Source organism: Ictalurus furcatus, chromosome 14 (assembly GCF_023375685.1).
Source record: "Ictalurus furcatus strain D&B chromosome 14, Billie_1.0, whole genome shotgun sequence".
Taxonomy (NCBI): domain Eukaryota; kingdom Metazoa; phylum Chordata; class Actinopteri; order Siluriformes; family Ictaluridae; genus Ictalurus; species Ictalurus furcatus.
The window spans coordinates 22738398-22882576 of NC_071268.1; the positions used below are offsets into that span (position 1 = coordinate 22738398).

The 144179-nt window shown below is 38.3% G+C and overlaps 1 protein-coding gene and 1 long non-coding RNA gene across 3 annotated transcripts; one reads left to right on the plus strand and one right to left on the minus strand.

The window, feature by feature from the left end:
- Positions 1–53147: 53147 nt before the first annotated feature.
- On the minus strand, positions 53148–84528 carry wnt7bb (wingless-type MMTV integration site family, member 7Bb). 2 transcript variants are annotated; one of them, XM_053641615.1, is made up of 4 exons: positions 83867–84528; positions 73454–73680; positions 57613–57884; positions 53148–54403 (listed from the first exon to the last, which is right to left on the minus strand). In XM_053641615.1, the coding sequence occupies exons 1-4, from the start codon at positions 83935–83937 to the stop codon at positions 53924–53926; spliced, it is 1050 nt and encodes a 349-aa protein (XP_053497590.1). In that variant the 5' UTR covers positions 83938–84528; the 3' UTR covers positions 53148–53923. The 2 variants fall into 2 exon arrangements, with proteins under 2 accessions (XP_053497590.1, XP_053497589.1); XM_053641614.1 differs by having other exon boundaries at positions 81256–84528.
- A 53416-nt stretch (positions 84529–137944) lies between these two features.
- On the plus strand, positions 137945–143307 carry LOC128618128 (uncharacterized). Its single transcript, XR_008387684.1, has 2 exons — positions 137945–138290; positions 140687–143307. It is a non-coding gene; the product is annotated as an uncharacterized LOC128618128 (long non-coding RNA).
- The last annotated feature ends 872 nt before the right edge of the window (positions 143308–144179 follow it).

Consider the following 144179-nt stretch of genomic DNA (forward strand, 5'->3'; position numbering starts at 1 on the left):
TATATAATTAAATAGTTTCATATTCGTGCTCACCATTTTAAAACATGTAATCATTTATCACAATGGTTTTAATTTTTATTAAACAAAAGGATATTTTTATAATTATTTTAGATTATTTTAGACCCAGCCCTACTCTATACATTCCAACTTATATACTGTTTCAGACAGAGAACAGAACATTAATTTTGATCCAAGTTATTATTATTATTATTATTATTAATATTATTATTATTATTTTTGCTTGAAGGATGTGTAGATTGAGTAACACACACCAGTGAACACACTTTCATTGTTTACATTGTAATATAGACCCATTTTACAACTGTAAAATGTGATGTCATGAAGATACAGTGAAAGACCAGAATCTTATGCCTTACTTTTGAACTTAAGCCATGATTATGAAAATAGGGACCCAAATCATAATTTTTTTTTTTTTCTGAAGTAATATTTTGCTTTCATTGGCTGCCTTTATTAGAGAACATTTGGGCATATAGGTGGAAACAATAAATGTGTATGTGAAATAAAACTAAGGCTCAAATTGCCCCATGAGTTGTACAAGACATGCCTGTTAAGGTGTACTGGTCTGAATGCAAGAATAAACATGTTCAGATGATACGTTTAGAAAAATAAATGACTTTTGGCTTATTGGAAAATATAGATAAAGATATAGTGCAAAGAAAATCCTAAAGTTTCACCTCATAATTCTCATTCAATTTATTCAAGATTTTATGCTCCTGTATCCCTGTAAATCCCTGTATTTATGTAAACCTGATCCCTGTATTTATGTAAACCTGTTAAGTTATTTTCAACATTAAGTTTTTCTGTTTTAAACCATTTCACTGTAGATTTACAGATTTGCAACAGTGCAACAGAAGATACACACCATACATTTGAAACTGTTTGTATTTAGGCTCCTTCAAAAGTGAATAAATAGATGCACACACATTGGGCCTCATTCATGATTTTTTTTTTATAAAGTTGTGTAAATGTTGTTTGCTTAAGCCAAACCAAACAACAACAAAAAAAGTTTTACAAAAGTTTCAGAAATTTTTCTTTGTACACAGGCCCGTATGTTGATGAATCACAATTAAATAATTACTTGTAAATTACCAGGCACGTGCACAGCACAGCTGATTTGCATTTGGTGAGGCCCACAAAACTCCATAAAAGGCAAAGCACATTAACCTGAAATGACAAGTAAACAGGCAAATATATATATATATATATATATATATATATATATATATATATATATATATCTCAAAATGTCAAAAAAGGTCATAAAAACAGTGTCTTTGCAACTCTCAGCAAGAATGCACCAGTATGCCCTTCCCAACACCGTAATGGGAAAGCATGTGGGCATGTACTGTAAGTGTTATAGGAAGCACAATAAGGGCACACTTGGGAGTACACTGCACATTATATCTTGAGATGTACTAGATCAGTTCAGTTATTAGGTCAGTTATCGCTCACTTAGTGCTGGATCTAATGAAGTGTTGCACAACTTTAAAAGAATATGCAGTGGAAAACTTACTCATACTACGTTTATACAGTGGTTTTCTTAATTGAGTGAGCGGTCTTATTTGCCTTAATTTATGGATTTATGTTGGCTCGCTTTATATATTTTTTCATATTTCACATTTCTTTAGTTAATACCTTTAATGTGAAATTACTGGGTTTCACAAAATATTAATTTGTGTGTAGTTGAAATGCGTAAGCTGTTTAAAATTGAAAGGATAATCTGTACATAAAAATGTCATGATTTATATGACTTTGAGCTAATCAATTGAGTTTTACATTAGCTAGTCTTCTTATGCATAAATTTATACATACTCCGAAGCACGAGTAAGATACAAATGTTTTTCCAAACTTACAGGATTTTCATGAATTCCTTTTTTTTATTACAACAAAATATGTGAGTACAACAACATAAATACAGGACAAACAAAAAAGGTATTGCATGTGAGAAAGTGTAGGTGTGAGGGTGTGTTGTGCGTGTACATCTCTATTCAGTATATATGTAAATATACGTGTAAGACAAGCTATAGAATAAATAGTAGAGAGTGGAGCAAAAAAGAATCATTCATGTATATTTAATATAATAAACTACAGGGGGAAAAAGGCAAAAAATGAACAAAAAAAACCCTCCAAAAATGAATAAATAAATAAAGGGAGGAGGCATACTGAAAGGATACAGGGACGGGCCACCATTCGGGGGTATGACAGAGTATGACAGTAGTGCAGGACAGTAGGGCACCCCCAGCCAGGATCCAGCACTCTGATGCAGCCTTACGACCGAGACTAGCATGCCTGTGGCCTGCATGTCGCCTTCAAACCCCACCAGGGAGGGCCAGCCCACTGGACAATCTCCTTCAAAAACCTCTCCCAAACCCCACAGGGGGAGCCAGCCCACTAGGGAGTCAACGCAGTCAATATCCTGCTGTCCAAATCAGGAGACCTTACCCACCACGCAGTCCCCTCCAAGACCCCTCCCAAACCCCATGGGGGGATCTAGGCCACCAGGGAGTTAGTGTAGACACTGTCTCTCCATGTGCATCAGGGACCTCTGGCTCAGTCTGCCCAAACTGACCACTCGTGAAAATCCCATGGTGCTGTCCTGTCCTTATTTAAATAACGTACACTGGGGGAAAATTAAAAAAATGAGAGAGAGAGAGAGGGGGGGGGGGATAAACAGATAGATAAATAGCTAAATAAATAAATATTTCTTTAAATGGGGACTATAAGTATGTAGTTTTATAGTTATGTGTTTCCAGAGTCTAATATTAATAATCACATGTAATAAGTTTAGTAATATGAAATAAACATAATCTATTATTATATATTAATAGGTTATAAGATTTCATGAATACAAAATTGCTCCTAAATGCTCCGATTTATGTATAAATCCGTTTGTATCCAGCCTGATAAACGAGGCCCATTGTGAGCAATATCAGACATCATGTCTCATTTAATTTGAATAAAACCATGTGTTGAAACTTTACGATTTACTTCTTTTCTTTTTGCAACATGACATAAAATCTAGGAATTTATTCTTTCAATCTCGAGAGACAGAGGCCAATTACCAGAGTGTCCCTCTAAAAACCCTAAATATGCCAAATAATGGATAGTTTATTTTCCACAATATTTTACCTGGTTCTCTGAACTTTCCAAGTGGAAAACATTTATTTCCCACAATCTCCTTTGTACTCATGCCTTGTATTGAAAAGAATTATTGCACATGTCTAGTAATTTTCCTTGTCTGATCCTTGCTGATGCTCTACAAGGTCTACAAGGTTTACTGTAGAGGTTGGAAAGGTCCATAATTGTTTAACATGAAGGAGCTTTGATCTCCATGAAAGAATCCAACCTTTTGTATTTACTCTCCAAGACCTGTGCAACCTGTTTCGCCTTTCTCTCAGCCCACCTGATCAGACTTTATTTTGTGAAGCTGCACTGCTGAGACTAATCAACAAACCAAATGATTGCCACCATGTCATTCCACTTCCACAGCCCCCAAGCTCTCAATGACTGGATGATTTTAATGAAGCAATTAAAATTCCAGCTTTAGACTGGCATTCCATGGGCTATTAGGAAATGAATACCACAGCCTGGCACTGAATAGGCAGCTCTGGCATGAGTGTGTTTGATGAGGCTATTATTTTAATGGGAAAGAGTGGGCTATTCATTACTCCCACACAGCCATCAGGGGTACAAAGCACACATAATAAAGTGCTCTACAAGTTGGAAAGCCGCCATGCTGGCTAACAGCTCCAAACCAAAACTATAATCCCTTAACTGGTGCAAGACAATGGCACAGCTTATAGTTCATATCCAAATAGCTTACTATAGCAACAGTGGTGCTTGACAGTTTGTGAACCCTTTAGAATTTTCTATATATCTGTATAAATATGAACTAAAACGTCATCAGATTTTCACACTAGTCTTAAAAGTAGATAAACACAATCCAATTAAAGAAATGAGACAAAATATTATACCTAGTCATTTATTTATTGAGGAAAATGATCCAATATTAAATATCTGTGAGTGGCAAAAGTATGTGAACCTCTAGGATTAGCAGTTTAATGTAAAGGTGAAATTAGAGTCAGGTGATTCCAATGAATGGGATAACAATCAGGTGTGAGTGAGCACCCTGTTTTATTTAAATAACATCTTCACGACACATGTTTGTGGACGTATATCATGGCAGGAACAAAGGAGATTTCTGAGGACCTCAAAAAAAGAGTTGTTGATGCCCATGAGGTGGGAAAAGGTTACAGACCATTTCTAAAGAGTTTGGACTCCACCAATCCACAGTCAGACATTGTGTACAATTGGAGGAAATTCAAGACCAATGTTAGCCTCCCCAGAAGTGGTCAACCAACAAAGATCACTCCAAGAGCAAGACGTGTAATAGGGTAACTTCTAAGGGTAACTTCTAAGCAACTAAAAGCTTCTCTCACATTGGCTCATGTTAATGTTCGTGAGTCCACCATCAGAAGAACCCTGAACAACAATGGTGTGCATGGTAGGGTTGCAAGGAGAACACTGCTCTCCAAAAAGAACATTGTGCCCATTTATAGTTCATAGATCACGTGGACAAGCCAGAAGGCTATTGGAAAAATGTTTTGTGGATGGATGAGAGCAAAATAGAACTTTTGGTTTAAATGAGAAGTGTTATGTTTGGAGAAAGGAAAACAATGCATTCCAGCATAAGAACCTTATCCCATCTGTGAAACATGGTAGTGGTAGTATTATGGTTTGGGACGGTTTTAATGCATCTGGACCAGGACGGCTTGCCATCATTGATGGAACAATGAATTCTGAATTATACCAGCAAATTCTAAAGGAAAATGTCAGGACATCTGTTCATGAACTAAATCTCAAGAGAATCATGCTGAGGTCATGAGTGTCTTGCTGCAATCAAGAGGTCATACTGCAAGACAACGACCCTAAACACACAAGTCGTTCTACCAAAGAATGGTTAAAGAAAAATAAAGATAATGTTTTGGAATGGCCAAGTCAAAGTCCTGACCTTAATCCAATAGAAGTATTGTGGAAGGACCTGAAGCAAGCAGTTCATGTGAGGAAACCCACCAACATCCCAGAGTTGAAGCTGTTCTGTACTGAGGAACGGGCTAAAATTCCTCCTAGCCGATGTTCAGGACTGATCAACAGTTACCACAAACATTTAGTTGCAGTTATTGCTGCGTGAGGGGATCACACCAGATACTGAAAGCAAAGCTTCACATACTTTCACAGATATGCAATATTGGGTCATTTTCCTCAATAAATAAATGACCAAGTATAATATTTTTTTGTCTCATTTGTTTAATTCGGTTCTCTTCATCTACTTTTAGGACTTGTGTGAAAATCTGATGATGTTTTAGGTCATATTTATGCAGAAATGTTAAATTTCTGTATGTTTCTTTTCTTTACAATTTATTCCGATTGCCATAATCCTCTTTATAGTCATCTTCCATTCCTAATCTTCTTAAATGATCTTTTATTGGCTGCAGTAGCTGTAATGGTTATTTGTGATTTTTGTTTTTCTCCTTTATATTAACATTTTATGTATCACAGAAATTGATGAAATATCACTATAATTCTTAAGAATTCCACTAGAGGTCTTCAAGTAGTCTGTTAGTTGTATGCATACTTGTGCTTTGTTTTATGTGTGTGTGTGTGTGTGTGTGTGTGTGTGTGCGTGCTTGTTTACAAGGGTGAGTCAGACCCTAACCCTAACCTTTTTTTAATTGTGTGCTGTTTATTGCAAATAGGGGTCACAAAAGTGTATAGATTTTTTCTACATAATCTACATTCTGTTCAGTGCAAGTGTTCTAGTGCTTATCTACAGTGCTGTAAAAGAGCCTGATTACTTCTGTTTTTGTGAATATCTCTTTCTAAATTGCTTCAGAAATGCAAACTAAATCTTGGATAAAACAAAGGCACCCTGAGTAAACACAAAATACAGTTTTTAAATTATAATATTATTTATGGAAGCAAAATGTTATCCAATACCATCTGGGCCTGTATGAAAATGCATCTACCCCAGTATTTACTGATTCCCCAAATCTATGAAACTGCATTCATAAAGTGTTTTTTTTGTTGTTGTTGTTGTCGTGGTTGTTGTTGTTTGCCCTAGATGTATTTGTAATTTCAGCATTTAAAATAACAACATGGAAGGCTCCCTAAATGTACTGTACATTGGATATTTGACTGCTAAATTAATTAGTATTATAACTATACAGTAGATAATGCTGTCCTGTAGCATATTTTGAGTGGCGTAATAGTAATAGTGCTAAGGTTTGCTAGTAGTGAAACTGTGCTTAATACTTGATTAACTAAGTTAGTGAACACAAAGCTACAGTATTTATAGATGAGACTGACCTGCACTTAAAGCCCTGAACATGTCAGTAGTTTTGCTACATTACCTGGCCGCTTCCTCTCCATCCTCGCTCTGTGCAATGATGACTCTCTTCGAAACCGTTCGCCAGAAGTGAGGAGAATGGTAGCGTTGCAAGTCAAGACTAACAGATTCATGGTTTATTATCGATTTATTATCAAATGCAGAATTCAGAAAGGATCACTTGAGCACATCGGACATGCAATAATATAAAATTATAATGATTAAATATGCCCTATAATTAAAAAAGCCCTTATATCTGTCTCTACTCTTACTTCTGTCTCTGTTACTTTTTACACATCATACAGTACACTCACTTTTTATCTCGCTTACCATTGCTACTAACACTTTATATTATAATGCACTTATTCCAATGTAAAAGCCAGCTTAACTGCAATGCGGCTAATAATATTTTGTATTTACAAGTATATGCATCCCCAATGCCAGAACTGATTCAGTAGGAATAAGAGACATACAATAGCAAGAATTCGCTTAGGTGTTAGTTATTTCTATGCATTAAGTGTATTTGTTCATATAATTTTTAAGTTCATATATATGCCATGAACTTTGTATTTAACCCTTGTCTTGTGTTTTCAGCTATGACACACTGTTAATGGTACTTACCAATATGCATGCACATGTTTATGTAATAGCAATAATATTACTTAACAGTTTAAATAGGGATGGTGCACTTAAGCTATAAAAAGAAGCTTTAAAATATTTAAGCCTCATTTTATGCCTCTCAGTACTTTCATAATAAACAGTTTAACTAGTCAGTAGGATGGCATGGTTACGCAGTTGATAGCTTTGCCACCTCACAGTTCCATGGTCCCCAGTTTGATCCTAAACTTGGGTTACTGTCTGTGTGGAATGTTGCATGTTCCTCCTCTATTCAGCTTCTCTGGTTTCCTTCCATTGTCCCAAAATATTCAAGTTGGCAGATTGGCTACTCTAAATTGCCCCCAGGTGTGATTGAATGTCTGAATGTGTCAGTGAAAGGTGCCTTACAATGGACTGGCATCCTATCCAGGGTGTATTTTCTTGCTTTGTGCCAACTGTTACTAGGATTGGCTACAGATCCATAGCAACCCAGATCAAGATAAAGCAGTTACTTAAGGTGAATGAATGAATGAACTAGTCAGTGGGCTGACCAAATACTAACCATGTATTTTGACTAGTAACCCATTTGACTAAGACATGAAACACATTGCATGTTTATGTACTTGCATTGAAGTACAATAAAATAGGTTAGTTCAAATGGAGTGACGAAGAAGAATCAAAGTCCAGCATTGTGGTGTTGTACACAGGCATACAATGCCAGTGAGTTTCCTCTATCACTCACCTTGTCTATTTGTCTTTTCCTACTCATCATGATTGTCAAATTCTACCTGAATAGACTTGTTTTCAACACTTAGTGCACCCACTGCCCAATGAGACAGAGGGTTCGGTTCATGCTATCTTAGCTTAGTGACAGAGGGCAGGATATGGCAAAAAACATGGTGATTCGGGGGCATCAGGAGAGTACAGTGGAGCTTGTAGCCTTGCTTGGGCAAGCAGAGAGGTCATTTTCAAGGAGAGCACGGCTGTTTTCAGTGGAAAATCAGATAAAGTACTGCAGCCACTACCAGCAGCCACCTGTGTTGAGGCCACCTGTGCCAAAGTCTCTTTAGCCCAGCCCGAGGCCTGTAGTGAGGTTTCTTCTTGTCCAGCTTGAGGTCTATGCTAAATACCATGTTGCTGATAATGCGTATTTGAAATTCTTTACTACTTATATGTACTTATGTGTAACCTTTAGGATGTGCATATATCAGGGTATATGTTTTGTAATTTAATATAAAAAAAACAACAAAGTATTTTCCTAAAATTATTACATGTTAATGCTTCACAATTTGAGACAGGCATTATGAGAGTCACCCTTTTTCTGTAACTGAGTCTCAGATGAAACAAGCTGTTAGTCTATAAAGTGTGTAAAGATTATCTACCAAACATCAACAACCATTTTTAACCATATTGTTTGGTTTATATTGTTGACAGTCTATAGATGCTCTACATTATATATATAAATAAGGTGTGACCCAATTTTACCTCTCACTGAAGGAATATGTATTTGACAGCCAGCCAAAACCTTGTTGATATTAAAATATAGCTAAAACATGTAAGAGCCATTGTGCAACAATGAGTAGAGGACTTGACAGATATCTCACATACAGTGTGTCCACTGGTGTATATTTACAATATATCTATGTCTGGTATGCTGTGATAATAATGTGAGGTGTTAAGCTTCACAGGGTGGATAGGGTGCTTAGACATCCAGTTACATTTGTTCAGTGGAGCCCAGACATTTTAGTCTCCCATGGTAAAACATGATTAAAAGATGTTATTGTACGTGCGATCATAAATCTGATGAGTTTATGAGTATGAGTTTAAAATTACATTGGTTCTGCTGTAACGTATGTATGTATGTATGTGTGTGTGTGTGTGTGTGTGTGTGTGTGTGTGTGTGTGTGTGTTAGATGTGTAACACAGTGCCATTATTTGTATTTATATCTGTATCTATTTAGTGCTCAAAATATTTGGATCTGTTTTTGTGTTTGGATTTAAATTGGAGTGGGCATGGTTTATACAAGGAGGGTTAGGTCAACCCTCCCACTATTCCAGGGCTGCTAAAGCAAACAAACAAGCAAACAAACAAACAAACAAAAAAAGTACAGGGCTGCTGGAAAAATAAGTAATTTTTTTTTTTATCCAGAAACTACAGACAGAAAATAGCAATTTGCAGAATATTACTTTATTCAACTTTTAGACATTTTTATTTTATCAAATCATGGAGCTTTTATTTAGGCTACAAGCATCTAATAATTTTTTAAAAAAATTTTTTAAAAATTTTTTTTATCAGACTTACTTTATTTATTTTAAGTTTACTTTTTGTGTTTGTTACATTCCAGGACGATCAGCAAAGTTTGCTGGACATGCTATCAGAATCTATTATAAAACTGGACACAATATTGTGGATCTTTTAAGCAGCATTTCATATAATTTTGTGAAAAAATATTTTCTTATAATTATGTTGGAGAATGGTCATTTAGGAATGAAAAGAACATGCGCAATGAACATACAATGTTAATATTTTTTTATATTAATTAAATGAGCCAGGAGAGATATACTGCCCTGTGCACAGCACAAGGTATGTGTGAGCTATATGGAGCAACGGCTCAATTTATGAAATCCTATCCCCTTATATTATATGGTGGAAATACGGTTTTATTTTGAAGCTCAGTAAAGCTGTGTTTTAATCAGACTAAAACCAGATAGTGTATATCTAATTAGCTAGGGCGTAGGTTTGGTCTCAATATTGTTAGGGACACCCACCCACCCACCCCGGAAAAAAAGTACTGTTTAATGTTGACAACCAACTGGTTTATTAAAATATAACATCTATATTACATTAAGATCTGTATTTACTTTTAAATACAAATTATACAAAGCAACACATCAAAGACTAAAAGAAAGTAAACTATGAAATTACTTGTTAACGGAAAAGAGAAAAAAAAAAACAACAAAAAAAAAAGTTTTGCATCCAACGTCAACATTCTTCATGATAGTCCCTGGTGTCTATTTAAACAATCCAAACAGATGCCTACGTCGACCATTGACAGATACAAACTGTTGGCAAATATCTTTTAGATCTAATTGGTCAAGGAACTAATGATGTACATGGCATACAGCTACATTATTAATGTGCAATAAATAAAACATGATTTTTAAATATTCATAAGAATGGAGATATCTGTTTTTGCAAATGAACTCTTCATATAGGCCTATGTTTAATCGCAGTATCATTTTAAGAACTCACCCGAATCCTTGAAGGTCCAGCTGCTTCTCCCTCAACCTGCCCTACGGCATCTTTAGGCCTACTTGATTTCTGAGTTTCCTATGTGTAATAAAATTATGCATTGATGAAGATACATAAACATACAGTTAAACTTTGGATCCCATTTATTTTTTGAGGGAAATATTAATATTGAGTGAATTGGATCTTATGTTGTTTTGATGTAAGATTTTTTTCAAAACAACCTCATGACCAATATGTTGACTTTCAAAGGTTATACTGTATATTTGCTGAACATCCTAAAGACTGACTTTAATGCTGATGACTCTCTACAATTCCCAAATATAATTCATAATTAGGACCTCACCTGAAACCCTGAAGACGCAGCTGTTTCATCCTACTCTACTTCAGCCTGCTGCTGTGTTTCCTGCATACAAACTCATTCATTAAATGATGACATTTTCATGGGATTTCTAGACTAAAATTCACCTCAACATAATTTCGTATGTGCACCTATTTTATGTTCCAGCTAGCAACCTGACTGCCAGCCTGCAGATGACAGAAGCCAGGGTTAGCTTGCTAGTTAACGCTAGCTAACACGGTTAACTAACATCAGTTGACATTACTTTCCGCAGTGCAAGGCTGGTGACGTTTGGTCGCTAACAGGTTTTCATTTTAAATCAATATGGATACTGGACAGTTAGTTTACTACCTATTACTTACACTTTGGGTATTGAGGAAAACGCTCCTGATGTCTCGTCGTTTTTCTGGTGGCATATCTACAAAGTACAAAGCATGTTGGCATGGGAAAAAATACTTTATGTATGCTGTGCCATGCAGGCAATAGAGGAAAGGGAGTAAAGTCATCTGAAAGACTAAATTTTTCGGCCATGCTTGAGGGATGGACTGACAGCCTTGATAACTTAGTTACCATTGTCAGCCGATCAGCTCTCGCCTCCGTGTCTGTACTCTACACTGGCAGTTCGATATTTGCACATAAGGTGAGCCTTCATATAGCCCCTCCCTTTCAGCCAATCAAATGCTAGCATGCCTAAATCCTGTAGCTTCTGGGAGAGTATGCTGTGGAATTTACATGACTTCACTCCAAAGATAATGCGAACGAGTTCATGCAAATATTGGTAGGGACAAATCTGCCCTCCCAAAATATTGGTAGGGACATGTCCCTACCGGTTCCCTGGGATAGGCTCCAGGTTTCCCCGTGACCCTGAAGGAAGGATCAGCGGTATAGAAGATGGATGGATGGATGGATGTCCCTACCATCCATATGAAAACCTACACCCTTGCTTATTAGTATCACATTCATGAACCTGCCTTTAATGAACCTGCTCTATTTTTATGTTCTACAAGCAGGGTTCCCTTGTATATATGCATATATTGTCTGCATATATCAGATCCTGCAAATCAGAAATGCACACCACTGTTCATTTGTTTCCCCCAAAAACACTGAGAAAAAGAACAATTTGTCTACCTTTTCTTGTGCCTGAATATTTTGGGCTAGTTTCAAGTCTTTGTGTGGTTTTTGAGTTGTAGTTGGGGTGGGAATTTTGCTGGAACTTGGCCACTGTCCCCACAAACGTTCTTTAAAGCTCAACATAAAAGTAAATATCTCACACTCGCACGACTTTTTGTTTCATCCAGCGGGAACCCAATAATCCCTGAATCTGGCAAGCTTTCTTCAAACCAAAGCACAAAACAAATACTCCACCTATTGTTCAGATCTGTATTTGTATTTGTTTAGGATATATTATCTGTTCGATGTGAATAATGTATTCCAATTTGGTTACACCCCTAGTGAGTGTTTGTTTGTGTGTGTGTGTGTGTGTAGTTCCCAAAGAATTGTCTCACACACACACACACACATGTATGTATGTATGCATGCTTGAAGATGTGAGTTGGTGCAGGTGCAGCTAGTGAATGACTGAAGTAACCAGCCTACTAATGGGTTTGACTTCTTGTTACTTACAAGCGAAGCAGTTACAATTCCATTTGTCAGTACAGATTTTCTCTCCAGCACAGACAACCGAATATAAGAATTGAAAGATACCTTAGCTGTTCAGATGACTGTATATTGGGAGTAATCCCAATGAAGGGTGGCATTCCTTGACTTTTTGTATGGAATTCCTGTAGTAGAATTGTGTGTGGCAACCTACACAGGGAAAGGTTGCCCTGGTGGTAAGACAGTTGCCATGGTGGCAAGAATCATGCAGACAACTAGAGCTGTCTTTATGTAAACAGAAAGAGTGACTCATGGCTAGACAAACTCTCTCTCTCTCTCTCTCTCTCTCTCTCTCGCTCTCTTTCTCTCTTTTCCTTTTTTGTGCTCTGACACATTCTCTACTGATAAGTCTACTTGTGGCTAAGTGGGCAGTGCAATATAGCGACACTACATGGACAGGATTCCTACTTTCCTTGATGCATGTTTCTACTACTGCACCACAAGCGACTCATAAGTCTGCTCACCACACTGAACCACAGCGCACCAACAACCACCCTCCCGGAAAATAAGAAGATGTAAGCTTTTTCACATCTGTACAGACAGAATGTTAGATGAGTGGAATAATTTGACCAGTACTGTCTTAATTACACTTTCATATAAGCATCAGGTCAACCAGTTGTCTGTGGCAACTGCTTCCATGTCTGGGGTCAAAATGTAGATAGACAGTCCTGTCAATTAACTCCTTAAACTCACAGACATCTCTACATTTCTCACTCTCATAACTGTGTACCCTTTCTATTAGTTTTACTGAATAAGTATTATTCATGATTATTAAGATTTACTGAAAAATAAGATAATAATATTATTATAATAAAAAGATCATTTCCCTTACAGTTAATCTTACTCATTAACTACAATTTTTTTTTAATTTAATTCAAATTTCTTGTCTTTCTGTAATACAATTATGCATACCAGACAAATACAGTGATCACACACACAACAATTTTCATCATACTATAGGCATAAAAATCCTCAAACTCCCATATCTTTAGGTAAACATGACAATGTTATTATTATGGGGCACAGAGAAAGGTAGAGCTGCATATGGTGCATCTTACTGGACATTATATGCAAACAGCCATATCACAGTTTACTTAAGTACTTAAGTTAAAACACAGTTTACTTAAGTACTTAAGTTAAAACTGAAAATTGCACACAATGGTAAACAAACCACAGAACTATCTATGCATGGAATTATCTCAAATGAATATGCAATGATGGGCATTAATGTTATCATCACAGCTAGGAATATTCATGAATATCAATCTCAGTATAAAACTCAATATACAGTAGTTGTGAACTGTAATATGGTAAATCTTTGTCTTCTACTTATCTAAATATTAGTCAAAACGTTTTAGTTTGAACTAGTTTGAGCTGTCTCTTAATTTTATGCCACTTCATATTGCAAGTGACAACCAAAAATGCAGCTTTATACATTTGCATTTTAAAACTAAGTACTGCCAAATACAGCCAAAAGACAAAAAGCAATATACCACAGCACTGTTGAATTCTTCAATCTATGTAACGAAGGAAACTCTGAAGAATAACAAGGATACATGTGCAGAAGTATTTGTCTGTGACAGAAACCTCCTGACAGGTGGTTCCCAAGGTTGAAGAGGCGTGCTCAGCTGTAAAGCACTCCCACTACAGTACTTGAGAACTTGGATACGCTGAGGTGGAAGCGTCAATGGAAGTATCAGGACTCATGTGAAGCCCTTGTCGTGTGAAGACCTGCGAGTCTACCTGCACAAGTCCACCAAGCAAGGACACCAAGACACCACTCACACTGCTAAGTAGCATTTACTTCCTCTCTCCACCCCTTTCTCCCCCACTATTTATCTGTTTACACACTAACATGTGTCATCAGTCTATCCCTGTTATTTACAACAGGCACAGACCACGGCACACTCCTAGAAAAATCTAAAATTTAGACAACCTACGCTCTCTGCAGGTGGCCTTAGCAGACTCCTTCTCGTTCTCAGTCGGGCTATGGAGCTTCCAACCTGCTTTCAAGAAGGCCTTCAACCAGCCCAAGAGAACCCATGTCACACCCCTCTTCATCTCCCTCCACTGGCTTCCTGTAGCCGCCTGCATCAAATTCAAGGCCTTGATGCTCACCTACAAGACCTTGTCTGGAACAGCACCCTCCTACCTCAACTCTCTCCTGAAGGCTTATGTTCCCTCATGCAATCTGCGATCGATTAGCGACAGACGCTTAGTAGTACTTACTCAGCGTGGCTCAAGGTCCCTTTCAAGAACATTCAAACTAACTGTTCCTCAGTGGTGGAATGAACCTCAATCTGGACCACAGAATCTCTCACCATCTTCAAAAAACAGCTAAAGACCCACCTCTACTCTGTGCACTTTGCTTCTTCTGGAACACAATTAATGGATCTTGTATGGTAGCACTACTTGTATTGTTCTCTTCTTGATATATCACTTTGCTTGTATTTTCTCATTTGTAAGTCGCTTTGGATAAAAGCGTCTGCTAAATGAATAAATGTAAATGTAATGTAAATGTAAGGCCAATTTTATTCCTGCCTTTGACACCTACTCGAATCTCAATGTGTTGGCTCTGACTGAGACCTGGATCCACACAGAGAACACTGCAATACCCGCTGCTCTAGCCTCCAACTTCAACTTCTCCCATACCGCGTGCCCCAACGGAAAAGGGGGTGGTACAGGTTTGCTTCTCTCCATAACATGGAAATTTACATGTCTTTCTCCTCCTTGCTCCAACACCTCCTTTGAATTTCATGCTGTTACAGTTACTGAACCTGCCAAACTGCACTTTCTTGTTATTTATCGTCCTCCAGGTCAACTGGTTAAGTTCAACGAAGAGGTTGACATGCTGCAGTCCACCATCCCAGATGATGGAACTCCTCTTGTGGTCCTTGGAGACTTCAACTAAACAAGCCGCATGCAGCTAATTTTTTTGCCCTCCTGCCTACATTTGACCTCAGGCAGTTCACCACCCCAGCAACTCACGAGGCCAGCAAACAGCTCGGCCTCATCCACACACGTAACTGCACAATGCAAGATCTTCTTATTACTCCTCTCCACACCTCTGACAATTTCTTTATTCAGTTTTCTATTTCTCTCCCCTCACCCACGTCATTGTCTACACCTTCTCCTTTCATTGCAATCTTTGCTCCCTTACCCCCTCACACTTCTCCTCCATTGTCACAACCTCACTTCCCTCTGATAGCCACCTCTCCTCACTGGATTTAAACACCGCAACAGACATGCTATGTTCCCCCCATAGCATCTGCCCCCAAACCTCCAGGCCAGCTTGCACGTCACCTCTAGTCCTTGGCTATCAGGGGCTACTCTTCATAACAACCGGACCATGGTAAGGGCAGCGGAAAGGAAATGGCATAAATCAAATGACCCGACTGACCTAAGTAATTATCAAACACTTCTCTCCTCTTCTTCCCATAGCATCTCTACCGGGAAAGCCATACACTACCAGGAGAAGCTTGGCAGCTCTCCCAACACCCGTACTCTTCACAACCTTTCTTCTCTTCTCTGTCCCCCTCCTCCCCTTCCCCTACCTCTCTCACTGAAGACGACTTTGCCACTTTCTTTTCCAACAAGGTTACACCAATCAGGAACCAGCTCTCCACCCCAGACACCCAGAGACAGGCTCCACCTCCATGTAACCCTCAACTGCCCTCCTTCTCTCCTCTCTCAGAAACTGACGTCTCAAAATTCCTTCTCTTTAGCTGCCCAACAACCTGTTCACTAGACCCTATCCCTTCTCACCTTCTTCAGTCCACTCCCATGCTACTACTTGCACTCACACACATCTTTAACACATTCCTCTTCACTGGCAAACAGCAGTCTGGCTTCAAAAGCAGTCACTCCACGGAGACTGCTCTGATTTCCATCACTGAAACCTTACAACTAGCAAGATCAACCTCCAGATCATCTGTCCTCATTCTACTCGACCGCTCTGCTGCCTCTGACGTGATGAATCATCAGATCCTCCTGTCAACTCTCTCCAGCTCTTTCCTATCTCACAGGCAGATCCTTCAAGGTACTGTGGATTGGAGGGACTTCTTAAACTCAGCAACTCAGAAATGGGCTTCCCCAGGGGTTAGGTCTAGGTCTACTGCTCTTTTATATTTATACTACATCTTTGGGGCCTGTGATGGAGTCTCATGGCTTCTCAGATCACTGCTATGCTGATGACACCCAACTCTATTTGTCCTTCCATCCTGATGCTCCATCCATCTCAGCATACATCTCTGCCTGCCTGTCTGACATCTCAAACTGGCTGTAATGATGAGCTTCTCATCATCCCTGCATGCCCCTCAATTAACCACAACCTCACCGTCCAGCTTGGCTCAACCACACTCAAGCCAACCAGGACAGCCAGAAATCTTGGGGTGACTTTTGATGACAACTTGACCTTTACAGACCACATTTCAACAACTGCACAGTCCTGTAGGTTTATTCTGTACATCACTAAGAAAATCAGACCCTATATCACTGCACAGGCTGCACAGCTAATAGTCCAGGCTCTTGTTATCTCAAAACTGGACTATTGCAATGCACTACTCTCGGGCCCCCCAGCCAGCTCCATCAAACCCTTTCAGATGATTCAGAATGCAGCAGCATGCCTTGTCTTCAACCAGCCCAAAAGAACCCATGTTACACCCCTCTTCATCTCCCTCCACTGGCTTCCCGTAGCCGCCTGCATAAAATTCAAGACCTTGATGCTCACATACAAGACCTTGTCTGCAACAGTACCTCCCTACCTCAACACTCTCCTTGAGGTTTTGTTCCCTCACGCAACCTGCAATCAGTTAACAACTGATGCCTGGTAATGACTACTCAGCAAGGCACAAGATCCCTTTCCAGAGCCTTCAAATTCACTGTCCCTCAATAGTGGAATGAAATTCCAACCTCAATCCAGTTTAAATGTAACCGCCCTGCAATGGGATCTGCCCGTAGGTCTGGGTGTTTTCTGTGGAAGGCACTGATGAGAGTGGGGTCAAGATTGCCATTGACTGTTACCCCAGACCTCTCTACTGGGCTGTATCCTTCCCAGCAAACAGCATTGCATTGCCCTATCACTTAGAGTCGAGTAGCATGCAGATGCTCCCTTGACCTCCACCTATGGTGGTGGCTCAGCTCTGGTTACCTGGTTAAAGTGAGATGGAAAATAGGGTTTGAGTAAAGAGACATGGAAAGTAGGAGCAATTTTGGATGTTGGTGGTAACTAATTTATAAAAAACTGAATTTATTTGCGTGAGGATACAACAGGGACCAATAAAACAGGGCTTTTCAAGACAGAATGTGAGTTTGTATTGTGGATAGCCAGACTATCTGCCCAGGTCACTGAGGTGTGTGTGGATGACACTGTTGGACTGTTTGCCATTTCTGATGCATTCAAACATTCAAACAACTTCTCTGATGGGCACTCTGGAGTGGGTTTATGGTTTTGAGCCCCCTTAATATTTTTCATTTGTAAGTCGCTTTGGATAGAAGCGTCTGCTAAATGAATAAATATAAATGTAATATCTATAATCTATGATGTCCCATGTAACAGGAGCAACAATACAGGGTCTAGGATACAGAATGTAGAATTCTGTTGTTGTTGTTTTTTTATTTGGGCATGATCATGTCTATGGGATAGAGCATCTGATTTTGGATTATTATACGCAGGTCTATAAGTCCTGGTTAAAGTGAGATATGTATTAAAAAGGGCCCACCTGGTTTGTCATGGATTGAACTGACTTGACATACTCAAGGTTTCAGTGATTGGCCAAGATAATAAAGGGATGCTTAGCTTTCTCGAGCCAGTACCATCATTCTTGCAGATCAGCCTTTCATGACTAATAGCTCTTGGTTGCCTATGTCATAATTTCTCTCTGCAGGGATTATTTTAAAGCCACAAGGTACAATTTGGCTGGATTACCTTGAGATTATATGAGGAATGCTCTGGTTTCTGATGCAGCAACTTTGACTATGAATGGAAGTAAGGGATCTAGATGATGAAGAATGGGGGAACAAGAGGTTTTACTGGACCATTTCAAACCCAGAAGGATTTCCCTTAAGGAAAGGATGCCAAATGTCAGAGATAGAAATCTCTGAATTCTAGAAACATGTTGGGTGTTGGGGCCAGGCAGTTAGAGCTTACCTAGGACTAGTCCATTTTCACCCCATGCTGATCTAGGATTTAACACTTGAAAGATCGCTGGTAAAATTCACACTTTTCCAATTTAACAAACAACCAAAAAAATTTCAAGAGTTTTTTGGGAATTTGCCAAACATGCTGAATATCCATGTCCATTTATGATGAAGTAAATATGAATATATCATTGGGAAATCAATGGCAAATTTTTCACAAACTCTCTCAGAGTTTCAGCAATTAAGGCTTGAAAACTGAAGCAGCATTTATGAGCCTATATGGCATTACATGATATTCATAATATGTAGAGGCGGTCGCAAAGGATGTTGGACCATTTGAAATCTTTGAAATCTAATTTGAAATCTAAATCTTTGCTCCTCTTACATGTTTGAGGGCAGAAGGCATAATAGGCAGTGGGTACCTGCATAGTTGGAGTTTCTATCAAATGTTCACACCCATAACTAACAAAATCATCCCAGCTCCCAAAAAAGCCAAGCTCACTAACTTCAATTACTACAGACCTGTTGCCTTAACATATGTTCTGAGGAGGTTATTGCATCATCCTGGTATACTTGAAAAAAGCCACAGACAGACTACTCAACCCCTTGCAGTTTGCCTACAGAGCTAACAGGTCTGTAAATGATTCCATCAACATGGGTCTCCACTACATCCACCAACAACTGGACGAATCCAGATTATGTTTGTGTACTTCACCACTGCTGTCAACAGCTTTATTCCAGAGCTGCTAGAAAGTAAGCTGGTCTTACTCAACCTGCCACCCTCCATTTCATTTGAATTACTGACTTTCTCACAGAGAGCATACAAAGTCATTAAAATTTATGGGCTTCTTTTGCGGGACCTGAAATGGGAAGACAACATCACTTCCATAATAAAGAAGGCCTAGTAGAAACTTGTCTTCCTGCAACAGCTAAAGAAGCAAAAACACCCCCCAGAAATAGTGTTGCACTCTTACACAGCCATCACTGATTCAATCCTAATGTCATCCATAACAGTCCAGACTATACAAATGTCTGAGAAGACCACTGGTTGCAGCCTACCATCCTTAGAGGACTTATACCTAACCAGAGTATGGAAGCATGCACAAAAGATCTTTACCGACCCTGCACACCCTGGCTACCACCTTTTCCAAAACTGTCTCTCTGGCAAATAACAACAAGAACCACAAGACACCGCAACAGCTTCTTTCTAAGGGTTGTAGCAACTATCAACCAACTATCAACTCACACATTAAGGTTGTTTAATATTTTACAGTGGCAGCACCTTAAACACCACCTTTGCTCATTCTTTTTGCAGCTTTGCACGTTCCTTTTTCACCTTTACATATTTTTATTTCCATTTTTTATTTCTATTTATTGTCCACTGTCATGCTCTTATGTGTGTATCTGTGTGTGTATTGTGCGCTTGTGAATATATACTGTAGTTCACTGCTCTATGTTGCCCCTAACTGTCTGCACCTTGTACCAAGTCTAATCCCTTGTACATGCGCATGTGCTTTTTGAAATAAAGTAATTCTGATTTTGATTAGTGACTAAAAAAACACCACTCAATTTTTCATTTTGCAGTACATTTGTTATGCTGCACTTAACATGTAAAGCAGGTGCACAAAATTGCGCTTAACCTACCCTTAATACTCTTGCTTTTGTTTCCTTTTGTTTTCTATTTTCCTGCTTACTTTTCCCTCATGTTCGATATGTCTTTTCACTGCAGATTTACACATGGTAGTATAGTGGACAAGGATATGTACATCATTTAATCTCACTAATTATGTGACACTAATTCAATTTCTTAAATTAACTGCCTAAAGGTCCGCTGACTTATATAATTTTTTTTTGGATAATGCGTCACAGAGGAAATTACATGATTATGCTCTGGTTTGCGGAGTAGTAATTATGTGAAAAGTGGTCTGTAATCTGTGGGATTTCCATAATGTGTGTGTGTGTGTGTGTGTGTGTGTGAGCAAGCATGTTGAGATAGGAGAGCAAGAAATACCGTGGTAGGCCTTTGCCCTTTCTTTGAGCATGACAGTGCTTGTGGTCTTATGTGCTGTGTTTTCACAGTTTCTGTAAGGTGGCTTCATATTTTGAATTGTGCAGAATAGTTAATGTGGTATTGTACACTGCCTCCTACAAACTGGACTGGTAAAACCATATACTGTAGATATTGTATATTCAGACTTCATCCACTAGAGAAAACAAAAACAACAACCTATTGCAAAAAATATATATAATGTCCAATTATTCTCACTACCCACCATTGACACAAATAATCAAAGATTAATTGTCAGGAGTTACAAAGCCATTTTACACTATTCAGCTACAAATTATTAAAGGACATTTGCTTAGAGCTGGATAACTGGACATATTTTCAGCAATTAAGAGACCTTCTAAAAACATTGGAAGGCTTGTGAAATATTTTCATTTATATGACACATCTCAACTAATCTCCCGAAAAATTGTTCAAGGCTGCCTGCCCACAAAAAGCTATATGATTGGTAACTATAGTAGGGTTTTAATGCTGACAGTTGAATCTCAGCCTAAAAAAACAAACCACCATTGTTATGTCCTGGTTTTGAAGTAGTGAGATCAATAGAGGGTGTCTACTTAGTGTACACACTAGAGCACACATACATTACCCTTTAATCCACCCCTCTCCTCACTTACCTTTGAAATGTTCAGTTAACCTGAGCTAATATCTAACTCATCTAGCGCAGGGAATGTATTGTGCTAGGGTGAAAGCAATGAAAGCCTTGAGCACACCTGTGCTAACAGCTATCATTTCCTAAGCAGTCACTGAGTATCAGCTTCCACTTTCTGCATGTTGTACTCACCTAGATGGAAGACAAAGCTATTTTATTAAGTGGAATTATCTGTCCAAAATGTTCAAAACAGGGTTAGTAATGTGGTACATTACACTATGTGTATTTCATTGGTTCCTCTACTTTACACAGTCTCTACCAACGGAAAACAGCCTGCTTGCAAAATCGGCTTGTTAATGAGACATACTGCAGTCAAACACAGCTGACTGAGCCTGAGGGTAGGAAAGAAGAATCTGTATGGGTTTTTATCCCTTCTGTCTCTAACAGCTTCTGTTGATGTATGGACCATGAGATGGTAGAGCACAGTTCTGCCAGTGACTGGGGACCTCAAGCAAATCTAGGAAGCTAAAGTTAAACTTGTGTTGGCTTGACAGAGCTGCTAAACCCACTAAAAGAGTTAAACAATACTTCAGTGTGTCACTGTTATTGACTTTAAAATGTTAATACATTAAAAAGTTAATCATTTCAAAGGTTAAAGGCTAAAAGGTTATAATGTTAAAAGATTAAACATTAAAAATGTTCAGACATTATGTTTGATGATTAAAAATGTAAAATGTTAAAACATAGTTAGTTAAGGAGGTTAATATGCCAGGTGGTTGCTAGGCTGTGCTAAGTAGTTGCTATGGGGTTGCTAGGTGGTTATTATGGTATCCCAGGCATTGCCAGGGTGTTGTTTATTGGTTGCTAGTCAGTTACAGCTTCAGCTGTATGTTTGCTAGGGTGTTGCTAGGTGATGTTATGGTCTGCCAGGTGATTGCTATGTTGCTATTTGGATTTCTATGTTATACCAGTTGGTTGCTAGGTGGTCCCAGGTTATTGCTAGCATGTTACTATGTGGTTGCTATGTTATCTCAGGTGGTTGCTGGGGTGTTTCTAGCTGGTAGCTATGGTATCCCAGGGGGTTGCTAAGATGTTGCTAGGTCAATGATAGGGTGTTGCTTTGTGGTTGCTATGGTATTGCAGGTGGTTGCTGGGGTGCAGCTAAGTAGTTGCTATGAAATCTCACTTGGTTGCTAGCTTGTTAATTGATTGCTATCATATTCCAGGAAGTTGCTAGAGTGTTAGTAGGCAGAATGATACAGTTTTAATGGCCTTTAATTGAATGAACACGATCTGAGGGCAGGAGCAACAAAACATTCCTGTACTTTGGAGCATTACTAAATGGGAATTACAATTCCAAACCAAAGTAGGTGGCAAATCCTGCAGTTCATAGAAATTATTATTCTATATTATATGTATTATATTTATTATAAACATGAACCCACTAGTCTTGGTCATTATTCACCCCATCTCCATGCGGCTTCTGTTAATTAAAGCAGCGTGAAATAGAAAGTAATGTAGAGCCACTGAAGAATGGACAAGAAGCAGCCACATGGAGCAGAGAGGGAAAGGGAACAAAAATGTAAAGCCCTCCAAGAGGATGCTGCAAAACAACAGATATTTTTAAAGTACCTCCTGGCTTACATTTTTGTTGTTTTATCGGCAGTTATGTCCACTCTGATTTTATTAATGCAGAAAGCCATTTAAAAAAGGAGTTCAATTTTGAACAGATTAAATTGCTTGATATAAACAAATCACCAGGCCCTGACTGTGTGGAATCTGTGTTTTTGATATTAGCAGCTGATATTATTTCGTCTCCTTTAACTTATTTTTTTTAATCTTTCATTAGACACTGGTGTCATCCCGGAAATTTGGAAATCAGCCTGTCACGATTTCCCCTTGCGCTAGCGCTGGGGCATGCGGCGCTCTTCCAGGTTTGTCAGTGACACTGACTTTGTTTACTTTCTACACGTGCATTTGTTATGGTTTATGTCCTGTCTCCGCCCCTGTATTGTCATTGGTTGTTTCCCGTGTGTGTCACCATTAGTTTCAGCTGTTTTGTGTTCACCCTTGATTACGTTTGTCATTTAAATCCCTCGTGTCTCTTTGTACTTCGTGAAGTATCGCGGAGAGTTTTCCGTGTACTAAGCCTTTGTTCATTGTGTATTGTGGCCTAGCTTTGATCTTGTTCTCGCCCTCATTCTTTGATTCTGTTTTTGCCTTGTTTATACCTGTTTGCCAATTGCCTGACCGTTGCCTGTTTTTGAGCACGCTATTGTCTCACGATTTGGATTTGTCTGCCTGCCTCTCTTTAATAAAAGCTCTTATCTGCACTTGCATCCATCCTAACGTTCCACTACCTGACACAGCTTTTGTTATTCCTTTGTTTAAAGGGGGAGATCCCACTATATTAGATAATTACAGAGAAATTTCAAAGCTGTGTCCTATCAAACATTTTAGAAAGCCTTATTAGTGAACAGTTGACATGTTATCTGAATGCAAACAAAGTCTTATCTAATAATCAATCAGGGTTTCTTAAAAAAAAAAAAAAAAAAAAAACACATACCACAACAGCCATTTTGAAAGTCTTAAACGACATTGTGGAATCTCTAAATAAAGGTGATTATTGTGCTTTCCTATTTATTGATTTATCAAAGGCTTTTGACACAGTGAATCATGAAATATTGCTGCATAGATCAAAGAGTGTATTGTTTTCTGGTTTAAAAATTATTTAACTGGAAGAACTCAATGTGTACAGGCTGAAGGTAAACTATCTGAACTATTGCAGATTACCAAAGGTGTCCCCCAAGAGTCTGTGTTGGGGCCATTTTTATTTACCATTTACATAAATAGTCTTGATTATGACATTCAAGATGCTAATTTTCACTTTTATGCTGATGACACTGTCATGAATTGTAGTGCTTCCTTAAAACAGCAAGCCCTGCATAAGCTTCAATTGGCTTTTGATGTGAGTCAGTCACGGCTTTGTAACTTAAAACTTGTTTTGAATGCTGATAAAACCAAGCGTATGTTATTTTCAAGTTCAAAGAAAATGGTAAATAATCTCACTTCTCTCCAGACCTTACAAGGTAATGTGATTGAGTCAGTAAAAGGGTATAAATACCTTGGCATCATTGTTGATGACACATATCTTTTAGCTCTCGCATTACTCAACTAAAGAAAAAATAAAAACAAAGCTTGGGTTTGATTTTAGAAACAAGCTTTGTTTTTCATTTAATGTAAGAAAGAAATTAGTTTCTGCTACATTTCTACCTGATTATGGTGATGTAGTGTATCAATTTGCTCCATCTTATCTTCTTTCTTCTCTGGATGCTGTGTATGCTCTAAGATTCACATCAGATTGTAAACCTTCAACACATCATAGCAGTAGCTTGGCCTTCTTTGTCCACTAGAAGAAAATTGCACTGGTATTTAGTCATTTACAAAACCATTTTGGCCCCAAAATTTTGGGGGTTGTTGCCTTCATATCTCTGTTGTCTCATTGAACGGAAAAGTGTTGGGAAATATTCCCTTCGTTCTCAAAATTGTCATGCTCTCTCTGTTCCTTTTGTCCAAACTGAACTGGGGAAAAAAGGCTTTTATGTGTGCAGCTCCGCCTGACTGGAATTCTCTCCAATTGAAATTGAAATTACAAAACTTGGTGTCTATGTAACAATTTACTTTTATTATTTTCAACTGGAAGATGAGTCAGTGATGTGTAATTGTTTTGAAGTGTTACAATTTGTTGATTCTTGTTTGTAACTTGTGATTGTAATTTATTTGTGTACTGCTGTCCATCTTGGCTAGGACACCCCTGTGAAAGAGATTTTTAATCTCAGAGAGGCTATCCTGGTTAAATAAAGGTTAAATTAAAAAAGTAATAATAATAAATGTCCAACTATAGATCATCAAGTCAAAAATATGCATCAAAATGTAAAACAATATGCTACCATAACGCCACATCAGGCCAGTGCAAGTTCACTGACTTGGCTGAGTAGCAAAAAGGATTTCTTGCCAAATTTCATGTTCTTATGTCATATTTTGTTTTGTCTGCCCAGTTCATTTTAGTGGAGAAAAGGAGGAAGAAGAAGAAAGAAAAAAACATTTGATAGGGTTCAGTAACACTGGGGTAAGAGATTAATTCAGGAGTTAAATTTAAACTTACTGCTATTCATGGATAGGAATATTCATTCCCCATGTAAAAACCACCATGGTTTTATATTTTTACTCATGCTTAATACTTAAGGCACCGTCTATCTCCATATTTGTTTAAATCATAAATACATCATAAATACTTTGTAAGATACTTTGTAAGTTAGCATACATCTTGTCTAAACCACATTTTGTTCAGTTCCCTCAATGTGAAAGTGTGTGTGGAGTAGTCACCTAAAGCTTTCTCTAGATTGAAAGCACATTACTAGGTGACACTTTGTTTCGCTCTACGGATATGAAGAGGATTAATTCCCTCACAGCTAAAAAAAAAAGGCACATGGCCGGTTTAACAGCGACCATATTAATAGTATTCTGAGAGAGTGGTTTTGTGGATTATTGTAGTCTAGATTCACTTATTTGTGTCAGAAACTTGAAGAATGGAAATCCTAAATGCCTTGAGAACTGGAAGAGGACGAGAGTGCACCCAAGCAAACCTTGGTGATCAATCGTCCCATTCTGAAACCTATTTCTTCAGCAAGATGAGCTCACAAATTCATCCTCTCTACCTGATCGGATAAATCCCCAGAGCCTGGCCATTCTGAACCCCAATGGTGACAAATGGTAATATTTAAAAGGTTTTGGACAGACTGTGTACACTTATATGGCATGGTTTATGTGTGTATGTGGATGTATGTAGTGCCTATTGCTCAGACAAATGGCTTTCTTTAACTCTACTGGGAGAAAAAAAAAAGATCAAATGAACTTAAATGCACCTGCACCCGATGGCATTTAACATTGTCTTTATCAGTGCACCACCCTTCTGCATCTGATGGGCCCATTTGATCTACATTGTCTAAGAGCTATTTTGCTAGTTATTTATGTAGTATTTACTTCATGGTGTAACAAGTGAGCAATTCTGTGCTCTTTGACTTTGAATTTGTAAGCTCTATATAATTCATTTTTGTTTTTAAGTATTGTTTTCATATTCATCCAACTCAATATGAGCTAAAGGTTTGCTACAGTTTTTATGTTTGGTCTGACAGAAATAATATTAGATATAGCTTTGGACCTGCTGGTGTTTGTATTGGCATAGTTTGTGGATGTTTTTCTGTGCTCTGTTCACTGTGCAAAACAATGCAAAGCCAAGAACACATTATTAAATTAATCTATAAATAATCAGTTTTATTTATTTACTTATTTATTTATTGTTTGTTTATGACTTTTCTGGGCTTTTGACATGCGCATTGTATTATGATAGGTTTCTCTGCTGGTGGTGAAAAAATTGTAGTTTTATGTTTTATTTTTCTGGTTTTTTTGTTTTATTTTTCTCTGTCTACTATGTGTAATTATTTACATTGAAGTTGTTTTGGAGCTGAGTTGAGAAATTGATCTGCAACATAGAAGAACAAGAATCGTTTTTGTTAGTTTTAATTATACAGTGGTGCTTGAAAGTTTGTGAACCCGTTAGAAATTTCTATATATTGGAACGGCCAAGTCAAAGTCCTGATCTTAAAGTAGAAGTGTTGTGGAAGGACCTGAAGCAAACGGCTCATATGAGGAAACCCACCAACAACGCAGAGTTGAAGCTGTTCTGTACTGAGGAACGGGCTAAAATTCCTCCAAGCCGATGTGCAGTACTGATCAACAGTTACCGGATACGTTTAGTTGCAGTTATTGCTGCACAAGGGGGTCACAGCAGATACCGAAAGCAAAGCTTCACATACTTTTGCCACTCACAAATATGTAATATTGGATCATTTCCCTCAATAAATAAATGACCAAGTATAATATTTGTGTCTCATTTGTTTAATTGGGCTCTATTTATATACTTTTAGGACTTGTTTGAAAATCTGATGATGTTTTAGGTCATATTTATGCAGATATATAGAAAATTCTCACAAACTTTCAAGCACCACTGTATATACAGAAGTTGTTTGCGCTCTAGAAATTCTCTTTTAAATATTTGTATTGTACTGCATTTTAATTCATTTTAAACCCCACTTCCCTTAATGTATCCGCTCTCAGCGAACAGAACTTTGTACGTCCTGTGTTCATGAACTTTGACCTCTGTGTGGCATCAGTGAGACGAGATGACAGGCAAGCCTGGAAACAGCACTGCTTTACTGTGATTTGTGTGACTTCATTCATTCATTCCCCCCTGCTTATGCTTTTTGTGAGATTATTGGATTCTGTCATGCACGAAGGAATGGGAAGCCTTTGTCGTGGCTTTGCCGGTATGCGAGACCATGGCTGTGCACGTCTGTTTTGTTTTTATTTTGGTTTTGCTGGGTGGAGGACATGGAGTTCAGCAGGGACTTCACCTTTTGCCAAAATTTAATTAGAAAAACAGGCCTTCTTTGAGAGAGCTACAGTATTTATTGATTCGTAGTAGAGGACAAAAAATATTATTGAAACATATCACTTTTATTTATTTTGTCTTAACTTTAACCCATCTGCTTAACATAGAGTCAAAAATATCCTTATAAGCAAGCTTCTACTGATTGCAACATTAATTTGCACTCATTTGTCACTCCTTTTTACACACTACATACATGAATCCTTTTTGTATTTTACAGCTGGTTTATCTACTTTTGAAGTACACTGCTTGCGCAGATAATAACAGACATTTTTTGACACTTTGTACCACATTGTATTTTATTGCTTTTCCACTACCTTTATATATATTATAACATACATAACATTACTTTAATCTATACTTAAACTGCTTTACTAAATTGAGAATAAATTCAGGGAGACATGAAGCACACTACAAGATCTCAGCCGTGCACATAGGCATGATTTAGGTGGAAGGTTGAGGCAAGGATTATTGCAAAATGCATTGGGAGGCAGCCTGGAATGCAGAGGAGGTGACGGTTGATAAAAGATTAATTGATATTCATAAAAGCATCTCTAGTAATACCCAGAGGTGTGAACACAGTTAAGAAAAGAGGTGCATATCTTTCATATACAGTATGATCACTTGTGCTGCCAATAGCATTTACTAGTCATTACCTCATGCATTGCGGCAGATGATTTAAAGTTCATGTTGCTCAGCCTCAGAAATTAGTATATAAAGAAAGACAAATCGCAAGAAACCTATACCGTAAGCCAATCAGTAAAGAGAAGGAGCATGAGCGTGTAAACACAAGAGAGAGTGTAAATCCAATATTATTCTGGACTAATGGCGCTTCACGTTTTTCCCCCTAGCTAACAGGTAAGGCATTTCTTTGTACTCTAATTTAATGAATTGATCACTGTCAGAAGACCTATCCTAGTTGTGGAGTTGAGAAGCTGTTGTGCTAGAGGGCTCGTAATAGTTGGCTATTGAATAATGGGAGGTGTTGGTGAATGTATTTAAGTACAGTATTTCAAACTTGGTCATATTGTGTTAAAGTTCGTTGAGCATTTTTGACAGGCTGGAGAACAAAATACACAGATTTGATTGCAAAATACATGGAGAAACCAAATATTTAAAAAAATACTGCATACTGGAAATAAGTAGGCATTATAGTTTTGCTTTTAACACTATAGTTTAGCTAGCTAGCCAGAGTTAGCAGCCTATTTGTACCTAGCGTCCCTGGAGATGTACAAGGTCCTCAGGGAAAACCCTTACATTCACCCTAGTCTGGTGCAACCGCTTAGCTTCAACCAGAGCTTATATTTTAGCTGCATAACTCACGTTATCTGGCTGATTCATGCTGTTTATCATCTTGCAGAATGAAGACAGTTACACTGCAGTAGGTCAGTAATAGCCGTAATCTGTTGCTTGGTCAAGCAGTCACAGTTAGAGCTACGTGGCCGATGTTAGCTAAACGGCAAGCTCTTGATGAGAGATTATGCTTTTTATCTGGTAATCTGTCTGTGAAAGTCACTTTGATGTAATATATCCACGGGGTGAAGAACAGAACTGCACAACCACATTTTCAAATATTCTTCCACAAGCACCTCGCAATAACATTTTAATAAGCAAGTAGGTTTAAGGAATTATCCTGCATCTAGCAAATACCTACATTTGACTTGTCTGTGGTTTAATGGTTTGTTTAACGCTTGAGTGTAAAAAGTTGAGATCAATGTGAGAACAGCTGTAGGGATCACTCTGCTTAGTCGATGTTTAGTCTAAAAAGAGATTTAAAACAATGGAAAAATAAAAACAGAAATCAAGTTGGGTCTGACCAGATTACAAAGGAGAGTTTGCCGTCTTTGATCCGTGATTATTCACAGATGTATTAAATGAAACATGGTGCTCAAGATGAGACATTCAGTACAAATGTACATTTACTGGACCTGTCTGCTACCCTAACATTCATAAATGTTAGCGCTTTATTATTAGTCTGCCGCATGTATTTTATTGTTATTAAATGATAATCAATAAAATTTGTTTTGAAATGTAAGTCTGAGTCTGTGTATGTAGCGAAATCATCAAAGGCTTGACTGCGGCCTCATAGCATTTGTTAGGTCAACATCAAATTTTATATCTTAAAAGAGGTTTCAAAGGAGGTTCACATTTGTTAAGAAATGCAGTAATTATCAAATTCATAACCTGAAATTCTTTTTCAGGTCATTCAAATTAATCTAGTAACTTTTTGCCAGTTGATGTGTGTGGTCTTGACATACAGTATGGTGGCATGGTTGAATATGGCTAGTCATTTTTGCTATGTTTTAATTTGTACATTCAATCATTCATTTAGTTAGTCAGTAGTTTGTTTGATTGTGCATGCTGTTTTGTTTTCTTCCATTCTGATACAATACATCCAATCATTTACATATTTGATCAAATATATTTTAACAAACAATATTCCTCATTAAGGCACAACCCCCTGAGATATAAAATAATACAGGTATATCGTTTCTCCAGTGAGGGACTATTAATACTTGCAGAAAGTTTTCAGTTAAACTGTGATATCTCATGAAAAATCAGAATGCAGAAGTCTAACAGTGGGTGTCCTCGTTCATTCACCTTTTCTTTTATCCATCTCTTTCTACTCTTCAAGAAGTGGGGAATATAAAACACACAGGATTAATCCATTTCTTCTAAAGAGGTCTTGAAAGGGTTTTGTGTTCATGTAGAAAGGGAGTAATACTCTAGGTTTTCTAAAATGGGAAACTAGAGGCTCTTTCAGAGGGAAACATGCTGATTACTGTATTGTTAAATGGCTTGTAATTCCCACATGAGGGTCTAATCCCTCAGCACAACAGCTCCCCTGTCTCCCCCACATGACTGAAGCTCCTGAAGAGACTTCCATTAGAAATACCACAAGGGGATTAAGCCTCCACCTCATCAGGTGCTAAAAACATCTCAGATCCAGTGTAAATCAGGAGAAATGCTGGTCTAACCCTCAAATGGTTTTACCATTCTGCTTTTTTTTTTTTTGCCTTAATATGGGGTCTCAATTTTGTTGTTTCATAAGTATGTACACGGTTTAGATGAAATGAACTTAAATGAAGATAACTGTACTTGCTGACATTTTTTTCTTGCCTTCCTCTTCATCTTCTTCTTCTTTTTCTTCCATCTCCCATTTTACTCCAAGGAAATGCAATTAGACTGCCGAATCGGGCAAAGTAAGAAGGGGTGTAGGAGAGTTGTATCAGTAAGCTATTATCCCACAGTTAGATTTGAATGGAGAGCCCCACTCAGAACACACAAAAGAAGTGCCCAGGTCTGGGATGAGAAGAGCTCCAGTCAACAGAGTGCCAGACACTTGTATTACTGGTAGCATACACACTCAGGGGAAAGCCCTCTCAGTTTCTATGCAAACACTTGTCTCATTGTATCACACAGTGATGCCTGATTTTGCGAGTTAAAATGCTTGTTTGAAATATTTAGCTGGGTGAGAAAAACAGACATTTCTAGTAATCTACAGAAACCAAATGGGGAGAAAGAAAGCTGTAAGTATTGGTGAAAGTAACAGCTTTATCTATTTGTAAAATGTAAAGAAATTACACTTTGTAAAAGAACTTTAAGTTGAAAGCTCCTTTGTTCTGATATTTTGCGAAATATTGTGTTATGATATCATTCTGCAGTAATATTCATTTTATCACCCTCACACAAAATCATTTAGTCCTCACTCTTTGTGATATTAAAAAAATAAATAAATAAAATGGAAGCCCTGTGCAGTAGAATCTAAAAATACAGTCCTTTCCAGCTTCTTTTTTTTTTTTTTTTTTTGCGTTCTTCATGCCGCCTTTGCTGGTGACACACCGAAGGAACAGAATAAAGGCCATGTCTTACGCACGTTCTCTGCTTGTGTGTCAGGAAAAATCATTACTGTTTAGCAATGGTGTAAAAAGAGTGTATAGAGTGAGGTTTTACTCTATATTGGGCATATGTGGTGGGCTTTATGACACAGTGAAAGGGATGGAGAAAGAGAAAACATTGGAAGGAAATCTGTTCTCATCAGACCATTTAATACAGGACAGAGATGGCTGTTAGTGTAATGAGTGGAAGCATAATTGAAGGATGCATGTACAAATTAGTAACAATAGTAAAGAAAAAAGAAAAATAGCTCCCAATATCACTGTTACTGTAATGTTTACTATAGACCACTATGCTGGCGTGCCCTTTATAATAGTTTCCAGACTAGTGGATACCCACATCCTGTTCCTGTGGCTCTGACCCCAAGGCCCTGACCCTGTCTGGGACACCAGAGCCTCTACTTCACTGGAGTCATCACTCTTTTAGTATTTTTCAAATAAAAAAAGCCATTTCTAAAATAAAAAATGTATTTTGTTTTGTGAGAAACTACAAATTGCCATGCATTGCTATCATTATGGGGACATTTTGTTCTTATACACACATACACATTGGTGTTTGAATAACTAGTTTGATATATGATTATTAAAATGTACACTGTAATTAAAAAAATATATAGGCTGCTAACTAACACAATTAATACGTTAAACTCAAGTTACACAAAATAGACCATACCGTCACAGCTCATACCTGAATTCAGAATGGTACATTGGTACACAGTACATAACTATATCCCATCTGCAGCGTATCAAAGGGAATATTTTTTATTCCAGTGTCTTGGAGGAGAAGGCCTGCAAAGCTCCAGGTGCTGATGTATGCTGTGTGCTATTTAGGGGCCTGGTTAAAAACATTTATATCTGGATGAATGGATGTGCACCACCCAAACCACAACTCTAGGAGGTTAAACATGGGCATTGCCATGCTTGCTAGAAGTGAAGGGCAGCTATACAGTAGATAAACCATGCCAGGGTTAATATATTCTGATAGTGTCCAACCCTTTAGTCCCATATAGTACTTTTCTGACCCTGTTGCAAAAATATGGAGCTTTAACTGTGACTTCCCCTGACGTGTTTTTTAGGGTCTTCTGGCTAAGCCATTCCTCTAAAATGAGACGATATGAATGAGTCAACATCTCCAGAAGAAACTGAACATGCTTGGCTGAGAAAACCGCAGGGGTCTATAATGACTTTAGTGAGGGAGGCATTAAGACGGGCTGTTTCAGTATACAATTAGAAATGCATGTCACAGCAAATTTTCATCTTTATAAAAGATAAAGTTGAAAGGAGATGACTATATGCTAATAATAACCAGGTGAAAATACGTGTCCTTATGTTTCTTTTGGAAAATCTTACTAGTTTAATAATACAGTAGGAGAAAGTAATTCATGTTTTGGTCAAAGTAGAAAAATATATCAATTCCTTTTTAATCACATGATGTCACATTACTTACAGATAAGGAATCAGAGAATAAAACATACCCCTAAGGAAAGACCCATTTTTCAATCTAATTTCCAGTGATTACATGTGTGGTATGTGAGTAATTACACAAGAATTTCGAAACATTTCCCTATACAACGGAAAGAACATAAACCCTGTTTACTTGCAACTCAATAAAAGTGGAAGTCCAAGGGCAGTTCGTGGGCAGGTTTTTATGTAGAATGACTTAATGAATTCTTCTGCTAAATATATTTGCAAATTTAAGATCTAAATCTGTATAATCAATCCTTTCAGTGAGGAGATTCAGGCATGGGTATAATCTGTGGTTATATATTACATGTATATTTATAAATGAATAATAATGCTAATAAATTAAATGGATTTTTATTTAAAATACTAATACTACTACGACTACTACTACTATGACTACTACTCCTACTACTACTATTGCTACTACTACTACTACTACTACTACTACTAATAATAATAATAATAATAATAATAATAATAATAATAATAATCTGAGAGTTTGAAGCCATTAAAAAAGTTTTCTGACTTACATCACCTCAAACAAACTCAAACCAATGGAATTTATTTCCTAAAAGTGTTAAATCTGTTTAGTAATGGAAACAGACAGTGTGTGAGTGACTCTCTGACAATCTTAGGGAGAATGACAGTCAGCTGACAACCATATATGGCCAATATATTGTTTGTTAATGGTTTGTCCATGCGTGCACATGTTTGTGTCTGTGTGGATGCAATTGTGCAGGTAATACTGAACAGGAGATTGTTTTTGGATGTGTTTTTTTTTCACATCTGTCTTCCTCAAAGCCAGTGGATTAGTACATCCACAACCTTCAAAGCCACAGCCTTGGGCTTTAGCTGTACATTGCGTGAGATTCAGATGTCTTTTGGTCATTTCTTTGAAAGAGGTCGTCATCATACCATTAATTAGGAGAAAAAACTGCATAAACAATAAACACAAGCCCACAAATCCCACAACGACCTACTATACATGTCTAGGACCCAGCCAAAGTAAATAAATACAGTAATACATTCAAGATTTGTTTCCCTCTACTAGAGAGTGTGCCTCTATGTATGGGTTTTATTGAAATGTATTATTCAACAGATAGATACGTATGTTGTTCACTGAAAGTACAGTCAGAGAGATCATGTTCCACCCAGCAAATGATCAACAGTTCTCTGCAGATGTACAAAAATTTCTCAAATGACTACTCTCTACATGTGATCTTGTGCTTTGAGCAAATATGACAATATTTTGAACAGACTCATTTGATTTGGTCACATATGACTCATTTGAGTTGGTTACATAATTTTAACATAACATGCAATTAAAAAAAAAAAAAGGAAAAAAATATGACAGATGTGCAAAAGTCTTCTGTAACATGAGCCAAGCCATTACACCTCCCTGCCAGCAGAGGTCTTTCTCCCTGGAGTCCTAACTTACCACTTTTAGGTTACTTCCTGGTTTATTGAGTATAATTGCACATCTGAAATACAGTCTCAGCTGTAATGAACGTGAATGATGTACATCGTTTACTCTATCACCTTCTTCCCCAAAAAATGAACTGTGGATAGTCTAAGCACACATTGTCCAATGAAAGTACAAATTATACAAAAGGACAGTTGAAAGAAACCTAAGTTTAGTGTTTGTTAGTTTGAATAAAGCTTTACTGTTGGCCATGTTTGGTATTCGAAGGAAGTGGAGCATGAACCCAGTAAGGTACTATGGACTTGAAACACTTAAAACATATTACTTTTAGGCAGTGGTGGCTCAGTGGTTAAAGGCTCTGGGTTACTGATCAGAAGGTCAGGAGGTCAAGCCCCAGCACTGCCAAGCTACCACTGTTGGGCCCTTGAGCAAGGCCCTTAACCTGCAACTGCTCAGTTGTATAAATGAGATAAATGTAAGTCGCTCTGGATAAGGGCATCTGCCAAGTGCAATGTAAATATTAGAAATCATGAATGCAGCTGCCTCTATGTGTGTGAAATGCATTGCTTGAAGATGCGTAAGGGACTAATATATTTAGCAAGTTAGATTTACATAGTGCCTTTAATCTTATATGCATCAGAGAAGGGAACAAATGGAAGATTTTATTACTACTTCCCATGGTCTATGTCCTATGGTCTGGTCAGTGCTCTTTCTGTCTTTTTCAAAGCTTTTGTTAACAAAGTGCTTTGTGAGATTCTTAACTGTTTTTATCATAGAATATATTAATGATATTCTACTCTTCTCAGCCTCAGAACAAAAACATATATCCATGTATGTGAAGTCCTAACCAAGCTACTGGAAAATGACATGTACATTAAATACGATAAATGAGAGTTCCACTAGATTTTAGTTTGGTTTGAAAAACCCATTGGGTACATTCTAGATGAACAGAAAATAGAGATGCACAAACTGAATTGTGTTTGGCTGCCCCATGATGTATGATGCATTACGAAAAAGTGGCTGGATTCATGAGTCTCAGAGGAAGCATGTGGTAGTTCTCACTCTCCTGACTGGTAGCGGTCATGTGATGGCAACAGCAAGCTACTGGCTGGCAGTTGAACCTCATCAATGTGAAACTCTCTTCAGGCTACCAACTGCAATCGAATCAATAGCATTATGCCAAAAGTCTCTCACACATTTCTTCACAGATCTTACCCCATTCCAATGAATCCCCAGTTACTAGCCTCCAGTATTCAAATGGTCGGGTAACCAGCCACTGATGACCCTGCCACTGGCAAACGAATATCGTGAAGTGAGATAGCAAAAGACAAAAACAGACAGATATCGCATGGGTCACTGCTAAGGATATTCTAGAACCTTACATCATTGTAGATTTTAATCAGGGGCACACGGACCACCCTACATAGTGGTTTGGCTTCAGGAGCTGTTCACTGGGGGCTCACTGTGATAACAGCCCCAGACTTTACATCTCCCTGGCAGCATTGGGCTCCCTCCCCTAAGTTCTACCTTACCACTTCCAGATTACTTCCTGCTTTGTGGCATATATTAGGTAAATTCTTGCATTGTCTAATCACAAAGCCTTGCTTCTCCCAGTGTTTGCATAAGTTCTGCGCCATGTTTGCTCTGATTGCTATTATTGTGCTTTAACCCTTGCCTTGTGTATTATGCCTTACCCAAATACTCAAGGGACAGGAATGCAAAAAAAAGAGAACCAGAAGCCATTATTGACCATAGTATAAATTTCTCAAAGGTCATCTCAATTTTCAAAGTGCCTCTACAATTCGATATGGAGTATGCAGACAGTGGAGCTAAATAGCAGTTGAGGTGCAATGATAGGGAGTTCTTTTCCCTATTCCCTTCACAAAAGGGCCTTCACTTGAGCTACTATAGTAGATTAATTGATGCAAAACCTTTGCATCCTTCTTGAAGGGGGTTAACAATAGGTGAATGCCACAGTATGAGAGGCACATTTGAAAGCAGCTGAACGGATGTCTGGTATGAGATGGGTAACTCTAGGCATCAGTCAGAGAAGCTCCTTATGGGCATTGGAATGTCAAAGCAATTTATGTCTAACCACATCTGATTGATGGGGAAATAGATGGACCTCGTGATTTAAATTAGAATCTTTTTAAATCATAGTAAGGGGCCATGACCGCAAAGAGCTGGATTAACATTTGGAATGTTTCGTTCACACAACCAGGCCTATGAGAAAGCGCAAACCATTGACCTGTGCACCATTGTTAAACAGGTCAGTTCCCCAAAACCACAACTTTAAGGATGATTATCACTGGAATGCTCAGGCTAGCATTCCTCCACAGGCCCTATTGACCTGACTTGGTGTTGGACTAAAAGAACATTCCTGGGCATTAATTACTGGTTTGTAGCAGCAGAGAGAACATGTGTTAGGGGAATTCATTCAGTAACGTATAGAATCAGGAAGTATGTAAACAGATAACCATAAAACAGCTACAAAATTCCAACAACAACAACAAAAAAAAAACACCCAAAAACGTTTAAGTTAAAGAACAAGAAGTTATTTTATATAATTTACTATAATGTACAAATAAACACTGCAAATTTGGAGTAACTCAAAATATGCAAAAAAATAATAATAAAATTTATGTAGACTCATTGTTTTCTCAATATACAGTACCATTAGTGCTGAACTCTCCCTGCTTAAGACTTGGTGAGATAGACACAGAAACAGATTAAGCTTACACGAGTCTCTCACAAACATTCCATATGACTATGTTGGTTCTGTGTTGTATCTAATGAGTATTCTGTTTAATAAGATGCAAAATACTTTTAAATTACTATGGCTGCTGGAATGAAGACACTGGCTAGGAAGAGCCAATTATCTCATCCTTATTCCCTATTATCTCTGACCACAATAATCTAGAATACACTAGAAATGCCAAAAGACTAAATCCCATGGACCTTGTTCTTCATATGCTTTCATTTTATCCTTCCACACAGAAATGGCACAGTCATTACTATTTGTAGAGTTTAAGGAAAAATATCCCTGTAAACCCATTGGATGTTTGTATTGTAAGCCCAGTGAAACGGTAGAAAATATGTTCACCATTTTCCCAGATTCATGCCAATGCAAGTTATGTATTTTATCAAATTCAAAACTCACAAGCCTCTTTGGACAACTGCAAATTCTACACATTCACATCTTGCTATTGAATTTATATCTGATGATTTACCAAATACCAAAGCAAGACCACTATCATTGTTATTATTTATGATTTTCCAAACATGCAGACTAATCCAATTACCTAGGTTACATATAGCCTTTAAAATGGTTAATGAATGTGTCACTCCTTAGGACAGCATGTCAGATTAGTTTAATCTCTTAAAATCTCTTAACCTTATTGGTCTGTTCGCTGTGGCATTATCTGGCTTGAGGGCATAGCATGAAGACACATATGCAATTTTGGCAATATAATTATTTATGTGAGGTGTGATGTATATTTAGTCCTGTGCACACAGTAAAGAGAAGGAAAGGAAATTGAACAGGTAAGAGGGTGTTTTGGCATAGTGTGGGGTATGGATTTTCTTAATGTAAATGTGATGTCAATGGTGGATGCACAGCTGCTCCTGTCAGGCAGCTGGAGGAATCTGCTAAGAATCAGAAAAAGAGAACCAAACAATAATTTTTGCAAGGTCTCATTTCACATTTCTGACTTTTTCATTTCTGTCGGGTCCTTGTATTTCCCCCAGGGCAAGATGATCGCCCTGAATGTTCTCCAAACATTGATGCTTTGTGGCTACTTCCTATCTGATGCACATGCATTTGCTATTGTTATGCTCACTGTATGTGGTGGTAGCTGAGTCAGCTTCCCAGTTATAGTGACACCAAGTAACCAGGGATACCCAAGGAGTCTGTAGAAGATGAGACACACTTAAATCTAACCTCTGATACTATTTAGGACTGATAGTAGGTGAATAGGGATGCAGCACTTTACAGTGAAACAATGAAAAGTAGTGCTGTGTCTCAATTCTATGTCTCAAATCTGTGTTGCCTACTATCCATCCTAAATAGTAACCAAGATTAGAATTAATGTGTCTGAAATTGTAGTATGTTGAAATGAGTATCCCAAAGGGACCTGGATGATCTACTATTTCTGGTAGATTTTCGAAGTGTGGATCCATGGACACTTTTTCAGATAATATTGCCCACAACTTGCACGAGAGGAGGAGAAGTTTTGTAACGGTTTGTTTTGCCAAATTCAGGGATGCATTTTACAGAGGTGTAAATGAAATGTGTAAAATTAACGGAATGGTAGATTAAATTATATTGTATAAATTACATAAGGAATTATAAATGAAGAAAAGCTGAAATGGAGTTTGTTTACCGTAACAGCGTGCAAAATAGTCAACAGCGTTCTCTTCCATTACATAACGTGTTAGTATGTCCCAGTACATGCATAGTATTTTCTTGCATTATCTTATACTAATCATACTTGCACACTTGAAATCACAAAAAAATAACCCATCACTTTAATGCATAGTACAACCCCTGGCAAAAATGATGGAATTACCACACTTAGAGGATGTTCACCCTGTTTTTAACTTTGTGGCAAATAAACAAATCACAGATATGACACAAAACAATTTTTGTTTAATAGCTGAACTTTCTGGCTTCATGAAACATACCTCGAAAAAAAATTCAATTCAAGTAGATCAAGTAGAGGAAAAATTATAAAATTATAAGTAGGTTAATTGAGACGCAGCATTGTATTTAAATAGTTGTGCTAACAAGGCATGATGAGACACAGATGAGAGAAATACTGATTAGTGAGGCATGTGACTTGGTCAGGTGATGTGCTGGGGCTGATCAGTAATGTAATTCTACCATGACACGTATATGTGGTTTTAAAGACATGACATCATGAAGACATCATGAAGGTGTGCTCCAGATTTCCCCCACCCACCCAAAAGACACTTATTTATTTATTTATTTATTTATTTACTGTCTGCACTCGTCAACAGAATGTGAAACTATACATATACAATCTAGTGAATATGAGCTTAACCAATGCCGTGTGCTGCGGGTCCTAAATACAAAGTGTCTATCTTTCAACTGACAAGGACTTGACACATACAAGTGCAATTAGAGATAAAGAACACACAGGCAAAAACTCTCTTCCTGTCTGCAGCTCCAAAATGAAACACTGTGAGATACTAAGCTGTAGAGGAGGCTGTAAGGAGGAGGGAGGCTTGAGGTATAATGTTTGAGTCCTAACCGGTTAACTAATTTAGCAAAAGTCTCCCATTCACGTAGATCTGGAACTGGAAAATATAAACATGAAATGCAGTGAGATGAAACTTTTGGATTTGTAACACAAATGTACCGGATGTCAGATTTGTTTTAAATGTAGGTTGGACCATATATATCCATGTCTATATTTGATCCAACTCTTGTGCCACATAATCTGTTATAAAGCCTGGAACTTGAATTCCCTACAGGATGTTCATCCTCATATGTCAAACATATTTTAGAATGTCTTTTTTTTTTTTTACTGGCAACATCATGCATGCTTTGAGACCTAACCAAGATGTTGAAAATGCAAATATTTTCCAAATGTCCTGGGATTTTTGCTTTGGGGTATCAAGTTTTGTGGTCTCAGCTGTGCTGCACATTGAAGCTTTATCAGTGGTATTCAGAACATGGCATTCAGACAGGCAGTATGCAAAAGCCCAGCCTTTAATGAAAATTGTGCAAACGTGTTTTATATATATATATATATATATATATATATATATATATATATATATATATATATATATGTATATGTGTGTGTGTGTGTGTGTGTGTGTGTTAGTGTGTGCGTGTGTGTGTATATATATATATATATATATATATATATATATATATATATATATATATATATATATATATATGTGTGTGTGTGTGTGTGTGTGTGTGTGTGTGTGTGTGTGTATACAGTGGGGGGAAATAAGTGTTGATTGCATCAACATATTTTTCAGTAAATATATTTCCAGTAATGTTATTCGCATGAAATTTTCACCAGACATCAGTATTAACTCAAGAAATCTGCAAATATAAAGAATTCACAACATTAAAGTCCATAAATAAATTTATATGAAATAAAGTGGTATGACACAGGAAAAAAGCCTTGAACACGCTAAGAATAAGATGGCGGCGCATATACATCGTCTTACCAGATTTCAGAAAATTTAGTTGTGAGAACTTCACCTAAAGCAAACAATCACTTTTGGAAATCAACAATCAGTACTCTAACATAGTTTTGGTCTATCCTTTCAACTTCTGCGAACTCCCTCCGGAGCTCCAGAGAACACCTTGGACATGCGGACCACTCACACTGACCGGAAGTATCCAGCGTCAGTGTCGAGACCATAAACAAAGACGGGGGAAGCGTGGAGGGCTGCGTGCTAAGCTCTACCTAGCATCTTTCTCGCCAATGTACAGTCTCTGATGAACAAGCTCGAAAAACTAAAGATCTGGATCCTCACACAGAGAAGGTCATGGACTGTAATCTCATGTTCTTCACAGAATTATGGCTCTGTAACGATGTTTCAAACAGCGTGGTAGATCTGGATGGATGCACTGTCATCAAGGCTGACAGAGTAGCAGCAGCCTTAGATAAAAGCAGGGGTGGTGGTGTATGCATTTATGTAAACAAAACATGGTGCAAGGACTCTGTCATTGTTGATACCTATTGCTCTGCTGATCTGATCTGGATCTCTGACCTGATTATTAAGTGCAGGCTGTTCTACCTACCACGCGAGTTTACTTGCATTGTGATAGCCGCTGTTTATGTACCGCCGTATGCTAATGCAAAAGTGGCTATGAAAGAACTTTGGGCCACTATTAGCAAGCTACAAACTTTGCACTCAGATGGGGCCTTTACTGTTGCTGGGAACTTTAATCATTGGACTTTAAGATCTGTTCTCCCAAGGTTTCATCAAAATATTTCCTGCTCCACAAGGGGACATAAAACATTGGACCATGTCTACACCAGTGTGACTGATGCTTACAAAGTCACACCCCTCCCCAGCTGGGACAGGCTGACCATCTGTCTTTGTTCCTGCTCCCCAAGTATATCCTGTTCTTCAAACGTGTGAAACCCACAACGAGGACTGTCAAGATCTGCTGGTGGGTGCTGACTCCATCTTCAGCATCATTTCCGGCAGACAGACTGGACCGTGTTTGCTGCACAGGCCACCACAAACTCTCAAATTAACACTGACACTTACACCAACTCTGTCCTGGAGCACATCAACAGGTGTGTGGGCAGAGTGACCACACACAAAAAAATAAAAACCTTCCCCAATCAGAAGCCCTGGATGAACAGAGAGGTTCACCTTCTGCTCAAAGCAAGAGATGCAGCCTTCAGGTCTGGAGACCTGAAGAGCCAACCTGAGGAGGGGAATCTGTCAGGCTAAACCCACACACACAAACAGAGGATTGAAGAGCACTTCAATTCCTCTGACCCCCGGCGTATGTGGCAAGGCATACAGTCCATCACAGATTACAAACCACCCAACACTGCACCTCTCTCCAGCGCTGCCTCCCTCTCTGACAATCTCAACCATTTCTATGCTCGCTTTGACCGGGGTAACAAGGAGGTCTCCCTCAAAGAGGATCTACCACCTAGTGAACTGCCTCTGTCTTTCACAGACATTTTCAATATGTCCCTGGCCCAGGCAGCTGTCCCCACTAGCTTCAAGACCGCCACCATTGTACCGAAGCACTCCACCCCATCGGCCCTCAATGACTTCCGTCCTGTCGCACTCACCCCCATCATTGCCAAGTGCTTTGCGAGACTGGTTCGATCACACCTTAAATCCTGTCTCCCTGCTACATTGGACCCACACCAGTTTGCCTATCGCCGTACCAGGTCAACAGAGGATGCCATCTCTACGGCACTCCACTCTACTCTAACCCACTTGGACAGTCAAAATTCATAGGTCCGAATACTTTTCATTGACTTCAGCTCAGAATTTAATACTGTGATTCCCTCCAAACTGATCTCCAAGCTCTGCCAGCTTGGCAGGGAACATTATTAAGGATGTCTCCCACCCTAACCATGGACTTTTCATCCTCCTCACATCCGGAAGGCATTACAGAAGCCTACATTCCCACACCAGTAGGATCACGAAGAGCTTCTTCCCCATGGCTGTGACCCTGCTGAACTCTGTACTTCCATTCTAATGGTACTTTACACTCATATTGCACAATTCTGTACAATTCTCCTCTATACATTTTTAATATATTAACATTCTGTATTATATTCTTTATTATTCTCCACTGTACATATTGTAAGTTATAGCTTCATTTATGCTGTAGTACTTACTTTGTACTTGTATGTATTTAATACTATATTATTTTACTTACAGTTAGATGCTAACTGCATTTCATTAGCTCTGTATTTGTACTCTGCATAATGACAATAAAGTTTAATCTAATCTAATCTTATCAAATCTAAAACCAGTTCTCCAAGGCAAGGTAAGGCAAGGAACCAGCTGAAATCCACAAGTACTTAGTCTATAAAAAGGATTTTCGTTACCAAGGTGTCACACAAGAAACATCTCATGATGGGTAAAATAGCTCTCCCAAGACCTTCGCAATCTTATTGTTGTGAGACATATTGATGGAATCGGACACAGACATATTTCAAAATTTCTGAATCCTTAAATAAGCACCATTGGGGCCATTATCCACAAGTGGAAGCAACATCACTCCGTCATCAATGCACAGGAGCTCCTCGCAAGATTTGTGACCAGGGAGTAAGAAGAATAGTCAGAAGAGTAGCCCAAGAGGCAAGGACCACTCGGAAAGAGCTCCAGAAACACTTGGAGGCAGCAGGTGCCACCATCACAGAGAAAACAATAGGCAATGCACTCCACTGCTCACACTAACCCAGCAAGACTCCATTACTAAAGAAAAGGCATGGTGAAGTTTGCTACAACTCATTTGGACAAGCCTATGAAATACTGGGAGAGTATAGTCTGGTAAGACGAGAGCAAAATTGAATTTTTTGGCTGTCATACTACACACCATGTTTGGAGAAGAAATGGCACTGCACATCACCCTAAAAACATTATACCAACAGTGAAGTTTGGAGGTGGAAGCATCATGGTGTGGGGCTGTTTTTCATCGTATGGTACTGGCAGACTTCATATAATTGAAGGAACAATGAATGGAACCCTTTACCAGGAGATTCTTGAGAAGGATCTGCTGCCATCCACCAGGATGATGAAGACGAGATGTGGGTGGACCTTCCAGCAGGACAATGATCCAAAGCATGCAGGAAAGGAAACTCTGAATTGGTTTCAGAGAAAATAAATCAAGGTGTTAGAATGGCCCAGTTAATCACCTGACTTGAATCCAAATGAGTATTTGTGGAAAGAGCTAAAGATCAAGGTTCACAAGAGGATCCCCCGGAATCTTCAATATTTAAAGACAATATGTTTTTAAATCTTACTAATACATAATTCTTAGGGGATAACGGGAGCTATTTCATTGTATGTTAACTTTTATTATTACTACCTAACGTTCTATGTTGTGCATTGTGGCAGGTTTTGAAAGAAAATGGTCATGTGCACATGGCTTTCAGCCAAGGCTGGTTGATTTCCTTAGTTTGAAATATTCATTGTAGCATTTATCATAAAGTATTGTCTGTTCCCAGCAAAAAACTAAGAACAGATTTGCTAGAAAAAATTGAGATGTATAATCAGTCTGCAACAATTTTGCCAGTACATCACTAAGGGGACATAAATAGATCACATAAATATACATGACAAAAGGGCTTACATGTGGCATGTTAGTTATTACTGGGGTGGAAAGTAATGAGCTATATGCATTCAAGTTACAGTCCTTGGGTACATGGTTCGCTGTAACGACACTTTTTGTAAGACATAGTACTTTCGCCTAGAGTAAAAAAAATGCATTTTAAGGCTGAAAGAAAATTGAAAGACATTATGTGTAATTTAAAAAAAACATTTGGTTTCAAGACCCAATCAAAATCAAGCTTTTTCCTGCCGAAAGTCTAAACTTCAGGTGCCAAATACAACAGACACTAGAGACAGCTGGCATACTGGGCCAAATTTATCAGGTATCTTCAGCTTTAAATGCTTCAGAGGTAACAGCATAGTAATGATCTATAAATGATGCGTCAAAACCTGTGGAGATATCTCCATATCACAGCTCAATAGCCAACCTGTGTAAATATGTACAGTTAAGCCATTAGCTAGCCGAGTGAGCTAAATTAGCTAGCCAGATTTTTCTACAGTATGAAAGCTCTGTATTAAACTTAAGATGTCACTTTTCTGGATGGTAGCGATTGACTATTGTGTTAAATATATCTGAGTGTTAATTACACGCAAGTGTTAAATATACAGCCTACAGCACATGTGACTCAACGAATCAATTTTAATCGACCCCAATGGTTTTTAAAAAAATTTTTTTATAACAACCCATACTGCACTACGCCTCAACATTTTCACTACATCTAGAATTCACAGCAGATCCATAGTACAGCGCTGGGATTCTGCGCATGCCACTGTACACTGCACATGAGCTTACACCTCACAGGGCTGGTTAAAACCAATATCTATAAGCTACATTTGATGCAAGTCAGACCCTCGTCTAAAAACGATTCAGAAATGTGTCAGGTGTTAGCCTTTAGTGTGATTCAGTATTTTACTCCACATCCTGAAATGTAGCACCCAGTGTAGAGACCTAAAAATATGGTGAAAAATTAAAAGTTGATGGAGCGCAAAGACAAGAGTGAGGGGAGATTAAAGACATGTTCTTTGCAGATAGGTAACGTGAGCTAGCTACTTAGCTGCTTAAGCTAGATGCCTAGCTATCAAACCTAGCTACTAAAGCTAATGAAACCCCAACAGCATTTGGCAAAGTTACTCTAACTCTAAACACCCCAAACACCAACCTCACCAGTGTGAACCCATGTTAAATTACACCCTGACTTGCAACACAGTCATTCAAAATTCTAAGCAATTCTTCAAGGTTTTCAGGTAATTAGTTATAAATTATGCTACAATTAAAAATTAGCTTGTGTTATCGTACCATTAAAATTGTTTATGGCAGCTTCCATATAAACCCATTAACAAATGTAACATGCATTATGAAATACTGCTAAGTCATGGCATCCTTTAACACCTTTCATGCCATTTGATGATGCAGGGTTCAAGTAAAGTGGTACCGTAATTCTTTTTTGTTTATTTAAAATCAAAAAAATAATGTGTTCACAGATTAAATTCATTTCATTAAATCTAAAGAAATTTAAATACAACATGGATTTCTTAGAAGTGCAATGTTAAAAAAAAAAAAATTATAATTTTAATTTCATTTCCATCATTTGCTTGGACACATCGGTAGGACTAGTTAATATCTATTGAGACTTTAGCCCTAGCTCTGAATCATAGAAAAGAACATAGTGAAATTTTCTCACTACATTTTAGTATGAGTGCAGAAGGGGAGGGTGAAAATATTCTTGAGTAGCTGTGGGATCCATCCGTGTGTGGGCCATCCTCGAACATTTTCTCTTGCAGAAATACATGGGTACAAACCCACATATACACACACACACACACAGACACACACACACACACACACACACGAGTGACACACACGTGTTCTTATACACGGGTTTCTTAGAAACCAACAAAGAACAATTTTACAGCAGGCAAGCACACACATCTTGCATAAGACACCAAAGATATATGCACACCCAACCACACAAACTCAGACACACACACTAGCCTCTTCCTCTGGCCATTTTACAATCCCACCCTCTCAGACTGCTGATGCTAGTCGTGGTGTGAGGTTGGAAGGCGGCAACACACACGCATACACACACACACATTAACCCCACTTGAGTTTTGCAAGTACTGCTAGCCCAACCCAGCCAACATAAATAGATACATTGGCCAAGTTGAGAGCAATTCTTTACTGTTCTATTGTCTCATCTGTTCTTTGCCTTCTACATACATTCCCTGCAATATCTGCTTATTCAACATTATTTATGGTTTACCATTAAGCACAAGAACAGATAGTTATTAAAGCATAGTTATTAAACATTCTCACTGGGGAGAATTGGTAATAAATCTATTATTTCCCAGTAGTGGAAATCAGTTCCAACAAGCCATAATGAATAGTTGCAGTTATCTTCTTGAGTTTGTTTGTCCAAATACACCAGCAGGAAAAAAAAAGAGAGACATTGTAAAAGAAATTTCAAAGAATTATTATCCAACTTTTAAATGGCCTGTAATAAAGTAGATTTGTTTTAAATACTGAAAATTTATTAGTCATTACTCCTTTATCTGTTTTGTATGTGAATGTACTGTATATATGTCTGTGTATGTACATGTGCATGTGTGTGTGGACATTTCAGCCCTTCTCCTACCCATCTACCATGCGTGCCTCACTCCCTACCATCATACCACGTATGATGTCACCAGTCTTGTGCCTTTGAATGGCTATGTGTTCCTTACCACTAATATTAAACAGATGATATGGAACCTCAGAATGATAGACTTTAAATGATACAAGCAGTCAAAACAATGATGATGATGAGAGGTACAATTTCCAGACAAAGCTTTGTATTTGTCTCTAGGCTACAGGCTGCATATGCTGTGGCTCTAGGCTGGGTTGAATTCTTGGAAGTATCAATGTCAACAGAATTTGTGAAATACTAAACGTGAGGTGTCAGTTTTATTCATATTTTTAAAGAGCTGTGAACTTAAAACAACTCGAAACAACATGCTGAAAATTACTATAGCTTTAATAAAACTAAAGATGAACCATTTTTATTGAATGACCATCAAAGGAGGTAATAGAGATTGAAAACACTCAACACTCAACACTCACATTGAAATTTTTTTTTTTTTAATAATAATATCCAGTTAATCTTTGTATGTCTTATTGTGTAACATTTACATGACATGTAATGCAAGACAAATGTAGTTGGTGATTTCCCAACCTTGCCCGTAATGACTCACAAAACCGTTACATTTGTGGCAGTTAATCTTTATGACAAAGATGCCACTGATGATGCATTGCTGCACTATATAGAAATACAGGTATGTGCCACTTCCTCAGTAGGTCAATTCATTACATCATTCTAAATGGGCTCTAGCACATCTGTCATTTGCAGTACAGCTTACAATGTCATGCTAGAAAACTGACAGAATAACAATTCAATGAATTCTTTTCATTGAAACATAATAGTCCAAATTAATTCTGCCTTATCACTCATTGTAATGCCAATACATTCAGAATAACAATCATAGAAGCCATAAGTAAAGGCATAAGTAAGTGATGCATTGCTCCGGTTCCTGTTCACACGGTGGAGTGTGAAGAGGCTTTAGCTGCTCCAAAATAGATTTCACAATGCGTGGAGGACAGCGGCCCTTTCTTCACCACTCGTCTCTGGTAAATTTCAGTTGTCAGTTGAAAGGACCCCTCGACTTCTTTGACTTTACCCATCACGCCCTCCTCATTTTTTCTGCTGTAATTTATTTTTCACCACCCTTGTGAGTCTCCCCCTCACAGCTGTGTATTATCTCTCCAGAGAGCAAAACCCAGCTCGTGTGAAGGCTGCGGGTCTTGAACAGATTACTGGGAGATTTGCTGTTCCGCTTTTTAGTGCTGCAGAATTTGTTGCTTTGTCGTGTACACGTGCTATATGTGTGCGACCTTGGAAATGGGTTTGGAAAGCAGTCCTGGAGGACCGGGAGGGAGAGATGCAGTGCAGCCTGTGATAGTGGCATCCCAGTTATACATGCACACGTCTAAAACCTCTGGGGCCTTAAATTTGTGAGTAATGAAAACACTCACTTTCTGATAATTCTATGATGATATTATTTTATTACAATCAGGGACACCAATTGGGCCCCCAACCATCTTATCTATTCAGTTTATGCCCAAGAGAAATGTCCCCACAACATATGAGTCTGTCTTGACTTAAATAAGCGCTCAGAAACATCAACAAAGCATGTGAACTCACTCAACCTCTTCTCAGTGCCTAGCAATAGGACTACACAAACTGCCCTCTGCCCATACACTCACGGCATCTATACCCCGCTGTCTGCCTGATGCCTGGCAACTGGCTTCAACGACACTGCCAGAGCTTCACTGAAGCAGACTGATGAGGCCCATTTCCTGAAGGCCTGAAAGAGGACTTTGTGTGAGGATGAGAGAGAGCACAGATGGGTCAAACCATGGGCAACTCTTTTGATGCCAATGAGCCAAATCACCCCAGGAAACAAGGAAGGATTTTATCAATAGCATCTGATCTGAGACTCAAGAGAGGATTCTGGTTTGTATTTTCTTCCCTAGTTCTCGTCCTCTAAGAGCTGGTTATGGGAGCTAAGTGATAGTTGGCAACCATTTGGCTATTCATTATGCACTTTAACATAAGCTATTTTTATTGGAGACAGAAGTGCTTCACAAAAAAGACCTCCCTGATAACACACATTTTACCTGTTTACTCAACCATGCTAAATATATACTGAAATAATCATTTTAATGTGGCTTCCTATCAGAACTGTTTCATTTGTACACCACTGGCAGGAGTGAACAGATTGTCTTGCCCATGATGTTTAGTCCAACCACCCATGAAGCTGCTGAAAAGGAATGAGGATCTGAGCCCAGTTTTTCAAACTAACCAGAGTGTTAAGGCAAGGAATCAGAATGGGTATTCAAAAAGGGAATCTTTGAGCTATAGTCGATTAATTGATAACTATTCAGTATTATTTGGTAAGAGAGCTTTTAACCATATTCATCTAAGGTTTTCCAGCAGTATCACAGCACAAAAACTAAAGACCCTAACTCAAGATTCAAATGAACATGCACTCTCTTCTAACTTTATGATTCATTTGGAAAACTGTGAAGGCTACATTATCACTAGGCCATGGGGGTAAAAAAAAAACCTTACAATAAACTAGATCTACAAAAGAAAGCGGCTAAAATAATTAGAGGGTACAATAGAGGGTAGAGGGTTCCTGTAAGCTTTCTGACTGGCCGGTGCAATCCTGCTCTGAAACCACACTGCAGATAAAAGACCACTGGCATTAGCTAGCAGAATAAAACCCCTGATTCACTAATGATCCTGACAACTTGACAATAGCTGCTTTAGAAGTGAACACATGAAGCAGGATCTGTTTTTCTCTCTCAAATTTTAATGACAAAATGTTTGTCAGAAACAAATGGATTCATTTTGGTCAAATCCAGGTTTAGTACAGGAGCTTAAGTGGTTCCGGGCACTAGGGTTCAGACTACTAACAAAACACTTACTTCTGCTTTGCTGCTTGTCTGTAATGCTTTTCAGCCCAGCCCAGAGGCACTGGCAGGCCATATATATATATATATATATATATATATATATATATATATATATATATATATATATATATACACACATATACATGTGTGTGTGCATGTACAGTGCCTTGCAAAAGTATTCACCCCCTTTGGCATTTTTCCTATTTTGTTGCATTACAACCTGTGGTTAAAATTGATTTTTATTTGGATTTCATGTAATGGACATACACAAAATAGTCCAAATTGGTGACATGAAATGAAAAAAATTACTTGTTTTAAAATTCAAAAATATGAAAAATGGATGCATGCATATGTATTCACCTCCTTTGCTATAAAGCCCCTAAATAAGATCTGGTGCAACCAATTACCTTCAGAAATCACATAATTAGTTCAATAAAAAAGTCCACCTGTGTGCAATCTAAGTGTCACATGATCTCAGTATATATACAGCTGTTCTGATAGGCCCCAGAGTCTGCAAAACCACTGAGCAAGGGGCACCGCCAAGAAAGCAGCACCATGCAGCCCAAGGAGCTATCCAAACAGGTCAGCTGTAGAGAAGTACAGATCAAGGTTGGGTTATAAAAAATATCCAAAACTGTTAACATCCCACGGTGCACCATTAAATCCATTATTAAAAAATGGTAAGAATATGGCACCACAACAAACCTGCCAAGAGAGGGCCACCCACCAAAACTCACAGACTAGGCAAGGAGGGCATTAACCATAAAAGCAACAAAGAGACCAAAGATAACCCTGAAGGAGCTGCAAAGCTCCACAGTAGAGATTGGAGTATCTGTCCAATTTAAGCCGTAAACACCACAGAGATGGGCTTTACAGAAGAGGGGCCAGAAAAAAAGCCATGGCTTAAAGAAAAAAAATAAGCAAACACGTTTGCTGTTCAACAAAAGGCATGTGGGAGACTCCCAAAACATATGGAAGAAGGATGAGACTAAAATATATATATTCTCAATACTCAATACTCAATATATATATATATACATACACACACATTGTCTATGTGTATGTTTATTGTGTATGTATAAATTATGAACACAGAGTTTTTTTAATGACTTTATTTTCTAGGGTAATTGTTTGATATGCTTTATTGCTTTCTATTGTTATTCCTTTAGAAAGTATCCTTTGGACGAACCTTGGCTAGAGTTGAAGTGATCATAACTCATTGCATTCCTATTAAAATGACAGAGAGTACCTTAAAAGAGTTTTAGATCTTAATCTCTTGAGGCTTTGTGCCTGTGATCCTCTGACCTGAATACATAATTATCTTTGTAAAAAAAAATAAAATAAAAAATTATATATATATATATATATATATATATATATATATATATATATATATATATATATATATATAAAATGTATAACTGCAAGCATCCTTAATTCTCATGACTTGCATCATTTCTTGAAAGAATTAAATTAGTATTTACATTTATACCAAGTGTGCATTACCAGCTGTAAATGTTTTTAAAATTTCTCCTTTTGGTGTATCAGTGCAACAGGGCAGAAACAGGAATACAGGCATAATAAATGCTGTAATCCCTATCAGTAACATTAATCGTCTACAAAGGATAAGACTCCCTTTGATGCTGCCAATAATTATACTTGAATCTTCAATTAAAAATTTAAAACCGTGATTTCAGAGGGAGATTATTTGGGGGCAATCCCATTCTTGAATCCCAGGTGTGTCATATAGTGTGGAGGAAAAAAAAACATACGGCATACTGTAGAGTGGTGCTTGAAAGTTTGTGAAATCTTCAGAATTTTCTACATTTCTGCATAAATAAGCCCTAAAACATCATCAGATTTTCAGACAAGTCCTAAAAGTAGATAAAGAGAATCCAATTACGTTGGTGGATTTTCTTACCAGATACATTTAGTTACACTTATTGCTGCGCAATACTGGATCATTTTCCTCAGTAAATAAATGACCAAATATAATATTTTTGTTTAATTTGTTTAATTGGGTTCTCTTTAGCTACTTTTAGGAAAATCTCATGATGTTTTAGGTCATATTATGCATAAATGTAGAAAATTCTAAAGGGTTCACAAACTTTCAAGCACCACTGTAGCTGGTAGAAAGGATAACACATAAATGTGGTGTTTGTCCAGTACAGACTGGTTGTTTGAACATAACACAACTGCTCTGGGAACTCACTATGACTGCTTAAAAATGAGAAGAAAAAAAAAAATTGTTTATATGAATATCTGAGGGATTTCACTAAAAATATTGATTTGCCAAACTGCCAAACCCTTTTCTTATTTAAAATGGATTTTCTTCCTGTGCCCACTGGAATCCTAAGAGAGATAGATTTCAGCACTGCAGCAATCATTTCAACTATGCAACACCTAAAAATTATATACTGTCAAAGATTCACACAACACTATTTAAAAATTGTGGACTACGCCTCAGGGCTCCCTTCCCATAGTTCTTCCTACAACTCACTGAGAGATGGGCTCCTGGTTTTTTTTTTTCCTGCCAGAGATAACTTTTGTTTCATGCATACCATAATCAAGGGATTTGACCACAGGTTATTACGACCATGTGGTGTGTACAAAATGAGGTCCAAGTCAGCAAGATGACAGATTTATTGTGTTATGATGTTTTTAATGACTTATGTTTCGTCCACACGGCCAGTGGTCGTATTTAGAGGTGGTCGGAACGTCTGAATAAGGGACTTTTCTCAGTGTACACGAATTGGCTCAGATATGTTGCATGATGAATATTGTCTTGTTTAAGCGAACAATCCCAAATAAGGTCTCAAGGCATGGTAGTGGGAAGCAGGTTTTGACAATCAGTGGGATATCCTCAAATATACCAATGGATTATAATCGTTATTAAAAATGACATAAACCTACACTAGCTAAAGATATAAATACACCAGATATACTGTATAATGTAGTATTGTATTACAGCACATATTATTGCGCTCTCTTAAGTGGATGTGAATGGTTAATATTCAGTTATTGCCATTAGTATAATCAACATAAACATATAAATAAAATATGTTTGCCATAAAAGCAAATTGCAGTCACATATTTGGGCTACAAAAAAAAAAAAAATCTCTCCCTGCAAGGAAATCCCAAAGTCAGTCAAATGCAAATTTATTTAGTTTCTAGAAAAGAAAAAAATATCAGTGCAGCAACACATCCAGCAAGTTGAGAAAAGATCATTAAAGAGTGCTTTTTAGTTATTATCTAAGTTGTTTTTTTGTATTTTTTTTAAAAGTAGAATGTTAAATTTTTTTGTGCATACCTTATTGCACACTGAGGCTAGGCTACAGCAAAGTAGAACCAATGTTAAATATGTAAACTGTAAACTGTGCTAAATAGTGGTGTCTGAAGTCAACACGCTATTATTGTTTAAACCATTTTAGGAAAATAGAAATAGATTCGTCACAGGACTTGGGAGCTTTTTCTTGAGAAGTCTGTCAGTCACTTTCAGTCAGACGTTTATACAAACTTTTTTTCCCCCATCTTTCTCTGTTTATTTACATTTAGTACAAAAGACATTTCTACCCGTTAGTGCTTTGCTTTTTTTTTTTTTAAAGATACTATAACATAAATAAACAATTTCAGTGTTCAAACATACAGTTCCAGTGTGACTGGACAGCTAACATATCCCACCAAGTTCCAGTTGGCAGTAGGAGGTTTCTTGTAGCAACAACTCAGTTTTTCAGGCTGCACTGTCTTCTCTTCTTTACAGAGCTTAGGATCATGTTCCTTCTCTTTTTAGCCCTATATTCTAAGTGAGGTTACCTTAACCAATCCTTTCTGATTTCTTTCTGAAGGGTCCGATTAATTTCCAAAATGATCGTAGCCTCCTTTTGGTCCTTTATTTATCAGCATCATATGAAAATGGAAAAAAATACAGTCCCCAGAATGCATGCGTAGTCCAGGGCATGGCATGCATCAGGCAGTCCTTTTTCTTGAGTCTGTATGGATACATCAGTGCATGAGCTTTTGGTAGTTTATTAAACTCATTAAAAAGCTGGACTGGTACCTACTGAGGTTAGCACTTAACCTCTACGGGAAAGCAAATATAAACATTCTGCTGTGCAAAACGATGCTGTGAACAGCTGAAGACTGTAAAATTCCCATTCGGTTTCTGATATTTTTTATATATTTAAAAAATAATATCTCTCTTAGTCAGCAAGTCTTCCACCCAAACTGTTCGTATACGTCCTCGTCTCAGCTCACCTGTCCTCGTTTTCATTTGCAGGTGAACACCTCCGTCCTCTCACTGCAGGTGTTGCATTTGACAAAGCAGCACCATTGAAACTTGCAGTTACACTGCCACACCTTGGTGTACTGGTGAGTGTTGTACCCTCGGCCACAGCACATGAGGTCGCAGCCATCTGTATGTGGCGATGTTCTGTTACATAAACGTCCCTGCGTCCCCACGCTGCCTGTCTTAGCGTCCTCCTCGCAATAGTTAGGTGAACGCTCGATGTAGACCAAATCTGTCTCCTCTGGTTTTTGATAGCCATGCATTTTCTTCACCTTGAGGAAGGTAGGCTGGCGTAGTCTACTGGCTCGAACTACCTCCACATGGACCGCTTTATTGTATTTGTCCTTCAGCACGTAGCCTATTTCTCTAAATTTTGGAAGGGTGGTCCAGCATGTCTTAGTGGTGCAAGAACCCGACACACCATGGCATTTACACTCCAGCTTCATCCGCTCTTCTAGCACCTGAGGAAAACGATGTAAACAGGAGGTTACTATACAGCAATCGGAAAATAGCATTAAACAGTATTGAGCTTATGATAAGATCATGTTGTTGATTTTTATGAGTAACTGCACATGCAGTATTAAAGATAGAGGGCATGTCTGCAGGACAATATATACCCAAACAAATATCTCAATTATATAGACTACCGTGTAATTTTACTCAAAGAGATTGTCTTAAGCATATGCCATAGTAGTTGATTCATTGTATTCCTAGTTAATTAGATCTACAATATCAGTGTCATTATTATTGATAATAAAGTGCATGGGAACGTTACGAAGTGTTTATGTAAGATATTATAAATGTGTCATGTAGACCACAACATAACACATTAATGAAACCTTCATTTAGTAATCTGCTGGCATACCAAAGACTTTGTATGACTGAAAGAAATATATAAAATTCCTGTTAATAAATAAATAAATAACAAAAATCCGCATGTACTTAGCCATAATACATTATTTTGTTCCTCATTCTACCTCTGTGAAGACCACATGTAAGGACAGGAAAAGTAAATATGAGTCATTTACCAAGACTGTGGGTCATTCAAGTGTCATCGCATGTCTTTTACCTGGTTATATTTGTATTCCATTTGATATTGTTTGCATAAAAATAAAAATACCAATAATACTAATCTATTGATTCATGCCTCATAGTAATCCAAACTTGTCCCCATTACTACCTGTATGTATAAAGTCTTACAGCAAAACTGTATAAAATGTTGTTGTTGGGTTTTTTTTTTAAAAAATTGGCAGGGCTTGTTTGGATTTAACCTCCATCGTCAGTGTCTTCTAAAAAAAAAAGAACATCTTTATTCAGCTTGTTTTCACCACTCTTGATGTTGACTCCACATCAGTCCTTTTTCATTAATCCCGGCATGGCTGTACACACTTGAGAGAATACGTTTACATTTAGTGGGATGATGTACACCAGTTTTGCCCAAAGTTCTTCAAAGCTAGCTCAAACCACACACACACGTCTGATAGCAATTGAAATTCCAGAGAAGCAGCAGTGCTCCTGCTCGTTGCAGAGTCACGTGGTAAATTAAAATCCTCCCGACCTCCCGTCCCACTCCGTCATGCCACCAGTCAACTATTACCATGATGGCTTCTTTATAAAAGTCAGGGGAAAAACCTTGATGCAGTGAAGCGAATACTGTGTTTTCAGTGCAGCAGAAAGAGGCTCACAATAATATCCTGTTACTGACTTTACACTTCATGATTCCATGCAATGGACTGGAGGGGGACTGGCGGGGCTCCATCTGGCAACCGCACACTGGGCTCCGCTCGGCTCAGCCTGGCTCATCCAGCACACACAATAAAGAGCTGCGTTATTAATTAGATCCATTTGCCACCAGAGTGCACTCTGAAGCAGAAGAGCTGTGCTGTTAGGGTGCATGTTATTTTATGTTCTTGGATGACTAATAACAAACAAACATGGCCAAGAGGAGCAGCGCCAAGCCAAACCAGTGCTGGAATCAGGAGGATGCCACAAGATGGTGGAGGGAAAACGCACAGTAATTGGCTAAAGGAAAACAAGCTGTCAAAAATGTTTTGACTGTTACTTATCAGCCAGAGCGTCTCCAAAATCACACCCTGTAAGTCTTTGTGTGGGGTGCTGCATCTTTTTGCTGGCATGTTTTTGCTGGTTGTATGTAATTCACCTCGAACACTTGTTCTATCAGGCCTGACACAAACAAACTATACCGCATATACACTCCAGTGTGCACACAAAGTGCTTAGAGTGCTTTTCAGACCATTTACCAAGCAGATAATATAAAGATTGGTTAATTATTGGTTAATTATGATACAGCCTTAGCATACAGCTGCAACAAATCTATGGACAACACCACTACCATAACTATGCACATCGCTCTCACACATCTAGAGGAAAACGTTGGCATTTAACATTCCACCATGAAGCTTAAAGATCTTGGGCTGAACATCCCTATGTGCAACTGGATCATGGACTTCCTGACAAGTAGACCCCAAGTGGTGATAATAGGTAAGTTAACCTCCTCCACACAGCCCCCTCTTGTACACCCTATTGACACATGACTGCAAATACATCTCCAATGTAATTTTTAACTTTGCTGATGATACAACCATCCTTGGTCTCATCACTAATGGTTATGAGACAGCCTATCAGGAGATCAGAGCTCTATCAGAATGGTGTCATGGCATTGACCTCCCTCTTAATGCCAGGAAAACAAAGGAAATGATAGTGGACTACAGGAAGCTGCAGGTGTAAGTGCATAACCCCATACACATCGACAGAGCTGTCACTGAAAGAGTCAGAAACTTTAATTCCCTCGGTGTTCACATCACCGATGACCTGATCATAAGGTCTGCCTGCCAGAGTCTCTGTAGTCATGATATTGAGGTGTTTGGACCCTAACATCCTCAGCAAATTCTGTTGGTGTGCTACAGAGAGCATCCTGACTGACTGCATCACTGTATGTTATGGTATGTTATGGTATGGTATGGCATGGCAGTTGCTCCACCGACAACCACAAGGGCTCGCCAGACAGTGGTGAAAACAGCAAATGGCAACAGGCACCCAGCAATACAGGACATCTACCGGACTTGGTGCCTGAAGAAAGCTGACAAAATCACTTTAGACAGCAGTTATCCAGCACTGTTAAAAATCAGTTTGTACCCATGCACAATTAGGCCCCTAAACAGCCTGTGGGCCAGTTCATTTCCATTCCAAAAATCACTGTATCACTTTACATACTGTACATTCTCCAGTGTCACTTTACAATTGTTCAGTTTGCACAGTGCAATACTTTGTATTCTGTATTTTAATATGTATTTTCTCATCTCTCTTCTCCACTTATGCCTATTATATATTGTTTATTGTACTCTTTTTGTACTTATTTTATTCTATTTGTATCATTTTTAAGTTCTTGTGTATACATATGTTTTATTATAAGCAATTTACCTAAGCCTCACCATAAGCATTTAAAAAATATATATGCCTTTACATACTGTGCAAATGATAAATAAACATGAATTGTTTTAAGCATCATAATGACCTACTGGTTAGAACAGGACATTCACTCACATGATGCAAGCAAGGCCATACCTGGTGCCGTTACATTCCTAGTAACTAAAGAATCAAAACAAATAAGAATAGTGTTAAAGCCTGAACAGGTGCTTTTTTGAATTACCTTTCTTCCTGCTTCATTGTTGTGCAGGTTCATCAGGCGGCGGGCGTTTTTTTTAATCTCCCGAGCATCCACAAACCTCCGGGAGAATTCGATGCCATGTTTGATGTCAGCGGAGCAGCCTCCCCACTTCCAGCCCTCCTCTTGGTTGTAGTAGCCCTGTTTCTCACGATCGCAGCCACAATGGCTCATGTTGCCTTGGCTACATGCCGCTGTCACCGCATGGGCCACACCGGCAGCTGTGATGGCATAGGTGAATGCAGCCTCCTTGCTGCCTGGGGAAAGAGAGATTAGCCTGTGATATCTGCTCCACTCATTAACACTGTACAGTATGTCAATAATCACTGAATGTTTTACGTTTTATTATAACTATGCAACTGCACTGTTTCTTGCTCTGGACTGGGCAAATGTCCATTGTTCATATGATCTATATGTTTGATTGTTTTACTGTATTGTTATCTTTTACTGTGAGGCATCCTTGAGCTCTGGAAAGGCGCTATACAAATTCAACATATGAGGAAGAAGGCTGGAAAAATCACTCTGGACCCCACTCACCCTGCCCACTACCTTTTTGAACTGTTGCCGTCTGGCCGACGATTCAGAGCTCTGAGCACCGAAACCATCAGGTTCAGGAACAGTGTTTTCTCCCAGGCTATCCATCTCATGAACAGTTAAATTGCCCCACTGAGCAATAATTATGTGCAATACACAGTTTAGTCTTTTTATATTTCTCCAACACATCCAACATCCTCTGCCATTATATTACATTCCCTTGCACTGCATATAAGAGATTTATATTAGATTTGCACTACGTGTATATATATACTTTATTTTCTATTCAATTATTATTATTATTATTATTATTATTATTATTATTTTGTCTATGTCCTGTTGCTGATTTGTATTGTTGTGCACTAGAAGCTCTTGTCACCAAGACAAATTCCTTGTATGTGTAAGCATACTTAGCAATAAAGCTGATTCTGATTAAGGATGTCCTTATTTAAAAAAGTAAAATTGTTAGATGATTGCTATTAAGAATTTGTTATTTGTTCTTGTTTTTTTAGATTTCACATCAAAAATCGTTCAAGTCAAAATGATCTTTTCAATAAACTAATATTTGAAATCAAATACATTGTGGCCTAACAAACAGCCTGCTTAAGCACCAACCCATGGCATACTGACAGTGCAAGAAAGTAGTGCAGGTGCTGTCCAATGTGCTGAATTCCTCAAGCAAAGCACCTTGTAAGCTGGCCACATGAAAGATGGAAAGGTCCACAGGCCTCTTTGTCTCCAAAGATGACTATAGACTTTCTAATGGTACACATATTGTATGACAATCAGAGCCCTGTGTTCATGCTAACTCTATGTACAAGCCAGTAAAACAAAAAAGATCACATTATATAGAAGAAAATAATTTACGTATAGCATGTAGCATACACATGTAAAAACCTATCAGCCTTTTCTTTTGTCAGTGTTTTAAATTCGTGTGGATTAGAAACCTAGACGATACCCAGTCCTCGCTAGAATGGGTGACGATTCTTTTCTTCTCCTGTCCTCTTTTATCTTTGTTTTTTTTGGTTGTTGTTTTTTTTTTCTCCTTGAGTGTCTGACACAACCAGACACTGACTCACAACCAACTACTCACTGTTGTTCTGGTTACAATTCCAACCCTGTACTTGTGGTAACCTAAACAAACCTATACTCACACACTTACACCCGCACACACACAGTCACACACACACACACACGCACACACACACATGCACACACACATATCCCGCTAAACATTTATTCAAACAGCTCACCACATATACAGTGCCAGCATAATGGTAAAAACACATGCATATTCTGCAGTCATACAAGCACACGGGAAATTATGGAGCATCAGTGGGTTGTCACCCCCTGTTGGGTCTGGAACTGCTGAAGCTGGTAATGAGAGCATATTACAGCTGTGTACAGAGAGAGGGAGAGAGACAGAAGTCCCTGTGTTTGTTCTGTAGCCTCGGCCAGGATAGACTACTTACTTTCCATATATCACTGTAGTCAAGTGAACAAATAAGTACACAGTGAAATAAATGGGTTTTTTTTTTGTTTTTTTGTTTTTTACATATTTGGACAAGCAAACATTTGATCCTCTTTGAAACAGTGCCTATAATAAAGGTGATACACTATCAAATGACACATAAAATTTACATTTTGTAGTAATTTTCACAATTTAAATGAACATAAAAACTGATCAGTCACATGGAAAAAGTAAGTACACCCCTACATTTATCACACCTTCAAATCCATAAAATTAGAATCAGGTGTTGAAGATTGGGTGCCAGTGATTAGAACCTGCTTATGGAGTGCAGGTGGAACTTGTCTTACTTATACCCCTCTCATATCTATTGTCTGGCGTTCCCTTTGTTATTGAGGTGTGTGGTGTCATCATGCCAAGTTCAGGAAAAAAAAGTTGTGGATGCCTATGAGTCTGACAAGTGATTTAAAAACAACTAAACATTATCTGAAATACATCATTCCACTTTAAGTAAAATAATCTATAAGTGGCTCAGATTTCAAATGACTACCAATTTGTCCAGGACTGGACGTCCCAGCAAATTCAGCCCAAGAGCAGACCATCTGATGCAAAAAGAAGTCTCCGAGAGCACCAAAATTTCATCACAGGATCTGCTAGTAAGTCTTGAAACTGTTGGTGTCAAAGTGCATGCTTCTACAATCAGAAAAACTTTACACAAATTTGACCTGCATGTGAGGCGTGCCAGAAAAAAACGCCTTTGCAAGACTACAGTTTGCCAATGAGCATATAGGCAAGAGAGTGGTCAAAATTTCCAGGAAGCCTGGTGGACAATTATGCAAAATACCTACAAGAAGTTATTTCTATTAAAGGGGGCAAGTCTAAATTCTGAGGCCAAGTGTGTGCTTATTCTTCTCCACAGAAGAATATCACATCTATTCATATTTCTGTTGAATAAATGATTGAAAAAGCTAATTTTCTTTGTGGATTTGTTCAAGTATATCAACTTTATTAATAGGCACCGTTTCCAAGATGATCAAATGTTTGCTTGTCCAAATATGTAAAAAAAAAGCCAACAATTTTCATAGGGTGTACTAATTTTTTCACATGACTGCATATATATATAAAGGAGTTTAATTCTGCTCTTTTGGAAACTGCAGCGTTAAGAATTTCAGTAATCTTTCTCTGTTGCAGTCATAATGATTTTATGCAGTGTTTTAATCTGTTTATGCACAGACTATTAGATTTTTCATCAGCACAAGATAATAGGAAAAATGTAAAAGGGGTATGTATTGCTGAATTAGGTTTCTCCATCTGCCTCTCACTTTCTCCCCTTCCCCATTCTGCAGTAGTGTGATTCCTGACATCCAGAAGTTTAAAAAAAAAAAAAAAAAAAAAAAAAAAAAACACACACACACAAAAAGGATGTGAAGAGTCCAGCTCCAATGCTGTGACTCTGTTCCAGGAGGAACCACCCTGGGATAGCCTTGTGCTATGCCAGTGGAAAACTGGACAGACCAGAAAAACCTCAATGGACTTGGAGCAGTCCAGGGAGAATAACACAGCATTATTAAACCACGTGGCTTAAAGGGTTCAGTGGCAAGTGTCTGTGACAAGAGTCCAAGACGAGTAGGAGAAAGGAAAGATCCTTCAGATCCTTTCTCCTCACTCTGACCTATAGATAGGTTCAATTGACCTCCTATGGAAAAGATAGACATGTCTCCGTGACATTTGGCTCGGACGCAGCAAACTACAAACTCTGTATGAAACAGCAGATCAGATTTACAACCATAGAGAGAACAATACAGTACTAAAACACACGGTCTTTCTTTCTCCAGGATGCATTCTGTGGTTCTCCAATGTAGAAGCGTACAGTTCATTCAAACTTCTAAAAATTAAGACATTTAAGGACACTGCTTTGACCAAGAGAGCACTATAACATCATAGCACACAGAGCCTCCATGTTCCTTTTTAATGTAATCCACAGTGACAAAGTAATTATACTGGGCTTTTGCAATGTAGCTATAATTGAGGGCTGTTGTGGGTTTTTTTTTTTTTTGGAAGGTTTCAGGAGAGTCACTCAGAACTTCTTCTTCCCCATTAGGCCATCTCAGTACCTGTTGAATTTGGCAGAGTATACAACTGCTGAAAAATGACCTGAGAAAGCTGCACCATGATCTTTTTCTCCGCCTCAAAGTTATGTCTGGGAGAGCACTGGAGCACTTTGTGGTAACACATATTAGTCAGAAAAACAGGGATATTACACACTTGCACCTTGAGGCTTGGGCACACTTAGCAATGTATGCAGTAAACGCCTACAGGGTTCAAGTGTTGATCTACAGGCAACTCCCAGTGACTACACTGTGCCTTGCCCTCCCTAGGTCTGAGGTTTCTCAAATGTTTATTCATCACTGAAGTATTTGCCTCTATGTGTCTGCATGTAGTTAATGTTGCACCACTTCCACCACTTACTCAGACAAGGTGCCTGTTGATGGTTGAATAAATAAAGAGAAAAAAAGTGGCACCCACTGGTGGTTGCAGGGTGCTGCAGGACTGGAGTCAGCAAGGTTAACATAAAGCTTCAGGAATTTTACAAAACAAATCCATTAAAAGCCATACTCACAAACATACTCATAATAAGCAATTATATAAGGACTCAGCAAAATGATGTCTCAATTGCTAATGCAGGATTGCATGGAATAAGCCATTGGTGCTTGCTCCAGCAGAAGCAAAACTAAGTCCTGCTTTGTATATCAACGATAGAGAAACTGATTAATGTATTGTGCCTTTGGTTTTCCATTCGGCTTAATGCCACACTGCCGTGAACATGTGTTCCCATCAAATTATTGACAATGTTGTGGTTCATGAGTTTTATAGTTAGAGGAGGCAGCGATGCCTTCTTACTGGGCAAAAAATTCTGTAGTTTTACCAGAGGATCATGCTTTATAACATGTTATGTGTACGAAGGTGTATATACTCAGAAAGTAATTCAGTATGTTACTCAGTGCTTATGCATGTACATCGTTAATCAGATGAGCCTTAAAAAAAACCACTGCTATTATATTCAGTCAACTCAAATTCACCATATTTTACAGGGCCTTGTTTATGCAACCAAGACAATAATTAGACATTAATAACAGACAGGAGTCCAATGTAGACTTAGCTGAATTCAGGATTGAGAGTGAGTTCATGAAAAATTACAGTACTATATGAGCCTGCGGTTAACGATTTCAAAGTAATAAATAATGGAATTTTAAAATGGCTGTATTACATTAGTTTGTCCCCTTTCACATTTGAATGCGCTTGAATTGTATTATCTTGCCCAGCAGGTACTAAAAGATCAAATACAAAGATTACATCTGATTTTTTAGAACATATGAAAATACAACAGGATATATATATTCAAAGTAAATGTGATAAGGTGGGAAAGACTAATAGGAATTCAGCCAGCTTCTCGCTCTCCAATCAATGCAGTGTATTCATCGCATTATGTGAAGCTGAGCAATCTGATCTCCTAACATCCTGTTTCAACACCTCCACTGTCCAGGCCAACAGAGGCACGCAGATCGGCCTGATAACACAGCCTACTCACCCTTCCCACTATCTGTGCTTCCATCCATCCATCTGTCTCTCCATTTGTCCTTCCAAAGTTCCAGTCACGCCTACATTGGCCGAGCCACCAGAGACGGATACAGATTAGACTGATAATACTTCCTACCTAGTCATCCATCTAACTGTCCATTTGGCTACCAGGCTCTGTTGGCTAACAGGGATGGGGCAGGGAGGGGAGGTTTACCAGGGGAAACTGTGCTGCATCAGCATACACTCCTTTGAACAAAGGATGTGCAAAGGTATTGGAATATCATAATACAATATAATATTATATCATGTCACATCATATCATATCAGTGCTGTGTGGTTTTATTTCAAACAAAATGTGAAGATTAAAACACACACTCTCTCTCAGTCAGACAGGCACTCAGAACACAAAAGAGTGAAAACGTACTATATATGGCCAAAGGTTTGTGGACAACTGACCATCACACCAATTTGTGCATGTTGAACATTCCGTTCCTGATTTAATCATCCTTTGCTGTTACAATAATCTCCACTCTTTTGGGAAGGCTTTCCACTAGATTTTGGAGTGTGGCTGTGGGGATTTTTACTCATTCAGCCACAAGATCATTAATGAGGTTAAACACTGATGTTGTGTGAGATGGTCTGGGGTGCAGTTCATCCCAAAGGTGTTCAGTGGAGTTGAGGTCAGGGCTCTGTACAAGACACATGAGTTCCTCCACTCTCACCTTGGCAACCCATGTCTTCATGGAGCTCGCTTTGTACCACTTTGTCATGCTGGAACATGTTTGGTCCCCTTATTTCTAGTGTAGAAAAACTGTAATGCTACAGCATACAAAGACATCCTATACAACTGTGTGTCTTCTTTCCCTTATTATTTCACATATAATCCCACATCTGCAAATTCTCACTGGAGACATTTCAAATTTCCAAGTTTTATATACACAAGCAGAATTCAAAATATCAGTATTGGCATTGGTATACTAATCTTGGTGTTACTTGGTACTGAATTGAATAGTGATCACCCATCCCTTGTGAGAACGTATACACTTGATCACAAACAACTGTATAACAATAACTTTTCTTCTTTGTATCAATGAAATATCTGGATATTTATACTGCAAAACTCCAGTAAATTAGAAAGATGGTGTGAGTCTTAGAACAGCTTGTCTAGAGCTGGTGAAAAGGAAAGAAGGGTCAAGCGGTACTTCTTTATAAGAAAGCATTTGTGGTGGTCAGTACTAAAATGAGAGAGGAATTGTATTCCTTTTATTCCGAATTTCCAGAGGACAAAATAATAATTTAGTGGCATTACAAATGTCTTCTTTTAATGGTATGCAATTCAGTATTTATTATGGTACAACAAGGGTAGCTATGAGGAAATTGTTATAGGAAGACAACTGAACAAGGTGGGAAATATACTGTATGTGTTGGAAATACAGTGTATGTGTCTCATTTATTACAGCATGCATGTAATGCTGTAAGCCAAACTATTCTTGTCTCTCACTCTCTTGTGCTCTCTATCAGTATTTCTCTCCTTTATTTTTCACCACCTTTTCATCTATGTTTATTAGTTCTGAGTGGAGCCAATGCCGAGTAAGAAATTCCAAGCTTCTTATCCCTTTTTCACATTTATCCTTACCTCTTTCTTTAGTACTTTCTCGATACAATTCTATACAACTCAATGTCTTTTGACTCCATAACCAGGAATTTAAATTTCTGGTACTTGTTTGGCCCCAACACCTGTTGATGAACACAGTTGACTATCTCTAAGTGAATGAGAATTGTAAGGAAGCTGTACATTAACAAGAACTATATCTAAGCCAATCCTGGGAACAATGCACACACCAGTCTCCTGCAGATGCCGGTCAATCTCAGTGCACCATTCACATACTCATTCACATCTACAGGCAATTTAGCTGTGAAGCGGCAATGCTACCCAATGCACCACCACGCTGCCTTCTTTTGACATATTTTTTTGACAAACCTTGTGGATCAAATGGCAGAATTATCAGATATAATTGTATAATTTCCAGGTCTCGATAAGTCTATATAATAGACAGTAAAAGCTGTATGTCCCGTCCCCCCCGTTGCATAGATAATGGTGGAAAGTATAGTTTGAGCATTAAACCCAGACAACTTGAATTTGAAGACAATGTCACAGATCCTTACCAGAATATGTGATGTCAGTGATGTGATTTATTTGAATTTTAGAGCTTCCAGGAAAAGTTTGTGCATTCACAAAGTCCCATGGTCTAAGTGGGCCACTATTAAAAGGCATTATATATAACTGTAGGCACTAAAGACAATAATGTTCCTCATATTATTGACAGGCCCTCCCAACTGAGTGACATCACAATTCAATTGAAAAGAAACCAAAGTTTGTTGAACGACATTTCTTGAGTTTTTCCACTTACACTACGAGTCAGTAAAGGCATAAATTAAACCAGATGGGTAGGATTTCTAGCATGAGAGAGATGATCTCTCTTGTTACTTGCAACAAACAGGAATTTGCATTGAAGTTCAGATTTTGCGAAGCAAGAATTTTCAGGTTCTGTGAAAATTTCTTTTTCGACACATACTTTCAGGATATCCATTTGCATCAAAGGAAAATCAGTTCTTTTCTATTCTTTCAAAATACATGTTATGGACAAAATAAGTATGATCTCAAGGGCAGAAAATGCAGTATAAAATGCTAGTTAATATTAATAAACTGTGTTCTCAGAAAAAGAGTGTACAATTTAACACTATTTAGAATTCAGTCAGCAACCTTGTAAATCGTTGTGTAATTTGCTTCCAGTGGAAATAAACAAATAAAGTAATAAATTAATTAATGAATCTATCTAATAGTTACATTGTGCATTGCGGTAGCCGCATGAAAAATAGCTACTATCCCCTGGCTGCTCCTTCTCCTTAATCACCTGTTTTTTACTGTTATGGACTCCACAGGACTCCATAAAACATATTCATACCCTGTGATTGACACATGCACTTTGCAAACATTTCTTTACACGTGTGGATGTGTATTTTGGTTAACGATTCTCTGGATTTTCCATTTTGCTCTGTTTACCTGGTTTTTGTATTGTACTAGCTATTTGACTTTATCTAGTCATCTTAACCTCATCAGAATGTAGCAATTTGCCCACTGAAATGGCAAGGATCTCTGCTTTACACTTTCAAGCTACTTTTTAGTTCAGTTTTGTTTTGTTTCCTTCCAGGGCTGTTTTCAGGTTTGAGTTACGTAGTTGAGTAGTGAGGAGTTAATACAGTAAACTGCAGATATACACACTACTTGTACAGTAGAACGGGAGTAGTACACAGGTTGGAGTTTGCTGAAAACAGAGGTGTATCTCAGTTACACTCGATTCTGACATTGAACTTTACTGCGTCAGAGCAGTCCAGCGCCACTGTCTTACAGTTTAATGTAACCACAATATTTAACGCTGAAATGTATGGCTTTGGCTGAATGCACTCAAAAGACAATGGGAATGCCATTCAAGGGCAATATTAAAATACATAAATATGATACTATTAATTAATTTTCCACGGAGAAGATCATTACTCGTCTTGAAGACTGAATTATAACAACTCAAGTTATGAACTACACTTTCTCTCAAAAACATGGTGGATTAGCTATGCTAACTTGTTCCTGTGTGTGTGTGTGTGTGTGTGGGGGGGGGGGGGGGGGCATGTGCTGGTTTCCCATCCAGGTTGTATGTAGGCCCAGTGTCCACACCACAACCTTGACCAGGATAAAGCACTGAAGATGAAGGAAACACTTACTTTAAAGTGAGCTGTCATCAGAGCTGACAAGTGCTTGTTTAGCTTATCCTTCAAAACAAAGTCTATCCATCCATTTTCTGTACTGCTTATACTACACAGGGTCACAGGCAGCCTGGAACTTCTGTATCCCAGGAGACACTGGACACACCCTGGTTGGGGTGCCAACCCATCACAGGGCACAATCACTTACACACGTTCACACACCCTTTCACGTGCTACGGACAATTTGGAAACGCCTACAAGTCTTGGACTGGGGAGGAAAGTGGAGTACCTGGAGGAAACCCCTAAAACACAAGGAGAACATGCAAGCTCTGCACATGGGCAAGAGGTGCAAGGCAACCATGCCCCAATATAAACCAACATCACATTTTCTTTAGAGGACAGCCTTTGCGAATTTGCAAAACACTGGCATTATTTTTACTTCAACAACTCAAAATACTGAACAATAAGCATGGTAAAGTAGCTTACACCTGGCTTTCCATGTTCTTATCTTCTTATTATAATTGTATTAGCCTTTCTTTTTTCCCCGGGTACTCCAGTTTCCTCCCCCAGTCCAAAGACATGCATGGTAGGCAGACTGGCGTTTCCAAAGTGTCTGTAGTGTATGAATGGATGTGTGAATGTGTATGTGATTGTGCCCTGCGATGGATTGGCACCCTGTCCAGGGTGTACCCCGCCTTGTGCCCGATGCTCCCTGGGATAGGCTCCAGGTTCCCCGCGACCCTGAGAAGGATAAGCGGTATAGAAGATGGATGGATGGATGGATGGATGGATAGCCTTTCTTTTTGTTTGTTTATCTTCTTTTCATGTTCATGTTCGCTACATCATGCGTAGCAGAGTGGAAAATTTCTAGATGCTGTCCAGAAACCCTGTCTCTGTCACCTCTACTGAAGAAAAAACTGGCATCCTCAGAGATGTGAACAACACACAGTTAATGTGAATGGGCTTCCCTGAAATTCAACCTATGCAGCTGTGTATACTGACTCTGAACACTAAAGAACGTTACCTATGTAAATACTGACATAACTTTTGAACTTAAGGTCAGTTGAGTTTGATCTGACCAATTTCACTAGCCAAAGCAGTATAGATTAAGAAGACATGGCAATGCACTGCCCATATTAAAGCTCCAGACTCTGAGATAACACACACAGTTATGAGTAAACAGTATACAAAAACCATTCCAGTGACATTCCAAAACCTCTTTTGGACCGAGATCTTTTGTTTTCTGTAAGCATAATATCCATGTGCTTGATAAAATCCCAAAACTGTTTAAGGTAGAAAGGCTCATCCACCTGCCCTTCCACTGGCCTTGCGGTGAAGTGAGTAAGGGCGGTACAAGTTTGTACTGAAGCAATTTTTCTCTGAGCTCAGTGACAAACTCCATTCACATGGATACACTGAATCACCAGGATGACAGAATGGTAAATGCAAAAGGGTTTTTGAGTACTTTTCTCTTTCAACACCTCTGTTGTGTAGTGGAGATTGGAAAAGCCTTTATGTTAGTCCCATTTCAAACACATGATTATGGGGTCTTTTTCATAGTTATGCAATGACACTTGCAACATACAAAGAGTAGAGGTTTATTGAAATTTAATTCGTACTTACTTCAAAACATTTCCCTTTTCATTTTAAGTTGCTTGGCTACCTGCTGTGAAGTTAAATCCCAATCATTTTTCTATGATATGATTTCTATAAACTTTCACTATCTATAGCGTTTCCATTTTCCGCTTTAAAAAAAAAAATGTATCAGTTATGCTTTTCAATAGGATATAGAGAGTCTTAGCCACTATTTTCCTTCCACAGATATGTATATTTCCCGGGTAATACTGAAATGAGGATCAGATTACCTGACCATTTTTCTGAAACAGAATCTTTCCTTGAATGAAATCTCAAGGGGCTTAGTAATATCCCAATAACCCAGCTATTAATGTGTGCTGCACTGGAAAGTCAAACTAAAATGGCCAGAGATTGTCCAAGCTTACTGAGACTGGCCAAGCAGAGAGCGAATCAGCTTTGTGGTTATGTGACCTTTAACTCTTTGAGTTACAACACTATCCATTCAAGGAAAATTGTTGGATAGGAATAGGAACACTTACAGTATATAATAAAAATAAGGAAACTGGAATGAGAAGGAATTATTTTCTTGAACTCAAACTTGAAGCATGTTTCTAGAAGGATATTTTCAATCAGTGTCACAGTAACATCTTGGATCTATCAGACCCAAGTCAACACAAGAGTAAATGTGAAGAAACCCACTGAAGTCATTATAAACAATTTTATCTCAGCTGTAAAATTATTTGTATGGTTAAGAGGCTTAAAAACTCAGTAGATAAAAACTGTGTTTTTTGGACATGCTAGACATTTGAATTTCTCTCAAACCTCTAATAAAACTCTCTCTCTCTCTCTCTCTCTCTCTCTCTCTCTCTCTCTCTGTCTCTCTCTCTCTCTCAAAATAGTGAAAAGTACAGGCGAAAGTCAAATGAGTACTAAACAGCTTATTAGTGAAAACTCAGTTTAATTCAGTTTTATTTGGATAGTGCTTTTATCAATGGACATTGTCCCAAAACAGCTTTACAGAAATATATAAATTCAGGATATATGATTTTGAATCTATGATTTTCATCCCTAATGAGCAAGCCAAAGGCAATGGTGGCAAGAAAAAACTCCCTGTGACAATATTTATATAGTTTACTAGTGGGATTTGATAGTTTACTATCACAATATTGCATTTAAAAATGATTACTACATGTTGGCCTGTGCATGGTATTTAAATAAAATTGAACCTCCAGTCCAGCTCCTATCCCTCTTCACAGGTCACCTGATTACTAATGTAACTCACCTGTTTGCTATCACGCTACTCCCTTTAAATAACCCAAACTCTCCAAGCATCCAAGCTTTTGTTATTTGCCTATTTTTCAATTAAACTCAATTCAATTTTATTTGCACAGTCCTTTTAACAATGAACATTGTCACAAATATATATATATACATATATATATATATATATATATATATATATATATATATATAAATATATATATAGATATAGAAATATATCAATTCCAGATCAAGCCAGCCATTTTCTGTACCGCTTATCCTACACAGGGTTGCGGGGGGCCTGGGGCCTATCCCAAGAGACTCGGGGAACACCGCAGGGGACACCCTGGACGGAGTGCCGACCCATTGCAGGGCACAATCGCACACATACACTACAGACAATTTAGAGATGCCACTCAGCCTACAATGCATGTCTTTGGACTGGGGGAGGAAACCGGAGAAACCCCGAAGCATTTAAAGAACATGCAATGTCGATGCACACAGGTCCTGATTAGTGTTTGACCATAACCTGCTTCTCATTCATCCAGTTAATCTGATTGCTTGACCATTGCCTGCCTCATGCTTCTGAGTATTGATTGGCCCTTTTGTTTGTTTGCTAAAGTGGTTTTAATAAAGGGTCCATCTGTCTGCATCACGACACATATTTTCTAATGTTTTGCCATGTGACATTAAAATATGTGCAATCAATTGCTGGCATTTAACCTTAGACGAAAAAGCACTTCTAGCCCTAATAAATAAATGTTAGACTTTGTATCAAAGAACAAACAGACTAACCAAAATACAAATTTCCTCTAACAATCTTTAACAATCTATATTAAAAAAAAACACACCACCAATTTTTTTTTTTTTTAAACTACGGCTGAACAGAAGTAAATTATAGCTATGAGCCTGGCAGTTATATTACAATTGCAATGAACATATTTGTCAACTGAAGCAACAGCTCTGCACGCCATTTTGATAAGTGACAATAGTTTAAAATGTCTACGATAACAATATTTTCCTGATTAATTATTATATTTCAGCGTTTAACTCATGTAATTTTGGCCCATGTTCATTATTATGTCTACTGCTAGTAATTTGTTTTTAAAGCATATTACAAAACTACAACGATTTATGTGCAGCAAATTAAACAAATACTTCTAATTCTGATTAGATAAGTAATATAAAAATAACAAATCATGTAATATATTTATTTAACGATAAGTACACCTGCATATTAGCCATATTAGCTTTTTTTAAAACTGTTAAAAAAGTGACTTTGTGCAAAAATAAAACATAGAGCACGATATTTATATCTTTAACAATGCAAAGGATTTCAACTTTCAATCTCATCTTATTTTAACACCAACAAAGCATTCTTAAAAGGAGAAATGGAGGAATACAGTGTATCCGGAAAGTATTCACAGCTCTTCATTTTTTTCCACATTTTGTTATGTTACAGCTTTATTCCAAAATGGATAAAATTCATTATTTTCCTCAAAATTCTACAAACAATACCTCATAATGACAATGTGTAAGAAGTTTGTTTGAAATCTTTGCAAATTGATTAAAAATAAAAAACAAAAAAAGCACATGTACATAAGTATTCACAGCCTTTGCTCAATACTTTGTTGAAGCACCTTTGGCACCAATTACAGCCTCAAGTGAGAATGATGCTACAAGCTTGTCACACCTATTTTTGGGAAGTTTCTCCCATTCTTCTTTGCAGAACCTCTCAAGCTCCATCAGGTTGGATGGGGAGCGTCAGTGCACAGCCATTTTCAGATCTCTCCAGAGATGTTCAATTGGGTTCAAGTCTGGGCTCTGAGTTCAATCTTTGTTTCATCAGACCAGAGAATTTTGTTTCTCATGGTCTGAGAGTCCTTCAGGTGCCTTTTGGCAAACTCCAGGCAGGCTGTGGCTTCTGTCTGGCCACTCTACCATTCAGGCCTGATTGATGGAGACAGACGCAAAGACGGTTGTTCTTCTGGAAGGTTCTCTTCTCTCCACGGAGACACGCTGGAGCTCTGTCAGAGTGACCATCGGGTTTTTGGTCACCTCCCTGACTAAGGCCCTTCTCCCTCGATCGCTCAGTCTGGCTGGGTGGCCAGCTCTAAGAAGAGTCCTGCTGGTTCCAACCTTCTTCCATTCACGGATGATGGAGGCCACTGTGCTCATTGGGATCTTCAATGCTGCAGAAATGTTTCTGTACCCTTCCCCAGATCTGTGCCTCGATACAATCCTGTCTTGGAGGTCTACAGACAATTCCTTGGACTTCATGGCTTGGTTTGTGCTCTGACATGCATTGTTAACTGTGGGACGTTATATAGACAGGTGTGTGCCTTTCCAAATCATTTCCTATCAACTGAATTTACCACAGGTGGACTCCAATCAAGTTGTAGAAACATCTCAAGGATGATCAGTGGATACAGGATGCACCTGAGCTCAATTTTGAGTGTCATGGCAAAGGTTGTGAATACTTATGTACGTGTGCTTTTTTTGTTTTTTATTTTTAATAAATTTGCAAAGATTTCAAAAAAACTTCTTTCACGTTGTCATTATGGGGTATTGTTTGTAGAATTTTGAGGAAAATAATGAATTTAATCCATTTTGGAATAAGGCTGTAACAACAGAATGTGGAAAAAGTGAAAACTTTCCGGATGCACTGTATATAAAAAGGCATATTCTCTATGGCCTTCTCTGGAATGTCACTCAAAAATGAAAAGTATTATAAATCTTTTTTTGGGTTGTACTTCATTTTGACAGGAAAAAAGAAAGAAAGAGGAAGAGAGACAGAATAGCAACCATTTATAAAGATTTAAACTTACTGGCTGGCACAATGTGCACTATACAGTACATATATAGATGCCTCATGTGCAATATCTCTGGTACATTTTTTCATAAGGATCTTCCCTCTAATGTACACAAGTTCAATGCAACCAGGATGTTGTGGGAGGTCTTCTGTCCTAAACTCGCAAATGCCAAGCCGCATAGACGCAGATATAACTGTCATGTATATTCTTTCTCTTACTTGACAAATGTTCTCAAGGCAATAAAAAAAAATCACTGAAGTAATATAAGTGATTAGACCTGTGGTTGTGTGATTGGATATGAGGTGGCTGTGTAAAATGCAGTACTATATCAGACCAATTTACAAATGTGGTTTTGTAAGAAGGTAAAGTTTTAGTATCAGGATTATTGACTGGGTAAGAGCGCATGAATGAAGTTTGCATAATGTGAAAGCTGGCTCTCAAAATATTTAAATAATTTCGCTTTCGCTTTGAAGTTAGAACAACTAAGCCTTCACCAGCTTTGACAGCATCATGCAATGCATGTAAAGCTTGTAAATGTTGCTCATCCTAGTGAAGCTCAATGAGTTTCCATGTCTCCTTGACAGTATATAGCTCTGAAATAAAACGTTCACCAAATGCGCCCAAAACATAGTTGTTAATATGAGAGAAGGCTTTTTTTTTGCTAAAAAACAAACAAACATTGTTATCAGTCCTTATCAAAATAACAATATGTTGATAAAGTTTAAAAGAATGATTTATACAATCACCAGAGATTCTTCTAAATTACATCAAATGAGATCTCCAACTGACCTTTTTCTTTCTCAGAGTGTACCAAAAATAGCCCTTAGCACAGACTGACCTACTCGGAGTTCCTGGCCAAAGACAGTACGCTCTCCCAGGGCCGAGCAATTCCAACGACCGTAGCGGAACTGGTACTGACACTCATTGATGCCCAGCTGAGCCCCCTCGCCTATTACAATGATGGCGTCAGGACGACTTTGGCAGATGGCCCGCTGGCGTGGAGCCAGGCCTGGAATCTTATTGCAGATGATGTTGGCACCCAGGGCCACCACAGAGGAAAGGGCCCTTAAAAGGAGAAGAGAAGCAGAGACACAGTTAATTAGGGTAGAGAATCAAACTGATATGTATGGTGCATGTAGGATATTAACGTAGAAGTACTAAATTTAAATTAAATGTATATATTTTACAAAATGTTACATAGATGCAACACAATTCATGTGATACAGTTTACCGTCCCATACAGGTCATTAAACAGCATGAAATGCTAAAAAAAATCTACTTCACGGCCATATCATCTATATATAGGACTAGGCGAGATAATGACTACACCTTTAAAATATTTTCATATTTTCTATACATATTATTTACTGGAAGACATGCAAACAGATACAAAGTTAACAGTTAATACAATATGTTTATACTTATAATGACTTCTCCAGTTTAAAAATTATTTAACCCCCTGAATAGAATCCATCACAACAGCACAAATATGCAAAACAGGTGTTGTCTCAAGCACACCTGATGCAACTAATCAAGGGCTTCATTAGTTGCACCAGGTGTGCTTGAGCTACACATGAAATACCTGAACTGGCTAGGGGCAGAAAATAAATGAAATGCCGGGACGGGGCAGAAAAAGGAAGCTATCAACGGCGGCAAGCCGATTTCTGAAAAGGCAGGTAGTGAAAAACCCTTGGGTGACTACAAAAGACCTGCAGCAAGACTTGGTGGCAACAGGCACTGAGGTTTCAGCGAGCACAGTATGGCGTGTACTAAATGCAGAAGGTTTCCATGCCAGAACTCCAAGACGTACACCACTTCAGACCCAAAAGCACAAGAAAAGTCTGCTCAAAATCATATAAATAAGCCACAGAAGTTTTGGGATTCTGTCCTGTGGAGCGATGAAACAAAAACTGGAACTTTTTGGCAAAATGGATCAGCGGTATGTCTGGAGGAAGAAGAATGAAGAAACAGTACTCTCTCCACGGAAAAGCATGGCGGTGGCTCGGCGTGTGGAAGGCAAGATTCATTAAAGTATCAGGAAATCCTAGGAGAAAACGTCACGCTGTCTGTGAGGAAGCTGAAGCTTGGGCGTCATCGGAACTTCCAATAGGACAATGATCCCAAGCATACCTCAAATTCCACCAAGGCTTGGTTGCAGAAGAAGTGCTGGAAGATTCTACAGGACCATCACAGTCACCTGACTTGAACCCCATAGAAAATCTCTGGTGGGATTTGAAGAAGGCGGTTGCAGCACGCAAACCTGAGAATATTACTGAACTGGAGGCCATTGCTCATGAGGAATGGGCTAAGATTCTTCAGGAACACCGCCAGAAGCACTGCATCTCGTTTGCAGCAGGTCATAACAGCAAAAAGGGTGTTCTACTAAGTACTAAAGATGCTTGTCATGAAGGGGTTGAATAATTTTGAAACTGGAGAAGTCATTATAAGTTGCATTTTCAGTTGACTTTGGGGAAACCACTAGAAGCATTCGTTGTGTTGAACTATTTCAATTGTTTTTGTTTGATTTGTTCATCGCAAACAGCTGAAAGTCTGTCAATTTTGACAATAACCTTATGTGCAATGGGGGTTGATTAATTTTGATTGCATTTGTGTGTGTGTGTGTGTGTATATATATATATATATATATATATATATATATATATATATATATATATATATATATATATACACACACACACAGACACACAAATGCAATCAAAATTAATACATTAATACATACATATATATATATGTGTGTGTGTGTGTGTGTGTGTGTGTATGAGTGGGAGGAAGAGGAGGACTTCAAGTGTGGTGACCCTAGGGCACCACACTCTGTTAATCCAGGCCTGATTTAATGTAATTATTTAATTAAATGTCTTACTGTTTAATAGGAAGTCATGAACTAGTCTATATTCTGTACCAATTTAGCAGACATTAATAAGGGGTACATAATGCAAGAACAGAGTATGTTTACAGCCACTCATCACAATCTCCTGAAAAAAAAATAGATTATACTATATATTTTAGAAGGTATAAAGGCCAAACATTTGACAATGCATGTTGGAATGGTCAGAGCAAAAAATGATATTTTGTTTATTTTCTTGTGGATGAGGTTTGTCCACAATGGTTTGGCACAAGTCCCTGATAAAGTAAGTTGGGTTGGTACACTAATTGTTAGGTAACATAGCTGGAATTGTTTCCAGACCTAACCAACGCCAGGCATGCCGCAGGCAACGACACAATTTGTAATTTCTGCTTCTCAAATTTAGAAGTGGTTCACATCTTGACCCTGAAGTCACCATAAATGTTATTCCTTTTAATTTGGGATCTCACAGTGTTTACAAAACGGAGACGGTATAACACAAATAAGACTTCATGGGAGATTCGCACACCATTAGAAGATGTTTAAATGTACCACAGACCGAAATTTGTTGTCCATTCAAACATATAAAATATGGATGGTCGATATATAATTTCATATATTCTTCTCTTTTTAGCAATAAATACTGTAAACAGTAAACATTTATCAAACTGCATTTCGATAGCAGTTAATATAGCAGGTAATGATGACTAGTTTGTAGTAAGATGCCTGAAAAGTTCCACAATTCTCAAGTGGCATATTCAGAAATCAGCACTCTATTCAGTGTTCTGTTCTGTTGATTCAGTCCTGACAATCATTCCCAAATAGGCATTGGGTATTTTGGGCATAGTTTGTACTTGTGAAAAGGCAGTGTTAAACAACCTAGCCCTTTTGTTTACAACCATCTAACCCATGCAGATATATGTCTTTCAAACATATCAGACACAAGGGCCATAAAAAGCCATGGAAGCACATGCCAGCTTTGAAGTATGACGTCGACCACTGAGGACTCCACCACAAGCAGGGCAGGCTGCAGCATGCAAGCTGTGTGTCAGCAAAAAGAAAAAAAAAATGAGCGGAGGGGGTGGGGGTAGGGCACTTACAACTTATGGATTCCCTTTCAAAACACATGAAAGTGGGGAAAAAAGGGAGGGAATGTTCATTGGAAATTGGATATGGTTGGCTTGAGTCTACTTTAGTTGCATTTCCATGTGCACAAAGGCTTAAGAATTATTCTTAAATGCAAAACCACATGTGCAACGAAGACGGAGATGAGGAACCAACAAACGTGTCCTTCGCTCCAAGATTGGGATACATCTCTCGTCTCTGCAGAGAATCAAATCCATGTGTTTTGGACTGCAAATGGAAGCAGGTAAAGTATATATACACAATTGAAACTCTTAAGGAAAAATGTAAGGTGTTGCAGCAGTAGGACCCTAAGACATATATTTGCAGGAAATTGCACAAACTGCATAAAAGAAAGAACTACTGCTGTTAAGGTGTTACGACCTATCTAGTGTAGACCACATCATGAATGAGTCAGTGGACACTTACTCCTGCCCCAAGTAATCTGCCAGACCAAGCACTTCTCTTCAAACATTGACATAGTTGTATTTTCAGTTTAAGCAACTGCATGTAGTGAATATTATCTTCAGGGAAAAAGACAAGCCAGAATAACACTAATAACATCAATAATAAATAAATAATAACAAATAATTACTAATACAAAATAATATATATATATATATATATATATATATATATATATATATATATATATATATATATATATATATATAATTATTATTATTATTATTTATTTTATTATTTTTTTTGAATGAATGAAATTCTCACACTAGTACAGACGTTGGAAATGTTATTATGTCAGAGCACTCCAAGAAACCTTAATGTTTCTAAATACATTACAGAAGGTTTCCTGGAGACTCCAGATTTAATGTGACTAAGCAAGTTGTAACAGAAATAAAAGTGTGTAAACATTTCAACCTTGCTTTAAGTAGGATTTCCTACCAATTTTGACAATTATATCAAAATGCTTGTCACTATACACTTATTGTCAGAGCAGCTTTCAGAAAATGCTCCTAATGAGCAAGCCAGATGAGACAAACACAAAGGGAAAAAAGTTGGAAGTACATGTGGAAGACAACTTGAGAGAAACTAACGCTTATCTTCCTCGGGTCAATTTACTGTATAGATTCATACAAGCTAAGAATATGCTCCTTTAGTATGTGCCCGTGAGGTATAAGGTAAATTACTTCTATTTATGTGCAACCTTGTACTTACACTGCCAAATATGACATCTCAGCAAGTGGAAATACCGTGAATATAGTCAAATCTATCTAGTATTTCTGATTACAATTAACCAAATATAAGATTATTAAACCTATTTCAAAGCCATTTGTACTCATTTCAAGCTTGAAATAGTCTTGGCAGATAAATTAGCTCATTTTAAGCATTTATTTCTCGAAAGAAGCCAAATTATCTGCCAATAGAATAAAAAAAAAAATACAAACTTGAAATGAGTAATAATGTCTAGAAATAGGATTAATAGTCTTATATTTAGTTTATTGTAATCTCATAATAAGGAATACTAGATAAATTTGACTATATTCTAGATATTTTCACTTGCTAAGATGACATGTTGTGCAGTGTAACGTGGTAGAAATGTTTGTTGAAGTTCTTGTACTTTGGGACGAATACAAAAAACTTTTTTGAGAATGTCATGTCTTTTCAAAGTGCAAAAAGCACACTCTGTAACAGTCTATATAGCTATAATCCCTTTTCAACCTCATTTGTAAATACACTTTTCTAAATTATGCAGAAATTAAATTTAGATTATTACGGAGCAATATTTCCATAACTCATTTCATACTAGCAAACCATTCCCTCATATTGTTTATTTGGTGTCCACTAAAGACCATGTATAATGGCATGCCAGCTTTCCAGCAAGTATAATGCCCTGACTGACATGTCTGCTTAGTGGTGGTTTTGGTTTAACAAGCTGAATTTAAACTTTCTACCTCAGGCCAGGTTATGACAAGGAAGAGGAATAAAGCGGGGGCTAGAGACAATCACTGGCTGGCAGGTCTGCGGTGATGTCACCCTACCATTGCATCTAGTCAACTCTGTTTGTTGATCGTGTCATGGTCTGGTGGTGAGGTTTTCAGGAAACCCTTGTGTGTGTGTACACAGTGTACCGCTCACCACCTCTACAGTGGTTTCCACAGACCAGCAAAGGTGGAAGTTAGACAATGCTACATGACACTAGGTTTGTCCGGGCTCAGCAGTACTGAAAGGATTAATAGGTTCATGGGCTTCATGGTGAAAGTAAAAGAGCAAAAGATCGAGGAGTTTTTGTTAGAAAGCACACACACTTTTCTGGTAGTTCTATAAACAGAATATAAAAACATTAATTTAATTGGAGAACCATTACATATAAACCATGCATTGGTTGATGGAATTGTGGTTGATGGAATTGTGGTCGATGGAAAATATAGCGAAATAAATCAAACATGTACCATGAGAAAGATTTCAACATGAGCAGGACTTTCTGGTAAATGATAAATAAATAATCCTGCAGACAAGTAAATGCACTCTACATTTAAACAAGAGAAAATAAATGGTCTCTTTGTGCTTGGCTTAAGATATCATGCAGTTCAGTGTCCACTTAAAACAAATCTGACTAAAACAACCTCAAAACTACCAATGTGAACTGGCTGGCACCAGATGCTTACGGGAAACTCTCCGATCTCAACCTCACAACCTTGCTCAGTTCCTACAATTTACTTTTGCACAAACGGAGCTGGAAGACAAACTAGTTTCCATTTGATTAAACTGAATTTGTAAACCTGTTGATGATTATAGTTTTAGTCGGTTTTTATGTTTACACATGACTGTACTGACATAGAGATTCTGTGAGTACCACGGTAGGCCTGGTACATAAACAATATAAAACTTGTACTAACCTGAAGGTGGTTTCAGAAAAAAAAAAATTGCGTAATATCGAGTAACTTATTATTATTATTATTATTATTATTATTATTATTATTATTATTATTATTATTATTAATTACATGTAATTGTGTATCACAACCTGTAGACTTTTTATTCTAGTGAATGAATCAAAATTGAAAAATGGAATTTACTATATGTTGAATAAAGAAGGTTCAAACTGCAAAAACAAACAATGACATGTCGTTTGGTAATGTGCAGACCGAGGCTATACTGGGCCACTGGGACCAAAAGCCACATCTATTTTAACCTCAGATTTGGGGTATCCGGCATTCAGATTTAAGAGTTCAGTTTGACAGTTTCCCAAGGCGATTTCTAAAACTGAACGATTCGAGGAACAGCTAGGAACCAGCAGGTGACTGCATAAAAGACCATCTTGTAATATTTTATATATATATATATATATATATATATATATATATATATACACACACATATATACACACACGCATATATACACACACACATATACACACACACACACACACACACATACACACACACTATTGTGCAAAGTTTTAGGCACCCTATTTTTCGTACAGACTTTGTTATAGATTTTTATTTTATGACTTCTGCATTTTCGAGTCAGCACAAAAAAATTTTAGATTCCCAAACATTTGTTTCTAGCACAAAATTAAATGTTACAGAACAAATGTTTGTATGTCAGTAAAGAAAGCAGCATATTAAGTGGTAAGAGACCACTTTTCAGTCAAAAAACGTAATGAAGGCTGCTGGATTCTGCTGCAAAAATAAGAAGCAAGTGGGACAGTCAACGTCTCCAGAAGAACCGTGCCTGGTTCTGCAAGACGCTCAATAACACTTACAGCTCATTTCCTTATAAAACTGCACTAATTCTACCGGAGACTATTTTTTTTTAAGCAAAGGGTCATCACACCAAATATTGCCTTTGTTTCATTTATTACCATTTACTGCACTTTATAGTATTTTTTTAATGGAGAAATATTTCATTTCAATATTTTTGAAGGCATCTTTGCATTGCATTTGATACACACACACACACACACACACACACACACACACATATATATATATATATATATATATATATATATATATAGATAGATAGATAGATAGATAGATAGATGTTGCTACATCTGTCTGTCTCAGGTGAGGCGAATCCTTAAGTGTCCCTCTAGGTTATTACTCTAGCTATTAAACATTTCCTCCTTGCAGGAACCAAAGGTATTATGAGACAGCACCTGTGTGAAACACAAGCAGCCCTTTGCGTCTCGATCCCCCTGAACATTTCTGCCACTCAGTGGCCAAATGAGATCTCTTCTTTTTCGGATCACGTATCAACTTTACATAAGCAAAGTAATTCCTTGCAGAAATGAGTGACAAAATTACACAGACTTACATTTTTCTATATGCTTATATAAATAGAGATAAGTCGGCTTTTTTATTCTAACAGGCATCAGGGGCTTGCTGGAAATATAGCCTTCCTCAATTGGACCTGATTACACAAAAGATACACAAAACTACAAACAATGCTTTATTGAGTTTTGAACTTTTATGTATATAAGGGCGACTTGAAGTTTTCAATGACGCCCTGATGTATAGTCCTGTGCGTTGATGCTGCGCGTTTAACTGAGAAAGTGTCAACGTATTGTAAGTTTGCAGTTTGTAAGTATGTAAGGAATATGCCATTAGTAAGACAGAGCCACTGTGCTGAAGCAGAGTTTCTATGGTTTAAATGAGCAGTTGTGAGTTGCTCTGATGCTCGCACTTACAGGTAGCTGCCGCTGGTGAGGATGAGGAAGATCTGCGGGTAGTAGACTGACAGCAGCACAGTGCGCGACGAGAACACGATCATCGTGACATTGAGCGAAGTGCCGCTGGAGAGAAAAATGCGATCTCTGTGTATCCTTTGAGGCGAGCGTTAAAAGCTGTCCGTCTTCAATTTGGAGCTGCTTCGTGGAACAAAGCGAGCTTTTTTACGCGGCGCAACAGCAGCAGCAGCAGCAGCGAGCGCGGAGAGCGAGTGTGTCATGTCTCCGCGGGCGAGGCTGTTACCATGTGGTTGCCAAACTGGAACGATGTGATGGTTTTAAGGATTTTCTGATGGCAGGGGGAAAAGAGCGTCTCTCTCTCTCTTTCTCTCTCTCTCTCTCTTTCTCTCTCTCTCTCTCTCGATTCAGGGGCTGCCATTGGGTAGATGCGCGTCTGTCCGCCCACTTTACTTCTGACAAAAGGGGCAACCCTGAGTCCAGTTTCAATAGATCGTGGATGCCTGCTGTGGACATCAGCTTCACTCTGATTTTGGCTACAGTCAGTATTGTTCAACAGGTATGCCCCTACCTCAGCAAACAAGCAGGGTTCAGTTGAAGCCATGGATTCTCAGTTCGAACATTACCCTACAGTTTAAAGTTCATGCCAACCCACCAAATCCGACTCATAAAGATAACTTGATAACTAAATGTTAGGGGTAGAAACAAAAATGAAACAGGGTAGGGGGTCTCCAGTATGGGAGCTGATGCAGACTATAGTCTACTGTTACTTCCAGGCTGAATGAAGTTATCTGTCTGCACAAGCACCCGAAAGCCTGTCTGTCATCACCTGCTGTCTCGTATGGCAGCAGAGTGCTACAGTCGCGGTGGGTTCTTTACTAAATGCTGAGGGCCTGAGGGAAGCAAACAGGTTTGGCCAGATAAATCACAGATATCTGATGGGGTTTGCTCTGCTCATCTCTGCACATAACTTACCTGCTAAAACATTGGACATCATACAGGGCTTTATTCACTTCACGGATGAGGTACATATGGATAACTACACTAGTAATAATGATGCAGAAATAGATCATATAGATTCCCAAGTGTGTTGTTTACAGCTGTGAAAATCCATGAAGTAATGATGCTTTTTTTTTTTTTTTTAACATAACTAAAGGAAACCTTTCTGTATAACAATGATTAGTGATTAATAAAAACGAAATTAAATCAATTTTCATTGTGACTACCCTTCGCCTTTTAAAATTGCCTCAGTTCTTTTAGGTTCACTGTGGTGTCGTTTTATAAGGAAACTGGCTGGGAAGTTATTTCAAGCATCTCGGAGAGCTTGCCATAGCTCTTTTGTAGACTTTGACTGTCTCACTTGCTTATGTTTCTGCAGGTAATTCCAGACAGCCTCAATCTCTTCCTCAATGTTATATGAAAAGGGCTCTGTTACTTAATATCCTCCTTTCTTTAATGGCATGCAAAAACTTTCCTATGTAGCCCAACATTTGTTTATGTTTGTTTGTTTATGAATTTATTTAGTTAGGGTGGAATGAATGTTGGGTCTTTTTCACTGACACACTAATGCAGAAGACATGTACATGTTTAAAAAAAAAAAAAAAAGAAAAGAAAAGAAAAGAAAAGATAATACAAAAGAATGTAGGGTGCCTACAACTTTTGCACTTTTGCACATGCATATAGTGTAGAGCAGAGTATTTTAAGTAGGATGTAATTATGGCATACCTCAATTAATAACAAGCACATGCTTGTAAAAAATAAAATTCATAAATAAAGCAAACGTGTGTAGTTTCCTTGTTATTAGGACTGTTTTACCAAGGAACTCAGTGTCCTACAATCATGCAATCTTGGAAACTACAGGTGAGGTGATTGCAAAACGCACAGCGTTTGAGTGTAGGAATGTGGAAATACAGCCGTTATTAATGAGGGTTAGGAAAAGTGAGCACGAGAGAGAGAGAGAGAGAGAGAGAGAGCGTGTACAGCCCTGCTGGAAAAAAAAAACAAAACAATAAAAACCATCACAGAAATTCTAAGGGTTTCCACTACAAATACCATTACAAACCATCAGCTAACCAGTAAAACCATTACTGGTCCTTAATGGTATCCACTAGACATAACATGCCACCAATAAAGGGCATTTGCACTGCACTGGACTGGACATGCCATGCTACCAATAGAAGGCAACAAATTACCAGTAGAGACCCACAGGGACCATTACAGTTTCCATTAAAACCAATACAATTCCCAATATAACCATTAAAACGATTAAAATTTCTATGAGGGTTTTTTCTTTCTTTCTTTCAGTCTTTCTTTCTCTCAGCAGGGAAATCATTCACATAACATGCTGATCCAAACATGCTTCTGACAACTATACAAAGCAGTTCAGAAATGTACGAATACCGGTTACAGGTGCTTAGTACTAAAGTGTTCAATTGTTCTTAGAGCCACTGAAACAACCTGCATTTTAGCCACAATGTCAACAGAGTAATATTCAGGCGCATTATACGGCGGTTAGTTTATGTTGTATCGGTATGCCTGTGCACACTTCCTAATAAACAACCTAAATATGACCCAAATATGCGGCGTCAGATCACTGTATAAAGGCGGAACTCACCCGAGTCGCAAATAAACGATGGCGAAACAAAGCACCACTTTAATCATCCACTGTGTTAGGGATCTGGGCATGGTGTTAAAAAGCGCTGTGCCCGGGCCATTAACTCAACAAACTCCACTCACATTGGCACTTCACTTCAGCTTGTAGCTACAGGTGAGGCAGCAACTGTATCTGTCTGGCAGACAAGGTACTCCGAGTTCCTTTAAAGCCTTCGGGAATCCGACACCCATAGTGAAAGTTAAAATAAACCTAATAGATGCTATGCAGTCTTTTGTTTGGAGTAGAACACACACACACACACACACACACGAGCAAGCGCGCGCGCGCGCGCGCACGCACACACACACACACACACACACACACACAAGGGCAAATTGAGAAGCCCGAGCTCTTGTCGTGGTTAAAGCTATATACGTTCCCTCCGTCGCGCTCTTTGTTTCAAAAGCGGACCAGAGTTGTGTTTCTACTCTCCAAGTCAGGTGAACCTGCTTCTCAAGTTCCCTCTTCGGCACTTTCTCTCCTCCTCTACTCCCTCCCGGCGGAATGCCGAAGGTGGAGGATATCAGGTTCCAAAGCGTATCGACTGCTGCTGCTCTCGGTGTCCTGACGATATCTTACGTTCTTTCCGTCTGCCGGCAGGTAGGCGAAGGCAGGTGTATGAAGCCACGCCCACATCGTTTATGTTCGCCGCTGCTGCTGCGCGCGCTGGACAGACTTCTTCATCAGCTGCACGTGGTGTTGTTGTTGCTGCTGCTGCTGCAGAGATTTCGCGGCTCGTGACTATACATTTAGCCAAGAAGCTAAATACTAGATACTTAAAAAATAGTATTTATTTAGTATGTAAAATAGTATTTATTTTACAGCAAAATACTGTTTTGTTAATTTTACAGGATATTGTAAAGGATAGTGACTATTTTAGGCGAAAACAAACCCTGTTTGAGTTGAACTTTATGTGCTAGTAAAGAAGAAAAAAAAAAACTTTTGTTAATTAAAGCACTGTATCATTTAGTGTGAGTTACCTCAGTGGTGGAGGTGGTTGAATCAATAAAGCTGGTTTAAGTACAGTGCTGTGAAGAAGTACTGATTTATTCTGCTTTTGTGTATCTCATATTAATTGTTTCAGAACTTAATACAAAATCAACCTGTCCATCACAGGCAACCTGAGTGAACACACTGTAAAACCAGATAAGTTCATTTAACTCAAAAAAATTGAGGAAAATAATTACCTCAAAATTTCTAAGTTGATAAATCAATTTCTTTAAGCCAAATACACTTAAATATAACAAAAATTAAACTCTGACTTGTTATATTTACGTGTATTTGGCTTAAAGAAATTGATTTATCAACTTAAAAATTTTGAGGTAATTAGTTTCTTCAAATTTTTTGAGTTAAATGAACTTATCCGGTTTTACAGTGCACACAAAACAGTTTTTAAATGATAATGTTATTTATTGAAGCAAAAAAAAAAGTTGTCCGATACGAACTGGGCCTGTGTGAAAATGCATTTGCTCCTGTTGTTACTAATTCCCCAAATCTATGATTTGAACTGCATATATAATGGGGTTCAGCTGGACGAGATACAATCGAGCCTGATTACTGCAAACCCTGTTCAATCAAATCAACACTTAAATGGAACTTTTTCAACAGCAAAAGCTCTTACTCAGTAACACACTATGCCAAAATTGACACAAATTCTAGAAATGAAGAGGAAGGTGATTGAAATGAATCAGTCTGGGAAGGGTTACAAAGCTATTTCAAAGGCTCTGGGACTTCAAAGGACCAAAGTGAGAGCCATTATCTCCAAATGGAAAAACTCGGCACAGTAGTGAACCTTCCCAGAAGTGCCCGACCTTCCAAAATTCCTCCAAGAGCACGGCAACTACTCATCCAGGAAGTCACAAAAGAGCCAAGGACAACATCAAAGGACTTACAGGCCTCTCTTGCATCAATAAAGGTCACTGTTCATGACTCCACTATCAGAAAGGCACTGGACAAAAATGGCATCCATGGAAGATGAAAACCACTGTTAACCCATAACATTAAGACTCGTCTGAATTTTGCCAAAACACACCATAATGATCCTCAAACCTTTTGTTAGAATGTTCTGTGGACTGATGAGTCAAAAGTGGAACTGTTTGGGTCCCGTTACATCTGGCATAAACCAAACACAGAATTCCACAGAAAGAATTCTGTGTTAGGGAATTACTGTTAATAGCTGCTGTAAACGTAAGGAACTAACTTCTTTTACTGACGTTGCACTACATGAACATGTAAATATCAATCCATCCATCCATTTTCAGTACCGCTTATCCTACACAGGATTGCGGGGGGCCTGGAGACTATCCCAGGGGACTCGCGGAATAATGCAGGGTATACCCTGGATGGGGTTCCAACCCATTGCAGGGCACAATTGTACACACACTCATACACCCATTCACATACTACGGACAATTTTGAGATGACAATCAGCCTACAAAGCATGTCTTTGCACTGGAGGAGGAAACTGGAGTGCCCGCAGGAAACCCCCGGGGAGAACATGCAAACTCCATGCACACAAAGGGGGGAATCGAATCCCCAATCCTGGAGGTGCGAGGGAAACATGCTAACCACTAAGCCACCATGCCCTCCAACATGTAATTACAAATGGTATAACAAAGTATGAGGTGTTGTTCTTTAATAAACACAAAACTGTAAACATTGACAAATTGCTGTGGTATAAGAGGTATAAAAAAAATACATTAGGATGTACTGTTATAGGATAACATACCAACCCCTTAGTTTTTTCCCCCTATAACAGCATGTCCTGTCATGTTTTATTCTTTTCATAACAGATTCATTTTAGGTTTAAGCCTTTCTATTTAAACTAATTCTGGTTTTTCTAGAATTATATAAGCCTAGTGTGACAAGGACCAGGGAGGGGCCAGGCTGTGAGGATGCATGCCTGGCACTGAGTTGTGTAATCAGTGGAAGAGAGAGATAAATGAGCGGCTGGAAGCGCCAGAGGGGGAGAGAAAGATGCATGTGCGCTTTATGTTTCTGTTATGTTTGTGTTATGTTTATGTTCTGTTCATTATTAAGCCTTATGTTTATATTCAGCTGGTTCCTGCCTCCTCCTTGCCCATCTTTAAGGTTTGTTACAATGGTGCCAAAACCTGGGAAGAAGGAGGGGCGCGCTGTTGGAGAGCCCTTGGTGCTGTCGGAGGATCACGGCGCTGAGGAGGCGGTGGTGCTGGAGCGGTTGCCGGTAGGGACAGAGGAGTCGTTGGTGGCTCCCGGGAGGCGGAGGCTCTGCTGCCATCCACCTGGAAGGGGAGGAGCGGTTGCTGTCTACCAGGGGATGGAGGACTCGCTGCCATCTGTTGGGGAGCCGGAGGTATGGCTGCCATTCACCTGAAAAAGCGATGAGCCATAGCCGTCCATCGGGGAGGCAGTAGTATGGCTGCTGTCTGCCAGAAAAGTGGAGGAGCTGCAGCCGTCCGCCCAGAAATCCAGTGCCTTCGCTCGGCATTGTGGGGGAATGCCCAGCAGGCTGACGACAAGAAGCACTGTCTTCTTGTCCTTAGCCTGCTGGGCAATCCTCCACAATGCTGGGCAATGGCACTCCCCCACAATCTCTGGGGAACTGTGTTTCTCTCTCTCTCTCTCTCTCTCTCTCTCTCTCTCTCTCTCTCTCTCTCCCCTCTCGCTCCCTCTTGCTGTCTCTCCTGCTCACTCCTTCTCTCTCTCCTCGTCCCTCCTGGGGCCAGCCGGCCGAAGGATATAGGCAGAAGAGCAGCACCACCCTCCTGAAATGGTGGGAGGGGGTGTACGTCAAATCAAAGGCCTGAAATTGGCCATGGAGCAGTGTGGTGAGTAGGAGGGAGGGAGCTGCCTCCTCCTTGCCCGTCTTTAAAGCTTGTTACACCTAGTTTCTTGAAGCGTTTCAACAAACTGTTTCAAAAGTCTAGGTTTATGAAGGCTGTGAAAGCTTTGTGCATTGCAAATGATCTACAATAGTGTGAATATCCATATTATGCTCTGTCCATGACTGTCAATGGATTATTGCACATCATAACAGAGTTCCATTTTTCGAAAATATAACCCCTTAAACTTCCAGGACCTGTCTGAGGATCCAGATACATTTATCACTCAAATTCTTCTGTTAGTTTCATTGTAGTTACAGATATGTTCATAGTAATAATTGCATAATAGGATGGGTGGCACTGAGTGGAACCTTCTCGTAATAATATAATCAATGATCCATAACTGGTATGCACACATTTCTGACAGCAGTGAAATAACATAAATGGGTTAAATGTTTGAATATTATTGTACAAAAGTCTGTTAAGATACCTGTGAACATCATCACTCTATATTATGAATTTTCTGTGAGAAGAGAGACATGCCCATATGCGCCTATAGTAAGGGAGTGTGTGAGATGGCTTTGTGAATGTTTTCCATTCGTTTGTCTCTTTAAAGAAAATTTGCTGTGCGTGACTGACATTAAACAACAGCAACCTGTATTAAAGAAGCAGTTACGCTCTCTCTGTCTGTATTTCCCTAACTTTCCCTACACCACACCATTACCTCATTAACTTAACCAGCTAAAAAAATAGCTATGTAGCTGCACTTACTGGAAGCTACTATTGCTATACCGTAAGGTGTCTTTCTTCCTGATAAACAAGTCCAATAAAATCATCAGGTGCATACACAGTTATAAACACATGGATGCTTAAAATTAAAATAATGATAATGAATCTTTATTGATCATATACAGCACAGTGAAATTCTTTTCTTCGCATATCCCAGCATGTCAGGAAGCTGAGGTCAGAGTGCAGGGTCAGCCATGATACAGCGCCCCTGAAGCAGAGAGGGTTAAGGGCCCAACAGTGGCAGCTTGGCAGTGCTGGGGCTTGAACCCCCGACCTTCTGATCAGTAACCCAGAGCCTGGCAGTGCTTGGGCTTGAACCCCCAACCTTCCGATCAGTAACCCAGAGATTGGTAGTGCTGGGGTTTGAAACCCGACCTTCCGATCAGTAACACAGAGCCTGGCAGTGCTTGGGCTTGAACCCCCAACCTTCCGATCAGTAACCCAGAGATTGGTAGTGCTGGGGTTTGAAACCCGACCTTCCGATCAGTAACACAGAGCCTGGCAGTGCTTGGGCTTGAACCCCCAACCTTCCGATCAGTAACACAGAGCCTGGCAGTGCTTGGGCTTGAACCCCTGACATTCTGATCAGTAACCCAGAGCCTGGCAGTGCTTGGGCTTGAACCCCCAACCTTCCGATCAGTAACCCAGAGATTGGTAGTGCTGGGGTTTGAAACCCGACCTTCCGATCAGTAACACAGAGCCTGGCAGTGCTTGGGCTTGAACCCCCAACCTTCCGAGCAGTAACCCAGAGCCTGGCAGTGCTTGGGCTTGAACCCCCAACCTTCCAATCAGTAACCCAGAGATTGGTAGTGCTGGGGTTTGAAACCCGACCTTCCGATCAGTAACACAGAGCCTGGCAGTGCTTGGGCTTGAACCCCCAACCTTCCGATCAGTAACCCAGAGACTGGCAGTGCTGGGGCTTCAACCCCTGACATTCTGATCAGTAACACAGAGCCTGGCAGTGCTTGGGCTTCAACCCCTGACATTCTGATCAGTAACACAGAGCCTGGCAGTGCTTGGGCTTGAACCCCTGACCTTCTGATCAGTAACCCAGAGCCTGGCAGTGCTTGGGATTGAACCCCCAACCTTCCGATCAGTAACCCAGAGCCTGGCAGTGCTGGGACTTGAACCCCCAACCTTCCAATTAGTAACACAGAGTCTTAACCTCCAAGCCACCGCTGCCTTCTTCTGCATCTTCTATTTATTTGATGCATGTCACTCATCTCAGTCAATGAGACACCATTAATGTAAATAAACTGAAGAACAAAGGGCCTTTGTTTTAAATACCATACTTTACAATTCTTTAAAAAAAATAAATAAATAAAAAACTTCAAAATAAGACCACTAATACCAGATGGTTGTTGGTATGACTAAATGTCAGTATAAAATTCCACAAGGGACTTAAACAGACACATTTTTTGAAGTGTTCCTGTAAAAAGATGGTATTATTTGTCCCTGTGGACAAAGGGTGGGGATTCTCTCATTTGCTTTAATTAAACTCTTCAAACAGGAGCCACTTTTTATAGAGTACGATTGTCAGGACATGTGTTAGTTTTGTGTACTGTTATACCATACCAGATCACGTCATACTTGTGAATACATGTTTGCAGATCGTCTTCAAATTTTTGTGAGGGTTTCATTTTTTTCAGACCGAATGCCTTTTCAAGACTAATCCTGTTAATACGTTTAAAAAAAAATACCTGACAAACATTTCCTTAAAGATGAAGAGATGCCAACTGTAGAACTGACAGGCCAGAGTAATTTCTGTGAACATGATCTGTATGGACACCTGATCTTTTCAACAATTCAAACTTCACCAGATACAAACACAAATTTGTGTATTTAGCACTGAAACACAAATACAAATACACAATCCAACTCATAGTTAATAACTAATATATGTGCTTCTACTCTTGCATACTATAATACAGGGTGTCCCCAAAGTCTCCATACATAGGGGACTATGTTTGCCAGCACCACGTTGGTTGTGTCTTCATGAGTGGATGTTCGTGGTCGTCCACAACTTGGTTGGTTTGCAATGCTTCCAGTCTTTTTGAAATTGTTAATAAGTTTGGCAGCAGTGTCGTGTGTGTGATGTGCTCGCCCAGTTTCCTGTTAAAGTCCATCGCAACTTTACGACAGCTTCCCGATCCAGTCATGAGAATGATTTCAATACGTTCTGCTTTTGTCAAAGGCGTTCTTAAAGGCTATCTGAAAAAAAAAATTATATATAATATAAACTAAATATGAAAACATATTGGAGGACATTTTACTAAAAAAAAAGTGTTCATTTTAATGTATGGAGACGTTTGGGACACCCTGTATAATCTTCTTACTGATACGAACATGATAAATATATGTAGTCACTAAAATTATTTGGAGCTACAAGTAACTCTTCATTGGTTGATTTACAGTACATATGTCTTCCTATCACTTCAAATATTATTAAGTAGCCATGTCCAACAGCTAGATAAGAGAAGCTATGGGGATAGCTGTTTGTGTGGGACCTAGTTGAACTGGAACGACAGCCACACCAGGCAAGGGGAATTAATTTATCAAGCATGCCAAACCAAAAAGAGGCATCTGGGTCTACCACACATGCTACAGGGCCTGGAGGCCCCCACCTCCAAACCTTCTACATCATGACATAGAGAGCCTCAAAGCTTGAACACTTCATTTTAGAGATTCGCCATTTCAGCCAAAGAACCATTCACTTCTTGCCACATCTGCCAGTGTTCTGTTTTCACCTAAAGTAATTTAGTGATTTTGAGCGCAGATTTATATTTTATATTTAATTTATATTTTAGAAATATAAATTACTCCTTAATTAATGTATTTTTAATGTAATGTCTCAGTTAATATTAAACAAGAGACATATTTGCTCAAGAAGAAAGGCAATTGGTGTCATATTGGGCTTTGAAATAAGCACCAGCATGCCTCTCAGACTTTCTTGTATGTTTGTTGGTTTGTTTGTTTTCCTTCACAGACTAGATGAAAATGGAATTTAGAAATAGAAGGCAGTGCTCAGCCTGCAACAAAGAGTTTTAAAGCTAACACTGCAGATGTGATTTTTGGGCAGTCATGTCCCATTGTTTATTTCCATGCATTACTGTGGCTTTGAGACAGCTGCATAAGCAAATGCATCTAGCTGTATCTGCTATTCCTCCTCATCTGGCTGATCCAGATGTTAATGGCGCATCTGGTCTTTCCAGTAGAAAGTCAGTGACACATCATGAATACACGAGCTTAGATAAAAAAATTAAGAAAAAAGAGTCAGAAAAGACTTTTTTGTGTTTACTCCCATAGAAATGTACATAAAACAAATGCTAATTTGCATTTGCCATTTCAGATATGGCTCACTTTCTTTTGAGGAAATAACTAACATGTCATGTATGAGCTTTTTAACTTCCCAAGCAATTCCAGACATGGCTCAGGATGTCTGCATCGATTTACCCTTCTCAAACAGGGCTTGTGATGCTTTGCCAGAAACCACTAAGATTGATTAGAACAGTTCTGTGGCTTCAAAGTTAAACTCTACTGTACCTCTTTATCTCTGAGTAAAGGGATTTAATTTTCCTCCTGACCTGTTCCTGTGCCAGTGACATGGTGACAGTACTGCAAAACTGCTGTTTATGAAAGATCCCAGTACTCTATGTGATTCACAATGGGAGGCCATGGACCATGAGAATGCTAGGGTATTGGAGATAAGAGCTCAATGGCTGTATTGAGTTTCAAGCCAGTAAACTAGCGACCTGTCCTTTTAGCAGACTCACTACATAAAAACCAGCTGTTCCTAAACATACGCACATATTAATGGAGGATAAGAAACAAATCAAATTAATACAACCAATGTTATCTGTACTATTACTATACTTATAATATATTGCATAAATATTTGGCTCCTACCTAACTGTGGCATTGCTGGGATTCGAATTTGCGATCTCTGGACAATCATGTCAGAGCTTTTCTGCTGCACCATTTGGGAGTGCTCCAGTTTCCCCCAACTCCTAAAAGCATGCTGGTAGGTGGATTTGTGACTAAATTGACAATAGGTGTGAATTTGTGTGTGTGTGTGTGTGTGTGTGTGTGTGTGTGTATGATGCCCTGTGAATAACTCCTATCCAATGTGTAATCAATGATGTAACCCTGAGCAGGATAAAGCTATTATAAATGGGAAAGAATGAAATTCAATATTTACAATAGTACATCAAAGCACTATGGTTTCAAATGAAGAGATGAAAGAGATGAGTTTTCCATACAGCTACATAATTATGAGAATATTTCCCTCACAATTATTGTGAGGGAAATTGGCACCACTTTACACTCAACACAGTTGAACACCAATGGGAGCTGGAGTGAAGGAGTGATATGTTAGATAGCATTCACTACCATTATCATGAAAACACCATCCATCCATCCATCCATCGTCTATACCGCTTATCCTTTTCAGGGTCACGGGAAACCTGGAGCCTATCCCAGGGAGCATCGGGCACAAGGCGGGGTACACCCTGGACAGTGTGCCAGTCCATGAAAACACCAATTTGAGGCTATTTTGGCTTTTTTTTTTTTTTAAAGTATCGGCACCCTTTTAGTTAATACTTTGTGCTACTGCATACTACTACGTGCCAAGATAAGAGCTCTGGTAGCATAAATTATTGACTAAAAGGGTGCCGATAATTGTTGCACACCTATATTTAACACATTTTTTATACACCTGTGTTGTGTTTGCAATTGTTTGATATCCATGAGAGCTGAGTATTTTATGTGAATTTTTGTATTCACACCAAAATTCTTTTGATAATTTGTATCTCTTTGGGGGTAATTATGTTGTTCCATCTATGGTCACCTACAGTGCTGTGAAAAAGTATTTGCATTCTGATTTCTTCTGTTTTTGTGTATATCTCATAATAAATTGTTTCAGAAATTATAACAAAGGCAACTTGAGTAAACACAAAATACAGTTTTTAAATGAAAATGTTATTTACTGAAGCAAAAAATGTATCCAATAGCAACTGGGTCTGTGTGAAAATGTATTTATGTTTGGGATTGTAATTACTAATTCCCTAAATCTATGAAACTGCATTCATAATGAGGTTCAGCTGGACTAGAAGCAACCAGGCCTGATTACTGCAAACCCTGTTTAATCAAATCAACACTTAAATAGAACTTTTTCAACAGCATGAAGTTGGTTAAAAGGTCTGATGAGAAAGAAGGTGATTGTAACCCTTTCCAGACTGATGTATTTCAAAGTTATTTCAAAGGCTCTGGGACTCCAAAGAACCACAGTGAGAGTCATTATCTCCAACTGGAAAAACTCTGTACAGTAGTGAACCTTCCCAGAAGTGGCCGACCTTCCACAATTTCTCCAAGAGCACAGCAACTACTCATCCAGGAAGTCCCAAAAGAGCCAAGGACAACATCAAAGGAACTACAGGCCTCTCTTGCATCAATAAAGGTCACTGTTCATGACTCCACTATCAGAAAGACACTGAGCAAATGGGAGAATGGTGAGGTGAAAACCATTGTTAACCCAGAAGAACATAAAGGCTCATCTGAATTTTGCCAAAACATACCTTGATGATCCTCAATCATTTTGGGAGAACGATCTGTGGATTTATGAGTTGAAAGTCCTGTTATATCTGGCGTAAACCAAACACAGAATACCACAAAAAGAACATCATAACTACGGTCAAGCATGGTGGTGGAAGTGTGATGGTGTGGAGATGCTTTGCTGCTTCAGGGCCTGGGCAACTTGCATAATTGAAGGAAATCTGAATTCTGCTCTCAACCAGAAAATCCTAAAGGAGAATGTTATACAGCAAGACAATGATCCAAAGCATAGGAGTAAGTCCACCTCTGAATGGTTCAAAAAAAGCTAAATGAAAGTTTTGGCATGGCCTAGTCAAAGTCCTGACTTGAACCAATTGTGATGCTCTGCAGGACCTTAAACGGGCAGTTCATGCTCGAAAACCCTCCAGTGTGGCTGAACTAAAGCAGTTCTGCAAAGAAAAGTGAACCAAAAGTCCACCACAGCGTTGTGAAAGACTGATCTCCAGTTATCGGAAGCTTTTGGTTGCAGTTCGGTTCCACTAAAGGTGTCACAACCGGATTTTACATTTAGGGGCAATTAGTTTTTCACATGGGTGATAGGTGTTGGATAACTTTTTTTGCTTCAATAAAAATAAATAAACAAAATAAAAACTGCATTGTGTGTTTACTTTGTTTGATGTTGTATTTCATTTGAAGATCTAAAATTATTTAGTATGAGATATACACAAAAAAAGAAGAAATCAGGAGGAGGACAAATACTTTTGACCGCTATTTAGCAGAATCTAAAACCCCATGTACCACCAACCACAAAAAATACCCCAAAGCATCAATTATTCGCCAAACTATTTCACAGTGGGTATCAGGTGCTCTTTCTTTGTGTGCAACCCCCAATATTTATCCAACATGCTGATAGATTACATAGAGAAAAACCTTCATTTCGGTTTCACTTGACCACAACACAATTCTAATTATAGTGCCAATGGTAGTTGGGAAAGTTTGGTCCTGTATTTTGTGGGTTGCTTTCATGAAGGGCTTCTTTTGTCATTATGGTGGTGGTGTCTAATAGGAGATTCAGAAACTTGACAAACTCAAGAATCAGCTAAACTCTGCAATTCTGAAATTGTTATATTTTAGGTTCTTCTTTATGTTTTTAACAGCTCCAGACTTTTTAAACTTTTTTATAGCACAGATGTAATTTTAATGGCTTCTTCTTTTTTTTTTTTTTTTTTTTTTTTAAATATCCATTACATGCGCATGTCAACAACCATCTGTCTTTGTTTTTTCAAAAATCACATTTACTTTGCACATATTTTAAACAATCATTAAGGGTGTCAATACTTTTGCCATGTTTTTGACCAAAAAAACCCAACAACATTATTTAATAGAGGTTTCTAATAAGAATGGTTTATGTTAGAAGAAAGGTAAACAGTTTCTCCTCTTTTCTTTGTGTAGAAAAGTATCATTATTCTGGAGTTGACTCTAACTAAGCAACTCAACTCATGGAAGTAAAGTTAGCAAGTACGAGGCACCCACATGTGACAGCAAAAAGAGAAGAGTAAATATTGATTTTTGGTAACTATTTCCCACCCTCTGTATTCATATTTTCTTTATATACAGGAACATGCAGTTTGCCATGTGGAGTTCACAAAGTTGGCACATGAGTGCAGTGACTAAAGTGCGCATTTATCGAAGGAGGGGCTTGCTTACAGGACTCTGATTCTCTCTCTCTCTTTGTCTCTCTCTCGCTCTCTACCACAATCACTCACAAACTCAGTCACACACCTACTAACACACATCTGTGGCTGTTTGAACTAGGTCTTAAGCAAACACAAACTCTATTTTAGCCCACTGTGAAACTGAATATATTGAAAATTGTGAGAACATGACCACATTATCATAAGAAATGTTTCTGATATTTTGCTGTTTGTTTGTATAGTCAGTGCCAGAATTACTGACCCCCCTTTATGGAAATTAGCTAATTCCATTGTATATTGGCTTATAGTGACTTGACTTAATTGTGACTTGATTATATGGCATAAATCTACTCAAAATAGCTCATAATATTGGGTTGGAATCAATATGCTTGCAAAATTATTTCGAAATAAAAAAAATACATAAGTATCGACCCCGTTGCTGTGAAACCCCCAAATTAGTGCAATCAGTTGCCATCAAAAGTTGCATAATTAGTTTCATGGAGTACACTTGTGTGCAATTAAAGTGTCATGAGATCTCAATATAAATACACATACTCCTGGAAGGCTCAGAGTCTATTTGAGAACATACTGTACCTAAATAAATAGCATTTTGAAGGCCAAGGAGCTATCAAAACAATTCCAGGAAAAAGTTCTGGAAAAATATCAGTCAGGGTATGGTTATAAAATAATATCCCAAACGTTGAATGTCTAGCAAGGCACCATTAAATCTATGATTAAAAATGGAAAGGATATCATTTCACAATGCACAATGCACAACTGGAAGAGGCCGTCCACCAAAAGTCAGTGACCAAAAGTATGGCATTAGTCAGAGAAGCAACTAAGAGTCCAAGGGTAACCCTGAAGATGCTGGAGAGATCTACATCTCAAATGGGAAAAGCTGTTTACAGGACAAGCATAACTCAGACATTTGCACCACAGTTTAGCGTGGTAGTGCTGACCTCAAATTGTGAAGATGCTTTTCATCAGCATTGATTGAGAAATTGGTCAGGGTTGAGGGCAAATTAGATTGAGCCACATAAAGGGCAATCATAGAGGAAAACCAGTTTCAGTCTGCACATGACAGGAGACTCATTTGGAAGTTCACCTTATAACAGAACAACAATCCTATGCATACTGCCAAAGCTATACTAGAATGGTTCAAAGTCAAGAACTTGAATGTGTGAAAACTGGCCCAGTCAAACCCCAGACCTCATTCTGATGTAAAATCTGTTTAATATTGGTATCCATCCAATCTAACAGAGATTGAGTAATTCTGCCAAGAAGAATGGGCAAAAATATTAGATCCAAATGTGCAAAGCTGATACATCCAAGAAGACTTGCAGCTGTAATTGCAGGTGGTTCTACCAACTGTTGATCCAGTGTGTGAATACTTATGCATCTAACCTTTGTGTCACAATAAAAACATTTTTAGATGTTAAGTTCAGATATGGAAGTTAAGGAAGATGTTAAAGAAGTGTTTAGCAAAACCAAAGCTTGTGGCCTCCCCTTCACAGACTATATGCCATGATCTTCCCTCAGATTCTACTATGCCCCAATCATGGGTCTATCCCCTATTGGCTGCTGAGAAGAAAGCCAAGGTGGAGTATAGCACTGTAGCCCTCAAATAAGGGTACATCTATCCATCTAGCTCTTCTTTGTGCAAAAAAGGAGGAGGACTCTGATCATGTATTGGTTATTAAGGTTTGAATCAGGTGACAATCAAATATTGTTATCCACTGTCACTCTAGAACAACTCAGAAATGTTTGTATTTTTGCTAAGCTCAATCTCAGAAGTGCCTATAATGTTATCTACAGTGAGGGAAAAAAGTATTTGATCCCCTGCTGATTTTGTACGTTTGCCCAGACAAAGAAATGATCAGTCTATAATTTTAATGGTAGATTTATTTGAACAGTGAGAGACAGAATAACAACAAGAAAATCCAGAAAAACGCATGTCAAAAATGTTATAAATTGATTTGCATTTTAATGAGGGAACTATGTATTTGACCCCTCTGCAAAACATGACTTAGTACTTGGTGGCAAAACCCTTGTTGGCAATCACAGAGGTCAGATGTTTCTTGTAGTTGGCCACCAGGTTTGCACACATCTCAGGAGGGATTTTGTCCCACTCCTCTTTGCAGATCTTCTCCAAGTCATTAAGGTTTTGAGGCTGACGTTTGGCAACTCGAACCTTCAGCTCCCTCCACAGATTTTCTATGGGATTAAGGTCTGGAGACTGGCTAGGCCACTCCAGGACCTTAATGTGTTTCTTCTTGAGCCACTCCTTTGTTGCCTTTTGGGTCATTGTCATGCTGGAATACCCATCCACGACCCATTTTCAATGCCCTGGCTGAGGGAAGGAGGTTCTCACCCAAGATTTGACGGCACATGTCCCCGTCCATCGTCCCTTTGATGCAGTGAAGTTGTCCTGTCCCCTTAGCAGAAAAACACCCCCAAAGCATAATGTTTCCACCTCCATGTTTGATGGTGGGGATGGTGTTCTTGGGGTCATAGGCAGCATTCCTCCTCCTCTAAACACAGCGAGTTGAGTTGATGGCAAAGAGCTCCATTTTGGTCTCATCTGACCACAACACTTTCACCCAGTTGTCCTCTGAATCATTCAGATGTTCATTGGCAGACTTCAGACGGGCATGTATATGTGCTTTCTTGAGCAGGGGGACCTTGCGGGCGCTGCAGGATTTCAGTCCTTCACGGCGTAGTGTGTTACCAATTGTTTTCTTGGTGACTATGGTCCCAGCTGCCTTGAGATCATTGACAAGATCCTCCCGTGTAGTTCTGGGCTGATTCCTCACTGTTCTCATGATCACTGCAACTCCACGAGGTGAGATCTTGCATGGAGTCCCAGGCCGAGACAGATTGACAGTTCTTTTGTGTTTCTTCCATTTGCGAATAATCGCACCAACTGTTGTCACCTTCTCACCAAGCTGCTTGGCAATGGTCTTGTAGCCCATTCCAGACTTGTGTAGGTCTACAGTCTTGTCCCTGACATCCTTGGAGAGCTCTTTGGTCTTGGCCATGGTGGAGAGTTTGGAATCTGATTGATTGATTGATTGCTTCTGTGGACAGGTGTCTTTTATACAGGTAACAAGCTGAGATTAGGAGCACTCCCTTTAAGAGTGTGCTCCTAATCTCAGCTCGTTACCTGTATAAAAGACACCTGGGAGCCAGAAATCTTTCTGATTGAGAGGGGGTCAAATACTTATTTCCCTCATTAAAATGCAAATTAATTTATAACATTTTTGACATGCGTTTTTCTGGATTTTCTTGTTGTTATTCTGTCTCTCACTGTTCAAATAAACCTACCATTAAAATTATAGACTGATCATTTCTTTGTCAGTGGGCAAACGTACAAAATCAGCAGGGGATCAAATACTTTTTTCCCTCACTGTACATCTATCAAGGAATTTAGTGGAAGATGGCTTTTTGCCATTATGAGTACTGTGTGGTACCATATGGACTTGCTAACGCCCACCTCTGCATTGCAGGCATTCAGTAATAATGTTCTTCGTGACATTCTAGGAAAGTGAACCATGTTAAATGAGTACTGGCTAGACTATTGGAACAGCAGCTGTATGTAAAAGGTGAAAAAATTTGTTGAGGTCCACATGCCCAAAATCATGCTCCTGGCCAATGTCCTTAACATGGATGATTTTGGACCAATCCAAAATTAGTGCTGTCAGTGAATGGCCAATCCCAAGAACCATGAAAGACCTCCAAAGATTCTCTTTTAATTCATTCAAAGTTTTAGCTCCATTCCAACACCCCTCACTTCTCTACTAACAAAGGGTCCATGCAAGCTTACCTACAATCCTCAAGTAGACCAAGCCTTCTAAAAGCTTAAGGAGACTTTCACCATGGCTCCTATTTTGAAAAATCCAGATCCCTTCTTCCATGATGAAGAGGTTGATGCTGCAGAAACCAGAATTACTGGTTACCCATTACCCAAGCTTCACCCCATAGCCATCTTTTCCCAGAGAAGTTTCCCAAACAGATCATAACTATGATATTGGAAACAGGCAGTAAAGTTTGCTTTAGAGGAGTGGTGTCATTGGCCGGAAGGAGCAGAACATCCGTTTGTCATCTACACGGATCACAAGAACCTACAGTAAAAAGCTAGATGGGCCTGTTCTTCTCATGGTTTCAATTCATCATCTCTTATGATCCTGCATCCAAAAACACCAAGTCAGATGCCCTTTCTCACATGCACACAGAATGTCCCAGAGAGGACACCATAGATCCCATCATTCCAGAGTCTTGTTGGTGCTAATAAGTGGGACATAGAGTGCGAGTTAGCACAAAGACAAGAAAACCAACCACTACAATGTTCCAATGATAACATTTGTGCCTCCCTAGTCCCTTGAGAAATTAATCACTTGTGCGAATTCATCACTAGCTAGTAGTCATCTTGGGTTGCATAAAACTTTCCAGTTAATCCAAGCCAAATGTTGGCGCTAGTGTTCTATGCTAATGTACAACCAGAAGTCGGTGGGGGGTGGTTTGTCATGACACCACCCACTTCTGTAACAAAAATCCCAGTTCCATGCCACAGCTAAAAACTTCTGCATTGAATTCAATTTCCCATGATTAAAACAGACTATGAACTCATAGAACTCATAGCTGCCACATGACCAGCCACATGATTAATTTCCCCAAATCACAGTCACTGATTACTAATACAACGAACCTGTTTCAAATCAGATACTTCCTTTAAATAAACCAGACTTTTATTCATTCATTGTGAAGACTTGGAACCTTGAGGCAGATGGGTTACAACAGCAGAAGATCTCATTCCACTCCTGTTAGCAAAGAACAGGGTTCTGAGCCTACGATGGGCACATGCTCACAGAAATAGGCCAGGTGAAGATTGGAAAAATGTTACCTGGTCTTTTTCCCACCTTCAACTCAAATTTCCTCTTTGAGGACCAATAAATGATCGATCGATCGATCGATCGAATCTGTCTATCTATCTATCTATCTAACTGTCCAGTTTCTGTGATTATAAAGGGGCTGGTGAGTGTATATTCAATTTCGCTCATTTTCATGAAGGGTTCTAGTAATTCTGGAGATGACGCCAAAGGTATGATAAAATCCTGTATTTTGTTTAAGAACTATAATAAAACAAGGCAGCAGAGATCAACAAGAAGTAGAAGTGGATAACTTGTATATTGTTCATTTGGAGTGAATTTATGACAATGCCAAATTTATGTTATTGTCCTTAATGTTCTATGCTCTCACTAATCCTGGAACAGGTTTTTACATATATAGACATTTAGTTGGGCAGGGTTAAGCTCCATCATCACCTTTGAATCATTTGTAAATGTAGATGGTCTTTTGGCTGCCAGATATGTTGCTTTTCAGACAAAACCAAAACAGCAAAGAAAAAAAAAAAGTGAGCCTTTGGTTTGGCAAGCCATCTGGTGTATGTGATATATTTAAAGATTAATAGAAAATGAGTTATAGAGTGTGTCGCCATACAAGTATTTAAAGCTATTCAGTATTGCTAGGGTTTAGTCACACTATTACGCAGAGTTCAATACACACTGAATCGTTATCTACAATCACAGTTCAATGTTAAAAGAGTGTTTTCACTGTTATAGAGGGTCCACATTATGGGGAAACCATCAAAAATATATATCAAATCTACGCAGCGTATATTGTGGTTTTGTTATTCAGTCCAGTGGTCTTTTATTTGTTTCTTAAAGTGTATAGAGTTCTGAGTTAAGAATATATTTCTGTCCTTCCTATATTATTAACTCCTAGGTTAGCACCTTTCAGTAGCATGGCACTTGAGGACTCTATTCTGTACATGGCTTGTTGAATCCTCTGCATCATTATATTGCTTCTATCAGGTCACAAAGTGGATACTCTGAAGCACAATATTCTGCATGCTGTCCTCTGCAGGCTCTGTCAGCTAAACTTAGGCACTTACAATGTTTTTTTTTATTTTTATAAAATGTAACCTCACACAAAGTAGCAATTTGAGGAAAGCATTGTTAAAACAAGCCTTCATACACAGACAAGGTGCAGACATTTGAGTTTTGTTTAGCAGATTTTTAAATATACGAGTGACATGAATTTAAGTGCAGCCTATTATCATCATCTGACACGAGCCATTCTGTACCTGCCTATAATGTGAAAGGTCACCAACATTTATTGTGTCTGCATGAAAGCACTACCGTGCTTCAGTAATGGGGCGTCACAGAGCGGTTTACTTGCCTTGAAAACTTAATTGTTGGGCAAAGGAAATAGGGCATCGGAAATTTTAGGTGCATGTGGGCTTTCTGTTTACGTCTGACTTTTTTTTCAAGAGGAGCAGATCACAGGGTGGCAGAGGAGGCTCTAAGAATTAGCCTGGAAATAGGTTCCTTACGTGCCAATGTTAAATAAAAAATAAGGCCAAAAGCAAACCTAGAACCAAAACAGCTTATGTCTTATGGTCTTATGGCTCATGGAACCAACTCAGAAAATGTAAGGTGTCTCAACCCAAGGCAGTAAAACCAGTGCTTACTGTCTTGTATTTGTGTTCTTATTCTGATGTGATGGAAAGGGCAGTATTCTCATTTTGATGGTAATGTTTCCCTGTCTGTGTGTCTCTTTTGGGCAGTCTGATGACATGCCACCATGACCTAAGTCATAACTGCACAGGCACAGATTTAAAAGTGTTTTTGCAGAGTTTGCAGAAAGAGAGAGAGAGAGAGAGAGAGAGAGAGAGAGAGAGAGAGAGAGAGAGAGAGATGTTTGAGGTGTTCATCTTCAATCAGACTAGATGAGACCATGACTTCACTGTCAACATGGATGACAATGACATTTTCAGACCTTGTCAGTAAAATGCTATTTTTCAAACAGAAGTGCTTTGAGGCTTTGACTTGGTTTTTGACTCACCATATGTATGATGATTTCACCAATCTGTTTCTGTTTGCATGACGTTGTAGAGGATTTATAAACAATTAGACCACATTCATGTGTGAAAGTCATCAAGTGCTGCATAAGCTCAGACTTCTTAGCCGCAGAGTTACATTTGACTCTGTTGAGCAACCAGGGTTTTTTTCTCTCTCTCTCTTGGGTCATTTGTTGGATTAACAGATGATCACACTGCACCTAAAACTATACCACATACCTGCAGCATGATTGCAAATTTAGAGCAATTCACACAAGCCAACTTGCATGAATACCTCTGAATGGTCAATATTTGCACTAGGATTTAGTTTAGTTCAGTTTAGTTTAGTTGCATTTTTTCTTATAATGCCTATTATACATAATTTAAATATAACACAGTTTTGCCTTGTATAATTTTCACAAATTCTTGGTGAGCCTTGATATTATTTTATCTAATGTGTGTTAAAAGTCTCTGTTGTATAATCATAGACACTATACTGTATATTCACATTTACAGATCTTTGTTTGGGATTATTTTTCCCCAGTTTATATGAATATGTAGGCTATACTCCTTATGAGTCTTCCTAAACCGCTGGATTCAAATTCAGTCTGGACTATTCTTAATCCAAGTTTAAAAAAAAAAAACATTTAAGGAGGAGGGAAGAGTTTTAGACATGCTATATTCTGGTCAGATGTCCTCATTCCTTTCACAGGATTTATTTGCTTTTGGTCAAAATGGACTATTTGGCCTTGGTCAGGCCCAATTTTGCACTTGGGAGTGGCAGAACAGGAAAGGATTAGTCGTTTTTCATTGACCAAAATCTGGTCCTGAATTTACCATAAATCAAATAAAACCATCATCTTTGCTTATATAAATATGACAGAAAATTGATATACTACTTGAAAACTGCAAATGAAATAAAAACCAAAGATACACATACGGTCAATTGCACAAGGCATTAAATCTTATTTATTTATTTAGCTATTTATTTAATAATAAGGCCTACAATTACATTTCCCAAATGGACAATTTATCAACATCTAAACACAGCGGTTAAAAAGGGAAATATTTTAGCAAAATCATGATAGTGAAAAAATTCCAGTGAAATTTAACGATAGGAGAGAGAGAGAGAGAGAGAGAGAGAGAGAGAGAGAGAGAGAGAGAGAGTTATTAATCAATGCACTTTATTGTATAATCATTATAAAGTTTCTATTTCATTTGACTCGAGGACAGAAGCGAGCTCATGGGCACCATTAACCACTAGAGGGCACTATTCAATAAGACTCCACATCACTCTGTACAGCAGAATACCCTTAGACATTGACTGGGCTTTTTCTACGCTGTCATCTTAAACTGGTTCATTTGATGAGAGTAGGTGTATGTAGAAGTGTACCTATATCGTCAGATTTAGACCGAATAATATGATTACTATTTTAGTGTGATTGTGGGGCACAGTGTTAGGGTGTTTTCATATATGGTCCTTTTCAGGGGTCTAAGCACAGTTTGCTGGATTTTTGGCCCATGTGTGAACACTCCAATCAATCTCAGGCCCTTTTAAAGCAAACCGAACCAAGATCATCTTGGGAGGGGTTCGCTTTCAGCTTAAGGTACAGTATGTAAAAACATGCATTGTGCATACAAATCACTCTGGGCTCACCTGAATTTTCCATTTGAGAAGTGTCATACAGTCCTCCGTACAGATTGCGCTATTCAATATGGCTGCTTCTGCTGGAAGAGGGATGTTATGGACAGAAGAGGAAATGGCTGCATTTCTCCAAATTTGGAATTATCAACCACCCACAGAAATTCGAAGGTGTTTCTTCAGTTTTCAGCAGAACTGAAAGACAGAATTTAAGCAGACCAACTTGCAATGCTGAGTTAAAGTGAAAATGTTACACCAGAAATATATGGCCACACGAGATAAACTGCGATCTAGTGCACAGTCAGCCAATGTCAAGTGGCCTCTCCACGATTTATTAAACGAAATTCTTGGTACAAGCCTCTGCGTGAACACAACTGATTTCAAATGTGCTTTATTGCTGAACCCACAATGCACAGCACTGCAAGAGGACTAGGGGGAAAAAAGCAACAGTATGAACACAAAGAGGTTTAAGACCCCATTATTGCTTAAGTGGACCAAAAAAGGATCTGAGTCCACTTTCAGGGACACGGACAGTGTGAATGCAAAGAGAACTGGGTCCTTTTTCACTTGGTTCTCCCATTGGTCAACGTCAAGGGAGCTGAGTTCAGGTCACATATAAATACTCATGGAGAGTACATAACACGAGCAACTAAATAACAATTCCAAAAAAATACTTTGCACAAACAAAGCACCACTGTACTTTACTCAAAGTTTGTGAGCGCTTTAGAATGTTCTATATATCTGCATAAATAGGACATAAAACAAGTCCAAAAAAAGTAGACAAAGAGAACCTAATTAAACAAATGAGATAAAAATATTATACTTAATCCTTTATTTATTGAGGAAAATGATCCAATATTGAATATCTATGAGTTCCAAAACTATGTGAACCTCTAAGATTAGCAGTTAATTTGAAGGTGAAATTAAAATCAGGTGTTTTCAATCAGTGAGATTGTGAGTGAGCACCCTGTTTTATTTAAAGAACAGGGATCTATCAAAGTCTGATCTTCACAACACATGTTTGTGGAAGTGGAAGTTTGTTCAAGGCATGAACAAAGGAGATTTCTGGGGACCTCAAAAAAAAAGAGTTGTTGATGCTCATCGGGCTGGAAAAGGTTACAAAACCATCTCTAAAGAGTCCACAATCAGACAGATTGTGTACAAATGGAGGAAATTAAAGACCATTGTTACCCTCCCCTGGAGTGGTTGACCAACAAAGATCATTCCAACAGCAAGACATGTAATAGTCCGCAAGGTCACAAAGGAACCCAGGGTAACTTCTAAGCAACCAAAGGCCTCTCACAAGGTTATTGTTCATGAGGCCACCATCAGGAGAACACTGAATAACAATGGTGTGCATGCAGGGCTGCAAGGAGAAAACCATTGCGCGCCAAAAAGAACATTGCTGCCCTTCCATAGTTTGCTAAAGATCATGCGGACAAGCCAGAAGGCTTTTGGAAAAATGTTTTGTGGATGGATGAGATCAAAATAGACCATTTTGGTTTAAATGAGAAGGGTTATGTTTGGAGAAAGGAAAACTGCATTCCAGCATTAGAACCTTATACCATCTGTGAAACATGTTGTTGGTAGCATCATGGTTTGTCCCTGTTTTGCTGCATCTGGGCCATCATTGATGAAACAATGAATTCTGAATTATACCAGCGAATTCTAAAGGTAAATGTCAGGATATCTGTCCGTGATGTAAATCTCAAGAGAAAGTGGGTCATGCAGCAGGACAATGATCCAAAGCACACGAGCCATTCTACCAAATGTTTTGGACTGGCCAAGTCAAAGTCCGGACCTTAATCCTATATATATATATATATATATATATATATATATATATATATATATATATGAATTTTTCACAGCCTTCTTTGCTCATATTTACCAAGGGTGTCAATATTAGTGGAGGACATTATATGTATGTATATAATATGTATACTGGTCTTTTGTTTTTGTTATACACTGAAGACTGGGTTTGAGATCTAAAGATGATCAGAATCTGAAGATGGATCAGAATTTCAGCTTTCATTTTCTGACATTTACATCTAGATGTGTTAAACAACTTAGAACATGGCACCTTTGGTGGAGACCACCTAATTTTTAGCCTAACAAAATTAATGGAACAGATAACAAAGAACAGATCTTATAGTAAATTAAAGTAAATTTAATTCCACCTCAGCGCTGTGAAAGACTGATCTCCAGTTATCGGAAGAGTACAAGCGTTTTTTCCTGACAAAAAATATGAATTTTGTATATTTGAATCTTTTGAATCTACTTTTTTGTTTTGAATTCGCTATGGGTAAGATTCCAAGTTTAAAAAATTCAGAACCCTAAAAACAAATCCCAAAAATGAAAATATCAGAAATACAGATTTGGCATAAACTAGGTTGAGGGTGAATCATTTGGGATTCCCAGGGAAAATTAGATGTTTTCTGTCATGTATATCAGAGAAGGAACTCTGGACTGCAGTTCCCAGCAGCCACTGCACCTCACTGCATCACAGTCACATGACCATCTGCACACTCCTGTGTATATAGATAGTTTGCACTGCACTCCTTGTTTTGTGTTCGTCTTTCTTTACCGTTGTCTCTGTTTCTGTGTTTATGGTCTTTGTTTCACAGTTATTCTTTGTCTTAGTGTTCTGCCACATGTTCATAGCTTCTTTTGTGTTTGTTTTCATTGTTATTAAACTCTTTATCTGCACTTGCATCTGTCTCTGCCTAAAAACAATGACAGAACGCAAGACCTACTAAGAGGCCTTGTATGAAAGGGAGATGCCGAGGTGGGAGAAGGAGGGAAAATTCTCCCTCATAAAAGCCAATTGGGAATGGCTCGACGTGATGTATTCCATCATGGGCTATGCCAAAGGGGAGCCTTCCAACCAGGCTGGAACCAACTCCCACCCTCCCTCCCCCACTGTGGATCTAGTCCAGCATGCAGAGTCAATGGAGAACGTCGTTCAGACTCCCTGCTCGTCTGAGGAATCAGTCTCCCTGTTCAGCTGAAGATGTTGCTCTGCCTCCTGGCGCGGCCAAGAGCTCCGCTTCCCTGCTCTGCCTTAGACGTCACTATGTCAGGCTCTGCTATGGACATCGCTCCGCCTTCCTGCTCGGCTGAGGACGTCTCCCCGGCTTCCTGCTCGGCTGAAGACGTCACCCCGGCTTCCTGCTCGGCTGAGGACGTCGCCCGGTTTCCTGCTCGGCTGAGGACGTCGCCCCGGCTTCTTTCTCGGCTGTAGACGTCGCTCAGCCTTTCTGCTCAGCTGAGGACATCGCTCCTTTTCTTTGCTTCGCGCCGTATGTCGCTCCCCCTTCCTGCTCCACAGAAAGAATCGCTCCTCCCTCTAGCCTCGCAAAGAACCTCGCTCCTCCCTCTCGCCTTGCAGAGAGCATCGCTCCCCCCTTGGACCTCGCGGAGAGCGTCGCTCCCCCCTCAGGCTCCACCTTGAGCTTTGTTCCTCCCGCTGGCTGTGGAGTAGCTATCGCTCCGCATTCAAGCCAGGCCGGGGATATCATGTCATCTCTCTGCTGTGCTGAAGAGACCGCCCCATCCCGACAGACCATAACACCTGCGTCGCTCTGACTTCCTCTTCCACTGAGGACTACACTCTGCCAGTCTCCCTGTGCATTTTCCAAGTGGTCAAACTCAGCATTGAGCTATGAAGTGGAGTAAAGATCAATAAATACAGTTGTACTTGAGATTTGTGAACCCTACAGAATTTTCTATAATTCTGCATGCATAAATATGCTCTAAAACATCATAAAATTTTCACACAGGTACTAAAAGTAAACAATGAGAAACCAGTTAAACAAATGAGACAAAATTATTATACCTGGTAATTTATTTATCGAGGAAAATGATCCAATAGTAAATATCTGTGAGTGGCAAAAGTATGTGAATCTTTAGAATTAGCAGTTAATTTGAAGGTGAAATTAGAGTCAGGTATTTTCAATCAATGAGATGACAATCAGGTGTGAGTGAGCGCATTGTTTTATTTAAAGAACAGAGATCTATCAAAGTCTGATCTTCACAACACATGTTTCTGGAAGTGTATCATGGCATGAACAAAGGAGATTTCTGAAAGCCTCAGAAAAAGAGTTGTTTGTGCTCATCAGGCTGGAAAAGGTTACAAAACCATCTCTAAAGTGTTTGGACTCCTCCAATCCACAGTCAGAGATTGTGTACAAATGGAGGAAATTCAAGATCATTGTTACCCTCCCTAGGAGGGGAGACCAACAAAGATGTGAAAGTGCAAGACGTGTAATAGTCGACGATGTCACAAAGGAATACAGCGTAACTTCTAAACATCCAAATGCCTTTCTCACATTGGCTAATGTTAATGTTCATGAGTCCACCATCAGGAGAACACTGAACAACAATGATGGTGTGCATGGCAGGGCTGCAAGGAGTAAACCACTGTTCTCCAAAAAGAACACTGTGCCCATCTATAGTTCATAGATCACGTGGACAAGCCAGAAGGCTATTGGAAAATGCTTTGTGGACGGATGAGACCAAACTAGAACTTTTTGGTTTAAATGAGAAGGGTTATGTTTGGAGAAATCAAAACACTGCATTCCATCATGTGAACCTTATCCCATCTGTGAAACATGGTGGTGGTAGTATCATGGTTTGGGCCTGTTTTGATGCATCTGGACCAGGATGACTTGCCATCATTGATGGAATAATGAATTCTGAATTATACCAGCTAAGTCTAATGGAAAATGTCAGGACATCTGTCCATTAACTGAATCGCAAGAGAAAGTGGGTCATGCAGCAAGACAACGATCCTAAGCACACAAGTCGTTCTATCAAAGAATGGTTAAAGAAGTATCTGAAAAAAGCAGTTCATGTGAGGAAACCCACCAACATTCCAGAGATGAAGCTATTCTGTACGGAGAAGGAACGGGCTAAAATTCCTCCAAGCCGATGCGCAGGACTGATCAACAGTTACCGCAAACGTCTAGCTGCAGTTATTGCTGCACAAGGGGGTCACACCAGATACTGAAAGCAAAGCTTCACATACTTTTGCCACTCACAGATATGTAATATTGTATCATTTCCCTCAATAAATAAATCAGCAAGTATTATATTCTTGTCTCATTTGTTTAATTGGGTTCTCTTTATCAACTTTTACGACTTGCATGAAAATCTGATGATGTTTTAGGTCATATTTATGCAGATATATCGAAAATTCTAAAGGGTTTACAAACTTTCAACACCACTATAAATAAATCAACAGAAGATGATGCAAAGCACTCAATGTTTAGTATATGCCCAGGCAAACACTTAGGTAATGTTCTAGCTAGTTAAGATACACAACATTAGCTTGCTGACAATCTTCTTTATGGATGGAAATGTCTAATTTTTCAATACCTGAAAAATATGTAGGAGGAATATTATATTTATTCAATAATTACTCAATCACTTCTGCTATTATCATCTAAAAGAAAACCCAGCATCCCTCAATGCTGCTAAAAAAATAATTATAGAATCATATTGGATTATCTGGAGGATCTTTAAATCCAAATCTTATTATTGATTGTATACTGTGTGATGTATTCTGTGTTTTAATGGGGCTGTTTTGTGAGGTGGTGAGTGCTGACATGTGAGGAATGCTATCATTGTCATCTGCCAGTATCTCTGCGAAAATGAGAAATATTTAAATTATCTGTTCAGTAGTATAATTTGAAGTGGCATAGACCAAAACCTCTTCGGATTTCTGCTTACATATTTTATGAGCAATTCTGTTTGTATTTCCATATGTTAATTGTAACTATGGGAAATGAATAAACCAACAGATTTGAAAAGGAGGGTAACCATTTGCTAGTTAGCTAATGAACTAGAACAGTGGTCACTAACCCTCTTCCTTGAGAACTACCTTCCTGCAGGTTCTATCTCCAGCCAAAATCGAACACACCTGTTTTAGTTGAAATAACTTCTTAAGGCATTGATTAGATGGTCAGGTGGGCACGATTATGGTTGGAGCTAAAGTCTTCAGGAAGGTAGGTCTCCAGGAACAGTGTTGGTGACCACTGAACTAGAAGATATGATCGGGGTGGCTGGTATTAATGGGAAATCTTTCAGACGGGGAAAAAAACATCAATATAAGGTTTCATTTGTGTCATTTGTAGTTAACAAAGGGAAACCAAAGGAAACAGCTCCACAACAGTCATAATAAAAATACACATCATGGTATGAAGTGACCATTGGGGGCTGAGTCGGATGAGCTCAATGCAGTACGGATGCAGCAAGATTCATACAGTCTGTCAATGACAGTCATGCCAGGTGATAACACGGGGTGAAACCCCAGCAAACAGGGGACGTCCCCCGGACATTCCGAACATCCTCTTAGGTCTGTATTTGGTCGGTTTATAACGTTCTCTGGCGGACGTTTCGAGGACGTCAGAGGATATCAAATCATAACACTACTGAATGTGTTCATTTCAGCGAAAGTCCCCTAAGCGTCTCGAATGGGCGCTAGACGTCCTGTGAACGTCCCCTTGAACATCCGTAGGACGTTAAGGGGACCCTACACATGGACGTTCAGGGGACGTTCATAGCGGCCATTTAGGGGACATCCTGGGGACCTTTTTTTGTCAGCTGAGACACCCCCTAGATTTGATATTTTGACCCCCTGATATTTTTCAACCTGTAGCCTCCATCCATAACGTTATCAGTTGTGTTAAGCCTAGTGCACACTACACAATTTTAGCCCTGATTTCTCAATCGCTGATTAAATTTCAGTTTCAGCGACTATTTGCTGCACGCTCCCATGGCCACCACTTGTGTAGTGTGAATGGTTCAGTGACACAATTTTCCCAGCCTGCGAGCGAATCATGTGATTTTCTCAGTAATGAATCATGTAGTGTGAAACCTTCCATGACTAGTTGCAAGAACGGCACTGAGAGACAGCCAATCAGCATCCGAGAGGCAATCAAATTCATCTGCTGTCATGCACTGCAGATGCCTGAAACTAGTTCTATCAGCCATCTGTTTGTGCGGGAGGGTGAGGGCAAAATGTAAACACAATAATATTGCTTCTATGAGAAATTATTCAAACAAATGGTTGTTAGGAACAGCAAAAATAAAAAGAAAGACAGCATAATTCCTGCAAGTGCACAGTATAAAACACGATACAGTCAGGTCCTTAAACATTTGGATAATGACAAATTTATTGTTATTTTATCAGCCTACCATAGTATATTGGTGTTGAAATTACATAGTGAATATGTCCTCATAGTACAGACTTTATTTTAAGGGAATATACATCCAAATTGATTGAGCAGTGTAGGAATAACAGCACTTTTTATATGTGCCCCCCTTCCCGTCTTTTATTTAGGGACCAAAAGTAACTGGAGAAACTAACACCCATCATAATCAAATGACCATGATAATTTAAATGTTCATTAAAAAAATTGGTTGCAAATCCTTTTCATTCAATGACTGCCTGATGTGTGGAACCTGTACACATCACCAGATGCTGGGTTTCTTCCCTGGTGATGCCCTGCCAGGGATTTAATGTAGCTGTCTTCAGCTCCTGCTTATTCTTGGGGCGTTTTGCCTTCAGCAAGTGAAATGCATGCTTTATTGGATTCAGGTTGGGTGATTGACTTGGCCATTGTAGAACATTCCACTTCTTTGTCTTAAAGTCTTGGGTTACTTGAGCATGCTTTGCGTCATTGTCCATCTGCACTGTGAAGCACTGTCCAATGAGTTTTGGAGCACTTGTCTGAATCTAAGCAGATAATATAGACCTATACACTTCAGAATTGATCCTGCTGCTTTTGTCATCAGTCACATCATCAATACATACAAGGAAGCCGGTTCCACTGGCAGTCATACGTGCCCACTCCATATGCTTTGGCTCATGAGCAGTTCTTTCCCTTCTCCATACTCTTTTCTTCCCTTAATTCCGGTACAAGTTTATCTTTGTCTCATCTGTTCATAGCATGTTGTTCCAGAACAGTACAGGCTTTAAAAAAAAAGTTTTTGGCAAACTCTAATGTTCCTGTTCCTGTTTTTGAGTCTTACCAATGGTTTACATCTTGTGGTAAACCCCCCTTATTTACTCTGGTGAAGTCTTCTCTTGATCGTTGACTTTGTTACAAATATTCCTACCTCCTGGAGTCTGTTCTTGATCTGGCCAACTGTTGTAAAGGGGGTTTTATTCACAAGGGAAAGAATACTTCTGTCATGCACCACGGTTGTTTCCAAGGTCCTCCAGGCCTTTTGGTGTTTCTGAGCTCACCAGTGTGTTCTTTCTATTGAAGAATGTACTAAATAGTTGTTTTGGACACACCTTTTCGCTATCTCTCTGATGGGTTTCTTTTGATTTTTCAGTCCAATGATGGCTTGCTTCACTGGCAGTAACAGCTCTTTGGACTTCATATTGACAATTAACAGCAATAGATTCCTAATGCAAATGTCAAACTTTAAATTAAACCTTTTATCTGCTCATAAAAGGTATAACACACACCTGGTCATGGAACAACTGAGCTGCAAATTACTTTTGGACACTTAAAATGGGGGGCACATTTAAAATGTTCTGTAATTCCAACGCTGTTCACTCGATTCGGATGTAAATACCCTCAAATTAAAGCTGAAAGTCTGCACTTTCATTATTTCTACATTATTTAATTTCAACTCCAGTATACTGTGCTAGTCAGCTAAAAATGATAACTTTGTCAATGTTCAAATACAACCCCAATTCTGAAAAAGTTGGGACAGTATGGAAAATGCTAATAAAATCAGAGGAGTGATTTGTAAATGTACTTTGACTTGTATTTAAACAAAACAACAACAAAAAAAAACATATAAAGACAAGGTATTTGATATATTACCTAATCAACTGCATAGTTTTTTGAAGGTAAACATTTATTTTGAAATTGATGCATGCAACACGTTCCAAAAAAGTTGGGACAGGGGAATTTTAGAGCTAATATAGATGTGAGGAGTTGAAATAAGAAGGTGAGGTGAAACAGGTGAGGTAATTGTCTAATCATACTATATAAGGAGTTTTCAAAAGGCCTAGTCCTTCAAGAATAAGGATGGATCGAGGCTCGTCAATCTGCCAGCAGATGCATCAGCAAATAATCCAGCACTTTGAGAACAACATTCCCCAAAGACAATTCGGTAGGATTTTGGGCACCTCAACTTCTACGGTGCACAATATAATTAAAAGATTCAAGGGATCCAGTCAAATCCCGGTGCATAAAAGGCAAGGTCAAAAACCACTTCTGAATGCGCGTGATCTCCGATCCCTCAGACGTCACTGTCTTAAAAACCGTCATGAGTCTGTAATGGAGTTCCTGACATGGGCTCAGGAATACTTTGGTAAGCCTTTGTCAGTCAACACTATTCGCCGCTGCATCCACAGATGCAAATTAGGGCTTTACTACGCAAAGCAGAAGCCATACATCAACACTGTCCAGAAGCGCCACCGACTTCTCTGGGCTGTGTCTCATCTGAGATGGACAGTAGCACAGTGGAATCGTGTTTTGTGGTCCGACGAGGCAACGTTTCAAATAATTTTTGGATAAAACAGGCGTTGTGTTCTCTGGGAAAAAGAGGAAAAGGACTATCCAAGCTGTTATCAGTCAGGTCGAAAAGCCAGTGTCTGTCATGGTATGTGGGTGTGTCAGTGCCTATGATGTGGGTAACGCACATCTGTGAGGGCACCATTAATGCAAAAAGATATGTATACATTTTGGAGCAACACATGCTGCCATCCAGAGCAGGACAACGCCAAACCACATTCTGCCCAGATTACAAGCACAGGGTTGCGTAAGCAGAGAGTGCGGGTGCTAGCATGCCCTGCCAGCAGTCCTGACCTGTCTCCGATTGAGACTGTGTGGCACATTATGAAGTACAAAATAAGGCATAGAAGGCCCCTTTACAGTTGTGCAGCTGAAGAAATGCATAATGGATGAATGGGGGAAAATTCTGCTTGCTAAACTTAACCAACTGGTGTCTTCAGCATCCAAACACTTAAGTGTTAAACAGTTGACTGTCCCAACTTTTTTGAGTGTATTACAGTCATCAGATTTGAAATTAGTGTATATTTTCAAAAATAAATTAAATTCAAAGTAAAAGTAAAACAACAAATAATGTGTCAGTAATGTGTTTTCAATATAGTACAAGGTGAACTGAATTTTCAAATGATTCTTTTTGTTTGTTTTTTTGCATTTTCCATACTGTCCCAACTTTTTCAGAATTGGTTGTGTTTATGGATCTGACAGGACCTCCAGTTCTCTTTTGCCCATGTCTCCCCAACCAATATTTCCATCTCTTTTTTTCAGTCTAAAATATTGACAAAGATGATAAACAGATCTTGCATTTTTGTGAGACAACTGTATTTGGAGGTCTGGTGCTTTCCTGTGATTAACAATCATGTAGCGTGTGACCCTCATATGCGAGCAATCATGTAGTATGCACACCTACATCCACCAAACAACTGATTGGAAGCTATTAAAGTCATGCAGTGTGAAAGGAGATTTTCAAAGTCTTGATCAGCCTCAAATTCTCAGTCACTGACTAATTTTTGGGCTTGTGTGTATATATGCTAGGAGTGTAACTGAATACAAATGCATAATTTGGATTGAACAGAGAGAGCATCCTAAATACATATGAATACAGATAGGCAGATTATTCGTGTTTTGCCAGCTTCAGAGAAAAAATTCACAAAAATACTCTCATGGATATCAAACAATTGCAAACACAACACAAAATATTTTGTATTTTTTGGTTTATCCAAAAAATATGTATATTTGTGAAATATAGGTGTGCAACAATTATCAGCATTCCTATGAATTCATATGAGAAAAATATATTTGGAGTATTCCCACTGATATTTTAATTTTTTTTTTAGTACACCTGGGTGACTAGGAACAGGAAATTGTTCAACTATGACTTCCTGTTTCACAGGGGTATAAATATGAGGTAACACATAGGCCAAATTCCCTTATTCCTTCATAACAATGGGTAAGACCAAGGAATATAGCTGTGATGTGTAGCAAAAGGTTGTTGAGCTTCACAAAATGGGAAGTGGCTATAAGAAAATAGCACAAGCATTGAAAATGCCCATTTCCACCATCAGGGCAATAATTAAGAAATTCCAGTCAACTGGAAATGTTATGAATCAACCTGGAATTGGACGTGTGTCTATATTGTCTCAACGCACTCTGAAGAGGACGGTTCGAGTGGCCAAAAAATCTCCAAGGATCACAGCTGAAGAATTGCAAAAGTTAGTTGCGTCTTGGTGTCAGAAAGTCTCCAAAACTACAATCTGAAGTCACCTACATCACCACAAGTTGTTTGGAAGGGTTTCAATCAAAAAGCCTCTACTCTCTCATCCAAAAACAAACTCAAGCGTCTTCAGTTTGCCAGACAATACTGGAACTTCAAATGGGATCGGGTTCTATTGTCAGATGAAACCAAAATAGAGCTGTTTGGCAAAAACACCAGAGGTGGTTTTGGTGCAAACAGAGAGTGTAATATGGTGGTGGCTCTTTAATGTTTTGGGGCTGTTTTTCTGCCAGAGGATCTGGACATTTTGTTAGGACACCTGGGATCATGGACTCTATCGAATATCAACAGATATTAAATGAAAACCTGACTTCAAATGGGCCATGGTTGGATCTTCCAGCAGGACAATGATCCAAAACATACATCAAAATCAACACAAATGGTTTACTGCCCACAAAATCAAGGTCCTGCCATGGCCATCCCAGTCCCTTGATTTGAACCTCATAGAAAACCTGTGGGGGGGAACTGAAGAGGAGAGATCACCAGTCCACCATGGACCACAAAATGTGAAGGATCTGGAGAGATTCTGTATGGAGGAACGGTCTCAGATCACTTGCCATGTATTCTCCAACCTCCATCAGGCATTATAGGAGAAGACTCTGTTATCTTTGCAAAGTGAGGTAGCACAAAATATTGGGTGCCATTAATTCTTGCACACCTATATTTAACAAAGATATTTTCGGGGGAATAAACCTGTGTTGTGTTTGCAGTTGTTTGATCTCCATGACAGCAGAGTATTTTTGTGATTTTTTTTTTTTAAACAAAGGATCAAAAGTTTAAACAATAAAGACAATTTTTCACAGGCTTCTTTGCTCATGTTTACCAACGGTGCCAGTATTAGTGGAGGGCACTGATAGATAGATAGATAGATAGACATACACGCATTCGATAGACCCACACATAAACACACACACACACACACACACACACACACACACGTCCAATATTTGTAATAGCCGACTTTGCCGTTAGCTTTGCCGTTAGCCTCAAAAAAAAAAAAAAAAAAAAAAGACAAAACGAGCCGAATTTGAATTTGTAACGGTCGTCCTGCTGCACGCGCACACGTAAGAACCCGCTGAACTCTCTAATCTCTCGCACACAAAACCAGCGCGCGGAGGCTCGCGCATTACCAACCCGGCTTATCCCCATCTGCTCTGACCTCCACACACACACAAACACACACACACACACACACACTGCGTTTTTATGGAGCTAAGAAAGACCCAATGACAGCGTGAACTGCATGGCTTTGCTGTTCGAGGTCGCAACTTTTCTCTCTCTTTTTTTTTTTTTTCTTTTTTCTGTTTTTTTGGACAACGCAAAAGAATTGACAAAAGGACGCGGAAAATGTCTGACTCTGACCAGCTGTGTAGGTTTGTGCCACTACTGTCATCATACCTTGTTTCTTTCTGCTCTGGGGTCGCATGCGTAGAAGTACAGTACCTTTTCAAACATTGCAACCTTCACCACAGGTCCAGTGCTGGGGATAAGGCATGAGCACACAGGCAACATGGAGTTTGATATTAGCATTACAAGAAGAAATAGATATCTTCACTTGAGTAGAAGAATTATTAGTCAGTATTTGTTTTGCTGCAGAAAAGCATTGTTTGCCAAATAATGTGTGTGTGTGTGTGTGTGTGTGTGTGTGTGTGTGTAGAGAAATATATAGGCTATAGGTGTAAATATAGAGGGCCTTCTATTGTAGGCTACTAAGTAAAAAAAAAAAAAAAATTACTACACTACCCTGGTGTATCCTTTGTCAATTTGTAAAATAAAGCAAAAAAAAAAAAAAGCAACCTCAACCTTCAACCAGTACAAGTTTATTAAAAATGCCATATTTAGCCAATGCAGTTAAATTATTGTCACATGATAAACATTTTAATCTACTAACAATAGAAGGAAGGAAGGAAGGAAGGAAAGATGTTGTGGTGGAGAATGCACTGTATATAAAAGCTTTGTTTTAAATATATCATTAGATAAAAGGAAATAATAAATGCATAAATAAATAAAGAATTGAAAGCATTACGTGGGGAGTATGCATACAGTTGAATAGTAAGAAGAACATCTGCTTTAATATGAGTAGGTTCGTTATTACAGGTGTGGTTTTTAATTTTATTTTAATTCAGCTTGTTTGGGTAATCCGATGGTTGAAGCTGAGATTGAACAAAATCATATTAGTTGAAGCTGTACTGTATGTTTGCTGTGTATGAGCAAAAATAATTCATGAGAAGAAGTGTCTTCTGGATTTTTTTTTAAACACATTATTAATACATAATAGACATTATTAACAGCGAGTGTTAATAATCCCCGTAATATTACACATGCACCTTAATCGGAGATGAAAGTCGTCTTCTTATATTTTCAGGGGTTTTTTGAAATATTTTTTTTTGGTCACAGGATTTTAGTTGGGTATGTCCCCGGATTTAAATGACCTGTCATTGAGTCATCTCAGTCTATATTTATGTCTCAGTATTACAGTTATCCTAGATAATCAGAGGAAAATAGTGCTATTTTTGAAGTGTGGTGTTAAAATATTAAACATCTTTGGTTCAATAATTTAACCAAAGAACAGGTCTAATGCAGTGCTAACATAGTGTCACAGACATACTTTTTAGATTTTAGATTTCCTATACTTAATTATTGACTAAGCTGAAGAAAAATAATATATCTCTCTCTCTCTCACACACACACACACACACACACACACACACATGACAGGAATAGATTAGTCTTTACAGTCTGATGAACTCATGGAATTTAATGGAAATTCAATCCATAAGTGTAAATTTCCTTTACCAAAATAGAGTGCTGTTATTATTATTATTATTATTTTGATTATTTTAAAAAACGCATTAAAACGGATCAGTGCACAGCAAGCATTATTTTCTGATCTTGGTAGTAAGGTTAAGGGTCGGTCTGCAAAGATAATGATAAAGTGTTGTGTTTATTAGCTTGCCGCTCTGTCTGCCTCTGAAACCGGTAATTAATATGCCACCTTTTTCCAGCATTTTGGCAAAGAGCATGCATTATAGACACACCCCCCCTCTTTCCCCTGTATATTATGTGTGTGTGCAAAACAGGAGGGAGGGGGTGTGGCAAAGTGGCTCTCTTTCCCCCTCCCCCATGATTTCCTTGTAAGAGCTAGTGGAGGGAGGGAAGAGTTCATCTGAGGACAGGGGAATGCTTTTCTTTCCAGCGTGAATCATTTAGGAAAAATGAGCCCCTGGACTGAGTTGCCCCTGCATTTTGGCATGTTTCTCTCCTCTGCTCTACTGTCTATTTTGGCTGAACTTGCATTTCTTCGTTTCACTGCCAAGAAAACTTCAGGTCCTTCAAAGATACAGCAGGCAAAAGCCAGTTCCTGAATTCAACCATGTCCTAAAAGCAAATAAAAATAAATCTCACTAGGATTCAACCATTTCTTCCTGTTTGTTTGAATATTCTGTTGGGAGAAGGACTGACGCTCTGTATATCGCTAGTGCTTATGGAGACGGACAGCTTTATGAGTTCACAAAGTGAATTTACACGAGGGACCTCATCGCTGACGAATGACAAGCTGCTCCAAACAATAGGTCAATAGGAATTGGTTTTGTATTGTATATTACCAACACTAAGTTACTCTGAGAGGATAGCTGTAGATGTCTGACTATACTTCCGTTTTTGTTACACCAAAAAGGAAGGAATAAGACAAGTTCTTTGATGTTAAAAGGAAAAACAATCTAAGAAATACCAAAAAAAAACACCTATATACAAGTGATGTAACACTTATAGCTACCTATTGGTTACTTATTAGCATGTGTGATTGTTTGTATCATCACTAGCTAACAGTCGATGGATTAGGGCACACGTTCCCAACCCTGGTCCTGAAGTACCCCCTGTCCTGCTCATTTTAATGTTTTCATTGCTCGCAGTACTCATGATCAGCTAATTAACAGCTCTTCTTGAGTTGAAGTTGGTATGTTAGAGCAGAAAAAACACTAAAATGTACAGGACAGGGCATACTCAAGGGCCAGGGCTGGGAACCATGCGGATTAGGGATAGACAGTATTGTGCAAAAGTTTTAGGCACACTATTTTTTTTTTTTTTAGTACAAACTTTGTTATAGATTTTTTTATTTTATGACTTCTACATTTTTGAGTCAGTACAAAAACATTTTAGATTCCCAAACATTTGTTTTCTAGCACAAAATTAAATGTTACAGAAAAGCATTTGTATGTTAGTAAAGAAAACAGTATATTAAGTGGTAAGAGACACTTTAAAAAAAACACACAATGAAGGCTGCTGGGTTTTGCTGCAAAAATAAGAAGCGAGTGCAACAGTCAAAGTCTCCAGAAGAACCGTGTCTGGTTCTGCAAGATGCTCAATAACACTTACAGCTCATTTCCTTATAAAACTGCACTAATTCTACCGGAGACTACTATTTAAATTTTTTTTGTCACATCAAATATTGACTTTGTTTCATTTACTACTGTTTACTGCTCTTTACGGTATTTTTAAATGTAGAAACATTTCATTTCATTATTTTGAAGGCATCTTTGCTCTACAGCATTTATTTGCATGACTTTTGCACAGTACTGTAGCTGTCGTAAATTAGCTTTAGGGATTAGAGTTTTTGGTTACTAAATAGCACAATGTCTGTGGGTTAGATTTGTACTTTTGCATTGTACTTGTGGCAAGAATTGGTTGATGTTCATTTACCATAGTAACATTTTAGCATAATATGGTTTTTGATGAGAATCTTAATTTGAATAACAAATAACTGAGTAGGCACCAAATGTTCCCTTTTGTTAATTCATTCATTTTGAAGAAAATATGAATACAGTTTGCTTTGAAATGTTCCTATTATAGCACTGCAGTTTAGTTGGTGTTTTGTTTGTGTTCTTGGTTTGACCTTATCCTGACCTAAGTTAAATATCAGGATATACATTATGTATGATGTTCAAATTTATTGTCTTGTGGCTTGACACATGAAAGTCAAGGCCAGTAGTGAACGCATGGAGGGGTTTTGGCGTAATTTGCAGTAAATCAGTAGACATTTGTATGATTTGTTTTAGTGTAAACTATCACACGTTCTCTCAATCCGTTAATAGACAGTAAAGCAATGTGTAGCCGTTAGGACAATACCAACCATGGCTCCTCAGGTACGTTGAAACGGTAATATTATAGTTTGTGTTATGTACATGGCCATGAGAAACTTTATGTGGCATCATATGGAAATAGTTGCCAGATTGGTGTAGGCTGTATGACTAAGTGCTTCTGGAGGCAACCACTTTGCCTTCTGTTCTTGCACCTGCGTAAGAACCTGTAGCTCTTCTTTCCACTTTACACTGCGTTATGCCTAAACACATCATTTTATATCGAATGCTCTAGAAACTACAAAATGATTAAGAAACTACAAAAAAAGAAGAAAAAAAAAAGAAAGAAAAAACAGGTCTACTGGGATTTCGTTATCTATCCATTTGTATTCTCATATTTCTCTTATTGCTAATTGCATTATTTTCTCATATAATCATTTGTCATATCATATTCTCAACAATTTGTCTAACAGTGGCCAAGTTGGTCAAATATAATATAATAATATAGCACTGAGATTTTCTTAAGGCCAGGATATGGAAGGTTTTCACCAAACAGTTTCCTCTACTTCATTATCAGTAGTGTAAGAGAGTAGATGGAGCTTACAGTATTTTATGTGGTGATATACGTTATGCTATATTATTTAGACCAAAATCATTCCTAAATCAATTGTATTTGCACTGTGTATTCCCAGATAAAATCTTTTCCTGATTAAAAAGTCCAATATACAATGTACGAAAACCATGTGGAGACATAACGATTAGGCCTAGTGTGTGTTGAGAGTATTTGATTATTTTTTTGGTTTTGGTTGGGTTTTTTTTTTTCACTCTCCCCTTATGGGAAACTATAACGAGCAAGAGAATCATCTTTGTATTATTATGTCTAAAGTGACAGCATATTTATGATGAATAATTGCATCCTTTGAGGCAGTTTTTAGACCTTTCATCACCAAATGACAATAGACGAATAGGAAGAAAGCCTAATCTTGGAATAAGTACAGCTACAAACCAAGGTTCTGATTGTTTGAGAAAGAAACTGTACTGTAATGCTCGCCCTAGCATTTGGTCAGAAAGAGGATTAATAAAGGACCAGGCAAGAAGGTGAACCCCCCCAGTTGGAGTACTTGTGTGTCTATAATATCGATTAGACACCTATTTTACCTCTTAACATTTAGAGAGTACATCTGAAATGGTGTAGTAAGTCCATGAAGTTAAATTAGCTTGTATTTGTGTGCTGGACCTGCACAACTTACAGCATTGATCCTCCAAAATAAAAACTTTGAAAATAAGTGTTCCCTATTTAGCATGTTAACACTCTTAGTGCCTAGTATAGTCTATCTTTGCCTTTCTGTTTTTTCCTTTTGTTAAAATGCTCAGGAAATGGGCTTGTAGTTGTCACATAACTCCGTGCTATTAGTGGTAGCTTCACTCCTGAATCTTCAAGCCATCTCAGCTTGCCAAAGTTTTGCCTTCAATTTCTAAGGTAACAGCTAATGTCAAAAACATTTGCTAGGGTATTTTGTATTCATGTTTTAAATAGGCCCAAAGAAACACTACTAAAGTCTGCTAAAAGAGACTATGGAATAAAACCAGAGAAGTATTATTATTATTATTATTATTATTATTGATTCTAATTGATTACTATAATTCCATGTATTATATTGGAGGCACGCTTAAGATAAATATTGCATGAGACCATAGCATAGCATATTTTTGGCATTTTCGTAACTAATGGCTCAGGTGGTAATGTACTGTAGTACAATTGTAAAAAGAAGTGTGGTTTGGCATGCTGCTCCAATATCCAATCAGATCAGCTCCTTTTAAATGCTGAGTGTGCAAAGTGACATTTTCATAGTTATACAATTTATATTTATACAATTACACAATACCCTTTTTTTTAAACTAGTTTTTAAATATGCAATTTTTACATTATACAATTTTCATACTATATCGTATTGATATTGTATTATAATTTTTATCAATAAAATTGATAAAAATAGAAGCGTGTCTTTTTTGGCGATGCTTCAGCAGTGCTGTTTGCGTGGAAATAAATCAATCGAGACAGGAGTGTACTTTTAGTTTACATACATTTATATGACCGAAGGACATACACATGTGAATTGTTAATTTATGACCTGCTAAATAAAGACTGGCTTTGACCTGTCTGACCTACAGGAGTAACCTGAGTGCATACATAGAGCATCTGTGAGTGTCACTGGGATCACCAAAGTCACAATGGGTTTATTATTGGCTAATGTTTGCATGTATGTGTGTGTTAAAGGGTTCATCAGTGCCATAGTATGTGTATTTATTAAATTCCCTGCTGGCCAAAGATGCCTGCATTTATTTATCCTGTGACCCAGACGGCACCTGTCGGCTGCCATGGATACGGGCAGGTCTGCGGCACTGCCTGCCCTGGCATGGCTCTCACTTCTTTAATGGCATACTGTACAGCCGGTCCAAGCCTTATCAGTGAAGGATTAATCCTGTCTGGCAGTACAATACGAAGCTCTTGGTTTAAATCAGTTACGCTTAAGAATAATTTTCATGCTTTTAAGAACAGTCGTTTTTTTCTTCCACATGTCATATTTAATTGCTTTTCAGTTACAGGAAATTGTCCAAAAGTGCAAAACTATTACCATATTATCGTAAAATAGTTTTAGAGTCAAGTATATGTACATTATAGCATATGTGTCACGTATAGGTAGGTTGAGACTGCAGCCAAAAATCTGATGTCCATCATGTGTGATCCAGATCACAGTCTTTTTCACTGCAGTGTGCACAGAAAATATCAAATTGAATCTAATGATTTTTCATTCTGATTTGGGCCACAGAATTTTGTTTGCACATGTATTATTTTTTGTGTGTGTGTAAATGTAAAAACCAGCTACAGGTCTGATATGTGGGAATTTGTGGTCCGTACTTCAAGCCAGCTCAATTATTTATTTATTTATTTATTTTGCAGATGATTGTGTAAATAATGCAAATAGCAATTTTTTAACAGGGAAAATATATTTGTCTTTAAGAATATGTCAGAAAACTTGCAAAAAGGTAAGACATGGTATACATAATAGCCTAAAATAAATGAAAGCTTTACAAATAACTGTACAAATAATTAGTAAATCTTGTGATCGACAACACATTTAACGGAAATCGACTAAGTTGCAATGTCTTTAAATATTACTTTTTCCTTGACAAATTGCAGTAAGAAATAGTTCAAAGCCTCTGACTAAGAATATGGATTAGTCATGATATCAGCGATCTGATATCAGCGATCTGATAATATACTAAATAAAGTAACTGAGAATGAATGTTGCGTTTAACTGTTGATATTTTTATGGAAATATATTGTATCTGTAATCTAACAATTAATAATAATCATACGGATCAGTTCAACTTTTTACATTTCATGTTCAGTGACTGCTTTATGTCCTTGTCAGGACCAGGGAAGAACCGTAGTCTGTGCCAGGAACACAAATATGCAGATATTACCATTAGGGCTGCAACTAACGATTATTTTTGACAATTGATTAATCTGTCGATTATTTCTTCGATTAATCGATTAGTTGGATTAAAGGGCCAATTTTTATTTTCTGTATTTTTTCGAAGGAAAAAAAAATGTTATTTCACATTCTGCCCAGTGTTTTCCTTCAAACATTGTACAAATTGAAGGCTATGAAAAAGGTATTAAATGTATCTATGTGGACTATGCTATACATAGTGCAAAGGATTTTAAAAAATATTCACATAAAACAAACAAAAAAAAAACAACTGATTTTCCACAAGCTATAAAGCTGAAGTTAAATCACAATATTAAAAAAACAAAAAAAAACAAAGGACAAACTAAGTGTTAAGTGGTAAGAGGTTGAATGTTGTGCAGTAACACACACATTCACTCATCTGAACACAGTAAAGTTACTTTATTCTGTAAATATGACACTTCTTACATTTATATACAATTACATGTTCTAACCCCATTACAGTTACTGCTCTCATAAACACAATTACTTTTGTTTCTGAATATCACTAAATACAGCATCAAACAACATATTTGATCAAAATGAATATTTGAGTCAGAGTTATTGCGCTTCCTTTCTATTTGATTGACACACATGCGTGGGCTCACGCTCATTCAGTGAAGTTTAACGGAGACTCACTCGCTGTCAGGACGAATCTTTATGTAAAATGGAAATACTGGTGTGAATTTCTAACATGGATATAAAGATAAAAATGTCATTTCTGCGCTGAAGAAAACACGTCTGGAACACATTAAAAATCACACACATCTGTCGCAGCGTCTGACACGACGAGCCACGTTAATACACTTACCAGTTTGTTTGAAGCGCTTAATATGAAACGTTCTCACATTTTGGATGATCCAGATCGTGCACTTTTCCCACAGCAGCTCACTCTGTGACCTCCGCTGTTTTCCAAATGGGTTTTATTCATAGAAATGCGTTTTTCACCGTTGTGAAGTGACATCACTGACGGGATTATCCACAGTGACGTCACAGACCCGACTAATCCATAATGAAATTTATTGTTGATTTATTTTAATTATTGATTAATATCGAATTTATCGATTAGTTGTTGCAGCCCTAATTACCAGTTGACCTAACTTTGTTTAAGATTTGATTGTTGATACACTGTCCTGTCTGTTCAGATCAGTTTGAGAACTGTTTATATTTGTGATGTCTTTAAATGACAAAATTTGGGATTTAACTGTAGATTGTTGCACGTAGAAATTTATGACCAAATGCATCTCCAGTGGATTTGTTAGGCCATGAGGTGGCACCAGTGCCTCCTCTCTGCCAGGCATTGAGCACATTACGAATACCGAATAGCAGAATAAATACTTTTTAAAAAAAAATCAGTCTATAATATGTAAACTTTCTCTATATAGCAATATTTCTCATCCCATAACACACTGTATCTGAATTTATTTATTTATTTATTTATTTGTCATTGGTTCTCTCAGCTAGGTTTGTGAGGTAGTGTTATGAACGTTTACCCTCCTGTCTCTCACCAGTCTTATCTTTGACTTTCTGTTTATTTCCCTCTGTCTTTTTCTGTTCCGTTCTGGTAAAATGCAGTCTTACTAGTACAGGTGTCTACCAGATGTGTGAGTAAATAGTGTCATTGCATGCATGTCATTGGTACTTGCGCCGGATTAGAGATCAAGAGAGAAAGAGCGTCAGTGCAAAACTAAGAGGTTAGAAATATGAAGCAGGTGGGTTAGAGTCAAAACCTCTTTAACATATGGCTCCCACATTAGCTTGGGTAAAGGGAAACTGGACATGGAAAGCTCCGCCCCATAATAAATAAAGACAGATAGCTAGATCGCTAAACAGACAGACACACCGGTCACTTGATTAGGAACATCAGCATACCTCATTCATGTACTTTTCCAATCGGCCAATACTGTGGCAGCAGTACAATGCCGTAAAATCATGTAGCTACAGGTCAAGCTTCAGTTAATGTTCACATCAAACATCAGAATGGTGATAAATGTATAATTTGTCAGTCCCTCCGGGATTTCATGATTTTGCAATCTCAGAAATGAACGCAAAATCAAGAAAACTCCGTAATATTCTGAGGAGTATTGCAATTTTTAAAAATTACCACAGATTTTCCACAGATTAGGGTCAAGACACATCATGTGACATCATCACAATGCACAATGAGCCAAGGCAGTCGTCGATTCACGTGCGTCGAACATGAGTACAGCTAAAAGGTCTCATTTACCAACTAACATCATGGCGAAAGAATTTCACCAATTCAAGTAGTTTTCTGCAAATAAAGCACAAAAACAAGTTGCATCACAAAGTATTCAAGCATTTTTGGCTGCAACAATCACAAAAAAGCTCTGCAGTATTCTGTACGGACTGATCTGGGATTTTCACACAACGGTCTCTATAGTTCTGTGGGTAGGAACGCCTTATTGATGAGAGAGGACAGAGGAGAACAATCACACTGGTTCAAGCTGACAGAAAAGCTTCAGTAAGTCAAATAATTATGCTTTATAATCATCTCAGGATGCACAACATGTCGAATCTTGAAGCAGGTGAGCCACAACAGCAGAAGACCACATCGGGTTCCACTCCTGTCAGCCAAGATCCTGAAAAACATCACCTGGTCTGATGAATCTCGATTTTTTTTTTGCGACATGCAGATGGTAGGGTCAGAATTTGGCATCAAGAGCATGACTCAAGGGACTTGACCTGCCTTGTGTCAACAAATCAGGCTGCTTGTGGTGATGTAATGGTGTGGGGTATGTTTTCTTTGCACCCATCTTATAATGGTTACTTCCAGCATGATAATACGCCATGCCAAAAAGCACAAAGTCGTCTAAAACCGATTCCATCATAATGAGTTTATTATACTTCAGTGGTCTCCTTGGTCATGAGATCTGAATCTAGTAGACCACGTTAATGATGTGGTAGAGTGGGAGGTTTGCAGATGTAATCATGTCAACATAGACCAGAATCTCAAAAGGAATGTTTCCAATACCAAGTATTAGCTTCGTAGAGTGTAGATCATAGATTATAATACATCTTTGTATTAATACATTTTTTTAAATTTAATCCAAAAAAAGTAAATGTAAGTTTATTGATCAAATTTTAATTATCATAATGTAATGGCAAATCCAGTACACATAGTCAAAAACAGTTTTAAAAAAAAAACAGAAAGGAGGATACAAAATGAGAGAAACAGGAAGGAAATATAAGACTCGGACTGTGACTGTAATAATAAAAAAAAAAGTTATGACAAAGAACATGATTGAAATGGCTATGTTCATAAACAGAAACTATGAATACGTGACTGTGATGATCATTTAGAGTGAGCCATAAACCTGAACTTGAACTATGACCAAATATGGAATGTGGACGAGTCCATTCTAGTTCAATCCAGGGGGAGCACGGAGACTGGTGACAAGACAACACCAGAAATGTCTGCACTCGAACTCTCAGAGACAGGAGAGTTTGCCTCTCAAGAGTTAACTTGTACAGCCGGGCTTTCGCAAGGCATTCTGGGACATTTTGCCCTCTGACAAACTGCCTGCCATACACCCTGAAATAATCTATTAATCTTTGCAAGTGATTTTTAATTTTTATTTATTTATTTATTTATTTTACCCATCTAATGGTTTTGTAAAGTAATGTTTTAACTGTTTGTTATTACATTTCGTAACATTAAGTTAGAATACAACAGCTTTACTAGAATAATGAAAGATTTCATTTTAGGCAAACATTAAATAAAAAGGTCACTGTGCTGTGTAATACACAGGTATAGTAAAATATCCGCATTTTATGAGAATAAATGTTTTACAATTAGATTTATGTATTATTAGTGATTACAACAAATAGCACCAATATACACATCTTCCATTTCCGCTATAGTTTTTTCATTTCACTTTTATTAATTACATGCCGATATAGTTTAAAATGAGCAAATGATGAGATTATGAATGGAGTAAATGCTGCCTCTGTGAGTTTATATGAAGATGAAGTCGGTGTTTTGCAGTGTGAGAACATCAGTTCAGAGATCACTTTTCAGTAGCACCAATATGTGCATATGGCCCCTGCCTGGGTGTTTTTGTCAGCACAGCCTCATTTGAATTGCCAGAAGGATTTAGTGGGCGGTAAATCAGTGCTATTTCCATTGAATCCAGCCAGAAAGGTCCAGAGGTCAATATAGACAAACTTGGAAAGTGTACCTTACTTCTCGCCTTTCTTTTTGTTTCTTAAAATGATCCTTCACACTCCATGTGAAATGACCGTCATGATATTCAGTGCGATTCTTTTTCCAAACATGCACGTACACCATAAACAGGCAGGCACATCAATTATGGAAGCAAATGCATGACACCAAGGCCTTGGGTTGTTTTTGTCAGGGCAATGCCAGCTGCGCATGAGATGGTGGAGAGAGGCTTGTGCCAACTCCTTTCTCTCTCACTGGCACAGAACATGCAGAGACTCAGACAATCACCCGCAATCACCACCATCACCCAAGCTCTTTGTGTTTAATTAGGTGTAAGTGTGCATACGTGTGTGTATATGTAAGTACTCACATTTGGCTTTAAAATGAACACTGGAGCAAAATAAATTAATGTATGTACTGTATAGAGAAAAATATACTGTATAATGCTCAATGGTGTTCAAGTTTGTGCTGTTAATATTGGTCAAAAATATTTAGAACATTTTAAATAAAATGATTGTTTAATTAAGCTATTGGAAAAATATAGAACCAACAATATATACACATATCTATATCCCAAATTCTTAATCTTAGATGCTTTTTGCATGCCAATCTAAAGGTCTGCTTGCATCTCCCTTTTCTCCCAATTTTTCCTCCTCCCTCCCTCCTCCTATCTCTATCCAGGCTTAGGCTCCCTGTCTATGCACAAAAGAAGCAGATCTATCTGCATACGCTGTGCATAAAGGACTCTTTTGTCATGGGTTTGGCACACATTAGTGTCCAGAGTTCACCCATAACCCCCTCAGACTAGACTGAAGAAGAGAGAGAGAGAGAGAGAGAGAGAGGGTGAAAGAGTACCCCAATTTTTGCCACTTTTTTAGAAAAAAAGGAAATGGGAGTCTGGCATGGTGTACTTTATGTGCTTGTAATGGGTGGTATGGGCGCATAAATGTGCCTGCTGGTAAAGCATTCAACGCTCCAGTTAACTCTCATTATATTTAATAGGTGTACCAGAGGTAGACTAAATATTTGTCGATGTATGTTGGTAAGCTCTGACAGATGAACCACCATGATTATAAGTGCATGAAATAATAAAATAATAAATGCTTTTTTGCTTGGCCCATTTTTATTTATTTTTTTGCCCCAGATTGGGCCAAGCAAAATAGTGTGTGAAATGTTGTTAGTTTAGCAATAAATAATTACAAATTAGCACACAAGCAAATACTGAATCAATCTGCAACATTATTTATTATGAAATAACTTTTCCTTCACATTTTATATATATATATATATATATATATATATATATATATATATATATATATATATATATATATTTCAAATAATCAAGTGTCTGGTGTAAAGTTACAGACAGCTTTTACATATGGATGTCACTGTTGTTCCTTGAGTTTTAATGACCTGCCACAGATGATTTACAAGCAGCTGTGTTAAGTGTATTAACATGAACTGGGCCCTAACTGCAACTCCTTTTTAACAAAAAAAAAATTATTTATATATATATATATATATATATATATATATATATATATATATATATATATATATATATATATATATATATAAACTTGGCCCATTTTTTGCCCCAGAGTGTAAATAACTAAATATTGAATTGTTAGGTTAAGGGGTTAACATGGTGTATGTGATTGTGCCCTGTGATGGCCTGGCACCCTGTCCAGGGTGTACCCCGCCTTGTGCCTGATGCTCCCTGGGATAGGCTCCAGGTTCCCCATGACCCTGAAAACGATAAGCAGTATAGAAGATGCATGGGATGGATGCGGTTGACATGCTAAGCCACTGGTGCACCTAGTAAATATATATATGAGTAGATAATCCTCTTTAAAATTATTGGAAAACAGTTGTTTCATTCAAATGTAACATTTTTACCAATGGAATGGAATTAAGGTGGCAGCCTATGGCATACATATTTTAGATAGCAGTGGCCTGTAAGTGTTCGTGTCAGTTTTGTTGTTTCTGAAGTACTGCATGCAACACAGTTAATGGTTTTTGTGAACACATTTGTGAAAGTAGATATCAGTTTAAATGCTCATCTGGGATTATTTTGGCATTATCTTAACAGGTGCCAAGTTGTTACACTGAAAATACACTACCACTCAAAAGTTTGGATACACTTGATTGAATATATATTGTCAAGGCTTGTGGTTGAAATTTGTTTCTACAGTATGTTGGTTTATTTATTTTTTTTTCTGTCCAGTCACTGAACTGAGCCAGTTGAGTGTTTTTGCTGGGATAAGCTGAACTTGTTACTAAATGTGGCTAAGAATGGCTACTTTCACAAGGTGAAGCCATATAACTGACAATGAAAAGGTGCAGGCTTTTTCCAGAACAGCTCAGGAAATGGGGAGAATATGATTTTTTTTTCTTTCTAAATATGATGATTTAATGACTTTAAAAATAAACTAAATGATATTGAGAATTGTAGCTAAATTGTAGCTACGAATATGTCTTATTATATTTATCCTGTATTCTTCATTAGTCTGGGACTAACCCGGTGCACTATCTGCATTATTACTATGATGACAATTATTATTATTATTATTATCGTTGTTATTATTATTATTATTAACAAACATCAGAAGAAATAAACACAATAATTCAATTAACCCAGCACTGTGTAAAATAGAACCCCCACATGATAAGCGGAATGATTCAATTGCATAACCCAATCATCTGGGTTAAAATATCACAGCATGTGTTTTGTAAAATATTTACCAAACACTGGGTTGCCAAAGACCCCAGAACCTTTTAGAGTGTGAGACAAATATAAATAGTAAAAATGGTTGGCCATGAATGTATTTTGTTAATGTATTTACTGTATTTAATAAGTAGTTTTCTCTTAAAGAGGTAGTTATGAATGTGGTTGAGAAGATGTCGATAGTGTGCAAATCTTCATCAAGAATAATGTTAAGAACAGAAAAGATATAAATAGCTTTAATTTAATTTCTTGGTCACTCAGTAATTCAATATGTTTAATTTCATAGTGTTAATGTACTTATTATTATTCTAAAATAAAAGAAAGTAGTAAAAATGAGGAAGACCCTTCTATGACCAGGTGTGTCAAAACACAACGTTGTAAATCTCTTTAGACAGTTTTAGTGCTGGTTATAATCTATAACAGTTTATCAACCTAGTAATGTGAATGATTATATAATGAATTCAAGGACAAAATATTCCATAAAGTGTATAATGACGGTCCTTTTTATTGATTACATGTACGAATGGCACTAAAATGCATTTTTTGTTATCATATAAATAATGATGTTAATTATAAAAATACGTTTTTATTTACTTATGAATTTAGCAGATTGTTAGCTGTTTTTTGTTTTGTTTTTTTATTTTTTTACCAATTGTGTCCATTTAATCCCGATTACCAATACAAATTTTAACATCTTATCTACTGATGGATAAGACCATTAAATCCTTGTTGCAGCAAACATTTGTATGCTCAGTATAACTTACATCAATATACATGCATAAAGGGTGACGATACTGAGGCTCATAGAAGGGTGTAAATGCAGGACGAGGTAGTGAGGACTTCTGCAAAGAGATCGAGTGTGTAGGGCTTTGACTAGTGACTCTGTGTCCAGTTACAGGGCAGCTAAAATGGATGCAAGACAGAGCTCAAACTCCGTACAAATGCCTTCAGTGGACTTAAGAGAATTTCTAAGAGAATGTGACCGTAATCAGAAATGCGATTCTTTTCTCTGGAAATTTCTAGAGGCTTCACAATTGTGACCTAATCATTAAATACTATATTAATACTACAGGCTGCAGTCTTTTATCCAAACTGAGGTATGTTATATTTAGTGAAATTCGGATACTCCTTCATTGTATTTTATAGTGATTATTAATTTTCATTACTTTTTTTCCTGTTGATTTTTCTGCAAAGAGTTCAAATATATGCTTGAAAGACTTTTTTCATTCCTTATATTTTGTCTATGTATGAGTTTATGAGCTTATTTCAGCAAGGAGTTTCATGCAGGTGGACACGGCAGGAGTGCACTTCCAGGCACCGGCACCCTGCTACAGACTAATGCCTCATTTGCCTTGACATCTTGAGGGGTATTTGGTTTCTTGATGGAACGCTGGACAGTGTAAATTGCTTGAATTTTTCTGATACTTTAATATCTCTGCTGCATTTTATTGAGCTCTTATTTTAGCATTTGTCATAAAACAAAAAGGTGACCAGTGTCCTTCTCATCATTATACTGTAGAAAGTAGACATCATAATGCACCTTAACAAAGTTTGTGCATCTAACACATTACTAAAGTAAGACTAAACTTATTTCCAGGATAATCTTGTTAATAAACCAATGTCATTGTGGTGTAAAATTGTGAAAAATAGCAGTAATTTACATAAGCCATCATATTTAGAATTGTTGCATGTGTTGGTTTGATCAAATATTTTATACTTTTATATTTTACAGGGTACATGTTCATAAAAATCTTTTAATTAAGAAAATATCTGGAAGTAAATATTTAGAGGTTTGTTTTTTTTTTTACTAAAAGTTATGTTTTGTACTGATTTACACTGATGAGTAAAGGATAACATGTTGAGCAAAAAGAAAACTAAACATACAGTAATTATATGAATATTATAAACTAAAATAGTGTTTTATATCTAAATATTTTGAGTTTATGAATAATTACCAAAATACTTAAAGGAGGGGAAAATGCAGTAGCATTCTAATGTGTGTGTGTGTGTGTGTGTGTGTGTGTGTGTGTGTGTGTGTGTTACACCACAACTGTCTGTATTTTAGTGTATACTGAATTCATTTATATATATATATATTTTAATTATAGCTCACAGCTTCATGTTTTGTAGAAGTTAATAAAATTGTATGTAAGGTTTTTATTTAATGAATGACAATTTGAGGCAGAAAAAACAACTTCTGTACCAAAATGTATAGCTGTCATTTGTATTTGAATTGAAATTAAGTGATGAATCTATAAAACTATGAAATATTCCAGTTTAATTATTAGTGCAAAAAAAATTATGCTCTTGAAGAAGCATATTTCTTGAAAAATCATAGTACATGCATAATGTATATACATATATACATATACAGCCATATACATTTGTGTTATATTATTTGTGGAGTCATTTGTGCACAGGAGGATTTTTTCTCATTATTTATTATATATAATTATCTATATATAAACAAGATTCCCTGTAAACATACTTGACACTTAATTCTACCGTTTTGATAGTGTCCTAATAAAAAATATACCTTCATATATGTATACATGTAATAATAATATAGTTGTAGTTCATCTATTTGTTCCACATCATATGATACACTGGGAAATATATAAGCTGTATAAGAGAAAGTGAATGATAAGATATAGAAATATGTTCTTTTTTTCTGGTAAACATTTAACTTTTTTTTTTTTTTTTTTTACAAAACATTTTACAAAGATTTACATTAAGATTAGTCATTTTTACACAAATACTAAATTTTACTATTTATAATGCACTTAATAACCTAAATACAATATATCACTTGTTTTAAATTAGTGTTTTCAGTTATTTTTTAAAATACTACATTTCTAAAAAAAAAATAAATCTGTGATGGCAAAAATAAAAAAATGTTAGCCTTATTAAAAAATATTTGAATGATATGATTAGCGCTAAGTCAGTGCCACCCCGGCTTGTGGTGGAGATGGTGAGTGTAGAGCGCAAGTGTATCTGTGTGCGTGTGGGCGGGAGTGTGTGAGAACCTGGTCACGCTCGGTTGATTCCAGGGGTCTTAGGTCAACGCTAGTTAATAAGAAGTGCTGTCAGGGGTCCCAAAGGTCGTCCCTTAGGGGCTGACCCTCTTGTTAGAGACACTTAATGTGTGCACAGTCTTTACCTTGTCAAATCAAACAAGCACCACAGAGTTTCAATGGGCTCTGAACGGCCCCCTGAGTCACACTTTCGCCCTATAGGTCACGACCTTTCGTTCTCAACCAGTGGTTAGTAATAGAGCGGTCCTTTAGGCACATAATGGCCAAAGGTCAGACTACTTCAAAAGCAGTGGGTGGGTGTCTGTCATGGAGACAGCTAAAGGAGCAATGATGTGGCAGTTGGATTCAAAGAGTTTGTATATGTGTGTGTGTGAGAGAGAGAGAGAGAGAGAGAGAAAGCAAGATATGCCTATATGCTTACACCGTAATAATATGAACATATAGGGAAAGAATACACACGAGACACTGTTTCAAATTCAACTTTATTTTAGTCAAACTTAAAGAAAATGGTGTCATTCATTAAGGCCCTTATGGATTAGCCACGTGCTTAAAACATGGCATAGCAGCCATCTTGTGTTATATAGTCCCTGAGAGTGAGAGAGTGGATTGGTTGTGAGTCACCACATGCAGTTCTTGTCCATTGCAGCTTGCTTTACTACAGTAAATAGAGTACCATTTTTATACGAACACGGAACGGTACATTGCTACGTGTTGAAGTCAAGGGTATTTGCATTGTTTCGCATTAGGTTTCATTAATACTGCCTGTTAAAAGGTTCTTTTATAATAACCCACTGCTGATGATGAAGTGCATCAGGTCTTCTGAACTTCTTTTTGCTCTTCTTTATGATATCCCTAACCGTCCTACTCTACGCTCACGTTTTCACATTCGGTCCGAAACGTAACAAATGTAAGTCAGTACAGTTAATGCAGTTCGTTTTTAGACGTTTCAGACAATGTTGAAATTCAGGAAGCTTACAGCTTAGTGACAGGCATGTGATCGGTGACACTTACGCAATCCTCTTTTATATGTAGTTAAAATATCCAATTAAATATATCTATGTATGTTTTATCTGCCCCCTTAAAATAAGCCTGTGGATTGGTTCGAGGCTGTGGCGCGATGTGACGTAGGGAGTACCTCTAAAGAGGCTGAATTTCTTCTTCTTTCTAAAGCACAAGCTGTTATAGAATATTATGGTTCTCACGCGCTAGAACACACAATTATCCGGAGAAGGCTATAACCTGCTCGTTTGAACTGTTCTGTTCTGGCTAAATCAGGTCCTCAGACACTGCCTTTCGAGTATGTGGCAGTGCTGAATTGGGAGTGTGTGTGTGTGTGTGTGTGTGTGTGTGTGTGTGTGTATGTATGTGTGTGTGTGTGGATAGACACAAAGCAGCTCTTTAAAACAAAGTCAGTCGAAAAGCCAGGTCTTAAACTGTACCACATAAAATTAAAGCAGCAGCCATGTTAGACTGCATCTAAACAGGCACCAAGCTACTTTCAGGAAAGAGAGCAAAGGTTTCCCCCACCTTTTCATTAGTCTCTATCCAATTCAGGCTTGTAAGATCTCGATCATGAAAAAAAAAATCATGTGAAACGACATATCAAATTAATCCTTTAAACGCAGATCAAGTGTTTTACCGTTCACTGTCTTTCCTCAAGAGAACGAGAGCTAGTAAGATGGGAGGGAGGGAGGGAGGGAGAGGGGGGGCTTCAAGCACTAAGTCCAGCCCAGGTTTTGGTGTGAGACGTATAAACAGGCAGGAAGTTTAGTTTTTTCGTCCTTATTTATTTATTAATTTATTTAACAATACCATTACTATAATATAACACAAATGTAAAATGGTAATTGGCAGTTATGGTGAAAGAGGGCGGGGCAGAAAGCCAGAAAAATATCATTGTAGCACAACTGAAAAAGATGAAATATGCCGATAAAGCATAAATATACAAGACTGTTCCTCTCGTAAGGTGTGGTTCTAGTTCTTTTCTCTTTTTTTTCTCATTTTCTTGGCTCATTTTCTCTATGATTGGATCAGGGTGGGATTTGAGTAGGTGTGGTACATAGATGGAGCCATAGGGGACTAAACAAGAAAAAAAAAAAATATTGTGAGGGAGGGCATATGAGGAAATCGGTGTTGCAGGGGCGGAGACTAGCTTTTCTGTCTCCAGTTCAATTTCTGCCAATTCCCCGGACGTTCAAGGTACTTTGCTGATGGTCTCAAAGGAGAGTCGAGAGTTCGAAAGCGTAGTCAGAACAGAGCAGGGTAAATTTAGCGGCCGTGTTTAATTGCAGGCGTCGTGGGAGCACGGACTTCTTTTTGTTGAATATTTTTATCTCGTCGGGATTATGCGATCTCAGAAATCCAGAATGGTACGCGAGTGCATGCAGGGTCTCTACACTGGGGGAGGAGTGGATTGTATGTCACACTCACTCCCTCCCTCTCTCCCGCTTTCTCTATCTCTTTTACTCTTACCACCCTGGATTTGCTGCCTTTCTTCCCTCCCACTCTTGCTCTCCCTCTCTCTCCCTCCCTCTCAAGTGCAAGACCATGTGGGGCGTATGATGAGAAAGAAGCTCACCCCACTGAGTCTCATATTTCAACATTAGTCAGCTCTCTCTCTCTCTCTCTCTCTCTCTCTCTCTCGCTTTCTCTCTCACTGTCTCACTCACTCTCACTCTTCTGTCCACTATTTCTCTGGCTCTCTTTCCTATGCTCCCCTCATTTCCTCCTCTCACTCCTCTCCTTAAGACATGGGGGAGATTGCTGGAGCTAAACTGAAAAAACGTGGCAGGGAAGACGGGAAGGGAAGGAAAAAGGAGGCAAAAAAGCTGCTTTTTCTGCTGCAAGGGCCTCCCCACCAGCGGGCCTAGCCAGAAAGGGAGGGCTTCTGCTCTCCTAATAGGATTTAACCCTCTGTCTACAGCCGCTGCACTGCAGCCGAACCAAACCCTGCCAACAAGTCACACTCTTCAGCGCATTGCTTGAGGTTTCACGCGCCAGTTTTTCGGAGATTACTTTGTTTCGGTTTGGTTTTGAGTTCTTCGTTTATGCCTCGCGATGAGTATCAGTTGTTGCTTTTTTCTGAGTGATTTGGAGCGCGGGATCTCTTTGGACATAGAGATCTATACAGTAGGTAGGTCTGTATCTAGTCTTCCACCATTTTTATGTGCAGGGCTGGGCTCCATGAGGCCCGCTCCGCTTTGCCAGGTACACATTTTGGTCCTGCCTCAGTGCCAACTTCCTCTGTCTCATTCTTTCATTCCCTTTCCCTCCCTCTCTGCCTCTCTTTCTCAATTCTGACAGGGGTAGTGGTGTTCGGGAGCTGTGTCTGGGACAGATGCCAGTCGCTCACAAAAGACTGAACAAAAAAAAAAATTCAGGCCACCGGACCAAAAGCAGAGCAGAGATTTTTGCTGTGAAAATGTTACACAGACACGTGAGAGGGAGTGCGGAGAGGAACGTGGCTCCCCTTCTCTGGCAGATTCTTCTTCATGCACAACCTCTCCCAGAACTAAAACCGAAATCCTGCTCTCTGGAACACATGCTTTGGAGGAAGTAGTGTACTTCCAGAAGCTGGTCGGTGCTGATGGTTCAGAAGCCCAAGAGGGAAGAGAGAAAGGCACAACTGAGAGACGCCAAGAGGGGAGGGAAAGGAGGAAAGAAGGAAAACGGAAGGAGGAGGAGGGGAGGACCTTTTCCAGCCTGTTAAATGTTCCCCAGGCCCAGCCAAGGCGAAGGCAGGCACTGCATGCTGATTTGCATTCAGCGGACATGCTAATTGTGTGTTTTCTAACATACTCCATTCATTCGGACGAGGCTCTAGTCTACAGACGGGCTTCATACACGCCTCCCAGACACCCGCGTGGCCTCCTATTGTTGCTGAGGCTGCTTAACCGAGCCGAAGAGCTCCAGGCCCGGGCCAAGGCACAATGCAGAGCAGGGGGGTAGCCTGGATCTCTAGGCTGCTGTGGAGAGAGGAGAGAACGGGGAAACACTTAGCTAGAGCTCCCTTCTCCGATTCGGAGTGCCTCTCTCATCTCTATCCCTCCACAATGAAGACGATATTGCAGGAAAATGACCTTTCTGAGATGGAAAGAGGCCTGTAGGAAGTCGAACCTGAGTATCCGAAACACTTTTAGAGCCTTGAGGGTTAGATTTCTGTAAGTTCCGTTGAGATTTTTTTGTTTGTTTGTTTGTGATTAGTTTATACGTGTGTGTGTGTGTGTGTGTGTGTATATGTGTGTGTGTGTGTGTGTGTGTGTGTGTGTGTGTGTGTGTGTGTGTGTGTATGAATTTTTCTGTTCTGTTTTTCTGTGCTTTTATAATTTTACAGAATTTCCAGACAGATCAAACGATATTTGTTCCTCTTCAGAGTATGACAGGTGTACATAATACGAACATAAAACTTATCATTGTTGCGGCCATAATATTTAGAATTCTATCAAGGAAATTAGGTTTGATATTTTTCAGGAATAATTTAGCGTGTGAGTTATTGAAAGTTTGTTAATGGGGGTTTTTTTTTTCCGTTCCCCCCCCATTTCTCCATTTTATCACATATTTCATGCAAGAGACTCTCTATTCATTCGTATTGTGCATTAAGGTAAATATTCAGATATTGTTGAGCAGTTCAGCAAACTAGTGATTTTTGCAGCATTATTTTCCAAAATGGCGGCGTAATTGATTTAAAATGGATTCTGCTACCCACAAATATTTTCAGGAGAATTCTGAATTAGCCTATGGTGTAACATAATGCAACTCATAGTACTTGGCAACCTAGCAACCATTACCTTGTATACCTAATATTATGTAATTGCTGTTTTGAAGGAGAATTTATTTTGTATTTTTAAAACATTTTTAAACTTATATATATATATATATATATATATATATATATATATACACACCAGCATTTTTCAATTTGTGCATGTTTTATGATCATTTATAAATTGTATACGGATACGCAATTTAAGGAATTTGATTTGGGGAAAAATCAATTGTAAACAAACATTATATATACATATAGTTAAATGATGTTATTTACATCACTGTATACACAGCATGCCTTTGAGTCTTTACTCTTGCTTACTTTCATTTCCTGGTGGAATGTACTAACAGAGAAATATATTATTGATAGCCAAGGCAGTAACAGACAGGATTCTTTTGATTACATCCCCTCAGTCTCTTTATCTTGTTAAATATTTGAAGGGTGTATGTGTGTGTGTCTGTGTCTGTGTCTATGTCTGTGTGTGTTCGAGAGAGACAGAGAGAGAGGAGAGAAAGGGGAAGCGACCCTAAAACTTGACTTCGACTATTTTATTCCAAATTTGTGCCATTTCACCAATAAAGTCACACAGACCCACACCTCATTTGCGATTGTTTCCAAAACTGTTACTATAACGTAATATAACGTTACTAATATCCTGGATGTTAAGCAAACTGCAGTAACACGGTCTTATTCCTGAGGAGACAAGGCTAGAGCCTTAGTGAAAACTAGCTCCGCCATTTTGATTTCATTTTATAGAAGTACAAACGTCAGTTCAAGCTTTTATACTTTGCATCATGTTCGTTCGCATATTTTTGCTGATGAGGCAAATATTGTCGTATTGGCACTTTCCCACATGCGCACCCATACTATTTATTTATTTATTTATCTTAATAAGAACATTTTCCTTAAAGATATGATGTTTCATTTTAAAAAAAATGTTTTGTCTATTTGATTTGCAAAACCGTACTTCTGAAAAAAATATAAGGAAAGCGAGATTCGATTTGATAACGCTGGTTATTTATATTTTAGTACGTCATAAAGCCGGCGATTAAAGAAATTTAGGGTAACATTAATAGGTGTTGCTGTAAGATCAATAAACAAAATATTAACTGTATTCCTGCACTGTGTGCAATGTGGGATCAATATATTTCTCGATTTCTCTCAGGATCACACTCGTTCACTCTCACTCACTCGCTCTTTCTTTCACACAGAAAAAGATTTACATCAATAAAGTAAAGCAAATTATTTTTTAATACTTCAGCGCAGAAAACGCCACGTGTTTGTGTATCTGGGTGTAGGTCAGTTTTGCATAATATATTCAGTGAAATCAGTTTTGAAGCCCACGTCCTGTGCAAAGTTTGCATGTTTAATTGCAGAGGTTTGATTTCAGACTTGTTTGTGTGCTGTATGCAGGTGTGTGTGTGTTCGGTTAACGAGAAATCTAACACACACACGTGATTTGGTTCGACGCAGACATAATGAATGATATTAAACTGAAATGAATTTTCTGACTAATCAGTCGGTTTCAACGCCGCAGTAATCTAACCGCCTTAATATAGGCGACGTCCAACCAGTTTAAATAAAGGATCATATTAAATCTTAATAAACTAAAATCTTTCAAATCATGTCAGTGACTTTATATAATATATCGTATATTATAGTATATGTAATAAATCGTTATAGTATGTCTACGAAAATAACCAAATTCGCTTCCGCGTCAGCTGTTTATTTTAAATTACAAGCAATGTCTGAGTCGAAGTTAGAGTGACCTTTTGCTTTGTGGTTTTTTAGGGTTTTCTGAAGCTTGATCCTGTCCTACACACTCTGACAAGGATTTCTACACAGGTGAGTGGCACGTGCGCGCTATTTTACTTGAAAATAAACAACCAACATTTTTGCTGTAGAAAAAATACAACGTTAAAATGTCTTAATGTTTGCAGAAAGAAATGTTTGGTCCCTATTACTTTTCTTTTTTTTTCTTTTTTTTTTGGCCACGTTTAAGGGGACTCTAAATACTAAAGTAAAATTCCTTGGAAAAATATGGTGTTATTTATTTCCTCACGTACACATACACCAAGTTGTCCGTTTGCCGTTTTGAACAGTTTCAGCTTTGGGTGCAATCCAGCACACTTTAGTGATTTTCCTACTAAATCTGGTAATGAACCAAAGAATCAGGTTTGTTTGGGCAGCGAAATCAACAAACTGTGATAGAAATACAACTTTCAGCCAGCTTTCAAGGAAGTTTTTATCCATTGAAAGTTTGAAGCACAACTTATTATGAAATAAACAGAAAGATTTGGGGGAAAAAAATGACATTTGCTCTTTTCAAATGTGTGTAAGAGTCTTTTTTCTGCATGTGGCTTTTACAACCAGTTAGAGTCTCTGTATTTGACTCCACAGTACAACAGTACATACGCATTCGTTTTTGTAAAGCACATTATGACTGGAATTATTAAATCTATTTAGTGTGTTACGAAACCGTTCTTTAAACCGTTCTAAAAACATTTCTTGACAAAATATGGAAAAAGAAATGCAACACTGAAACACAAAACAGTGATAATAATGAATATGGAGAGAATTATTCTCATATCAGGTGAGGTGGCAAATTGTCTGCACATAACGACTACACAGCTCTGTATGCTTCCATAAAAATCAGTTTGATCAGTTGTTGATTGCGCTGTAAGTTTCTTGTCATCCATAACTTTTTTTTTTTTTGTTCTTGTTGCATTGTTACTTTGTGATTTTTTTTTTTTCATTCCCGAAGGGTCCGAGCAACACCATGATGCCAGCTGGAAATCCTGCAGATAATTGTGACACATGTCCATAAGCGTAGGTGTAAATCCCTTCATGGTAAATAAGCTAAATATTCAGTATAGGTAGTATATTAATATCGCTGGCCAAACACGGCATTGTATAATTACATGCTTAAATGATGTATATAAATAATAAATATAAAACAATTTTTTTTAAAAATGGCATATAAACAATAAGGATGAAAAGATGACAGACAATTAAAGTCAGACTTTTTTTTTTCAGGAAACATTTAATTTATTTTTTTTATAGTTGAATAGCCACAACAACAACAACAACAAAAAAGCTCTAACTGAAGCTTTTTCTTAATTTATATTACATTTATGAAAACAAAAATCAAAACGGTCCATTTTCAGCTTCCTGGTTCTTATAGTGGAGCTTTACAAGACACAAGCTGGTTCATAGGAAGATATCTACTAAATGCTCTCAATGCAAAAAAAAAAACCCAAAAAAACAAACAGTTACTGTTAATACACTTACCTAACAATACTGGAGTGCAAAATAAGTGTTTGATCATGACAAAGAGCTTATCACTTTTCTACTGAAACCAGTTTTGGCAAAAAAAATTTATAATGTTGAACAGGCCTTGTCTTTTTTCTTCGTCATTGTACTCACCCCCACAGACTACATCCACTCAAACATATTCTCTTTTATTGCACAGTAGTGGTTGATTTTTCAAAAACTTGAAAGCATTTTTTTTTATTATTGTTTAGTTAGTTATTTATTTTTAAAGAATGTTCACTAAACCCTCACTACAATACATATTGTCACTGTTTAAAAGAATATAAACAGGTCCCTTCCTCTCACGTCCATTTCTATGCCTAAGGCATTGGAAAAATGACTGACCTTCTGGAGAGTCTCAGTGAACATTGTGAACATTAGCCAGCGTTGTGTAGATGAATATAAGAGTGCTGTGGTTTGGGAGACTGGGAATGAAGGACTAGACAGGGCTGGCAAGAAAAAAGATGGAGTGAAGTGAATTAGCATTTTCTTATTAGGCAGCTTCATTTTTAGTTGACTGACTCGTATTGCAAGCTTTGCAGTGTCCTGGACCCTTTTGGCTCCACCCTCCACTCCTTGACCTTGGATAAGTGCCATAAACTGTTGTTTTCCACTTGTGTCGAAGTAGTGGCAAGGGTATGCGGTACTTCTGAAACCTTCACTACTTGTCTACCCTGCCCTTTGTCATCGTCGCACCCCCCCCCCCCACCCCACCCAACCCAGATGCTTTGGCTAGAAACACAACCTGCTTTTGCATAAGGCACTGAGGCTGTGGCTCTGCTACCCCATCACTGCTGTATGATATCTCCTCTGGAATTCTGCGCATGCCAAGCATTCGGTTACTCAGACAGATGGTGGAAACATCTTAAAGACACCTCTGATATCTGTTCATCTAGAGAAATGCATCTAAACATGTATGGTTCATGGAAAAATTTTCATGGATAAATATACACATTTAATTTCATATTATTAGCAATTATTGTTTTGCTTTGTTTTTACCTAAAGGTGTACTGGAAGCTCTATTTCAGTATAGGACCATTTGCATCCAAAAGGGTTTTAACGAGTTGAAAAGTACAAATAAACCGTTTAAAAAAAAAAAACGCAAAACTTTAAGCTCATTCGCTTCATTGTTTTCTTTGGGCAGCAGCCTGTTTCTGCTTGGCACGTATAACCACCCATATTGTGTTTATGAATTATAAACCACATTACATAAGTGCCCACTACACACACATTTCCCCACCACCTCCTATACTACCGAAGCGCACTCACAGGACCTCTAGAGTGTCCTTCTGCCATGGGCCTTTGCCCGGGTAGAGTTCCGAGGAACAGATGGCATCTCTGTGTGGCATGGGATGTCACAACGTGATGCATCTGAATATATAGGGAAAACTGTCCAAGCAAACCTTAAATGCAAAACAGGATTCAATAAGCTTACTATGATTTTGGTGAAATTCAGCGTTTTTTCAGAATAATCTTTCTGTAGATCTTCTTTTATTTGCTCAGTGGAGAAGAGTTGACCTGGTTAGCTACAAATAGTCTCAGTCATTAGTGCACTGCATAAGGTTAGAAATCCTCTGGTTTTGCTGTGGAGCTTTAAACAGTCAAAAGTATTTGAATAGTGCTCTATTAATAGCCTAGCAACAGATGCATTTCTGTCTTCCAATGGCAGAGGGGCATGTGCTTTGAGAATGTGTCAGCCTGACAGATCATCTCAGTAAGTCGCTGTAGCCTGTCTGGATCAGAGCGTGCCCATTGCTGCTTCAGCACTCTTTGCACCACTAGTCCATTCAGAATAGGACAGGTCCTAAAACATTTTTATTCACTAATAACAACAATAAAAAAAGTCTCCAATAGGCCCACGAATGGAGAAGTAGTATGTAACCAAACAGTTTTAAATTCAAGTGAAATTTAAATTCGCGACTAAACTTTAGAAATTCGAATTTGGTCCTTGGATGTTGGCAAGTCTTAACGT

Coding starts and splice junctions, on each gene's coding strand:
- wnt7bb (XM_053641614.1), bottom strand. CDS start 81,338: ATGATCGTGTTCTCGTCGCGCACTGTGCTGCTGTCAGTCTACTACCCG. Junction 73,681..81,255: donor CTCACCAGCGGCAGCTACCT/GTAAGTGCGAGC, acceptor TCTCCTTTTAAG/GGCCCTTTCCTCTGTGGTGG. Junction 54,404..57,612: donor ACAATGAAGCAGGAAGAAAG/GTAATTCAAAAA, acceptor CGTTTTCCTCAG/GTGCTAGAAGAGCGGATGAA.